This window comes from Alligator mississippiensis, chromosome 1, assembly GCF_030867095.1.
Source record: "Alligator mississippiensis isolate rAllMis1 chromosome 1, rAllMis1, whole genome shotgun sequence".
Classification (NCBI taxonomy): domain Eukaryota; kingdom Metazoa; phylum Chordata; order Crocodylia; family Alligatoridae; genus Alligator; species Alligator mississippiensis.
The window spans coordinates 215,684,294-215,824,910 of record NC_081824.1 but is presented as its reverse complement, the minus strand read 5'-3'; the positions used below and the strand labels follow the sequence as shown (position 1 = coordinate 215,824,910).

The 140,617-nt window shown below is 42.1% G+C and overlaps 1 protein-coding gene and 2 long non-coding RNA genes across 5 annotated transcripts in view; 2 read left to right on the top strand and 1 right to left on the bottom strand.

Annotated features, from left to right (window-relative positions):
- MEIS1 (Meis homeobox 1) overlaps window positions 1-24,177 on the bottom strand; it is a 124,770-nt gene extending 100,593 nt beyond the window's left edge. Inside the window, exons 1-6 of the mRNA XM_006264785.4 lie at window positions 23,372-24,177; window positions 21,379-21,605; window positions 19,312-19,453; window positions 18,812-18,862; window positions 18,016-18,066; window positions 16,525-16,671 (exon numbers count right to left, since the gene is read on the bottom strand). Of these exons, the coding sequence (XP_006264847.1) occupies window positions 16,525-16,671; window positions 18,016-18,066; window positions 18,812-18,862; window positions 19,312-19,453; window positions 21,379-21,605; window positions 23,372-23,383 (630 nt within the window). The 5' untranslated portion in view covers window positions 23,384-24,177. The remainder of the gene's footprint in view (window positions 1-16,524; window positions 16,672-18,015; window positions 18,067-18,811; window positions 18,863-19,311; window positions 19,454-21,378; window positions 21,606-23,371) is intronic.
- Window positions 24,178-30,218: 6,041 nt separating this feature from the next.
- LOC132246624 (uncharacterized) lies at window positions 30,219-101,256 on the top strand. Of its 2 annotated transcripts, none has more exons than XR_009457994.1 (4): window positions 30,219-30,689; window positions 79,936-80,068; window positions 81,442-81,582; window positions 100,759-101,256. It is a non-coding gene; the product is annotated as an uncharacterized LOC132246624 (long non-coding RNA). The 2 variants fall into 2 exon arrangements; XR_009457995.1 differs by lacking the exon at window positions 100,759-101,256 and adding an exon at window positions 96,524-98,224.
- Window positions 101,257-120,068: 18,812 nt separating this feature from the next.
- LOC106738616 (uncharacterized) lies at window positions 120,069-127,017 on the top strand. Of its 2 annotated transcripts, none has more exons than XR_009457993.1 (3): window positions 120,069-120,385; window positions 125,105-125,326; window positions 125,609-127,017. It is a non-coding gene; the product is annotated as an uncharacterized LOC106738616 (long non-coding RNA). The 2 variants fall into 2 exon arrangements; XR_002094575.2 differs by lacking the exon at window positions 120,069-120,385 and adding an exon at window positions 124,171-124,450.
- The last annotated feature ends 13,600 nt before the right edge of the window (window positions 127,018-140,617 follow it).

Here is a 140,617-nt window from a genome sequence, read left to right as displayed (position 1 = left end):
ATTTGAGGCACATTTCCTGATCTTCGGGTTGGTTTTTAGGCTTGTCAACCACACCAAGGAAAACAGAAAAAAAAGAAGTGGGAGGAGCAAATAAAAAATACTACAGAAGGAAGACTGAACTATAAAAATATTCATGTTTGAACACACCCCAAAGCACCAGCTGTGCCCTTTTACTATTTGTATTTATTATTCTTATTAATCATTAGAGTGATGTAAGCAATGATAATTGCTGGTCTGTGCTTGGTGCTGTCTAGCACAAACATTTTAAAGTGGACAGCAATGAAACATTTAAGGACACATTCACCTACTTTTGCCCACTCTGGCTGCTGCCAATAACACAGGATTCCTGCCACTGGCTTACAAGTCACAAGACCATTATAGGTAAAAAGAGCAGCCTCAGCAAAAGGCAACCAGTGCAACAATTAAGGCAAAGAGAGGTAGTCAAAGACAATGAGTTAAGAGGCCTCAAAAACAGATACTGACTTCAAACTATCAAGGCTTATTGACCAGAGAACTAGGGGTGATACATTTAGATAGTAACCAAGTTATTAAGCCAATATAAGTATTGTTATATACAATTATTGTTGTAGTTGAACAGCTGGGCTATAATTCCTGTTAACTCTAACATCTGGCAGCAAGCAGTTTACTTCTTATTATATTCAACATCAAAAAGTGTTTTTTACAACACTAGGCACAATAGGGCCTTAGTCCATAATTGGGGTGCCTGCCTATAACACAATACAAACAAAATATTATAAATAATGAAGGGAAAATGAAGTAAAAGATGAAGAAGAAAAACATCTTATGATTGAAGAGACTTACAAAAAATGGTTAGTTGATGAAGGTATCTTTCTAATACAGGTGATAAAGTATGGTTTAGTTCCACAGGTAATGAGGAATGCTTATATTCAGCTTTCTTTATGTGTATTCTAGGGTAATATCTTAAGACAGGTAGGGTTATTTCTAAAAAGAGTGTTGGGTTGATCACTGTGTCTTTGTGAGATCTAGAATCATCTGCAACCCAGGATGTGTTCTCTGCTTTACTGTAATGGTCTGGTTGATATGTATATCCGTGTCCCTGGCCTCCACTGGCTAAGATATCACAAGTGTTCAAGCATGAGGCAGACTCAACTTCTATGGGCTTTAGAAGGTATAAAATGTAATACTGCCACTGGGATTCTCCTTGAGCACGAGTGGTGTGACAGGGCTCACCTGATATTTGGGGCACTAGAAATTACACAATAATCCTCAGTTTTCTTTTGTATCCAAAAATAAGTTTCTAAACATTCCTCTAGGGAAGAAATACTTGAGAATACAAACCAGTTGCCATGCATTGGTTGGTAGCACCTTTTCATGATGTCTTCCTTTAAATAAAAATGAACCGTTTATTCTATACTCTGCTGAATGCTGGCCTGTGAGGACCATGAAAATCCATAGCTAAGAGTCCACTGATTTTATTTATTTATTTATTTATTTATTTTTAAGATGGGGAACCAGAGCAATTGGCAACTCTGTCATCTGAGCATCTTTTTTATGAGGCAAAAGCTGCCAGTTGGCAGATGACAATCATAACATAAAACCTGCCAAGGCCGAGTGGGAGACATAATGGGCGATAACAACCAAAAACATAGGGGACAAAATAATTATTCATGCTAGAACCATAAAATGCCATGAGAGTCATCCACCCCTTTGGCATAAATAACTCTTCTGTTCCCTCAGTTCTATGATTCCGTTTTTCAGGTGTGAATGATTTTACTGAACCAATACAAGGACATCAGGGCCAGGTAGGTACAAACATCATACTTTTACCAGTATAAGTGACTGGAAAGCAGTCTGTACCTGTAACAGAACAGAAGTTTGACACACAGACTGGTTTAAAAATGGCAGAACCTGGTCTAAGATTTGCATCCCCCAACCAAAGGGTGAATGTGTGTTCTGTCGCTACTGATCTAAACTCTGCAGCTTTCAGAATAACTTAAATCGATTCCGCCTTGGGCTTTCTGAATGTCTGTACCTAGCTCCAGTGTGTATAAACAGAGTTACTTTGAGGCTAATTGAGCAATCCACCCAAATTGAGGTACACTTGAGAAGCATACCTGCAACTAAGCAGCACAGCCAGCATAACTACTGCACAAAGGGAAACTCGATAGTATTAGGGACAGCAGGGCCTATTCGATTAAGAAACAGAAGAAATTCCTGCACATGGATTCTGGCTCTGACTTGGATTCATTTTCTAGTCTTGGAGAAGTCACAAGCTTCCTAATCTTGGCTTTGCTTTATGAAAATAAGAATAAAGCCATTTACTGACTTAGATAATTCACCGTATGTTGTTAAAAAAAAAGTAACTTGTTTTTAAGTGTTATGTACATAAAAAAAAGGTTTATGAGAGACAAACAGATGAAAGACAGAGGAGAAAGAATGTAAAAATAAACAAGACAGAGGATAAAATCCAGGCCATAGAATCCTGGAAGTTGTCAGAAGTCTTGCTACTGCTTTCAATGGGCCAGAATTTCACTGGAGAAACTTAAAGTAAAAAGGAGGAGAGAATGTGACAAGGGAAAGGCAGCAAAAGGACAGAGAACCAAGAATAAAGTAAGGACAAAACAAAGGATGAGGAGAGGGTGCTTTGCAAAGAAAATAAAATAAAGCATAAAGAACAGCAAGTATAAACCACAAAAAAGAAAATAAAGTGGAAATAAATAATATATATGCAATATGAATGACAAGAAAGCAATGGACTAATATTTAAGCAAGGAGAGAGCTTTAAGTCAGTGAAATTCATTTATTTCTGCTCCTTTATTGTTCTGTACCTTTGTTAGTACTTAGAGAAAAGAAGGGATATAATGGGTTTTTTGAGCATGTATGTGGGTACTTCAGCCACTAAAGTTAAAAAGCTGGAAGAGGAAACCTCAGAGAAAGCCTACCAGAACACAAAGCCTCCAGCCAGATGAACTTTCCAGCTTATGGGACACCCTTAAAAACATTTATGTGTCTTTACAAGCATGTATAGAGCCCACCACAGGCCTCATCACGGGACTACTCCTCCTGAAGCAGAAGCAACTGGTATTGAATCAAAGAACCTCCCAGTCTCTTCTCTAGGCATGAAGTCAATCAGAATTCTCTCACTGACTCATTGCGCAATCTTAAAGTCATTTCCACCTATGGTGTTGTAAATGTGATGGGTGATTAGGTTTTCTTTTGAGGGAGCACTGAAAAACTGATTCAGAAGCCACTCCAAAGCACCTCTCATGGTAGGATAAAACTTCTGTTGAACAGCAGGTCCTAAGTATTATTGCTTCTGTCATCTATAAGTCTAGGTGGCTGCAAAGTGTGATAACCATAACTGTTGCAATGGAATCAATCACAATGTGCAGCTTGCCAATTAGTTTATATTACTTCTTGCCCCATTATCTACTTCTGAGACAAACAACAAAGCCCACTTTGACCAGTGAGTCTAACAGATTTCAGATTATAGTGACAGGCTTTGTGTCTCGTGCATACCCTATTTTCTTGCATACAATACTCCCCTGAATATAATATATATCTTACTTTTGAAAGACAGTATGAAGGAAAAATGATTTTTACAGTTATGGTTACATAGAACAGAGACAGCACCTAATCTTAAACTGACTCATTTTCCCTTTCCTGCTTAATTAAAGCTCAAACCCTAAGCTGCTGCTGCAGATTAGTCCCCAGGGGTGGATCTATGATTTTGAAAAGAGCTAAAGAGTCTCCAAGGCTGTGATATAGGAGGAGAGAGACCAGGAACAGACAGTAGTAGGCTACCCTAAGAAAGATTAGCTTTACTGGTGAAATATTAAGACCACTAAAAAGAAGAGACTATCATTAATACCTCTGGAGTGTAGAGCAATGCACCACGCTCGCTCAGCTGCCTGAATAGTAATGCAACAGCTGGCACACTGTGGAGCAGAGACCAAAGCAGGATGTTTCTATCCCAGGCAGAAAATCAGCTTCCCTGTTTAATAAATGCACCCCAATTTTGGGGGGTGATTCTGGGGGGAAGGTACATGTGTACGCAAGAAAATATGGTAATTTACACCAACTGGGATTTTTTGGTTAGTGGGAACCCATAAACCATAGTCTGATGAAAGCAATCTTCTGAAAGTAATATTGTTAATCTCTGTCCCTTTTTCAACACCGGGAGAAACAGTTATGTAGATTCATTAATGCAGTGTCCAACATCACTCACACAAACATGACTACAAACAACCTCATCCTTGTAACCAGGTAATGATGTGCTGGGTCTTGAGATGTGCTGATCCCCTTCAAACTCCTACAGAGTACATCAGGATTGAAGGGCATTCAGCACCTCTCTGGAACAGACCAATATCTGTAGAAACAAGCACAGTCTACCTATTCGTGTAACGATCGAGAAATTCAGAGCTAAGAACAAAAAATAAATCTTTAAGCTTATCCAGAAAACAAACATCTACCTCTCCTTTGTTTTTCAGAAAACCCTATTAGAATTTCCTACAACAAAATGCCACATTTTAAACAAAGAATTTGGACCTGAAAGCTTGCAAAGAAATACATTTCTTGCTGCTATTTGGTTGATCTAATAAAAGATATCACCTCTAACCCAAGAGTTTTGTTTGTCATATTTTAAACACAGAATTAAAAGAAAAAATCTGTTATAGGGGGCGAGTTTGCACCAGAAATTTTATATAGTGTAAACTTTCATAAAGACTTTCTTGCACTTATTCACTTTGAATATCACCTGCTCCATACAGAGTCCCACTGACTTCAGTGAAACTATTCCTGAGGCAAGATGAGATTTAATGCGAGTATAGATACTCCTGAATAAGAGCCATGTTTCATTAACATTCCATCCTCTTCTCCAAATGACACCAATACTTTTAAAACTCATGTTAAAACACAAAATATTTGGTTTTAATATTAAATACATGAAAGATGGCAAAAGGGGCTGGTACAGAAACACAAAGCCTCCAAGACAGAAGAAGCAATTTCATTGCACCACCCTCTCATGGGGTACAGTGCATACCTCCCTGTGATATCAGAATAGCAACCACAGGAAAAAATTGTCATGTTTTGTGTATGTTATTAAAATTTTAATAACTACACACACATTAAAGAACGGTCCTAGTTAATCTGTTGACTGCTATCAACCAGTGCAATGCATTTTTATACCATTTCATATTATCTAGTATTGTAGTCATTATTTAGCACATTTACCTAAAGACCTCAGCAGTTAAGATATACAACCCTGCCCACCCTGAAGCTCAATAAATAGTGTTAACCCCTTCACTGGCAGAGGAATAAAGCACAGAGTAGCTAAGTGACTTGTAATATCACCCCTCAAAAAAAATCAAACCAACCCATATTCAAGCGATCAGCATCAGAGATGGAGAATTCTACTCCCTGCCTTAGTCTGCCAACAGTAGATAAAGTTTATCAGGCATAGCCTGAATTGTTACCCTATCATCCTATATCCATATAAAGCTGCTTCTTCCAAGGGCCCCTTAAGAATCACTTGAAACTGTAGAGCAAATCCTGCTAGGCCTATATTTATGTACATAAAAACAGCACACAACACCAATCCACAGCTATTGCTCAGAGAAGTGAGCACCCCATTATTCTGGCTCCCACAGGAAAACATACCAAGGGGTTCACCCTATAGATTTCCATGTGCAAACATAATGGGACATGACCTACAAACACACATGACGTCTCAGACCAAGCTGTAGTTCCTACGTACAGCACCAAAGCTGGAATGAGACATAGGGGAAAAGTGCAGCAACACTCACTCAGTGACAGGAAACCAGGCTTGTTTGATTCATTAGTAGGAAGAAGACAGACAGGAGCCGCTGAGTGGAAGGACAGCAATTTAGGAACCCAACCTAGCAGGTGAGTCAGACTTCCTCTTAGCACATGCGAAGACCTGCACTACACAGTGCTCTGGGCACTTTGTTCTTACTACAGACTCAAATGCTGGGAAATATTTGGATTTGTCTCAGCCAGCCTACAGATGCACATTAACACTAATCTTCAAGTCATTTTCTTTATACTGTTGTAGCACCTGAAGGTCCCAGTCAAGACTGGAGTTCCATTATGCCTGGTGTTGTATAAGCATAGTCTTTGCCAGAAAGAGCCTATTCACATTTAAATGATATGAAGACATTTGGCTTCATAGTTGTCTGAATTCAGAATGCCACTTACAAAAAACTTAATTTCAACCTCCAATGAAATGCAGCCACATCCACAGCAGAACACAGCAACCACTTAGTAGCACATGGCAACTCTACATAACAGAAATAAAAGAGAAAGCCATGAAGATTTTTCCATTTGAAGCAAACTAGTTTGACCATCTCACTGCTGTCACAAAGTGCCTCCTTTTGGCACAGTACCATGATGAGGCTTGGGTTGAATTCTGAACTGGAGGGAAGTGTGAGGCTAAAACACTAGTATTACTTCCTGAACCATTTAGGTGCCTCCTTGGAGAGATACTAACCAAGGATTGATTGTATTTGATGCTTAGTTTGCCAGATTTCATTGAATCATAGCCAGTAGTAGGTGCACATCTAAAGAACACATCTCTCAGGTTCTGAATGTATAAACTGAATGCTGAATGCATTACCAGATATTCCTCAGTGACATTTTAATCAATTGTAATATAATGGGTTTGTACAATGATACTAAGGCAGAAGGCAGGGAACGGCCGAAATTCAGATGAACGCAGCTAACTACGTCTAATGATGCCAAGAAAAGGGTTAAAGACTTCTCTAACAATTCCCTAGCATAGCCAGGAAGAGTCATAACTTACAACAGTGCATCTTATCACAACTTCAAGTAAACTGGACTGGTGAAATTTTTCAATTCACTGTTCTTGCATTAAAATCCCACTTGCAGATAAGGCGTAAATTACTCATGTGAGGTAATGTTACTCATACCAGGTCCTCTCAGATTACCAGCACAGAGGCAGCCATAATTTATTTAGCTGCAAATTTCTCCCTTTTCCATTTGTTCAGATAGTTCTCCTGTTACCCTTGCTTTGCAAAACTTAAAAAACAATAGTAGAAACAAAGGTTTGAATTCACTCTTCCCCTGCCCTTTCCTCAACACTTAATTGCAATTGGAATTATTTAAAAGTCAGCACAAGAGAGCATGAACATTTAATTGTTTTCCTTTTAAAAACAACACAGGAAATGAAATGCAAAAATTGTAATACAACTGAAATTAAAAGTTATAAAGTTTCACAATTAAAATTAGGAAAAGGCAAAAGCTAAGATTGCATTAATGCAACTTTTCACACCTTAATACAACAAATTCCTATATTAAGGGCCCAGTCACTTTAATGTAGACACAGTTGGGTATTTATACCATGCCCATATGAGAGGAGATTGAAGAACAACTTTAATAAACTGTGAATGGCAAGACTAATACCCCCACTTTTCATTTCGTACAGCTGTTTGAATACAGTACATTAACTGTGATATCATCAGCTATTGCTTTACTATTAGCCAGTATTCTGAATATATAAAACAGACAGTTCTTTTTAACCCACAGAATAATTAACCCTCAACTGTTGAAACACCATTGACCTATTTATTTTAGCAAAGAGGGTCTGGATACATATTTGCTTTACATTCTCCAAAGAAAAAAAAAGAAAGAAAAACAAGATAAAGATATCTTGATTGAAAATAAAACATTAAGATCTGACCCAATGCTCAATAAACAAGTTTCATCTCTATACTAGACAATGGAGATACCTTTGGAGACAACACTACCAGAAACATACTTCTCAGCTTTTCTATCTAATTGACTGTGTATAAAACCTGTTATATTCACTGACAAACTCTCTCAATTCTCTTTGAAAAACACAATTATTTCTGTAAAAAATATTTTTGTAATTATTTCTAGAAGCTCCACCGGAGATCCTATACATTTTCCTACCAGAGAAGCCAACCTCACGGACCATCTGTCTGCTAATGTGAACAAGACTGTTCATTTTGTCCCCAGTGAAACAGTCAAGGTAGTAAGCATGGCATTTGGCAGCATTTGAAGACTTGGGTCTAAGCAAATACAGGTTAAATGAACAAATAATTTAAGAAGCCCAAAATAGTTCAGTTTTTTGGTGGCCATCAGTCGTCACTGAGCTTATTCTACCGAGGCTTCCATTTTTATAACAATAGGCAGGGAGTAAGGGACATTAGGGCAGGAAGAAGATAATCCTTTAAAAAAAAAAGCTTTAAAATATGATATGAAAAATAGCTTCCAATATACATATTAAAATTTTCCCTAATATATTATTTCTAAGTTATTTTGAGATGCTTCTTTTTATTCCCAGTCAGTATTGAGGAGTTTTAGCCAAAGATATATGGAAAATCTCACTGAGGAACTGAGTATCCTTAATCTCAGTCCCCTAACCTTGCTTCAACAGCTGATGAAATGAGTTAACGCAGAAAATACAGTCTACAAGGTTAAGGCTTCCGGATGCAGAAAAAACACCTGTCAAAATATGGGTTAACTCTAAACTGAGCTATTGACTCTAAACTGAGCTACATTCCTGTGAAAAGCACTGTAACCCCCACACTCCCCTGAGATTTTCAGTCCAGGCATGCAACAGTAAACAGGTTTACTTTCCTGCTCACTCCTTCCCTAAAGCAATTGGGCAGAGAATGGGTGAGGCCTTGGCTACACCACTCCTACTAAATGGCAGAATAGCTGAGCAAGAGCAAGAAAGAGGGAAGAAAAAAATTATGACTCAAGAGAGTCCTCGCTGAGTCATAATGCCTCCCAGAGCTAGTCCTAGGTTGGTGCGGTTACCCCTTGCTCACGGCTCTGCCTACAGTCAAGCAGGGAAGAGGAATGGAAATTAGAACATATCATTTCTCAGAGATCAGGTGCCAGTCATCTAATTCCAGCTGAAATTCCTTGGCTCCAGCTAGACTAAAAGATATGCAAGTTAAAAACAAAATTGAATTTACCTGGAAAAAATGGTATCTTGCTCCTCTATGCAAATAATGTGGGTAATTTAGGTACTCTGAACTCAAAGGAACTAGTCAGAGAAACAACAAATGCCAGGATCTAACAAGCTGCATAAATAATATAATTATGTATCTGTTTAGGTAGTTTTACATACACATGCACACACATCTACATATAATCTACATATATTTTATTTACACACACACGTGCACACATAGGCATAACAAGCACTTTCTATGCCATGGGAGGGCAGCAGCCACTGCCATTCTTGCCTTCCCCTCAGACTCGACAACAGGAGCTGATGCTCCAGGTGCCCAGTCCTAGTGAAACTAATATATATGTGTACACACAGAGTCACACTTGCATAAAATGTACCTTACCAAATTCTCTCAAAGGGCTTGATCCTAGCAGAGCACAGTACTACTCAACATGGAGCATAAATTCATGGGAATAGTCAGGAACATTAAGAAAAGCACTGGCCTCCTTCAAAGGAGATTAGGCTAAAGTGAATTAAGATCACTTCACTTCTGAGAGCATTCACACAATAGTTTTACCATGATTTTAACTTTACACTACTAAGTAATTTACATTCACTCTTCTCTAGTGTTCTTACATATTCAAGCCAATAGATTCATAGGGTTAAGGCAAGAAGAAAACATTAAAATATCCACCCAAACTTGTTTATCATGGACACTTACATTTCACCATGACCATTGTACTGAGCCCAATAACCTATGGTTTGGGAAAAATCTATCTTTCAGAAAGGCATCCAGTCTTGATTTGAGGACGCCCAGAGATGGAGAATCCACCACTTTGGTAGTGTGTGATGGTGGATAACCAATAGTTAGGATGTCAGACTTTGGCTGTGAATGTATTTCTTCATCTCTTAATTTCTGTTACTGGTATTTCTGCTTGGTTAGCAAGCACATGGCACTCACAATGAATAGGTTTCACTTTTTTGTGTTATTTTTTTTCAAAATATTTGAGAGTTATTTGGATCTTCCATTTTTAAGAAGACATTAATTTTGAAAATACAGCATTTTTAAGGCAGTGTGTATTTGTTATTATAAACCTAAATTTCCAGGATGCAGTAACTACCCTAAAAACTCCTTGGGCCGCATTATTTTGATATATATTCAGAATAATATGCAAATTACATAGGTCTTAAACTGAGAATTTCTCCTGCTACTAACTTTTTAACATATTCTCTCTCAAAAATAAAAGGCAAACAAACAAGGACAACTTGATGTGTGGAGTATGAGGAGGCTGATATGGATCTAACATGTCAAGAACCCATATAGTAACAGATGCCAGACCCTAACTATGTAACCAAATATGATAGCCTGTACTGAGGGCTTCCACTGACCTCACTTAAATTTTTAAAATGTAGCCTCAAGAATGAGAGGCTGCAAGAAATACATTTTTGCCTACCTTCTTGTGTTTGCATGAATTAAAAAGAAACAGGAGGACATACAAATATTAACAAGTATATTTAAAGTTCCAGCTAGCACATTATCTGTAAATCATGCTACAAAGTATCAGTGCAAGTGAGACAGCACCCTGGTTAATCAGGGGAAAATACCTGCAAACAAAAGAGAACAGGCACACTACTAGGACTTGGAGTTACCTTCTTAAAACACTGTTTCATCTGGAGAAGAAACAACATAAAAACTAATTTCTAAATTGCAATGTGAGTCAGTGTCTGCTAAGTTACTTGCATAGAGAGAGAACCTGCTTGGGGTTATGGCAGCGTTGAATCTCATCATATTCTATCACTCTTACAAATAACTCCTACCAGGCAGTAAGTTTGAGAATATAGAAAGATTTAAGCATCCACTCAGGGTATACCTGTCCTCACAAGTGTTATGTACACTTTATTTAAAAAGAAAAATGCAAGACAACAAGATGTACATGTTGGCTATTTTGTTCAAATAACCAAAACAGGAACCAGAAGAGATTGCTTAAGTTAACAAAGTTTTATAGGCTTCTCATTAAGTTTTAAGTTGTTTTTAAAGCACTATTTATTAGTGAGAGCTAGTTACTCATTTTGATTGAGTGTGATGTAATTTGATTTTTTTTAAAAGTCAAGAGCCCTAATATTGAACACTCAGGGCTCTATTCACCCTTCAGTGAGTGTGTGCGTAAATCCCATTAACTTTATTGGTAGTTGCATACGAGTATCCAGGGAAGAATCAACTCCTTAGCAATAAAGATTAGAAATAACGGAAAGCTTATTTTTCTGTAATGTGTTTGTACACCAACGAGTCACACCACATTTAGTAACTCTGCTATGAGACAAAATGGATGGGTATGCGCAGAGAAAGCTGTACTACATAACATGAATGCAGGAAGATCATCCGTGCAACTGTCCCTCTTGGTACAGCCATACATACTACTTCAGCGGCTGTCTGAATATTTTTAAATGTTTGACCAAGTCCTACTGTTTTTATTTCAAAATGTTTACAACTAGGTTTTAAATGACATTTTTATGGCAAAGATGACTGAATTTTGAATAACTGCAGTAAGTTGGGCCTGATCACACAAATACTTCCTAATGAATGCAATAAGGACTATAACCAGTGGTAAGCATTGGCAGGTTTGCCCATTTAAAAAAAATGAATTAGCAAACTATTTCCTAAAGAAATTAACTTACTAAGTAGAAAAAAATAAATCCAATAAGCAACTGTAGACTAATGAAATATTAGTTCTCGTAAATATTTTTAAATGTATTTTATGTGCTTTAGAATGTAATACATTTAGGATATAGGTATTACAGAAAATGGTATTTTTAAAAATTAAAATAGGGGTTCAGTCACTACATTTCTGACAAAATAGTGTCAGGTCTTGGATGTTAATTAGTCCTTACATAAACCGCAACAAAAGTAAAATATTCTAACACCTCCTAAGTATTGCAGCAAATCTGTTCTACAAAAATGAAAAAGAATTCATGAGCCCCGTGTGATAAGATAGAGTGTAAGATAGAGGTAGACAAATTTAATTCTGTTTTAATTTTAATTATTGGTTCACTTCAGATTCTTAAGGTAGCCTTAATTATTTTTGTTATATAGTTCTTGTACCTTTTATATTGATGCCCTATACTAGTGCATCTGAGTTCAAATATATTTTGAAAAGGGCAATATTTTCAATTTTAAGTAGATTTTAGCAGCCAGAATTTGAGACTAACTGCAAAAATGAACCTAAAGGAAAAATGTAATATTTTTCAGTGGTTAACTTCAAGGCAGATCAGTATCACCTGCAGAGTTAGAGTAATATATTCGACATATTTTGGAGAGTTACTTTAGTCATAATATGAGATTACCTTAGACAGCCTGACAATCATCAGATATGCTGTATATTGGATCCTTTTTTTTTTATAACTCTTCATTTGTAAAATAAAACTGCTTTTACAATAATATTTCCATTTGCAAAAATATATACTACATAATTGCATTTTGTTTAGAGAAGGCCTGCATAGCTGTGCAGTATCAAAAAACTATTACTACATAAATACAAGTGTTGCTTTATTATACTGATAAGACACACCATTACCCAAAAAAGGCCATCTAAAATGCTACAGTTTCAAACATTTAAGACTGTAACAAAAATGACTGAGACTCTTGTATCAGTTTACTATCCTTCAACAATTTCCCTGACAGTGGAGTCAAATAATGTTGAATTATGGACCTTCTTACAGGAAGTCTTATTTCATGTTCATTTTTTGATCATTTCCCTGCTAGTCCCTATAGGAATTTGGCCATTTGCCGACTTTCCTTTAAGAGTTTTTTGTATACATAATTGGCCTGTGTATGATCATTTTGCCAAACATTTGTATTTTACATTTGTTCAACAAGTTTATTTTACATAGGAAAATACTGTTGTCCCTATAAAAATGAAAACATATTACCAACATACTTAATTTGAATTTGCGTTAGCTAGTTTTATACAGCCCACTCTTTAAAAAGCGGGTTTATAAAAGCAACCGATATACATGCTATTGTGAGGTAAGCATCATCAGCTTTTACAGTTCAGGCTACAATACCTGGGAGCCAAGGTGAAGTAACTTTACAGGAAAAGGCCCCACGGTAACAGTTTAACATATTTGGATGACCTACAAAACTGAATTTCGACTTATGTGACTACAGACACTCTTTGTTTTTTATAGCACGAACTTGCACTACATAATTTTCCAACCAACGCCAAGCAACAGCTGTGCTTTAAATCTTTGAGGGCGACGACAAACATTTTTCGAAAAAAAATTTAAACATGCAAATGTTTGAAAAGTTAATGATTAAAACCCATTTATTTTGGAAGTCCTGCAATTGGGACAATAAGTCAAACCCTGGCTTTTTTTGTAAAGACTTGCTGTGCCTTTAATTCTTCCGGGGGGGGGGGGGTGGAAGAAAAAAAAAGAAAAAACAAGAAAAAGAAAAGAAAACCCTGGCCTTTTACTTTGGGAATCATAACAATAGTAAACAACAACTCTACAGGTTCCATAAAAGCAGGCACTGGGGTCACTCTTGTGGGAGAGGGATGCTGTTTTAGTGACCTATTGCCACTGAGCTAGTTAAATCACTGAACAATGGTTAGTGTTATGGGGCTTTACTTTGCAAAACCTAGTATTAGTGTCATGGCTTTCCATTAACTGTGGGACTTAAAGGCGCTGGCAGTGTGGGGCCAATAAGGAAAGAAGAAACAAGGAGGAAACCATCTAGATACATATACATATACATATACATATATAAACTGGGACGTGTAGGACGCACAGCATAAGGAAGCCAAGCCCTAAGACCAGCTTTTACCTCCTGACTCCTTCAGGCCTCTCAGGCGGACAAGTGCGCGGAGCCCCGGTGGGGCTGCGGGCTGGAAGGAGGGCGGCCGCGGGCTGCGGAGGGCGGCGCACGGGCGAGGGGGGCAGCCCCACGGGGCCGGAGCGGGCCCGGCGGCTGGCCCGGCGAGGGGCTCCGCTCTGAGGGGCGCGGGGAGCAGTGCCGGCCGGGCGGGCGGGCCGGGCCGTGTGGGGGCGGGCGAGGGGACAGCACGCGCCCGGACCGTGCGCTCCTTGCAAAATTGGCACCGTTTGCTGCCTGGCACTTCTGAGGACCACCCCTCCCCCGCCCGGACCCCTGCCACCACCGTGCACCGCCTGCATGCCGGGGCGGTGGGAAGCTGGGAGTGGTGGGGGGGATTCTGGCTTGAAAGCCCGGCATTTAGGCGTGCTCGTGCCCCTCCCTGCGCCTCTCCCGGCCGCTGCCCCGGGACGCAGCGGGGGCTTCCCTCTCCTGACACCTGCAGGGGCCCCACCGCGGGCCGCGCTGCCTCCGCCGCTCCCCCCCGGCCCCCTGCACGGCGAGTTGGGCTTCTTCCCCACAATTTACCCCTCCCCCCCAGAGTTTCCTCCCCCAGCTCAACTTTGCTGCCTGAAGCCAGATCTGGGTGGACCCCCAAAAAAACACAACTACATAGAGTGAGTGCATCCCTCTCCCCCTGAGCCAGACGAAGAGCTCCCCCCAGCTCCTTCCCTACGAAATGCCACCTCCAACAAGTTAAAGGGACGCTGGACTTCGCTTGGGCCAAGCCAAAGCAGCGGGGCCTGGCTATCTCCAGCGCAGCCTTGGCTAGCTGAAGGGAAAGGCCTGCATCTGGCCAGCGGTTTAAGAAGGGGGGGGAAGATGGCGATGCACTCCCAATACCCACCCTGAAGCCTGAGCGCCCCCCCCATCCCTTCCCCAAAACTATCACTTCCCTTCTTTTAGCTTTCACTTTAATAAAATAATGATTCGTTCGGAAAATGGGGTATAAATCTTCATTTTGGAGGCAATTAAAGTGTTGATTTCATTCGTGCCCCTAAGCGATTCTTGTAATTTGCTCAAATGGCTTTATGTACCCGGCGCTCCGGAGCTTTTTAGAAGCCCATTTTCTAGTTAGACTTGTTGGATTGCAATTTGGATTCAACAGCAGCGGCTCTCCGAGTTTTTCCTAGTCTGGATGGGAGCTTCACAGCTCCCTGGGTTTAAAACGTTATCTCGGCTGCGCCACCCAACAAGAGCATCCCCCGACCCTTCCTCCCCACGTTTCCATCTTGTTTGCAGCCCCTCATGGAAAGAGAAGTTGAGATGGACAAGGGGGACTAGACTGACCGACAGACAGGAGGAGCGCCGCGCTATCCTTTAGGAACTGTTGAAAGCTATTGCAGTCCCAGCTTCATTTTTTTAAAAAAATCCCAGATCCCTGGGTTTCTTGAAGGTTCATGCCTTAAGTTAAACCCTGCTCCTTCACTAGGATATAAATAACAGGCTGCCTTTGCGTCTTCCGTACATAGGGGGAAAAAATTTAGGGTAATACTGAAGCTGAAGTGCAGTGCAGTGCACCTTTAGTAATCTATGAAATAACTCCTGGTTGACACTGTTCTTGATAATGGCAAAGCAGCTAAGGAAACTCCTGTCTGCTTGACTGCGCTTTGCTTTAACAAAAGGAAGCCTCCAGAGTCAGCCTGATTACTCCTAAGACTGTATATACGAACCAGATCATATAGAAGAAATAACTTCAGCTCTTAGTTGGGGGGAGGAGGGGGGGGGTTCACGGCCAAACACTTCCAAAGGAAAAAGAAAAGAAAAGAAAAGAAAAGAAAAGAAAAGAAAAGAAAAGAAAAGAACCCCCGCCCCCAACACACACACACACACTTAAAGCATTACACAGTTCAACCTAAGGATTCCCAAGCGCCTAAATAGTCCAGAAGCCTGCTCTAGCTTTGGTAACCTCTTGAATTAACCCAAAACCTTCCCATTAAAAAAAAAAAAAAATCACAATATCAGCCGGGAAGGGGGTGGGGGAAGCTTGCAAAAGTCATCACTCCAGCTCGCCCTGGGTGTAGCAGGCAAGCATGGGGCTCTCTCCCCGCTCTAACACAGATATGCTACAAGGCACTAAAGCAGCATTTTTGAAGAGACGGTTTGAAAACTTCCGAGATCAATGAAAATAAATTAAAACCTTGGTCTCGTTTTATTTTTCTATTAAGGAAAATAAAATGGGCGCGCTTGCAGCAGGCGGCCTGTGCACAAAGCAATGTTCACTGAGGTCTAAAAGCGTTCGGCCAAGGAAAACTGACAAGACAGACTAATGAACCGTAGAGACAGGAAGAAAATAGCCAGTATTTGCTAGATTTCAAACCCTCTCTGTCTTCCCCGGACCACCTATCTCGGATTTTATTATTATTTTTGTAAATGGCTCCAGCCAGCCCTTTCTAAGCAACCAGAAGCCACCGATTCGCGGCTAACGCTTCTATTATGATAAAGGGTAAATAAAATAAAGACAAAAATTAAAAGCGACAAGAAACAGGTCAAGTTTGCAGGCAATGCTTTTACAAGCTCATCTCGCCAGGTCGAATCCGGGAGCAAGCCTTAATGAAGCAATAATAGCCACATTATTCAAAAATTTTCATTTCGATGGAAATTTATCTAAAAGGGACTTAATCATATGCAAATAATAAAAGGAGGCGTAGTGACCCAGCAAGCGATCTGCATACAAATTTGAGCGTGAGCAATCCTGGAGAGATCATACCTGATCTGTTAGATTTGCTGATCTTGTTATGTCTTCACTGTCTGATTTTGATCCGCCTTCTCTATCGTCTATCACCAAATCGATAGGCATTTTTCCTTTCAAACAGCTAATATACCGATGGCAGAAATTGTCACATAATTCGTGTACCTACATTATGACAGAAGTAAGAAAAAATGAAAATATAATCAGGAGCACATAAGTGAAATTGACAAGTGCAATCAACCAGCCCCCCAACCCCTTGTGACATCAAAAGTTCTAAATAGGGGAAACACACTGCAATTATCCCCCGGAGACCTCTAGACGCATCCAGAATTAGGAATAACTTTCTTTTCTTGCAAAATAGAGATATCCCAGAAAATTGACAGTGACAAGATGATTCACAGGCTACAACATATTCAACACCCGTGTTAAATTCATCTGCTCCCGGAGCTGTGGCCATTAGAGAAGTGACCTGTATGGGTGACATTTAAGGTAAACTATTTAATTTCATCCAGTTATTTCATCATAAACCCTTTCCAAAGGGGTATGAAGAGAAAAAAGGTGTTTTGTTGTTGTTGTTTTTTAAAGCGGATGCACTGCACTGAAATGCATTATAGGCATCCATGACCTTAAGTCCCGAGTCACTGTAATATACTTGTACTTGAGCTTCCACTATTAATGGGTATATTTTAACACATTTCACGTCGAGCGAGAACAACCTGCCTCTTACGGCTCGATAAAGTGGCTGAGGTTCTAAAGAAACTTTTCAACTCTTTTAAAACCTCTCAAAATGTTTATTTTTAGGAGAAAGGGAATTCTCTGGCTGGCCAGCTATCAATTACGTTTTTAAAATCCACAGGCAACCTGAGTGTGGCTTCCAATGAAACGTTCGTTTGAATTACATTGAATTATTATTATTATTGCTGCTGAGATTTTTAGACGAGCAACCAAAAAAAAAAAAAAGACTGCACGAGGGCTGCATCCTCTTTCTTCCGCTTGGAGGTGTACAATATGCACAGAAACAAGAAACTGACACAACTATCAACTCTGCTTTGTCTCAGCAAAATGTTACAGGATAATCTGTGCCCTGCCTCTGACCTGCAGATGGCTCTTAAAAAAAATCCCGACCAAACTAACTGAAACCAAACAAAGTACCTTCACCCCCGCCCCCCACCAAAGGAAAAAAAAAGATTAAAAAAGAAATCTCAGGGCCTGGGCTGAAATAACAAACAAACATCATTCAGAATATCATTTGCGGCACACAAGACTGCAATTCTTTATCCACAGCCAGCAAAATATTACAGTGAACTTTGTAACAAAGTATTACAATGTCGGGGCGTTTGTGAGCCTGGTTTTAGAGGCTGAAATTGTAATTAAACTGCGAAGAGAAATGGACGCCAAGATTGGTCTTGACACTAATTACCAGAAAGAAAGACATTTATGCAAATTTACCAGAAGCCTGAACTTCAGCAATACCGAAACGTATGAGGAGGAGAGGGGGGAAAAAATTACCTTCTCTAATTCCAACAGATGAAACCTTAATACTTGTATGGCTTGAATCATCTGCAAAGATACAAACAAGAGGAGTATCTATCTCATTCCTGCATTTCTGCACATATCCCCCCAGCCGCCCCTGCTGTAGTCTATAACTTGACTTTTTAAAGTAGTAAATAAAAAGTTGTTTTGATTTATGGCAATAACACTAAAACTTAATAGCAGTGGCTTTGTACGCTGTTTAACAAGAAGCGATCTAGAGTTTTAAAAAAACCCTATTGCAATGAAGCAACTAAATTATACGGATCATAAAAAATTCCTTAAAAATGCAATCTAAAACTACATCGTTGGCCCCTCGTTCAGCAAAGCAGGGGGAAAAAATATTACGAAGAAAAGGCAAAGTATGTGTTTATCCTTAAGAGGGGGGAAAGACTGTATTTTTAGTCAGGTAGTTAAACGGTGCATCTCCATCCACAGCCTTCGTTTACATTTCCCATAAAGCTGTTTAAAAGACCTCAAATACACTGGTGTAATCGTAGATAAATCCACGCTCTGCTTAGGCAGGAAAGACTGCCATAAATACCCCAAACTCTCGTTTGGGATGGTGCTTTCTTTATGGACCTCGTTATGCGATTTTACTTAAACAGAACTGCTACACTGTATTACTTGTAATTAAGAAAGCAAGCAAGAAAGATCCACGTGAGAAATGCTCAATTTAGACCCCAAACGCTTGTCAAGGCTTCGAGCCACCTCTCAAAAGACCCAGGAATGATTTAAAAGAAAAAGAAAAAAAGGGAGCGTTGTGAACTCTTACCAAGTTATCCAGTTCAGGATTAGAGGAAAAGAGGGGTTTCTCTGCTCGGATCTAAATATGAGAAAGGGGAGGGAGGAAAAAAAGGATTTGAAATATGGAAGCAGAAAAAAGCAGACGTTATTATTTCTTGCTTCATTACACTGTCGGGTCCATTATGTAACCTTTCGTGCAAAGCTCTGACTAGCTAGATTTAGTACATCATAGAAACACTTAAAACAAGTGAATCAAATACATCGGGGAAAAAAAAAACACCCGGCCAGATCTTAGCAGTTAGTGTAAGCTAGCTCGGATCCACAGTCAAAGTTAAAAGAAAAAGAAAAAAAAAAGAAAAAGAAAAAGAAATACATAGCAGAGATGTTACTGAATTGACTGGGATGACACCACGGAGCTATTTGGCCATTTTAGCAGCCTGCCTCTCGTCAAAGGAGACTTGTCCCCTTGCTAGGCATTTTCTTTTGCCTTCCACTTATTTTTCCTCCCCGAGATGGATCGGTGCTGACCTGTTTGGCGAACACTGCTATGTCTTCGTTGAAAGACTCTGAGGAGCAGACATCGCCTCCCGCTACCCCGGGCTCCCGGGGAGTGCATGTAGCTAATTCACATTTCTCAAAAATCAGTGCTAAAAGAGGGAACAGGGGGTGTCTGAAAGAAAATACAATAGTCACAGACAAAACAGTGGTTAGTCCCGGAGCAGTGCGGGCAGGGCAGCAACCAAGGTGATCTCTCAGCGGAGCCCAGCACCTCCACCCCGGCTGCACCCCCACCCCCCAGCAGCGCTCACCTACCCTGCAACCGAGAGCCCTGAAGTCGAAGGCCCTGAGCCATGGGACTGTGGCTGATGATCGCTTCAGCATATCTGGCCAGAGAAATTGTTAACATTTGCTAAGAATAAAACCAAAGCGGTTCCAGCAGCCATTTTGAATGAACTTTCCTCTCCTCTTAGTTTTTATTTTAATTTCGTGGGATGATGACTTTTTTATTATGATTGTGATTAGTTGGTTTAAACTCCCCTTCGAAAGAAGGACTTCCTCGGGGAGAGAATGAGGAGTTGGGGGGGGGGGGAACACCAGGCTCTCTGGAGTCGGATGTGGAACGTGTAAATCCCACTTTGCTTCGGTAGTGTTCAAGCTGGGAGCTGCTAACTTGGAAGGCCAGCTAAGCTGCTAGTGAGTTGCCCCCATCCGGGCAGCACAAAGTGCTCCAGCGCCCCACATGAACCAACTTCAGTCGCCTGAGCACGCTTGGAGATGGGGCAGCCTTCTCCGCCCCCCCGCCCCCCGCGCACACACACACTTACACTCCTAATAGGCGCTGCCCACCCCACTTTTCTTTTTCTTTCCCACAGATTATTGCACAAATTGGGCTGATCAGGAGATGCCTTTAATATTTAACATTAAATGCATCGAACCTGGAAATATATTTACCAGGTGCTCTGATTTTTCTCTCTAGCTTCAGTAACTCCCAAGTAGAAATTCTAAGTAATTCCTTGAAGAGCTCGACGGATCCTTTCCTAATTTTCAGGGTCTTTCTAACAATATGGGCTCACTTTCCCTCTCCCCCCTTCCACCCCCCGAGTTTCATACCTATTCGAGAGGCTTGTGAACAAAGGGGTTTAAGCAAATCCTGCAGATTGGTGATAAGCAGATAAAGAAACAGGATGAGAGGCTGGTTCTGCTACAAAACCAACTCCTTGCAGCCAGATTTTAAAGGGGATCTGAAAGTTGACTTCAACTTAATTCGCGGCAAATTAAATTTAAAGGCATCTCCTGATCAACCCGACAGATCAAGCCCCATTGCAATGGCCTAGAAACTATTTTCTAAGTCGTGGCACCGAGATGTACCAAATGCTGTTAGGAAAACAATAAACAGGACACCGCTCAAAGAAACAACCCGTATATGTGCTCCGCCACAGCGCATTATATATTAATAAAGCTAAAAGTTTGGTTCAGCGGGGAGCAGTTCAAAGTATCTTTACCTCTAAACTCTTTGCAAAGATTTACTTCCCAAAACAGATTGCACCATGGAAATGTCCTTCCCCCCCCCCCTTGGATCGCAGCGTTAATGACTGATTTTCTTTCAGCTCGAAGCTTGGCGAGCTTTTCTGCTTTAAAGTTGTGATCGAGCCCACAAAGGAGCCTACATTTAGGAAACTAAGTTGCTTTCCATACAAGGGAGAGCATACACGCACAGTCAGTCTCTCTCTCTCTCTCTCTCTCTCTCTCTCTCTCTCTCTCTCTCTCTCACACACACACACACACACGCACGCACACAAATAAGGCAAGTTATCATATTTTAACTTGAGCCATACTTCTGGGAAACTTCGTACACAGTTTGAGCCCTTTGGAAAGTAAATCTTCTTTATGGAACATTTTCTCGTCCAGAGTAATGCGAGGCAAAGAGGGAGGGGAAGGGAAAAAAATCCACCCTAAAATTTGCATGCAATTATCATGGGTCCCAAGCATTTACCTACTGTCTGAGGTTCAATGGCTTTACTCTGCCTTCATCAGCTAGGGAAAGAAGGGAATAATCACATCTCGACTAATAAACCTGATGCCAGCTGTACCTACCCATAAATGGCATCTTTATCTCTCTTTAAAGCGTCATTGACAGAGGAGCCCATGCTGGGGGGCATGGCGTTGGTGTGAGCTGTGTGTGGGTATTGATGAGAGTGCAGCGGAGGACCGTGATTCAGATGGTGAACAGGCTGCATTGACCTGGCGGCATGAGGATCCCCATACATGGTGGTGGGGATCCCTACTCCATCCATCCCACCGTAATGGGGTATATCGTCGTACTGCATGACAGACAGGAAAAAAAGGGTCAGAAGGCCAGTCGTGGCTGGAGGTTCAAGCGGGGAGATGCAAGGCTATAAGAGGGGGGCTGTCGCCTGAAATGGGACCGGGCAGTGCTAGACCTAGGATCCCAAAACAAAGCAGCCCCAAATTATAAGGGAAGAGAGTTCTTAAAAAAAAAAAAAAAAAAAGGCAATGCTCCAATAGGCCTTTAAAATGCATGCATTCAGGATCCTTCAAAAGCATCCCGGAGCAGGGCAGAAGGGGAAGTAACCGAGGTTTCTTTGGGCGGACGCTCCAAATAAATACATTAGGGCACCGCTGAGAAGTTGCCTGGTTCAGCCTGCCTCTACAGCAAAAGTTAAAACGAGGACACCTATTATTAACACGTGAATAAATGCGGGCTTCTTATTCAAGGTATTTTTCTGCGCCTGTGTGCCACCTTCCAGAGTGGAGGGCATTTGCTCGGATTTAAATGGCCAATTCAGCTCTATTTAACAACAACAAAAAAAACCCCTCTTCAACACTGGCTTGCATGCGCCAGCAAAGGCTGAGCCACGTCTCTAATTATTGCCGCAGAATTTCAAATTCTGCCACTCCCATGTGGAGGGGGAAAAAAAGGTTGTCAACTGAAGCAGTTATTAATTTTAAGGTACCCCGTCGTAAACTTTCCTCCTGATCAGAAGTCTGACTCCCATGTATCAATGATCATTTCCTATGCCAAAGTTTAAATAGCAAAAGAGGGGAGATTTTGGACTCCCAGCTCGTCTACACACACTAAGGTCAAAATGCTGCAAATGTTTGCATTGGGCTGCTGGAAATTCTGAATTTCATGTGAAGGGTTTTCTTTGTGAAAGATTTAAGAACCGAAAGTTAAAGTGGTTCGGATGCAGAAGAAGGGACTGCCACTTCTAATCTATGGAAAGCAAAGACGTGAACAAATAGCTTTAAAGAAGACTGACACTTAGCTGAACTGAAAAAGTCAAGGCAAGTTTGTCAGTACAGTAACTTTCTTTCACAAAGAGTACTCGGGGGACAAAACACAAATTATGCAAGCAATTGTACTTCTGGACCTTACTTTCTTTTAAAAACTCTCTTCGCTAGGCTGGGTTGATCCCTCCCAACCATTTTCCCCAGTCCTCAATTCAAGTGGTAAGTCTCGAGAAATAAAAAAAAAATAGCATTGCATCCAAAACAGCACTGTCTAATCATAATAAATTCATAAAGTGCATGCTCGTTATGTCTAACTCCAATTTGGCAACTTGGCCAAAAGAGAGTTCAGACTACAGCCCTGCACAGTTGTGATGGCAAAAAAAGTTATGTTTACTCCAAGTTGCAAGTTATCTTTTTAAAAAGCGACCCTTGCATATCATCACTACCATAGCAAGATGTTCAGAGACATGCAGATCTTAAAATATTTTAAGCCCTGGCGAGTTTTAAAAAGGCATTGTTAGGACTTTATCTGTAAAACTAATAAATACATAAGCTGCAGTTGCATGCGATAATGTCATTAATACAGAGAAAGCTTGCCTTTTCAATGAGATGTCTGTCACAGGCATTGATAGAAGCAAGAAAATGTCAACATAAACAGGTTTTAAGTCTACAAGTAAAACTAATAAATCCTCTCCCATCAGGACACCGCTGTGTGTCTCTGATCCAAAGAGGAGGCAAAAAAAGAAAAAAGAAAAAAAAAACTTTTTCGCAGCGTGTCGGCCACGTTTCAATATTATTTCACATTTGAATTCCAAATTTGTTGTTTCATACGTACCCTTTGCGCCATCGGCCTGGCTTGCTCCCTTCCTACTTCAACTTCTAATATATCCTCTTTAAGGCCAGTGTGAAAAGAAACAACGCAAACTCCCCCCCCACCCAAAAAAAATTGTCAAAATCCCTTAGCGTCGCCAGCAATGGGAGCAATGGAGTAAAATCTTCAGCTTGCTGGATCTCAGAGAAGCGATACAATAATTCAGCATTAAAAAAATAAAATTAAAAAAAAAACTCTCCCTCCTTCTCTTTCTTTCTTTCTCTCTCTCTCTCTGTCTCACTCTCGCCCTCTCGTTTCCAAGACAGCAGCGGGGAGAAAGCAAATATCCTTTCCCCAAATCAGTTTTTTTTTTTAAAAGTGCCCCTCAAACCCAACTACCAAGTCTCATGGCTTTTTGCCACTCCAGCTGTCAATCAAAGACGAGGTTGTCAAGGTGGTGAATGAATGATGACGATCCGCTGTGTGTGCTTCCACTGGTCAGGACACCTCAAATGTTAATATTCAAATGCATAAAGGTCTAAAGCGCTGGCTTTTTTTTCCTTGAATCAGTCCTAATTCCTAATCAGCTCTCGCTCCTGCTCTCTCTCCCCCCTTTGCAAGTGCTGCAACTGGAGAGGCTAGAGGAAGAGGGTTAAAAAAATGTCTGTCTGAGTTTGTCTTAAAGGAGCCACGATCGATGCTGCCTGCTGCCAGTCCCCCGTGCGTGTGTAAAGTGTGTGTTGCACAGGCGGAGAGGTTGATTTGGACCAGAATGCTGGAACCCGGAAGTAGTGGTGGCCATAACAGGTCGCGTCTTACACAATGCACTGGGCTGCAGCAACTGCGCTCCCAGCGCAGGGGTGGGTTGGGCGAGACGCGAGCGGCGGAGCGGGCGGAGAGAGCAGCTGCAATTAACGCCGCGCCGAGCCGAGCCCCGCGCGCACCCGGTCCGGCCGTGTGTGTGTGTGTGTGTGGTGGGAGAAATCCCGTGCAAGGAGTGTCTGTGTGTGTGTGTGAGTGTGTGTTGGGAGAAAACCTATGCAAGGGGGGGAGTGAAATCCTGTGCAAGGGGTTTTGTGTGTGTGTGTTTGGTGGGAGAAATCCCATGCAAGTGGGGGGTGGGGGGGTGAGTGAAATCCTATGCAAGGGGGGTGTATGTGTGTCTGTGTGAGTGTAGTGGGAGAAAACCTATACAAGGCGGGGGTGCGAAATCCTTTGCAAGGGCGGGGGGGTGTGAAATCCTGTGCAGCGGTGGTGTATGTGTGTGGTGGGAGAAATCCTGCACAAGGTGTGTGTGTGTGTGTACGTGTGGTGGGAGAAATCCTATGTAAGGGGGGGTGTTGGCTGAGAGAAATCTTATGCAAGGTGTGTGTGTGTGTGTGGGTACTGGGAGGAATCCTGTGCAAGGGGAGGGGGTGCGTGTGGTGGAGGAATCCTAAGCAAGGGGGGTGTGTGTGTGTGTGTTTGTGTGTATATGTGTATGGTGGGATAAATCCTATGGAAGGTGTGTGTGTTGGGAGGAATCCTATGTGTGTGTGTGTGTGTGTGTGTGTGTGTGTCCCTGCCCCCCTCCCCCCTTGACACCCCAAGCGTCTGGAGCACTGGTTTTGGGGATGGGGCAGGAGAGAAGCGCCTATGGCAGAGGCTGCCAGCTCGCTGCCCCAGTGCTGGGGAGCCGAGAGGAGCAGGGTTACGGCTCGCACATCCTTTCTTCTCCGAGCCGCACACAGATGCACACGCACACACGCACACGCAGCTCTCCTTCTCCAAGCATGGCTCGGGGCTGCGGCCAGATGATCCGCCGCTGGGTCCTGTCACACACACACACCCTGGGTGGACATTATGATCATGATGATCCTCATGATGATCACGGGTGCTGGTCTGAGGCGCCGGGCGGACACCCGGGAGCCACTAGCCCCTTTATTCCCCTCTGCTCTGTCACTGGCCGGGCCCCGGCCCCGCTGCACCCGCAGCCTCCCGGCTCCGCGGCCCTGTCCTTTGTCTGCCGGGAACGGAGGCTGCCCACCCTATCCCGCCCGGGATCCAGGCCTCCACACCCACTCGCCCCACGACCTGCCAGCCCCCCCCTCCTTTTTTTTTTTTTTTTTTGCGTTGCTGACCCCGCAGTGTCTCCCCCAGGTCCAAGCTGCACTGAGGACCCCCTCCAGCCCCTGCTCTGCACCCCGGTGCTGCAACCCCTGCCCTGCTGAGCAGCCTGTGGTAACCCTTGCCCGCCCCTGCCCCTGCACCAGCGCTCAGCCCCCGCCGCCGGGAGCCCGGGCTGGGCTGGGCTCTGCTTGCTTTTTTTTTTCCTCCCAGTTCTCTCTCTCCCACAGGCTCCAAGTCCCTCGGAAAAAAAACTCCCCCCCCCGCACTCTGGTGGCAAATGAGCTCGCCCAAATCTCAGTAGGCAGCAGTGGAGGAGCGGCGGGCCAATCAGGGGCCGGGCTTCCCAATCCTCCCTCCCATTGGTGGAGGGGAAAATCAATTATCAAATAATCGATCAGCAGGGAGCTTCGATCTGCGGGGAGTGCCACCCCCCCCTCACATACACCCCACCACACCAGTGCCAGCCAGGGCACTTGTTCTTCTGCAGCGCCAGTACCTGCGGGCACACGCACAGGGCAATGGCCCCTTCCCCTCTCTTGTCGGGAGCAAAGTGTGTACACACACACATACACACACGATTACACATACCACTACACATACACACACACACGAGATATATGTATACGCACATATACACACACACACAGACAGACAAGGTTGTTTGACCCAAAGACCTTAGACTTTTATCCTTAGACCAACACGGCTACAACCTATACACATATATATATATATACACACACATATAGACACACATGTATATACGCACATATATATCATCATTCATATGTATATGCGTGTGGGTGTCTCTATGTCTATCTGTGTGATGCCTAATACAGAGAGTATATACCTCTAGTCTAAATAAAGACCAGCTTTTAACCCTTGCCACCCAGCAAGGCACCGCCCGATCCGGCTAGCCCGGCGGGAGAGGGTGCTGAATGAACCGCATCACACTCCCCAGGGGCTGGCAGGTTACTTTCCAAAGCGAGGCAGTGCCAGCTTTTCCCTGTTTCTCATGCCCCCGTTTGCGGAGCTGCGAGCCCTGCCTGCGGGGGTGCGTTCAGGACCCGGCAGGATCCAACCTCTGCCGGCTGTGGCTCATGGAGATAGTGGTCTCCCGTGTTCCTCCAGCTGCAACTTTCATTTATTTATTTATTTATTTATTTATTTCAAGGCAACAACTTGCCCCCGCGAAGCCGGATCACTAAAGGGAGACTTCCTCCAAACAAAAGCCACTCTTTGCCATCAAACACTCCAGGTTCCTTTGCAAGTCATTTCTCGGTTTAGTTCTTTATTAAAACCCCTCCCTGGTTCTGGACTAGGGGGGTGGCAATGGGACGGCGTTTTTCAAACTATTTCTCTTCGGGTGCCCAGTCAATAAGTCTTAACAACAACCAAAAGAAAAAAAAAATAAAATTAAACGAATCACTCAAGATTTCGGCCAGGCCAAAGTCTTGATCGTAACATGGAGAGAAAGAATTCCCAGCAGCAACATAACGCCCGCCTGCCACCTAAATCTTTTCTTAAAGTGTGTGCGGGGACGGAGAAGGGGGAGGCGAGGGGAAAAGGGGGGCAAAACTGATTTAGGCTCGATAGCAAAATGAAGCGACTCTTCTGAACCTGTAGTTGCAGCGAAGATGCAAAATCAAACTGTTTTTATCAAGCTTGCCATTAAGAGAGCTCCGTGGTATCCTAAAATGCCCTTTCTCTCTGTCTGCAATGGGGTGCAATTGTTTCATATTGTACCTGGCTGATAGAGGTTGCAGATCTATTTAGGAAAAGGAAAGATCAAGTCCAGCAGGTAGGAACGGGCTGTGGTGGGGATACCTAATGAAACAATAACTTCTTGCCCCATAAAGATCCAAGGACTCCTAAATGAGCTGCATAGGGGGCTTAATTCTAGTCAAATCTCCCAGACAGAACTGACTGTGAAATGCACTTGGGCAAAACTGCTTTTGCGGGGTTTCTTAGAGAAGAGCAACCAGCAGCCTTCAGATAGTGTTTAGTCCATCTCTGGCCGCGACATTTCAAACTTTAAGAAAGCCAGCTTCGATTTCCAACCCCCTTCCCCACCCTGCCCTGCCCCCCCCCCCACTTTTTGCTCTAACACAACCTTTTATACCTGCGATGAAAATAAAGGCTTTCCAGGTAAGAACATTTGAATGCCCTAACACATCCTCCCCCTTCTTGGAAGTATTAGAAACAGTTGTTGTACTGTTAACAGCCGTAGGTTTGATCTCTATATTTATTTAATTCGGGCAGCTATGCCCTGCTTCACAGGCTGCTTTCAGAGGAAGCTATAGCTTACCTTCCAGAAATACAACCCTTCTTTTTTTTGGGGGGGGGGGGGGGGGGGCTGGTTAATCTTGAACCTAACGTCACTACCAGGCATAAGATTAATTCAGAACAATCGCGGCTAAAACACTTTTACAATGTAATTACAGTAGTACAAATTGTTTGCCCAAACCTCATTCTGGATAAGGATTTTACAATTAGCAAACAGTTATTACTGTTGGGGCTTGCTGAGAGAAATTGCACTGAGGACGGCTCGAGTTGCAATATAGTGGCCATAAAAAGACTAACCGGGCAGCAATTAATCATCTATTAAAAGGGAAAAGTAAACGGACAGTTCCCCACTATCTCAGTAAACTCCCAACGACATTTATGTGTGCTGTGACTGCAGCGACCCACACATTTCCAACTGCTGCCTTTTTAGGAAATGGAACTATTTTGGCCAAAACTTTAGGGTCCGATTGCTGTTTCACACTTATCAGTATGCTATAAAAATAACCAGCGGGGCTTTTCAGGGATTATTCCAGAGAAACAGGCAATTAGGCAGAAAATCTGCATAACTGCATCTTGGAGATAGATCTTTTTTGTTTCGTCCTCCTTTCCCTCCAACGGCATTGAACAGATGCAGCATTGAAGATGTTTTGCTCTGAAGCCTCGTAGGCACTGCTTCGAGATAAGTCCTTCACTTTATCCCCCCCCCGCCCAGAAGTTTGCAATTTGGATTTGTATGAGCGAGGCCCTTCACATGAGTTAGGAGAGTTTTCAAAGTTCATGATGATGATGATTCAGACAAAAAAATGCTTCAGAAGCAGAAGAAAACTCCTCCATTAGGTGGAATTTGTATACATTAGCTTATCACATAATAAATAAGACTTGTAATCAGCTCGAATTTCCTACTTTAAGGAACGCATTAGTCATCCCTAGTAACACTAAAATATTTTCTAGTTTTCTGCTTGCTTTTATAGTTTGATGTTGCACTCACGGATGGGGGGCTTGCAACTGGAGGGGGGGGGGTGGAAATCAGCCAAAGAGTATATTCTTTCCACATTAATATTTACATTTGAAACTGAAATTAGGACCCCCCCCCCCAAGAAAACAGATTTGAAATGGAGCGGAGAGATAATAAAGGAATGCTGCAGATAAGAGGTTGAAGTGATAGGAGTGAAGATACCAAAAAAGTCAAAGCCTAATGAATGGTTGGGAGCAAGGTGAAAAACTATTTAAAGATCTATTAAAGGGTAAAAGCTGAAAAGGTGATAATAAAAGGAGGTTAACTGAAAGGGATTAAGTGAAGATGGGAATCAAGTGCCCCTATGCGAGGGGGACTGTGGGGCAGGGAGGAGGTTTGTTTACTGGATCCTGCTTCAGAAAACAAAGAGCGCCTGGTCCAGTTCAGGAGTCAACTGGAGGTCAGCTTGTGCTATCCAACAGTCACAGACAAAATAGTTAAGGCACTGTATTCAGTAAACAGTCTGAATAGCTAATGTCCGAAATGCACTTTGCAAAGGAAAGACATGCTTTCATTCGACTTCTCTCTTCCAAATCTTTAGGAGACTTTGGACTCTTGGGGATGGAGGGGAATGGGGGGGAGGTTCTCCACTGTTTAACATAATTACCACTTCTGACATTTTTAGAAGTTATAGAGGTCTTTTATTAATTAAATGGAGGGCTGCATAAAATATTCCTAATAAAATTTACGGTTGCCTTAAAACTTTCTAAACACTGCTATAAATTTTTAATAAAATTAACTGAGAAATGAGTTAGTAGCCTGGGCTTTTTTTTTTTCACTGTTCAGCCCAGACAGTGAATGGAGAGGGGAGGCAAAATGGGAATCTTTCAGAAACAAACAAAAAAAAAGGTAATATCACCAAAGCTTTTTACATTGGGGAGGGAAGGAGGGAGTCGCACTTAGGGCTAGAATTATATTTTCCTTGGTCATATCAATCGTCTGGAGGGACGGTTTCCGCGAAATATTAGGACTAAGTCCGAGCTTTTTAGCCTGTTACCCGGTACATTACTATTTGAACATTTATATTTCAATGATTTGGGAGCAAATGAACGACCGAAGTCACAAAGATAACTACAAAGATCCTCGTTACAACTTGATATGGGCGCACGATGTAAACGGAGTTACTCTAGGAAGACGCTAGTCAATTTATTGTATTTTAAATTACAATCCGTAACAGGACCACAATTACACTTGGGATGTTTATCATTTGAGTGATTAATATTAGTATTTCGTGGAGTCGTCGAACAAATTTCTTTAACCATATTTCAAAGGCTCCTCGCTTTGCCATTTATGTTGCTGTACTTCCCTTAATAAAAAAATTGCTGGGTAGATTTCTGGTTGCTTAATTAAAAAAAAAATCTGGTCGATTGTTTTGCATGTGAAGGCTTGAGCTTTTGCGCCGTCTACTGGGCAATGAAAATACTACAGCCAGGATTTACTGCAACTTTCTTTGGGATACAAGTACATTTTTCGGAGAGGATGGGAGCTGGCACTGGAGAGGCCAGGGGCGTCCCGCGTCTCGGCAGAAAGGAAAGAAAATTCACCCTGGCCACAAGAGCTGTAGATTTATCGATTTATTTATTTATATTTATTTTTACGACATTCAAATATCCTGTGAGCTCCAGTTTAAAGTGCCCAAATACATTGCATGCAAATCAGCTACATTGAGACTGAGCTCGTGAAGACAGTTTGAATGACACGTGTGAGACAGAACTGGACATCTAGATAGATGCAAGAGAGAGAGAGAATTGGGGATGAATATTTGGACGTGGTTTAATACTCCTCTGGGAGAATTTTGGGGGGTCGGGGATGTAGGTACCTTAGGCTTCTCCCCAGGCAAAGGCATCTTTCACATGCGAGCAACCCCAAACTCCACCTAAGGAGCGAAAGACGTTTGAAAAAATATATCGTTCTGGAGAGGGGGAGGGCATTTAGGTGAGTACTGCCTTATTTCTACGGTGCTTTTAAGACGTGGGAACAGCTATTCTACTGGTTTCATTTCGCAATCAATTCTCCAGCAGACGTGCTGCGGGAGCTCCCTGCCCGGATGCTCCTAGGGACACGCAGCAGTTGGGGATTTTCCCCTTAAATTTTCAGCGCTCACAGAGTATAGGATGCTGTGGGTTTTTAAAAAAAAGCCAAGAGAAGGAGAGTTTACAAAAGCTACCTCGAGCTTTCTAGACGGGGTAGTAAATTAAAATTATATAGAGACTGACTGCAATCAGCCCCCTTTTTTTAAATTAAAACAAACAATCAAACAAGCAAGCAAGTAAAAAACCCAGCAACACTTAACTTCATGTCAGCCTACATGTAGAGCAAAATCTGACAATCAAAGGGGCTTCTAAAACATTATGAAACGTTAAGTATTCTGAAATGGTTTATTTTAATATATGCCTATATCTGTATGGAGTGCCAAACTTTTTATCTCTCTATATATGTACAGTAACATTTCTTATGCATATTATTCGTATATTGATATATAATATAATGTATAATATATAATATACAATATATGTAATACATTATATTAGATACTATAACAGCATCATGTCTGTGTAACACATGCTATTATATACCAGAATGCAGCATGTCTAATATAGAATATGTAATACATGATATGATAGACAATCATGCAGCACAATGTATAATATATGTAATAAATTATGATATACTATAATGCAGCACAATGTATAATACAATGTAATACATTATATGATATACTATAATGCAGCATGTGTAATATAGAATATGTAATACATTATATGATACACAATAATGCAGCACAATGTATAATATAATATATGTAATACAGTATATGATATACTATAATGCAACATAATGTATAATACAATATATGCAATACATGACAATATATACTATCATGCAACATAATGTATAATATATATGTAATGCATGACAGTATATACTATCATGCAGCATAATGTAGAATATATATGTAATACATTATATGATATAATACAATGCGGCATAATGTGTAATGTAGAATATGTAATACAGTATATGCTATACTATAATGCAGCACAATGTATAATATATGCAAGACATGATATTATACTGTAATTCAGCATAATGTATAATATACGTCATACATGATATGATACACTATAATGCAGCAGAACCTTGAATATAGACTATGCAATACATGCCATTATATACTCTAATGCATCATAATGTGCAATATATCCTGTGTAATGCATTCCATGATATACTCTGCTATCTATACATATCTAAATAATATCCATGAGATGTTAATGTGCATACATCTGTAGAGAAAGAGTTTGACGCTACCTGCAGTATACATTATAGGTTATATTACGTATCCTACATTATACGTACTATATATTCTATCACTTCAAAGTCTGCCTCCCTGCACGAGAAGCACATCTGGAGCCAGCAGCATCAGTCGCTCAGCCGCCAGGTACGTGCCCCGCTCGGCAGTGCCTCCCAGGAGTGGCCAGCCTGCGGAGCGTGGCCGCACACGCCGCCTGTGCGACTCCCCCGGCCCGGCCCGGCCCGGCCCGGCCCGCCGCGCCGGCTGGCAGGGGACCGGCGATGCACCTGGGCGCCCAGGAGAGGAGACGCGTGGAGCCCGGCTCGCCATTCCCCGTCCCAATGACAGCCTTGCGAGGCGGAGGCGCCGGGCGCGGTGCCGCCACACCAGCAGCGCTTGCAGGGGCAGCACGGCTGTCCCTTGGGGGAGCCGACCACCGGGACCCGCCCCGGCTCGCGGGGGCTTAGGAGCCGCGCAGCTCACCCGCCCGAGCCTCGCTGGTGGCTGCCCAGAAGGGAGACGTCAGGCGGCCTGGAGCGGTGCCTGGCGGGTCCCGGGCACGGAGGAGAGCAGGGCTGCCGGCTGTGGCGACCCGCCGTCCGGCTTTGGGGGGTAGGGCTGCCGCACGAGGCAGGTGAAGCGCCTTCGCCCGGACGGACCCGGCCTGTGGGGGGCTGTTGGGACCCCACTTCGCCCTGTTCAGCAGCCCACCCCGGCCCTACCTGCCGGGCGCCCCCCCCGGCACAGCGCCTCCCCCCGCCGGGCACCACGAGCCCCCGCCCCCCAGTCCCAGCTGCAGAGATCCACCCCCCGCGCGTCTGCTCCAGTCCGATCTGCCTGCTCGCACGGGCATTGAGGCGCCCCCGGGAGCGCGGGGCAGCTGCCCCCTCTCCTCCCCCGCGGCCGGACAGAAGTGGCCCCAAGAGCCGCGCATCGCCCCGCGCCGCCCTGCCTGGAGGGCCAGCCCGCTGCCCCGGCCTGCAGGGCTTGGCTGGAGCTGCCCTCTGCAGGGGGCTGGGCAGAGCCCCCTGCCAAATGGGGGTGTGAAGTGGGGCTGGAGGCAGGGACGGGGCCCCGCCGGCCTCCCTCAGCCTCAGCCCCGGGGGGGGCAAAGCGGCTTATTGGTGGCCGAGGCTATTATTTCAGGTGTGCTCATGGGATGAAGGCCGGGCGACAAGCGCGAGGATGAATGCTATCCCCCGCACCTCCCTCCTCCCTCTCTCAAGTACCAGCTGCCTCTGTTGTCTGCTGGAGCCCGGAGGTGGAAAGTGAAGGCAGGGGGAGGCAGGGGTCAGGCGGAGCCAAGGCTGGAGTGAGGGGACAAGTCTCACACCTCGTCTGGGAGCCTGTTAATTGATCGCCACCTGGGAAGCCCAACTGGGGGGGGCAGGGGGAGAAGAAAGGGCATGTGTCTGGGTGTGAAAGAGGATAATGCCTCCAAAAGGAAAGAGGAGCCAGGCGATCAACCCCCACTTCCCTCACCTCAAAGAAAGAGTTAACACATGTCCACAATATCCTCCCCTTCCCCCTTCACCACCACTTTTATGCCAGTGTGTTGCTATCTACATCTGTGGCACATTATCATAGACTTTTGCATAATTGCATATTGACTTTACTAAATGGATCCACAAAGCTAGTTAAACATCCATCTTCCCTATCTGCAAACAATTCTCCTAGTAGGAAAAAGGGGGCTTCAAAAATTATTCTTTTCTTGCCCCCCCATGCCCTCCTTAGGCTTGGCAATATTATCAGCACATGCGTGGCAGAACTCTGTTTAAGTTGCTCAGTTTAAACCTGAGCCACGGTGTGAGAGAGATAGGGAGAAACAGGGAGTGGGTATGCTTGCCAGGATGGGAGACAGCAAGAGCCCGGGGGGTGGTAAGCATACACGTGCCTATGTTTGTGTGGTAATGTATGTGTGGTAATGTATGTGCGTGTGTGCATCCACTAGCTGCTTTTCTAGAAATGATGCAGTTCAAAAGCTTCTTGCTCGTTATTTTTTTTCATTTCATTTGCGGAAATGGTATCTGAGCTGAGGTTTCATCTTCACCTTTCCTTACTCCTTTGGGCAGCAGGAGAGCATGGGGTACACATGCCAGCCCTCTCCCCACCAGAGCACAGGGCGAGTGCTGGCCTGGGGCCACAAGGGCTTGAGCAGTGCTTTTCCTATGGGGCAGACTCATTCTATGACATCCCCCTCTCCTTTCCTCCTTCCCCTTTTCATTCCTCCCAACTCGCTTGAGCACATGCAGCTGCAGTCACCCTTGTGGCTTGGAAGGAAAAGCGGCCTCCTGCAGCAAGGCTGCAAGGCCAGTTCCCCAAGGCAGCAGCTGTGAGAGGGCAGTCAGTGAAAACTGCACTTTCCTTAGAGCAGAGCACGCGTCCCCTCTGAGGGGCCTCCAGCCCCAGGAGCCAGCTCTCAAGTCCTGGGCCTCCAGCATGGAAGTAATGTGGTGTCCTCTATAGCCACAGAACCATGGGGGCAGACCAGGTTTGCAGCTTTGAGTCTTGACTGTTTCTTTGCAATGCTTGTTATATCTCAGTAGGCCATATATATGCATAAAGATCAGCTGTTTGAGCCAAGCTCAGATGATTAGAGCCAGAAATACCAAAGGCCAGATTCGCCTTGCGATTTAGAAAATATTGTGCTTACACAATGGCAATTATTATTTCATTACAAAAACCCATGCGCAGCATGATTTGAATATGAGTTGAAAGAATCTACAAAGATGTATTAAGCAAGTACTTGTTTTCAGCCTATTCTACTGAAGAATATTGTATCCTGATTGTGTTAGCTTTGTTCAAAAGAATATCATTGCATATCAAAGAAAGCAGTCACTACATCCCTTATCCTAGACTTGGAGATGGTGCCCAGCCATGAAGCATAGACTTCAAGTAGATAATGGTTTGAAATTTGGAAGCGAGAATCTATGCATGGAAACCTAACTATTAAAGCAACCCGCTCAACCCACTGCAACTGCAAGATGGTTTCCCTGCCTTCAGTAGTAGTCTGTCAAATCAGACACTGGTGATGTAGATTCTGACTATGGAGCCTTCATCAGTTTCTGACAGAGTCTATTTCACAACATAATGGCTTAGCCTAGAGTTTTAAAGAAATTTGCTTTGCTCAGAATTTCAGGGGCACAGCTCAGATTTTCAAAGGTGCTAGAACATAAAAACGTAAGAAGTACGATACTGGGTCAATGGTCCATCTAGCCCAGTATCTTGTCTCTAGCAGTGGCAGGAGTGGATACTTTAGAGGGAGAGCATTGAACCAGATATATCTAATTCATTACTTTCCCTGGCAACCACAATTGTTGGTTTAGAGATGCTACAGGAAACATCACCAACCATTCTGTTCAATAGCTATTAATAGAGCTATCATCCCCGAATTTGTTTAGTCTGCCTCTAACACCTCCTGTAGCAATGAATTCCACGAGTTCACTACACATTGCATAAAAAAGTACTTTCTCTTGTTAGTTTAAAACCCATCTCCTATGAATTTCACTTGGTGCCTCCTAGTTCTGGTATTCTGGTTCTTGGTAAACAACAGTTCCCTGTTAACTTGGTCCATACCCTTCATGATTTTACAGACTTCTATCATATCCCCTCTCAGCCTTCTCCATTCCAAACTGAAAGGTCCTAGCCCTTTTTTAGTCTCTCCTGATTTGGCAACTGCTCTAAACCCCTGATCATTTTGGTTGCCCTTCTCTGTACCTTATCCAATCATACTACATTCTTTTGGAGAGGTAGAGACTGTAACTGCACACAATATTCATAGATTCATTCATTCATAGATTCATAGATGCTAGGGTCAGAAGGGACCTCAATAGATCATCGAGTCCGACCCCTGCATAGGCAGGAAAGAGTGCTGGGTTTAGATGACCCCAGCTAGATGCTTATCTAACCTCCTCTTGAAGACCCCCAGGGTAGGGGAGAGCACCACCTCCCTTGGGAGCCCATTCCAGACCTTGGCCACTCTAACTGTGAAGAAGTTCTTCCTAATGTCTAGTCTAAATCTGCTCTCTGCTAGCTTGTAGCCATTATTTCTTGTGACCCCCGGGGGCACCTTGTTGAATAAAACCTCATCAATTCCCTTCTGTGCCCCCGTGATGAACTTATAGGCAGCCACAAGGTCGCCTCTCAACCTTCTCTTGCAGAGGCTGAAGAGGTCCAGGTGCCCCAGTCTCTCCTCACAGGGCTTGGCCTGCAAGCCCTTAACCATACGAGTGGCCGTTCTCTGGACCCTCTCCAGGTTATCCACATCCCTCTTGAAGTGTGGCGCCCAAAACTGCACGCAGTACTCCAACTGCGGTCTGACCAGCGCCCAATAGAGGGGAAGTATCACCTCCTTGGATCTGTTCGTCTTGCATCTGCTGATGCACGATAAAGTGCCATTAGCTTTTCTGATGGCTTCATCACACTGCCGACTCATGTTCATCTTGGAGTCCACTAGGACTCCAAGATCCCTTTCCGCTTCTGTTCCACCAAGCAGGTCATTCCCTAGGCAGTAGGTATGCTGGACATTTTTCCTCCCTTGGTGCAGCACTTTGCATTTCTCCTTGTTGAATTGCATTCTGTTGTTTTCCGCCCACATACTCCAACCTGTCCAGGTCTGCTTGTAGCTGTTCCCTGCCCTCCGGCGTGTCCACTTCTCCCCACAGTTTTGTGTCATCCGCAAACTTGGACAGAGTACACTTCACTCCCTCGTCCAAGTTGCTGATGAAGATATTGAAGAGTATTGGTCCAAGGACCGAGCCCTGCGGGACCCCACTGCCCCCACCCTTCCAGGTCGATACCAACCCATCCACTACGACTCTCTGGGTGCGACCCTCTAGCCAATTCGCCACCCACCGGACCGTGTAGTCATCCAAGTCACAGCCTCTTAACTTGTTTACCAGTATGGTGTGGGATACCGTATCGAAGGCCTTCCTGAAGTCTAAATGTGGGCTTCAAGACGTGGGCACACAATGGATTTGTATAATGGTATGATGATGATCTCTGTTTTGTTTTCACTCCCTTAATGATGCCCAACTTTCTTTTGGCTTAGTTGCCGCTGCACACTGAACTGATGTTTTTAGAGAACTATCTACAGTGACTCCAAGGTCTCTTTCCAGAGTCATAACTGCTAGTTCAGAGCCCAGTGTTGTGTATATATCTAGTTGAGGTTATTTTTCCTCATATGCATTACCTTGCACTTGTCAACACTGAAGTTCATCTGCCACTTTTTTTCCCAATTGCTTAGCTTGGTGAAATCCTTCTGCGGTTTGGGATCTGACTACCCAGAATAATTTGGCATTTAGCCCTACCCTTTGCTTCCTATCTTTTAACCAGCTCTTAATCCATGAAAGAACCTTCCCTCCAATCCTGTGACAACACATTTTTTTAAAAACCTTTGGTGAGGAACTTTGTTGAAAATGTTTTTGAAAATCCAAATGTATTATCTCACTGGATCCCCCTTGTCCACATGCTTGTTAAAACCCTCAAAGAACTCCAAGTAGACTGGTGAGGCAGGGTTTCCTGATACAACAGCCATGCAGGCTCTTCCCCAGCAGATCATATTTGGTCCATGTGACTGCTGATTTTATTCTTATACATTCTACCAACATGCCAGGGATGGAAGTGAGATTCATGAGCCTACAGTTCCCAGGATCACCTCTGGAGCCATTTCTGAAGATGGGTGTTATGTTGGCAATCCACCAGTCCTCTGGCACAGAGGCCATTTGTAACATTAGCTTACATACTATTGCCAACATTCTGCAATTTCACCTTTGAGTTCCTTCAAAACTCTTGGGCGAGTGCTGTCCGAGGCTCCCATTAAAAACCCTGGGAAACCTGGCCATAAGCAACTTTGAGGAGCAAGCCCGATTTTCAATGTTTCTTAGGAGCCTAAGGGTAAGTCTACACTATAATCTTACCCTGCACAGTCACAATGCCCTGAAGCACTCTACACTGCTCCAGGCAGACTGTCTCCTAAATCGGAAGCAGTGAATTCTTTTCTGCACTGATCTTTGGATGATGTGTCAGGGTCAATTAGCCCACCCCCACCTAATTAGCCCACCAGGATATTGGGTTTAGGATGTAAGTTAACTATATAAATGTGGCCTAAAATACTGAAAGCCAATGAGATTTAGGATCCTAAGTGTGCAAGTCACTTTTGAAAAAGAGTCTTGGCCATCTACAGGTCATTTTGCATGTTATATTTAGCATGTGTTAAGTGCGCTTAAAATGTGACCAATTGTGTATTCAAGCAGTAAAACACATACTAAGTGTGTGCATATTGTAGGAAAGTTGTGACTTTTGCGCAAGGAGTATTTCCACATCAGATTAAGTAACACATATTCAGCTATCGTTGGCCTTCTCCCTGGAGATACTACGAGGAATTTTTGGTCCTCATCCAGCTGTCACATATGTTAGTGACCCCTCTGCTGTACCAAGCCTCCAGGTGGGACAAGGAGGAGGATCCTGGATCTTTCATTTATCAGGTTCCTCCAGGTTCAAGTTGAAAGCTGTGTGCACACAGCACTAGAGAGTCCCAGGGCTGGGACCAAATAAGTTGACTGTTGGTCCCAGCCCTGGCACCACATCAGAGCCAGCTGAAGACTCTAGTGCAGTGTCGGGGCTGGGACGGACAATGGGAAAGTTGTGTATGTTAGCGATTGTAGTAAACATTACCATGTGATTGCTCAAAATACTTTTTACCTTTAATACTGCCGCATATGTGGCACATCTACAGGAGACGTTTAATGCACAGAAGTTTAATTCTACTGAGCATTAGCATGCTGAGCAAAACCTATGCTAATGCATTAATGCACAGTAGATTTAGTCTAATGTGCCTTAACATCACTAAAAATAATGTTCATCTGTGCTAATGCACAGTTGCTCTGATTATGGCGCATTTAGCACCTGTTGTTACAGGTACTAAACTTAATGTGACATAATTATGGCACATTGATGAACGTGTAGACGTGCCCATTGAGTGTCCCATGAGACAAGGCCCTATGGCTATGCTACAATCATATGTGTGACATCAGCTTATGTAGCTGTGCTCAAGCTACTTTTAAACTAGCAGATAACATTACAGAGGTTCCTGGTGAGGTCTGCAGACCACAGTGGGCTCCGTTTTGCCAAGTACCTGGTTATTAATACCCAAGCCAGGGAGTTTATAGTTAGCTTAAGTATGTCTACTTGAACTGTTTTGACACCTCTGACTGTAAATAGCTTATGTCACTTAGGCCTTACATTTGAAAGCAGAGCAACGCCTAAATACCAGAGTCAGATTAAAATTCATTGGGGCCTGTAACGGGGGGGGGGGGGGGGGGGGGGGGGGGGGGGGCTCTTGAGGCCGACTTCCCAGGGGCCCGCCCACCTGCTTCTGAGCTAACCACTCGCCTTCTTGCTCACCACACCTTGTTGATAATTGATTAGTTGTTGTTAATAAAGCGGGAGGCTTTCCATTTCTTGCCTTGATGCCAGGGGGTGCTATCTGCGGCTCCGTTCCTCCCCTACACCGCAGCCCAAGCCTCACAGATGGCATCTAGATGTTATCCTCATCACCGGCCCCCACACTGGGTCCCAAAATCTTCCTAATTGAACCCCGCCTGGATTCCTCTCCTCAGGCAGTCTCATCTGCCTTCATACTAGGCACCATAGCTCCCTGAACCCCTTCCCCTTTGGGTGTGGTCCCCCTGGGACCTTCGGCTCTCTAGCCCTGGCCCACCTCCAGGCTAGTCAGAACCCCAGGTCCTCAGCTCTGGGCGTCCCTCGCAGCGGGCCCCCGGCCCTTCAACCCTTCCATTCCTGGTCCCAGCATGGGCCAGTCAGGGGAAGTCCAGACAGGTTCCCGAGTCTATGGCCTCACTCTTTCTCTATGGGGCCCACCTTCCAGACCCTACAAAAGGGGGTAGCCCACCTGGTTGTGGGGGCTAGGGGTTAAGGCACCCCGACCCACCTTTCACTGGGGTGGTAACTGGCCTGGCATTTCCTGGGGGCTGTTGCACCACTGGGAGCCCCACCAGGCCACCCACTCCCAGCAGGGTGCAGTTTTAGGTCATACCCAGGAGCCTCCTGACCATCCCCTACAGCTCCTGCCCTTACCTCCAGATGATACCAGAAGCCAGGCAATGTTGTTCCTGCCTCCAGCAGCAAAATGCTTTGATTATATGGGCAGCCCCAGATTCAAAATGGCTGCCCTCACCTGGCAGCTGCCAGCTCCAGGCCCTTAAAGTGGCAGGCATAAACAGTGCCCTGCCACAGGGCCCCAGGCCCAGGCCCACCCTTCCCCTCCCAACCTATGTTCCCCACTGCAGCCAGGGGCGGGAGCAGTAGCATGCTGCCCCCCAGGCCCAGGGCAGGAGCCATGGCCGCCTCTGTCCGTAGGTCCCCACTGGAGCCACAGCAGTCATACAGGACCCTGCACAACATCACCCGGTAGCTGGGTGGCACCAGGGGTGTGGAGCTGCTACCCACTGGGCATGTGCAGCATGGACGAAGCTCCGGGGGGCAGCCTCTCACCCTGCCATGGCTCAATCCAGCTGCAGCAGTGCCTGGCAAATGTACAGGATTACGGACAGGCTGGGCTGGGACCTGGCTGCGCTGGGGCTGACCCACTCCTGGCGGGTCTCAGCCCTGCACCATGCCTACCTCTGCTCCCTGCTGCCGGTGGCTCTGGCCCAGGGGTGGGCAAAATGTGGCTCGCAGGTCGGATGCAGCCACCAGGCCATTCTATCCGGCCTGCAGGGCCCCTAAAAAATTTAGGAAGTTAATATTTATCTGCCCCTGGCTGCCTGTCATGCAGCCCTCGATGCCTTGCCAAAACTCAGTAAGAGGCCCTCCGCCTGAAATAATTGCCTGCCCCTGCTCTGGCCACTCCCAGGGCTCCAGCATAGTCATGCCCCACCCAGTACCCGACAGCCACAGCCCACCGCATCATGTATGCCTGTCCTGGCCTGTCCTCTGGTTTTGTTTGCTCCAAGCTGACCCTCCTTTCCCCCATGCCTGCCCTCCAGGCATCCAGGGGCCCCTGTTTGGCAGGGGCCCCTGGGCTTAGGTTCAGCTGGCCTGTGCATTAATCCGCCTATGCTAAATATCTTTAAAAATCTAGACCTTACTGCCAGTTGAGATTTCCCAGCCTAAACTACCCTTAACCATGCTCAACTTTACCGATCTAAAAAAGACAACAACCCCCCTTCCAACTCTTTACATCTTTCTGATATTTGTAAATGGTTAGTAGGGTATTATTAGTTTTGGAACAGATTATATTTCTTAATTATTTTGGCTCTGTTTAGATTAGGAAAACAACCAAATGTGGCCATAGCCTGCAAATTCACTGGTTATTCAACTGAATTACTATTGCCCAGCTAACAAAGGTAGAGCTAATGTAATCTGTGCTCCATATTTTTTTTTCAAAATTGCTTTAGTGGCTCTCTCGATTATATATCGAAACAAATGAAATATTCCCAGGGCAAGTATGCCACAGTGAGACAGAAATGCATTGCTCCATGATATGCTGCTTTTGGTGTATTAGCTCTTTTAGTTGCCTTCTCACTTTTTTGAGCCTTTCTATGGTGCTCAGCACTGCCCCAGTTCTGCAAGCACATGCTCATGTGCTCAGCTTTGTCAGTTTGAATAGTTTTGTTATAGTCAGTGGGACTGTACATGTATAGTAAGCCAAGGTAATGCTTGGAGGTTCACTGTAGTATTTGAACATGGGAGCCAAAGGGATTTGCCCAAGGTCATACAATAAATTTGTAACAGAGCCAGGAATAAACTCCAGGTTTCTCAAGATCTATGCCTTCCTAAATTCCTTTAATTCCTATATATTTCTAATTCTGCAGATTTCTGTTTTTTCAGACTTTTTCCCATTGCATATCCATTACTCAAATTGTTTTTCTCCTAGATCTATTAGTCCATGTTTTCCCATGGTGAATTTGATCATATTTGCCCATTGTTCTGCTTCTCTGTATCCCTCTCTGTTAATTCTCTGTCCTCAATAGAATCTGCAGTGTCTCCTAGCACATTTCATTCACTTGCTGGCAATGGCTACCCCCATTTTCCAAGGATACTATTTCCCCTTTTTTAACATATATTCTTGACAAACTGCAAGCTGCTGCTATTACTATTGCTTGTGAATTAACACCAACTGCTATTTATGTAACACCTTTCCTTTATAAATGGTACCCCTATATACCAACCCTAGTTAAGAGAATAAACCCACCAGATTGTAGTTAGGCCAGATAGATCATAGCCTTCACCATTGTTACGCTTCTAGTTATTTTAGGCCCCCCTCCATATTCTTTGAACTTGGCTATAGACAGTTTGATTCATTAGTACTTCTAATCTTAAAGTAATTCTAGCTTCTGCTTTATTTAGATATTAAAAGCACATGTTGGATGAAGAGATGCCCCCCCCCCCCCCCCCCAACCCCAAGTCCAACCTTCCTAGGTAATTTAAACTGTGTGTAAAAATTCTTGCCAGTTTGTACTTGTGTAGTTTGTAACCTACTTGCTTCAGTGGTAATCTAATCTGTTCTTGTCATATCTCATAGTCCAGCGCTTGTGAATTTTTTCTCCTATTTGCACGTCTTGGGAGTGAAAGTTTCTTTGAGGACTGCATTTGTGCTAACCTTATTTTTCTGAAGTTCTCTTCATGTTCCCTGTGATCCTGACTGGGCCTTCCTTTATGGATGTACCACCAATGCAATTCCCTTTCTACAGAATGTCTCGTGTCATCCTTTGCCCAGCGATCTATTGACAGATACTGTCCTGCTTTACTGTTGACAGGTATCTTTGGCTAGAATTTTCCCCTAGGTGATGCTGGGAAAGAGAGTCACCAATAAGGATTACTTGCCTCTTTCTTTCTGTTGGATCCTTTTCACTAGTACTTGCCACTTGATCATCAGTGGTGTAGATCTCTCCCTGGCTCTCTTTCATCTCCTACTCATCACTGTTATTGACAATGGCACAACAAATGTAGGTATTGCACTGAAATGGCTTTGGATGAATTCCTCTTCTGTGGTTTTTATAGCTTCTAGCCACCTTACTTTATTTTCCATCTCTGTGTTGTTTTAGACCTGCCCTCCCTCTTTTGAGGGGAGTTCTACTGGGTCTCTTTACAGTTTGGTTTCCATTCTCTTTGCTCAATGGATTCAAGAGAAATTGAATTCCTCTAAATTCTTCTGCCTTTTACTCCACCGTGGACTTATTGTGCTGTATGGACATAATGAATAAATAAAATCCTCCAATTTTCAGTGCAGCCCTTCAGTGCAGCTGTATTTAGTGTATTTTTATTTATACTTTAAAGACTCTCTTTTTAAAATGGTGTTTGCTGCTGCTCTGTAAATGTAGTTTATTTCACTCCCTTGTTCCTCCCTGTGTTTGTTTCCTAAGGCTCTTCTTCCCTACCTGTCTCTTAATATAGATTTTGTTTAGAATGCAAGCCTGCATGCTGCCTCATGTTCCCTGTTGCTAGGAAAGACTATCTATTAATTGAGCTTCAAAGTTCTTCTGTGATATGTTGGCTCCCTTTGGTATATCCCTTTGGTGATATGTTGGCTCTTCTCCTCTGTGGAGGATACTTAGATTTAGGACTTCTCTACAGTGGGTTAGGAACCCTGTGACTTCACGTTGCTATAAACATTGTTTTAAGACAATCTGTCTAAATTTCTTTGCAGATGGTTTGGTTGGCCTGCATGAATGGAGAGAAAATGTGTTTAACTCATGGCCATATCTACGCAAGAAAGTCTTTTACACTAGTTTGTACACTAGCAAAGTCATAGCAAACCCCAGAAAAAATGCTCATTTCCACTTGAGAGTGGTTTATCTTTGTTTCACTAATACAGGATTTCCCATTCATTTAAGGAAAACAAAAATAAGGATGATATAAGCCAAAATTAGTGGGCACGTGGCCATTTTGCCTAGGTTTAAAAAAGCCAGTTTTAAATGACAACTTAAGTTAAAATGTTGCAACTTACTTGCACAAGGTCCACTTTTAGATGCCATATACCAGTCACATGGGCCGGTCAGCTTGGCAATGGTTTTCACAGGGGTTCAGATCCCAGCGTCCTAAATGACATGGTGGGGGCTGGTGGCGCTCCACTGCTGGTCATCTGAAAAATCAAATTTGAAAACTGTGTTTAAACGTAACCTGAACTTTTTAAAACCCAGATGAAAACTGGTTCAGCTGGTTGTGTTTCAGATCTAAAGGAGATAGTCTTTGGATCAGAGGAAATTTTTCTATTTGACCATGTTGCAATACTCTACTATACCAATGCCTAAGTTGCTTTCATGTGTTCAACAAATATTGCTTTTTGTCTAAGGATAAATATAAGGCGTTTGAGCCACAAAGGTCCTCCCTTCCCTGCCTATTCCCTTCTCGGTTTTCACTTTTCAGGTGTGTATGATTTTCAAGGCCTAGGTTTGATCAATTCTCTTTTGAATAAAGGACAGGATGAGGGAAATATTTTTACAATGTAATTTTTTGCCTTTGTTTAGCTAACTCAACTAATGTTTATTTCTTCTAAATTTCAAGCATGCCTCAAAATGGTCTTCAATGAAGAAAGGTCGTATCTTTGATATATTTGAAGGGTTGTTAGATAAGGGGGAAAAACCTAAAATTATAAGTATTAGAAAGTATGTCTGCTATATACTTGGTACAGAATGTTCTACATATTTTTAAGAGTTTGGATCCCAAATACATACCCCCATCATGTATGGAAGCACACAAGCACTCTCTCATTAAAGATATACATGCCTTAACTGCAATGAAGCATCCTTGTGTGCCGGTCGGCCTCTCGTCATGAATGCCCTAACATTCTTTATCTGAATGTGTGACCACAAGGTTGTTATTGTTTCTCTTCTTCATGGTCAGCTATTTTGACTTTTGACACCTTTTGGCTTTTTATCTGTTAGCCAGCAGTTCCTCTTCCTTCTTTCTTTCCTCCTGTCCATTCCTTTTGGGTGAGTGTTACACATTTTTGTGTTATTTTTCTGTTGCATTCATGGGCTTTTGTGTCTCTGGCCTTTTGCCAATGATCCTTCCTCAATTGCTTTAGCTTCTTCCTCCCAGGAGAGTATTGCTTCAGCTTGTTTCAACATTTTATCCTTTTTATTTGTTTTTCTTTTTAATTTTCTATTGAGTTATAGTTGAGTTCTGCTGGCACAAATGGTTAACCCTATAATGGGAATTCACTCAAGAACACTTGCTAAAAATCTTAAACCATGAAATTACAGTATCTGTTCTCTTTGCCTGTCACAATTTAAAAAAATTCAGAGACTGCCAGAAATTAAAGATTTAAAAGGCCTGTTGGATTAATTAATCTTTACCTTTGCCAATGCAGGGTTGTTCTTGATATGAATTGTCATATGCAGTCTCATAATTAGAGTAAAGAGTTGAGATGCAGGCAATTTGAGTTCCAGACCCTAAATCAGGCACTTAATAAGAGCCTGATTTTGCTACTGTTATATTTAGTTGCATCTGACTCCATGGGGCTAGGGCTACTCAAGGCTTGTCTACACAAGAAAGTTAGTGGGTGCATCTACATGTATGCTTTACTGCACAGTAGCCTATTCTACTGTGCATTAGCATATTAGCATTTTTTTATGCACCGCATTAATGCACAGTAGAATAAGCTACATGCATTAAGTGTAATCTAAGAAGTGTGTGCTTGCACTACAGTGCATTAGTGCAGCCCAGTGTGCATTTATTTAGTACCTCTTATTGGAGGTACTAAATTTATTGCACATTAGGAAAAGCACATTAATGCACATATAGATATGCCCAGTGTGTAGTTAATTTAGGGTGTGAATTTACCGTGCACTGTTTCCCATGTGGGTACTCTTCTTATGTTCAAAGAGTGCATTTGTATAAGGTGGCTTGCTCTAGGAGTGCTCATACTGGGCATCCACATACAGTGGCCAATGTACTGTAAATTCACAATCTAGCATATTGCACACTAACATCCTTATGCAGGCAATCCCTCAGAGAGTACAAAACCCCTCAATATCAGCAAGATTGGCAGAATCACCCCTGCATGATCTTAGGCAAGTCACACATTCTGCCAGATTCCTTATCTGTAAATCTGCATAGTAATGCAACCCTGGCCACATATTGACAACATAATACTTATTTTCTCTTCCCTGCCAATGACTGTTTCCTTTTAAAAGATAATCTTCCAACCCTAATTGCTTTTATGTGCTTGTAATATTTATATTTCATATTATAGCCCTTTAGAGACATGGACTTTACCACCATGCTGCTGTAGCCTATTAAGCCTCAAAATTCTTCAAGTAGGTAGGGTCTTTTTGAATCAGTCTGCAAAGTCTTGTTTGTTAGAGGACTTTCCTCTGCCCCTATGGTATGTTCATTCTCTAAGACCATGTTCTGCTGGTTTTCTGTATTGCTCAGACAACATTCGTCTTGCAGTCAAGTCAAACAATGGCCGAGGCTCAGAGTTCAGCTAGATTTGTTGCTACTACACTTCAGTTGTATTAGATTTCATCTCCATTGCTGTCCTGAGGCTGCAGCTATTTCATGCAACAGGTATCCTACAGCAATTCTGAACTGTTGCCTTATACTACCACTTTGTGTGGCTACTTTGACTGTCAAATTCCAACCCACTCATCCACAAGTAGCGACCCTTTGTATTATTATGGACCACCAGGTCCAGAGAAAGTATTTTACTATCTGTAATAACCCATCCTATGTTAAGAGCTCTGCTAACTTGACTAGACTCTCCAATTTGGGAAGATAAAGTATTGCAGCATGTTGATAGACTACATCTCCTCTTCCACAAAGCCATCCATATTATACCCTGGAAGGTGTATCCTGCTGGAAGGTATTGCCAACAACAGCCATACCCCTGCGCAGTACCATATCACTGGACTGCCAATGGCATGCACCGTGGTCACTTGGGTGGAATCAGCAATGGCTCTTTCATGAATATGAGACTATACATGCACCTGGGGCCCAAACAATGACCCGATGGAATAGTTTCATTCTAAAGAGCATAGCCAGCAGCTCATTTCCTGTCTGAATATGTCCCTTTTCTATTCCTGTCAGGTCTTCACTAGCAAAGGTGATGATTCGCTATCTGCTCATTGTTGCTGCTCCTTAGATTTCTTCTGAGGCATTAGGCTAATGCCTTGTCTGGTTTGTAGTCCTTTTGGCTAGGGACAGACATTACACATAAATCGATTTAAGTGATCAGAAACTGGTTTAAACCTGTAACAGAACAGATGTTCAGTGCACATAAACCAGTTTCAATATGGCTGAAAACGGTTTGAGATAAACCCAGCTGAATGTAGTATCAGACTTAACTGATTGAGCTCAAACTGGTTTATGCAATGTCTGTCCCAGACTCCTTCCTGGTTTAAGTTAAACCAGAGTCCTCCAGCATCCTGGAATGCTCTCTGGGCTGGGCTCTGTGCTCCAGCAGAGTAGGGCTGGCCTCACCCCTCCACTCCCTAGCCAGAGCAGGGACAGGCAGGGAAAGGCAGGGGCAGGAGTCTGGCCAGATGCTGACCCTGGAAAGCAGTTTATTCCCTCCCTTCCTCCCCTGTCCCACCAGCACGGACCTGCACTTCTCCATGCTAGCTGCTCCAGAGGTGAGGGCATGGCCATCCCCAACAGTAGCCTTGGCTCAACTGGCCATAGAGGGGTTTAATCCTCCCCTCCCTGTCCCACTGGCAGGGACCTGAGCTGAGTCTGCTGGGTGTTCCTTCCTCGCTGCTGCAGCACTGGGGCTGGGCACAGGTAGACACTGGCCAGCATGGCCCCTCAGGCAGAGGGAGCAGGAAGGGGCGGTTATTTCCCCCTCTCCACCCACTGCCCCCAAGGGCACCTCAACTGAGTCTGCCCACCCTGACCACCACTGCCACTTGCCCTCTGCTTGGGGCAAGTGGCAGAATAAGCCACCTCCTGCCCCCTCTGCTGGATGCTGGAGGGAGAGGGAATAACTCCCCTCCCTGCCTCACACCTAAGGGGCTCTATTGGCCTGCGTCTGGCTGTGCCTCTGCACCACCACTGCAGTGGTGATGGGGCAGGGCTCTTGATGGGGGCAGCAGCCTCTGTCATGGAGCCAGGGAGTGTGAGCCCTTTCCTGGTGGGGGGGCCACGCTGTGGAGCAGACAGAGCTACGGTGGACTGTGCACAGTGGCACCAAGGCTCAGAGGGGGCCAGAGCCCCCCTCCCAGTGCCGACACCACCACTGACACTGCCACGGTCTGCAGCAGCTTTCCCCAACCTGCAACTTGGTCCCCACACCAGGAAGGGGCTTGTACTCTGGTAAACCATGCTGCTGCCCCCATCACGGTTACTCCCCTGCCGTCGATCCAGCTGCCGGGTGGGGGTGGGGCCAGGGCCAGATGCTGGCCAGCAGGGTCCCTTAGGCAGTGGGTAGGGAGCAGGTTTATTCCCCAGTCTGCCCCCAGGGGACCGCAGTGGGGTCTGTCTGCTTCAAATACCACTGCTGCTTACTCTGTGCCCAGGGCAAGCAGGGGATTAAGCCCCATCCTGCCCCATCTCCTTCTGGTGTCCCTTCCCTCTGGCATCCAGCAGAGGGGGGCAGGAGAGGGCGTATTTCGCAGCTTGCCTCAAGTAGGGAGTGAGCAATGGCAGTGGTGGTCAGGGCAGGGCAGGCAGACCTTTTTAATGTCTGTCCCTAGCACTTGTCTCCATTTCACTTTTCTTTCCTCATTCAAGTGTGTGGGTCTCTTTCCACTCCTGCACTCCATCCTTGCATATTTGACTGCTTCAAAGGCTTGAAAACTTCTGATACTCATATATATAATCTGGAAAGATAATTTGTCCTTTATAAATCATTCAACAGTATAATCTTGGTGCCTCTAGTGCTTTGAGCATGCTAGGTCCAAGCTAATAGCCCTTAGACCAGTGCTTCCCAAACTATTTTCCAATGAGACCCCATTTTAACACTTGAAAATTCACAGGACCCCAGATGCCAATGAAAACAAAACAGCAATAAAGCAGCATAATAACATTCAGTATATAATTATTAAAGTCCATATATTATAGAACAACATATAATACTGCAGATAAATTTTTAAAATCTATGTTTTTAAAGTACTTTTGTAAAAATGTTACTGTTTTATGTACTCACCATCAGGCCTAATGAAACACATGGGCTTGCATGTTGCAATGCAGCTTCTCAAAATCTGGCAGTGTGGTTGATATTGCATATCTAATCTCTGATGTGACATCCCAGAACTCTGCCACAAGTAGAGAGGAGCCCTGCTTCCTGCTTCTTGGCAGAGTCCAGGAACCTGCACAGCAAGGGGGGCAGGGAAGGTAGCCAGCTCCATCATGTGGGCTTCCCTTGGTGGCATGTGAGTGCTGGAAGCTGCAGGTGTGCTGCGGGGAGCCCCACATGATAGAGATGGGCTGTTCTGGCTGCTCTCCTTGGCCCTGCATGCAGCACTGGCTAGAGCCATGGGCCACCGGGCGGCAGCTTGTGCATGAGCCATGAGTGCCCCAAGTGCCTGCCAACTGCTGCTGCCACTGATAGCAGGGGCTGTGCGCCACAGGGGGAAGTATGTGGTGGGTCTCCACACCTCCCATCCTCCTTTACACCCAAACCCTGCTCACCAAGCTCCACACTCCCGCTGCCCCACTGGGCGCAGGCTCTGCGCTCGTTCCCAGCTGCAGCTCCTCCGCCTTGCCACTTCCCTACTTGGTACCCAGAGTGAGTGGGATGCTGGGGAAGCCAAGCAGGTCCCCCAGTGGCTGCAGCAATGGCAGCAGCAGCCCCACCTTGAAACTGCATGCTGGCCTGGCTGGGCTGTTCCATGTGCAAGGCCACCACGGAAGCACGGTGCATGATCAGGGTGGGGTACAATTAGTTGGTGGGCATTTGCAGGCTGGATGAAATTGCTTGGTGGGCTGTATTTTGCCCGCGCCTGGATTAAAGTGGTTTTATTTCTCATAACCCCATCTGCTGTTTCTGCAGCCCTATTTGAGGTTGTGACCCAAAGTTTGGGAACTGCTGCCCAAGACATTCGTAACTGCCAGCAGGAACCGTAACAAAGTGTGGCAGAAAGTGTCAGGTGGCTAGGAGTTCATCTAGTTCAATAGGCTGATTATCAATGTTGTTGAGATTACTTTGTAGTTGGCTCTGCAATCTAACCAGATCTAAATGAGTTGTTCAATTAAGAGCACAGATACAGATATGGCTGCAGAATGGCTGACAACTTTCTTCTGCGGTATGAACGTTGGACATTCTTTGGATCTGTTAACATCATACTTAGGCATCCTTCTCTTCATTGGAAGTCTTTCTATATACTCGGTCACTGCATGAACTACTTTTTTCTTCCTTTAGTAGCTATAGCATTCTTGTTGCTCTGCATAGTACACACGCTGGCCAAGTATGTTTGCTTTGTCAGGCAGTCTCTCTCTATGCCACTTCCTGAGTTCTTTTAGCTTGCTTCTTTCCTCGAGAGTTCAGCTCCCCCTTGCTATTTGGAGACATTTCTTCAGGGTTAGAGCTATTCCTCTCAAATATTTCTCCTCTAATTCCATAGTTAAGGTGTCTTTATACCTCTTTGTGGCTGCTGTCGGGGCCGAGGGGCTGTGGCTAGCAGCCCGGGCACGTGGGCCAGGGAAGTCGGCACAGCAGACTAGAATTAGGCACTGACGCGTAGAGGTTGATTAAAGATTATTTTACTTACACCGTAGATGGTCACGGCACGGGCAGGAAAACTTGCTTGGTTACAGTTGTAGATAGAAGAAAAGAAGAAAACTCGAACGATGAGAGCTCTCTAAACCGATACGAGAGTCCGTGCTGTGACTCTCAACGAGCGCGCAGGGCAGGGGTACGTCAGGGATCATCCGGTGACGGGGAGAGATTCTTGATGGCTGATCAAACCATCATTCGGTCCGAGATATATGTAGAAATCCACAAGATAATCGTGGACTCCTTGCCAGAATTCTCTCGGATTTCTCCCGGAATTCTCGGAATCGGGGTTCTCAGGATCCTCCTGAGATTCTTGGAGAGCTCCGACTTGGACGGAAACTGCTCAAGCCTCTTATACGGCTAGCAAGCCAATCGCTAGCCGCCACGTGGGAATAATTTAGAAACAGCTAATAATGGGGAACAAATTTACATACGGGTGGCGGGAACTCCTTTGCACCAGGGTTTTTCTCTCTGCAGCTGAGAATTGCACCATGCAAAGAAAGCTCCATGTGGCGGGAAATAATTCTGCAGTGCCGAAGCGCACACACAATTATTGGGGCATGACAGCTGCCAGACTTTATTGCTCTGTAATTTAAATATCTAATTCTCCTGCTTTTTGCTTACCAGTATAAGAACAATTTAATCTCTCTGCAGTTGTATTTTTGCCTAGGGTCAGGGTACTGATCAAACACTTATCAGCTGTTTCAGTATTTCTGGCACTGCTCCTAACTAGGAGTTCTCACTCACTTCAGAGTCTTTGCTGACAATAAGTTTTTACCTTTGTTTTCTCATTGATAACCCCTGTGGTCAGCTCTGTATGCAAAATCAGTTCTTGTTCCTACTGCTTCCACATATTTACAAGACTTTTTTGTTGGAAATCCAGCATTCCCAGTGGATGGGGACCCTCTGTGCTGCCTCATGATGCTATTTTTATGTTTTGTTTCCTTGTTAATCACACCCTGTCCTTTAGTGTGGGTCTCACTAGACTGACCAGTGTGCTATTATGCTTCATGCATTGTGTGCTAAGTCATAAGAGAATCTCCATGTTTCTATAACCAAATCAGTTTATTATAAAGTGATGCTGTAAGCACTGCTGGTATTTCAGCCATGTGCATGCAAATGGATTCCTTCTCTCTCCACCAGATTCTTCCCTTTTGCCACCTGTGTCCCTCCCTCCAAATTTCATGCAGGTTGTTAGGCAGACAAGGTTCCTCTGGTGAATTTAATATCTTTTTTTAGACCAACCCAAATGGTTGGGGAATAGTTATTAAGCAAGCTTTCGGGTTCAAAAACCCTTCATCAGGCTAAGGAAGCTTCAGTTGGTGTGTGCTCTTCCTGGATGGAATGAAAAGTAAAACCTATGTCCTTAGACCAACACGGCTACAACCCAAACCCATGCAGGTTGTTACAAATTCAAGGAGATAACCTTCCCTCTGCATTTTAATTATCTCTGGCATCTGAAGAAAACATTTGGTTTTCATCATTTGGTTATTTCTTCCCTGCCCTTTCCTCTTACCCTTTGAAATGTAAAGAAACCCTAGGTGTTATATTTGAGCTAAGCCATTTTAGGTTCTTTCCCTCTTTCTCAACTTCTAAAATTTCAAGGCTAAAAAACTGTTCTGTTTCCATAAGCTGCCTTTTCTCCCTCTCTTTACTTTGTTGCTTCTTTCTAGGATATTGTTACAAGCCCAATTTCCAAAATCCACAGGTAGTTTTCTTACTGATATCCTCTTACAATAGTTATGTTGGGGCCCGCAAAACACCAATATTTTGCTCTAACTCCAATGCTGAGATTTCATAGCTCTTCGCTGTATCACTGGCAATCAGGTAGCATTAATGGGCCTAATTGTCCTCCCACTTTTATACTGATGAAACTTGATTGATTTCAGCAAAGTCACTCCTGACTTACAGGGGTGTAGTTTGTAGCTGTTGCCCTACCCCTGACTTACCATACTATAAATGAGATCAACATCAGGGCCAGTGTCAGCTTCTTTCTAGCCTCCACTAGAGAAACAGAGAATGCCAAGCTAAGAAATGGCAATAAGGCCATTGTAGTGGAGATGCTTGTTGGTCTTTATTAACAGCAGCTGTCAGAACAGTTCCTTAGCTCTACAGCCTTTCAACCATATTCCTTCATGTTTTTATTTCATGTAGGGACCTCCATCAATTTTATTTATAAAAATCTTGAATTAATCAAATCTCATCTAAATGCTATTATTTAGCCAGTGACAATCTCTCTTAAGGATTTAATAATATGTCATAATTAAATAAAATATAATTTAATAATAATAAATGAAATAGAAGATGGGACAGCACTGACTTGATAAACTTAGTGGTAATAGCTTCCCTGTAAATTTAAAATTAAATCTTGACAACTCCTAAACAAAGTTGCTTTGCAGAAGAAAGTGCTCAAATGCTATTAAAAATGAGGACCATTTTGATTTTAAAGAGGTCTCTTGCTTCAAATTTCCTATTTTAAAAGATAGGGGAAAGATCTTTAGAAAGGAAGTATTTATTAACCAGAGGAGATTCCTTTCATAATAGAAGTTACCATGGGATTTAAAAGTGTTCTCATTATAACAATTCACTAATTATCTGCCTTACATCTTATGTATCTGTCTGACCCCACTTTTAATTATATAGTACCCTTTTTGACACATTGCATACCTATATTATTACATTTTACTGAAAATAAATCCTTTTAACTGGTTATGTCAGAGAAGAAATATTGTAGTAACTCCTTTCTCCCCTTGAATACATAACGACATGGTAAGCAACTTGTGCTTTGAATGGGGTGACTGGATCTTCACTTTAGAAAAAGTCACATTTAAAGATGTGATGCTTTTAAAGCTTGGAAATCAGATTGAGGAAAAATGCCTGTAAACTTCAACGCATGTTGTATATATTTCTGTCTGCAAAAATGTACTATCGCACTTAGCTTCTGGTATGTCAACTGCTGGGCCTGGGCCTACTTCTGGGAACGTTGTCATTGGCACCCACTGGAATATGATTTGGTCTTTGAACTCTGGTACTGAAGCAGAGCAGAAGCAGTGTTCCACCATCAGACCCATTTTACCCATGAGCATCTCCTCAGGATGTCAGTTAAAGATAACCAAACTAAGGAAATTTTGCCATGCAATTGGGGGATATTACTTGGAATCAAGAATTACGGGTTCTTGTCTTCCTCTGCCACTGCATTCCCATGTGATCTTTGGCAAGTCACAACTCTGTGCCTTAGTGTCATCTTCTGCAATATAATGTGAGGCTGAACAGCTGCTTGTAATTTGTTCTGAAAAATGGTGCTATGCAAGTGAGAAGTAATATCATTATCCAAATGTATTTTGTTCCATCCTCTCTTCTTGGGCTTGTATAGGAGCCAGCTCAAAAATATAGCCTTGATATGCAAGCAGGAGATTCCCCTTTCCTTTGAGCATGGGGTTGGTGTGTCAAGGACCCTTGGCAGGAAAAGAGCCAAAGCCTTTAGATTGGCTCTAAACTGCAAGTTCAGTGAGACCTGTGCCCCGCAAATTCTCTTCAGAGAGGCATTCTCCATAGGTGAATGATGCCAACCCCTGCTCAAATTAGCATGCATCATTTACTTAGCTTTCCTACTGATGGAATTTTGTATCATTCTTTACTGAATATTACTCTTAATGTATATTTAAGCATTAAAAATGAATGTGTGTGTGATAAAACTTAGGAAATAATTTATAAACATTGAAAGTAACATAAGGTAGAGAGTACTTGGCTATCCTACAAAGCCAAGCAAATGTCTGTATAACTCTAGGAGGCTTCTTCTTTCATGGGTATTTTATTGCATCACATTGAACTCTTAATGACTGCTTGGTAGCACCTCAGCTTGCCAGCATCCATTGACATTTCCAAATATATAATCCCTTCTTCAGTTTTCAATTTCTCTCCATGTTAAACTATATTGATCTATACAGGTTACCAGTCTGTAGTATTCCTCACCATATTAAATTGTTTAAATCTGTTATGCAATTTTTAATTTAGATGACTAAAAAAACCTACCATCAGTTATGACATTTAATTTTTTTTCTTTTTTGCCAATGTCAGAATCAAAAACACCAGCTGTGGAAGTGAAAAATAAGAATCTCTTGATAAGAAGTCTTTTCCTAAATGCATCATAGTTACCAGTGCAAAGGGTTTAGGCCAAAAAGCTACTGCAAGTAATAATCATCATTATCCAAAACTAAAGTGAACTCATTTGTTCTTGTCATTATTTTTAGAGAATGAAAGAGAGTGAAATGCTTCTGTAGATCCCTGATTATTTAATAGAATCATTTTAGCACCTATAATCTAAATCAAATCATTCCAGGTGTGTTAAATTGAAGATTATCACAGTCCACATCCACCAACATTTTACTGCAGGCCTGTTTCTCTCAGGAAGTACCTTTGTTTGCTTCTCCTTCCCTGACTGCCAGACACATTCATACTTTCAGCAAAGATATTCTCTGGTCCATACTCTTCATTATACTTGCTGTAGTTACCGAAACCTGTGCAGAGTGGTGCAAAATGCTACTATGCTCACTGTTAGCATTTTGCATGCACTTTGTAGATGTCTACCTGTGTCCAGTTCAACCTACTATGGATAGTCCTTACTCTACAATCCTTCCCATGTGCCCGTCAAATTGCTTTCGTTTAATTCTCTCTGGGTGTGTCTACACGAGACGTTTAATGCACAGTTGCCTAATAACACTGCACAGTAGCGCATCACAGCACAGATAGTGCTAATATGTTATTGCACAGTATTAGGCTACTGTGCAGTAGCATTACTATAAAGGCATTTGCTGGTGCTACTGCGCAGTAACACTAGTTATTGCGCATTTAGTTAGTACTTCATTAAGCAAGTACTAAATTAAATGCACAGTAACTACTGTGGATTAATGAACGTGTAGATGCGCCCTCTGTCAACTTATTAAGGCTTCTTTTTGCAGCAACTCTCTTTCTGCCACCCACTGAACCTGCAACATGGGGCAGGGCTCTGCTATTGGCTGATCCATACTCAGTGCTCTTGAAAGCAGTGTGATGCATAGAGTAAGTCACTTGGGTTGGCACCAAGCACGAGGACTTCCCTGCTGCTGCATCATCTCATTCATTTTTTCCTCCTGCTATAACACAATGGTTTACCTTGAGGAGTGAGAGAAGTAGGATCAATCGTGGGCTCATACTGCCTTTCTGGCTCTGTTAACCTGGCTTTTCCTCCTCTTTTGCTTCCTCCTCATCTGATGCAAATATTCCACCCCTCAGTTTTGTATCTTCTTCCAACCAGCGATGAGAGAAGTTGAAGGGAGGAGTCATGAAAAACTGCTGGGCTTTCGTTACTGCAGTCTGCATGGTATGGAAGCTGAAGGAATCCGCTGAGGTCAATGGAACATCTTATGTCTATTGGGATCCCTAGCCCCTGGAGCATAAATCCAATATCCATTCTATATTGACGGTGGCTCCTTTTCTTAGAGAATGCTATGTGGCTATCTTTTGTGGAAAGGTAATATAAAAATTAATAAGGAGGAAGTTAACAGGGCTCAACAGAAAATATATAGACATTATATTGTTCTGTACAATACTCCCCAAGTCTTCTCCAGGATGGAGTTGACATCCAAAGCTATAGAATTTTTCATTCATGATTTCCCCTTCTGTGCTAAAAACCATGGATGATGCTAAGCCCTAGATGTAATTTTGGGACCTAGGGGGTTTAAGAAGCCTGGTCCAGTGAAACCAAGTACTCTGAAGGAATACTCTAAGATTTAGATACAAATCTTAATCCTAGATTATAGCAAGTACAGATAGTATATAATAAAATTGTGGTTACAAATGAGAAAATATTCATGAATCTAAAAGAAAGAAAAGACTGTAAGACCCAAAGCAGAAAGAAAGTAATCTTAATCCCCATATTTATTATATTTTAGAATTCTTAAGAATAGCTAATAGGTAACCAACCTGTCAGGGACAACCTCAGTTTCAGAGATTACACCCTTAAGAGGCAAGGATCTCATTACATCTGCAAATGGGAACCTCAAGGTAAATCTGAGTTCAGTGACAGAGGAACCCTATCTGAGGATAGAGTTCTTCTTGCATTATCGTATCAATAATATGAAATGGTATTAATACTAATATATTATGCAGATCTACTAAAGATACCTAATACTTTTTTCACTCTGTGGTCACACTACTTTTAACTAGCCTGGAAATAAACTCTTATCACATCTGACCTAGTTCAGAGTTCTCTTGACAATCACATTTTATCACCTTGATTCTATTTCCCTTGGATTTACCTTTTTGGCATTACTCATACTAACTTGGCTGGCCTAGCTTATACTTCCCTACTCCTATAAAGCAACCCTACTAGAGTCTACAGCAGGGAAGGTATTGGCTCAAGATGGAACCCAACTGTGTAGTTCTCTTGCAGCCATAATTTGCATTCAAAACAACTGGAGTTTACTTCATATATGGAATGGAACAGTGAAATATGGACCATATTCCAGGGATTCTGTACCAGGGAAATGGAACAAAGCAAACTGAGACAATAGCATCCACTGGCAATCTGAAGAGACAGCTAACTGCTACTGTGTGTCTGTCTAATGGTGGAGGGCCAACATTAGGAACCAAGGAAAGGTAATACTGCCACTCTGGGGAGTTGTAACTTACAAGAAAAATGATCTAGTATTGAGGACAGCAGGCTGTGATGAGCAACCACTCTCAGACACTGCTTCCCACAGTGTATCTCCCATTCCCTTTCTTCACCCCACGTTCAACTGAGCTCCTGCATTTTAGCTATGGCAGGGGAAGGAAAGAGATTCTGCTGGGAGGACAAACCTGACTGGCACCTACTCTATTTTTCTGAAAGCATATTCCCATGCACCTGTCTACAGTGAAATATTGCATTTCACAATCCTCTTTAATAAATGGAATGATTATTTTCATTTTTCATCACTTAATTTCTTAGCTAATTCAAATTGCATCTGCTTGGTATACAAGTGGTGAGCCTGGCTGTTCTTTTAACAAATTGCATTCATTTAGTCAATTACAATGTCTTTGAACAAAATGCAGCCAAACTTTGTTTCTATGCCAGACCACACCACGTACAGGACTTGTAGACTACCCTTTGTTAGCTCACTAGTACCATAGCATGTACGAATCAGACTTAGTTTGGTAAGGATAAACACAAGTATATAGTATGATGTGATTAATACTTCAGTTGAATTTTGCAGTGATACTATGTAATCTCTGTAAAGCAGTAACTCTCAACCAGGGTCCACTGAGATTCTTTTAAGGCAGGGGTGAGCAAAAGGCGGCCCGCAGGCTGTATGCAGCCCACCAGACCATTTCATCTGGCCTGCAGGGCCCCTAAAAAAATTAGAAAATTAATATTTATCTGCCCCTGGCTGCCTATCATGCGACCCTCGATGACTTGCCAAAACTCAGTAAGCAGCCCTCCACCCAAAATAATTGCCCATCCCTGTTTTAAGGGTACAATACTGTTCAATGTACAAACACCTACATGATTCACAAGGTAAATCCAGAGATTTCAAATAGAAATCCAGGGTGTCAAACACATTTCTGACCTGCTGAAGTTCTTTCTGAACTCTTTGCAACAGAAGAATTGTTTTTCCATGGTCAAAAATGAGTAAAAGCTAAGAGCTGACATTTTATGAGGGGTGCCTTGAGGCTAAAAGGATTGAAAACCATTTCTGTGAAGTAAATGATTATAACACACTGGCTGTAGGAATGGCAAGGAAGCATAAGGTTATAGCATAGTTAGGGTAGGAAGCAGGAATTTGGCCTTGGCTTGTCAGGTTCATTTCTAGCCTTGCCACTGACTTCCTATATACCTGTAGGCCAGTTGCTTTAGCCATAATTCCCAAAGGGATCTCAGGGTGCAGACAGAAGTGTGTTTCTCTGCTGTAACTCATGGCACTTTGCATGAAGCTCTATGAGTTACAGTGATCCCCCAGCTCCAACAGATAATCACTGTTGAGTATTGAGGGTTGGGGGATACAACTTCAATTTGGAACTACTGCAAGCCTGCAGCTGCTCTCCCATAGGCCTGCTCCTCCCCCCTCCCATCCCTAGTGCTATCTTTAGAATGGGAGGAGGGGAAGGAGCTCAGTCTGAGGTCTTTTCAACTGGTGCTGGAGAGTGGGAGAGGGGTTCCAATATACCTGCACCACCACCCAGTGCCAGCTGGGCAAGCCCCATACTGAGCTCCCTCCACTTCCTCCTCTACCACCACCCCCACCCCACCCACCATTCTGAAGACAGCACCGGGAGCAAAGCAGGGCTGCATCAGCTTAGCCATGCTTCTGGTATGCATTGACAGAAGTTATTGAAGGCACTGCACTTTGGAGCATCTTCATCTGAACCCTCATTTAAAGAAGGTTCAGATTGTCATGGGATTGGGCTCTTTTAAAGCGCTCTGCAGCTGTGCACTTCTGTCAGGGCGCACCTGTAGAGCACTTTCAAAGGCCTGATCATGTGACAAATGTAACTTCTGCCTGCACCCTCAGTGCCTAGCTATGGAGTAAGGTGCCTAACTTTAGACACAGAGCTCCTTAGCTAGTATAAATTTGCCCTGTTCCCTTGAATTCCATAGAGCTACAATGTTTTACATAGACTAAGAATGTACCCTAGAGTTCTGAAAATGTGGTCCTATTTTCCACTTATTCCTTTGTGAAACATATTTTGTGAGGCTCCTTTTTCAGGCTACTAGAAGAGATATGGTAGAAGCGAGTATGACAATAAGGCTCATTTGTTTAAGTAAAAAAGTATGGAAAGCATTGCATTTCTGGGAGTAGGTCACTGTAAGTCAAATGGATGTAGGAGTGCATAGGACTTTACCAACAACCAATCAGAGAGCAGAATCCATAGCTTTCATTATAATCTTTAAAAGCAAGGAAAGCAAATGAAAGACAATGCACCAAAAAAGATGAAATGGTCTGAATAAATAGGTTGAAAGCCCCAATCTACACTAACATACTGACCCATTGCCCGATTCCACACAGCATAACTTAATACTGAGTCTCAAGGACATTGCACTGAGGCTGAATACAGTTTTCCCCACACTAGCAGGTAAACTGTTCTGAGCATTAATTCAGCAGGACTGGTTGCAAACATCAGGGGGCTACTAGTGGGTCAGCGTCTCAGTACAGATCAGCCTTCAAGTAATTCATTTATTTTAAAAACACTGGTGACATCTTTGTGCTGTGCGTACAATATGCAAGAGCATCCACTGCTTTGCCAACTGAAGAGCTGATACAGAGCTCAGAAAAGACCACAGGAGTCCAGCCTAATATGAGGTACTATACCCAGCAAATCAGGGAGTATTAAGAACTGAGGCAAACCTAGGCCTTAACTGAATGTCCTCACATTATGAATTTTAGTCAGGTCCTTAACAGCAGTTGAATGGCTTTTTGGGCAAAACTCTCATTTGGCTCTGTTTCTTCATACAGACTGCACAAAGTGTGGAATAGGCCAGTGGAGTGTGCAAAATAGCAGAGGTCTGAAAATAGATTCCACTCCCCCTCTCCCCCAGAAAGCTCAAGAATAGCTTTTTGTGGGCTTCAAGCTTGAGATGTGTGTGGTAGGAGTACATGTATGTTCATTCTCTGTAGGATAGTTGATAGGGGTGTGCAAAGCAGGCCCTATTTGATTCAGATTTGGATTCAGCCCAAATCAGGAACAGTGATTTGATTGGTTGATTCAGATCACTGTCCTTGATTCGATTCAGCCAAACCTGAATCTGAAGGTTTGATGCTGATTCGGAGAATTGGCGATTCGGACATAGACACAGCTTTAAATGTTTTTTCTACATGCCTCAAGATACCAGCGTGGCTTGTGAATGCTGTGATGCTGGAGCAGATGGAGCGTCCCACAGGAGCGTGCGGGCCCCCCCCACACGCTTGGCGGTGAACCCAGAAGTGGACCAGAACTATGGCATCTTTTTAATAGAAACCAAAAACCCATAGAGCTTTTTGGATGCCTTAAAAAGTCAGATAAAATCTTAATACAATCCTTTTACATCCCGTGTACATCCCTTGTACAAAACGTGCATCAAAACACTCCTCAGCACCCTCTGATGGCTGATCGCACTTTTGCTGAAATACCATGACCCTACTCAATGCATGTCTAAGAGAGACAGCCTATAATTACATGGTGTTTATACATAGTGAAATAATAACTAAAATAAATCTAAAAATCCTTCTCCTTATCAACTTGATTAATTTTTCTTTGGAACCTACAGCATCATCGTATTGCAGAAATCACATCAGAAGTCTTTCCTTTAGCAAACTGCTCCAACTAATCAGCTATAGAATAATTTGGCACTTTTACTGCTGCAGCTAGACTCTCAGTTACTTTGCAATCACATTTTAAAGTTTGCCAAATGTCTTGAAACCTGGAACCAACTTCTGATTATAGTTATATAACTCGTGGGGCAATAATTTACCATACTGATTAATAGTTTTAGTTAACATAGACTGTACATATATTAAATTAAAAAAGACGCTTTCACTCTCTACACATGGAGTAATATTTCTACCTAACAGTCATTTCCATTCTGTTAAAGGGTTTTAACCAAGCACAATCCTTCATGTGACCTCTCAGTAGAATAACAATGCCCTGTGGTTTTGTACCAGATTGTCCAGAATATCCTGACTAACTTAGCCAAAGGGCAACTAGAAAACAGTTCCCTTCTAATGCAAGGGTTAGCAGCAGCTGAGATAGCAGGAGTCCAAGGTAGCCTTAGACCATCATGCTGAAAATTAGGTGTGTAGGTGCCAGCATCTAAAGTGAGATGAGCCACCCCAGGCAGAGTAAGGAAGGAAACAATGGTATACCATGATGTCTTAACTGAGGTGTTTTAGACTAGAGTGAATGGCTCAGTATTTGCTGGAGGACTGCGGAAGACCACCTCAGCTTTCACAGCTCAACACAAACCTATGTGAACAATGACTAGTGTCACTGGGAGCCAAAATCAGGCTTATAACTCTTTTCCACTTCTGAAAGTAAGCGACAAGCACCTTCTCCACACCCACCTAAGAGCCTCTTCCTTTGCACTTACACACCCTTTGCTGGGCATACTCACCTCCCTCATTCAGAAACACCATGCGTCACTGGATGTCAGAAAAGGAGCTTGTCTGGATATTTCAGGGAGCAAAATCATTGGAAAAATTTAGCCCTTATTCTTTCTCACAGGAGCATGGGGTGGAGTACTTATAGAGGGCCCAGAGTTCTTCAGGTGAAAGGCTCTATATAGAAATCAATTAACAATAATTAACCTAAATGCATTGGGGGGGGGTTAAGTATACTTTGCTCGTTTTTGCTCAGATTCTACTGTAATGGGTACCTTAGAAATATCTTAAATAGGGTCAAGATTAATACATTAATAATTATTGTTAATCATTAAATTTATACATCCAAGGATATCAAGGAGCTTTCCAGGCATTAACTTAGTATTATAGCCCCCTGGACAATAGGTAGACAGTAGAAGTATAACAGTTCCAGAGACTGGTGACTTGACACACTGCAGGTAGCTAAGTGACTTGCCCAAGCTAGTAGAGTAAGTCAAAGTCAGAGCCAGGAAGAGATTTCAAACACACCTTACACTTCAGCCATTTTGATTCTTCCTCACTGTGTCTATTTCAGCCTCTCTGCACCCTTTAAAAATAACCATATACTTGAGAAGCTATGCTCATTATGATGCTTTATTTGCACAGGCCCCACTCAGTCTTTGGGTAATTATATGGGGCTCCCACAGGAGTCAATGTTATATGTTCCTACATGAGCAGAAGTCAGTCCAAGGTGTATTAAACCACAAACACTGGAGCACAAACTTTTACCATGATCGTGTTTATTTTTGAAAAATGCTATTGATTGAGATTTAAAATGCCCTGCAATCTTTTGAAAGGCCAGTGGTCATTTTTCTACCATACTGCCCTCCCACCCCGCCATTCCAGAATCCTGAAACAACTTAGCTACTGAACCTATTCTTCACAATCCCTCCAGCCAGCTCATGAAAACCAAAGAATTATTCTTGTTTTTAGTGCAATCACTGCAAATATTTCAAAGTGAAAAGGAACTGACCCAACCTACTGTGCACATTATTTATTCAGAAGTAGTACAAAAACAAGTCCCTGATGTTACTAAAACAAATCCTAATAAGTACAGAGAGCATCAATTATAGGATTTCTTTTATAGTCCTATATATCTCCTTTCCTTTCCAGTAATGGTATTACATGCAAGGGTGTACTGTGTTGGCTTTCAAATCTATTGAGCTTTCATAATTATAACCTCCATTTTAACCTCTTTTATAACACATGCTATACTGCTTTGCATTATGTCGCTGAATCCCAATCAATTCTATGAGAAAGTATACCTTATTTTTGAAGCTTGTTCCTTATAAGACATGTATAAAATGGGCAAGATTAAGCATTCATAGCATCATGCATACATTACATCAGGGTACCTAACATAAAGGAGAAGTAAAGTCAAATATATCTTATGAACCTCACTAGGAATTCTGCTTTAAGTTTTGTAAATATTCAGCATGCACGCATTGTGACATAACTAAATGAGGGAAATATTAATTGCAGTGGAACAGTTAGATTTTTTTTGTTCTAGTCTGCATGGAATGTCCTTCTATTTAATCAAAAAGCTTGGAATGATTCCTAAGCTATCATAAAAAATTTTAAGGACATGATTAATTCCATTGTTTAAATTCTGTTTTATTGCCATAAGAAACTCTCATAAATGATCCCGCACCTTTCTCTGTGATCATTTCCTTCTAAAGTAATATACTAATTAATTTCAATTAAATATATGTAAAAGAAGATATATTTTGAAAAATGCTTCTCCCTTGCCATTTGTTAATATATTGAAAAAGTGTAAACCTTGGAACATTTAGCATAGAAAATATTCATTTTTGGTAATTTCTCAAGGGGACAATTTATTAAATGAAAGGCTTTTAACATTAGCTAAAAGCAGCCCTGTAAATCATGGGTGTCATCAAACTGCTTCATCACTTCATTAATTTAAAAGATTATTATATGCGTAACTGACATAATTTTGAACAATGTTACATGGTTAATTTATTAATGTAGAAAAGCAGAAATGACATGCTGAATTGATTTATTAATATAATTGTATAATTTTAGGACTTTTCTCTGTGACTTTCACCAACAGAGATAATGATTCAGGGCCATTGATTTTTTTTGGCAGGACTCCTTGTTGATTTCTATGAGGACTTTGGCTTAAAGAAAGATGTCTCCAAACATCCGACTAATGATTTGTTTAAGGTTTGCCCCCTTTAATACTATGTGATGGTCACTATTTAATTCAATTAATTTTAAATTGATCTTCTCAAAGTGTAATCAAAAGGAGTTTTTTATTTGTCATTTTAAAACCTGATTTTTAAGTAGCAGGCTCAAAATAAATGGCACACCATGCTCTATAGATGTGGAACTGCATCCTCAGCTGGTATAAATTGTCATAGCATCACTAAAGTGAGAAGACCACTCTGATGAGGATTGGGCCCTGAGTATTTTGGATCTAATTCTATTTGTTATCAGTAAATTTTGGCTTCACACACTTACTGAAAGCTTGTCATTATTTCCTTTCTATGCATTGTGTGTAAATAGCAACTGCACTTGCAATATAACATTGCTCCTTTTTTGACTGAAAGGACACAAGGGCCCTAATGCTATGAACTGTTTTAGGTACATGCAATTTTAAGTAAAAGCATGTGCATAAGTTGCAGAATTGGGGCTATAGTAAATAACGTTGCCTGATACAGTTTGTGAGGAAAGGTGGCGGGTTCAAATAGTTCAAGTCTAGCCCTGTAGTCTTCTCAGAAAGAACTGTTCCTGAAATTATGAAAAGTTTTTCCTGAGTGTTGGCTGGAGGCATAACACCATAACCACAGAGGCAATAATGTTGTAGGCCTCTTTGGAATGTGTTTTTGTAAACAGCCGTGAAGATTACGCAAGGCTTTACACCATGTGGAGAAAGGAACATTTTCATCATAACTGAGCTGTCTGCACAAATAAATGATCCCTTCAAAATAATTAGCAGCCCAGGCTCTGGTTGTCCAAACTCTTAACTTTACTTGCATGACCCCTGACTTGGAAAAACAGTTAAGCACAGGCTTAAGTAGAAAAGCACTTAAGTACATGTTAAAGTATTGTCCTGTATGTGGTCTTTCCAAAATCAGGGCCAGGAATAATCCCACTTAATTAAAGGGCATCGCTCAGGTGTTTAAATTTAAGCACATGTATCGCCGCTTGCAATAGCTGGGTTTGAATTCTCTCATATGTCTATAGCAAATTCCAGGTGGGGGGTATGTGCAAGCAGTCTTCACACAGCACATTTCTATTGGATTTTCCAAAAGGCCCTAGCTATGGTTGAAAAGAATTTGCACACACTATCATCAAGCCATTATGAAAGTTTTATAACCACTACCAAATGCACTATCTGAAATACATTGGTACAAACACTCCACTTTTATGTTGTCCTACAGTCAAATCAAAGTTACAAATAAATAGGACTGATTATAATGCTGAGAGGTCCAGCTATTTGCTTCCTCTTGTCCCCACTGTATATTCATATTATTCAGCTGTATTTATCTTACTGCTAAATTCCTCAGTTGTTTTTGTAGGAGTATACGTCGAAGCGCTGGATTGAAAAACCAGAGGCTTGAGCGATACTCTCAGCTTAGTCCCTGGATGGCCGTGTAACCTTGGGCATGTCATTTTATCCCTCTCTTCCCCTTGCCACATTTTTTGTCTGTTTTGTTAAATTGGATGGGTTTGCCTGATTTTCTAATATAATGGTATCTGATTTGAGTTGGGCTAGCTGGAAGACACTGTTATACAAGAACTAAAGGGCATCCACTGAAATTAACAGGAGACAAGTTTAAAATAATCAAGAGGGAATACTTTATTTTTTTTACACAGCATACAGTTATCCTGTGAAACTCATTGCCACTGGAAGTGGTAGAAGCAGATAGTACAGTCAAGTTCAAAGAGGGATTGGATAAATTCATGGGGGATAGGTCCACTGATAGCTATTCAAAAGAGCAGTCACGGATGTATCCTCTGACATCCCCAAGCCAATGATGGTTGATGCCAGAGAGGGTATGACAGGAGATGGATTACACTAGACATGCCCTATATGCTCTCCCGCTAAAGCAGTGGTGCCAAATTTATCCAGTAGGGCTGTGTGAAAAAGCACCATTTCGATTCGACTTCGTTTCAACAATTTGACAGAACAGCATTTCATTTTGAGTGTCATTTAGTTTCAAAAGCACTGTTCCATTTCGTTTCATCAAAACGGTTTTGCTGTCTCAATGCTGTTTTGATGTTTCACCCATAAGTTATTATAGGGAAACATAAAATGCAGCAGGCAGTCAGATCAGGGGATCACCTGCACCTCCAGGAGGGTTGTGGGGGCTGTGCCAGAGTCCTTCCAGGGGTGCAAGCCCCTGATCTGCCTGCCAGATGAGAGAAGCTGGGTGCTGCTGCCTGGGACCAGCACCAGGAAGATTGCTGCTGCTGCCATTCCCAGGTAGCAGCACCAGTTCCTCTCATCCAGCAGGCAGATCGGGGGCTCGCCTGCACCCCCAGGAGGGCTGCAGGGGCTGTGCTGGAGTCCTCCTGGGGGTGTGGGCCCCTTATCTGCCTGCCAGATGACAGACTTACACTGGGCACAGCCCGCACCCAGTGCAGGGAATATTGGTGCTGTTGCTGGCCCCAGGCAGCGGCATCTGGCTGCTGTCATCTGGCAGGCAGATTGGGGGCATGCACCCCCAGAAGGGCTCCAGCACAGCCCCTGCAGCCCTCCCAGGGGTGCCAGCGGGCCTCCAAATCTGCCTGCATGCTGGCAGAAGGCAGGTGGCACCATCTGGGGCCAGCAGCACCAGGGTCATCCCTAAGGGGCGCAGATCAGGGTGACTGACCCAGGCCCCGCACTTTGGGGGGCCCTGCGAAGCCAGCCAGACAGATCTGGGGTCCACCAGCACCCTTGGGAGGGCTGCAGGGGCTGTGCCGGAGTCCTTCCAGGGGTGCATGCCTCCGATCTGCTTGCCAGATGAGAGGAGCTGGGTGCTGCCAGCTGGGACCGGCACTGAAGCCAGTAAGCCTCACTTCAAAACTTGAAATGTTTCAAAACGTTTTGAAACATTTTGAGTTCCCTTGTTTCATTTTGAAGCTGTTTCAAAGGCTTTTGTTTCATTTCAATTTCACTGTTTTGAGCTTGAAACGCATCAAAACAGCTTTGAAACAATATGCCAGGTGAAATTTCACACAGCCCCTATTATCCAGCCCCTAGGGGCAAATAAGTGATGCATGACTGGTCTGTGTCCCCATCCAGTACAAAGGGCCATACCATGTCCAGAAAGTTAGTGGCAAGCTGAGCAATAGCAGTGTTATATGCTGTGGCTTTGGAAGCCATGGCTATTAATACTGCCATTGCTTCCTGCCACCAAATTTCTGGACCCGTGGGGAACTCCACAGCTGGATGACACAGCTCTGCAGGTCAGACCTGGCCCACAGGCCACATCTTGGTTACCCCTGCTCTAAAGTATCTACTATTTGCCACTGTCAGATACAGAGTACTAGAGTAAATGGACACTTGGTCTGACTCAGTATAGCACTTATGTTTCTTATGCCATTAAATAATATATAATTCTATAATGCCTAACTTTTAAAACAGTAAATACTAGACTATTCTACAGCAGTGGTTATAAAGCCTATGTCTTCCAGTTCCAATAGCGTCACTAGAGTGTTCTGGACATTAACTGTGCATCTTTAAAAAAGTATGTTACTTCTTGTAATCTTATATAATGCCTTTCATATGTGCTGCTTTGAATTTATGCAGCATGCAAAAGATTGCAAAGCACTTTGCAAACTATATGCACACAGGAATCATTTCATCACTGAAATGCAGCCATCTCTCGGGTACAGAGTGGTAAGCAGATGGTCAGAACACAGCACACTCCAGAAGAGCAGAAAGGGGGGAAAAACTGGGCCAAGAATGATGGGGCAAACCCACATTTACAAAACGTGCCTTGTGGTTTCTAATGTGTGCACAGGGAAGAAAGAACCTTATATTTCAAGATCCCATCCCCCTGAGATGTAACTTATCCAGAGAGGCATCCTACATGCCATGATGTATCAGAGCCTGGTGTATTTCAACATTCACAAAGCTAGATAGCATATATCATAAATCTACAATTATCTCTGGCATGTGTGCACAGTTGGCTTTTATTTTTGTGAAGATGATCATTTTAAGGGTGTCAGTGAGTGCATGGGGAAACAATTTAGGGGATAAAAAAAAGAAAAAGAAAAAGAAAGATTCCCAGCCAAATGCTCTTACAGGAAACATTTATTTGCACTAGAGTGTCTCATCTAACAAAGTTCCACTATATTTTCCCACAACAGACAGGAACTTGTCTGCATTAGCATTTTAAGAAATGAATCCTAAAGACTAGCAAGTGTCAATAAACTGTCACGAGGAGGATTGATGGTTCTTAACAGATCTCTTCTCACTCAAGTGCAAATGACTGTCTTTTAGTTCATCACAGGCATTTTGGTCAAAACAATCTTTTCTTGTTTTCACATAGCCCTTAAAAATTCTCAGTAAAGCAAAAACGAAGGGTCTGGTGATCTTCTTCTCACTTTAATCAATCGCAAAACTCCTATTGAGCTCTCCAGGAACAAAATCAGGCCTTAGATGTGTGCAAACTAAATATAATTCTCTTCCACCTGATAGTTTGGTTCACTTTACAAACAGAGAGATTTAGAGGGCATGGTGGAAAGACTATCACAGAGAGAGAGAGAGAGAGAAAGAGAGTGTGGAAATCTGGATGTGTAAAGACTAAGTTGTTTTTAAAACAAAAGACACATTCTGCATAGTGGGTAATGTAATACACACCAAGCATAAAACTGCTTTTGGTTAGACTTTTGTTTTCTATTTAGCACTACACACATCTGCAAGCCTTATTTACCGATTGTACTTTAGTAGTCTAATTAGTAACCACATGATTCTTTTATACATGTGACATTCACAAAATCAGAAAAAGATGTGAAAATGGAAGTACTCTATTAATGTAGTTGGGCAGAGAGTATATATGACCACTGTACAGCTGTCTTTAAATGGGGCGGGGTGGGGAGCTGTTTCTTTTCGGAGAAGTGAAAGATTTTCACTTATGTGCTGGTTCAGTGACTTTTGGGCATTGGTGACTGGTGCCACCTTAGTCAGGGGGGTACGTGCCCTCCCAGCAACCAGTTAGCGACTGGAGGGGAGTCCCCCCGCTGCCAATTATGCCGACTGGGGAGTGCGGCCTGTCAGGGGGTACACCAGTGCTTTCAGGGGGTGCACGTGCACTCCCTAGACATCACCACTTTTGGGAAAGACTGATGGCAAAATCAGATTACATCTACTGGTTTGAAGCCGTGGAGTTCTATGTATTAATAGCTGAAAAAAGCTGCTTTCCCCCTAAAGAGGATGAGAAATGGTTCAGCTCAAGTAGCTATTATGTGACACTGGGCCATGACTAGGACCATGCAGGTAGGCATAGTTCCCTACAACTTATAATTATAATGGGAGCTACCGTGCTTACCTTAAACTAACTTTGGATCACTAACCTCCCAACAACCACCATAAGGTATTTCTGCAGTCTGAACCCAAGCAAGGTTTTAGGCCTATTAAGTAAAGGGTAAATTTACATGGTACAAAATACCCCTCTTTGCCTTTGAAATATGTCCTTACATCCCACGTGCCCCCCTGCCCCTTGTTAGCCAACAAAGTACAGGCCCCAAGATATGATCTGTGTTAGATCACCTCCCCAGTCCCTTGGAAAGAAAACCTCACTCCACCAAGGTCCCTGAAGGAAGGGGTTAAAATTAGGAAATATGGCTGTGTCCAAGATCCAAACCAGGCAGGGAACTTGAACCTGAACCTAGTTCTTCCAGGAGAATTCCCATATGGCTTTATTAGTCAGGGGTAGCAGTTTTCTCTTTTGAACCTGTCTAGCAACTCCACCCTCAACCTATGAATCCTTCACAATGGAAATTTCCTTGCAACCAGTGCCCTCTTCCCCCTCATCTAAAAATAAGTTTCATTTTTTAATATATCAGACAAAAAACCTTGCATCATTGAAAAAAATCTGAACAACTTTAGGGATTATGACATCTCTCCTCTCAGGTAGGCAAATGTTCTCTCTCAGTTAAGCCAATGTGTAAACAGAGAAGTTAATAAGACACCACTAATTTGTTTGCTTCAAAACAAGTTGGTTGATGAGAGACCATGTGAACTGACAAAGAGCTAATCAATCTCACCTCACCCCCAGGCCTTGTTGCACATTAATTATAGGCAGCTCCTGGAGCTCTGAACTCCTGGATTGTCTACACATTAACACCTGAAACTAGTTTTAAGCACACTTTAGGTGGCTTAAAAATTATGCTACCCCAGGACAGATTTATTTGTGATCCGTGTTCCCCAGCTCATGTTCCATTAACATGTGCCTGCTCCCCACAGAGAAGCTGCCCAAGTTGCAGTCCTCCAGCTTTATAGATTTTTTAAACCAGAAGGGACCATCTGATTACTTAGTCTGACCTTCTGAGTAAAATTTCACCACCTGAATAGAATTTCACCTGGCTTTCCCAGGTATTTTCGTAGAAAGAATGTGTGCTCATTGGAGTTTCATCAGTGAAAACTGCATGGCAGAAGGTTTGAGCAGAAAAGATTTTTGCATGCCAGTGGCCAGAATAATTTACACAGAAGTGGGTTTGAACAGGGATTCTTTTTTCCCTGGCAAACTAACACCTTGAAATGGTGGGCTTCAGCATAACAGCAAATGTGCCCTGAACAGTTCCCCATTTCTACCTTAATTCACTCTATCCATCTTAGACAAAGCCAGGCCTATGACCTCCAAGTTCTCAGTTCCTCTAAGATGACCCACTTCATATTCAATAGATCAATTACAGAGTTTAGAAACCCAGTCAATCCAGTCCATGCAACATTGCTAAGATCTATGTTGTTTCATGCTGGATCTTGAAGCATCTTATTTGCTATGGCAACTTGGAAGGAGGGTGGCTCCATAATCTCAGACTTAATGGGACAGAGGCATGTGACTACTAGTCAAGAGGACTAGCACTCCCTATATTCTCAACCCAGTCCATTGCTATGCAACACCTAGGCACTACAGTGATGGTTGCTATAGACAATCCTAAACTAGAAATTGCAAACAATTAATTTTGCATTGACATTTTCGCATGGCATATAGCATTATGCACATAAGCTTCTATGCACTGAAATCAAAATCAGATTACTTTCCATACAGACTTGTATTAAGAGCATCTTAAACAATGGATTTAATGAGTTGCATCCTACTGCCACTGTCTTCCCTAGCTGAACTCTGTAAAGTTTTGTCTCAGGGCATATGCAGTTGAGCAGCACTTTATAGTCCTGGTCAGCTCTGAAGAATTTCAGATAAAGGATTCTCAGTTGGGGTCTCAATGTGGCCGGTTTTATATAATGAACATACAGTGGGATAGTGTTTGTAATGACAGCTACTTCTTCACACTGGGTGAGAGAAGCTCAAAGCTAGGGAAACACTGACATGTCATTCGATAAACTTATCAAGGACTTCTGCTTACCCATCACTACTGAATGAAGATCACTAAGATCACTTTGTTTTACTTAATGAAGATCATACCAGCATGGAAAGCATGAGAAGACAGCTTGGGAAACGATGCTTTAGATTGGCAGGGAACTGCAGGCTCTGGCCTCCCATCTTTAGCTCTTGAGTGTTTTCCACCAACTTTTTGCTTTACAGCTTCATAGTAACCTTGCCTGTATCAGTGCTGTGCTGCTCCTCCTTCTGAGTTGTCCCCTTTGAAAGCCTGCAAATGCTGCTGTGACCCTCATAAACTCTGCAATTAAAATGACCACAATAGGCTCCTGATATAGTGGACACCAGTTGAAAGTGCATTACATATTGTTCATATATGTCATCCAGCATTTGCAGGGATACTAGTTAACTGAAAGAAACTGGAATTAAAGAAAGAGCTCAGAGAAGCAGAAGGTCAATATAGGAGTTGTAGCTGAGGCACAGAGAGCAGTGTACTTTGCCAAGCTGCTAAGTGCCAGAAGTTCCTTTATTTCCCAGGGCCCCAAACACATCCGTTTCCAGACTTTCAGCCTTCCTTAATTCCATGTCTTTCATTCTCCACCTCAAAAATCAGCATCCCTACTGATTTTTGAACATCTGCAGGAGCTTCTGCTGAGAAGGAGCCCTCTAACAAATAGTAAAGTACACACTTCGCAATGGTCATTATTTAGGCTGTTCAGTTCTTACAAATTTTCTCAGCAGGACCATTAGTCATATGGAGCCTTCAAAATCCACAGTAGTTTTCAACAACCTTACAACATAATGCTTCAGAAACAAACACAAGAGGCCTTGATCTACAGTGTTTTGCCATTGACTCTAATGGGTGCGGGACTTGGTATTTCTATATGGTTATTAAAAAAATTAAAACCATGGAAATATGCAAGCAAAAACTTTTACTGAAAATTGCTACTACATATTGAAGTGAGAATCGGTGCATACAAATGACAGCTAGAGATTAAAAACAAAATATTTAGGCATTTTAAAGTACTAAAAAAAACCCAACCCGTGGAAAGGCAAATAAATATTTAGACAATTCCACAGTTTCTGAACAGAAGTTCAAATACAGAATATCACAATAAAATCAAAAGCCAACCTGAACTCTACCCCAGGAGACATATCAATGACTCCTCAAATCAAGAAAGGTGCCAAAAGCAGACAATTATACAATATTTTATAGTTGACATTTTATGTGTTTCAGAAAGTATTTACTTCATTTCTTTCATGCTTATCAAAATGTGCCTTGGGTTTCTTCTGTCTTTTAATAAGCTATCGGACAGGGAAACTATGAAGCTTCCTGTGCTTTTTTTCTACTGTAGAGCATAAGATGCTCTTGAAGTGAGAGCATTCAGTGTATGCTGAGCCCTGATTAGTTGTGTATGTAGAGGATAGACAGACAGACAGCTGTTCCTCTCGTACCCATGCACTGAATTAGTAAACTACACCAAGATGTGACCACTCTCTTCCTGGAGGAGTTGCTTGACTACATTTTATAAGGTCCAGTACTACTGAAATCCATGGGAATGTTGCCACTCATGTAAACAGGAGAGGAATCTAGTCTCAAAATGGCAGACTACCAAGCAAAGTATGCTCCCTATTGACCTATGCAGAAAGAAGGCTGGCAGCAAGCCCTGAGCTACATGTATGTCACTAATAAAAGATCTGTTTATTGCCCTTAGTATAATGCCTGGTATAGAGAAAGCTGTCTCTCTCTTAACTAGAATTCCTTGGGTTTTTTTGGTTGGTCCCAGATAGGCCTCTTTAATGATCATTAAAACATTAGGACACATGGTTAAAGATACACAGCCTCTTGAAGTTACTTGGATCCATTTAAAACCTCTGCTGTGTTTGAACGACAGGGTTTCAGAGTCTGAGGAGGGAAAAAAGAGTGGAAAAAAAAGTAGTAGGTAGGAAATGGAAAGGAAGAGAAGGATTAAATTAAAAGTTCTGCCAGGATGTAGCCATAGTGATCTAATTCACCATGGGCAGAGAAACTTCAGGGAGTACTGAGTTTAAAGGGCTGGAGCTCCTGAAGACAGCTGGCACTCAGCTGGTGATGCTGCTGGTTTAGTACCATTCCAACGTATCCTATAAACTAAACCAGCACAAGTTTCCTTTTCTTTTCTTTTCTTTTTTTTTTTTTTAAGTGACTTGCACAGGAAATTTTTCCTCATTGCATGTAAAAGCTGTTCAATTCCCTGGAGAGAGAGACTTGGCAAGTCAGTTACATGAAAAGTAGAAGCACTGAAGCATATGAACAAATTTTAACAACATGCAAGTGTAACTTTTATTGCCAACAGTAGATATGCATTGGAATTTGAAAATAACGCCTATGTGCCAAAATGCAGTTGCTTTTTTTTTTTTTTATCTACAAAGAACATTGTGGTTTTGTTTGGAGATGAGTTGCATTGTCCTGATTTATTCAGTTTGTAAAAGTATCTGATTTGTTTCCACTGGGGAGTTGATTTTTTTTTTTATTATTATTATTTAAAGTGAGTTATCTGAGCTGGTGAAAATGAAAGGAAGAAAATAGAATTGTAACGGCTGATACAAATGTTAAGCTGGGATGTCACCTGCAAGAACATTTTGTCCAAAAAAAATAATAAAATAGAGGAAACCATAAAAATACAGATTTGTTGATTTGTTAGTTGCCAACAGACAATGCCTTTAAAAAAGCATCCTTATTCTGAGTACCCTGTTCGGGGGCATTGTGATGCTAATCTTGCCAGAGCAATTAAAAAATATCTAATAATAAAACATGGATCTCATTTATGTGGTGTAGAAAGTTAATAAAATAAAATCTATGGGAAGTGTTCTGAACAATCAGTTGTGGTTTATCATCATGAATTTGCTGGCAGTTAGATAATTCAACACAGGAAAAGAGTTAACGCCTAGCATAGATAATACACACAGAAAGCACTTTTGCTGACTAAAATAGTTTTTCTAGTTCTGCTTTATTTATTTCATATTTTGTGGTCTACTGAGAACCTGAGAGTTGGGATCCAACCCAAAGTCCAGTGAAGTCAATGGAAAGATCTTCTTGTGGATTTCAATGGGTTTTGGATCAGCCTGGAAGAAGAGATTTCCAGACATATTAGCTACACTGAACTTACTGAGACCAGCTTTCATTTAAACTGATATATTTTAGCGAGTGTGCTTTCTAAATAAACTTTTTTTTCCAGCCATAGGAATATGTGCAAAATAGATTTTACTTGTGATTGTTTGCTTTTCAAACATGTACCAAATAAACTCAATACTGAGAATATTTAGTATCAGTGTGATCAGTAAGAAACAATATTTCAGCAATGACTTCTCATTTACTCTCTTGGACTGAAATTTACTCTGTTCAAAATATCAACTACAGCACATGAAAACAATTTTATATATATATAAAATAACCACCACCAAGTCATACTTGTGAAGAATCCTTTGTTTCAAAACACAGGGAAAATAGATTGATGCTTAACTTTTTACCCATGAAGAATTTATTGAACTAGCTTGTCTACATCTTCTGTCAAGACTAGAAGTCTGTTTCAACAAGTGGAATCCCTAATATTTAGAAAGGTAATGCTTAGATAGCAAGTCAGAGTTTACAACATGCTCTGATGGCTTTGCTCAGCCATGTTTCCTCTGCTAGGATTTGGGAGGGGAAACCTTTACTATCTTTTAGTTTGTTGTCTTTTGTCAGCCACAAAGAGCAGATTTTCTTTTGTAAATCCTTAGTAATTAAATGAGTACTTCAGTGGTTATGGTCTTCAATGGCTTTGTTTCCTAGGTTTTGCCTTTGACAGTCATATTTCGCAAAGGCTTCTAAGATGACTAGGCACCTTACCCTACTTAACACTAAACCAATTGATGCCCGAGCACACTGCATGAAGGAGGAAAAGATTCATTAATGGCACTTCATTAAAGAACTGCAATGGGAAGCTGTAAATGTGACTGAACCAACTGAAATCCAGAGCAAGCTGTCTATTAGGAAAGCAACAAAGACAGTTTCGGAAACTGAACTCTGGCTCCACTGCAGCGGATTAGGAAGAGTGATGGGATTAGTGTTTAATGACTTGGTGCAAGAGACAAAAGGAATTTCGACAAAGAGGCTTAGATATGGAAGAATTAACACTCTCTATCCCAACCATGCCTCTGATGACTTCCAACATTCTTTTCTGGCTCTGCTGCAGTTTGAAGAGAAAAAAAAAAGACTGGTAAAGCTTTAATACCTCCTTAGCTTTTTCTTAAACATAGTAACTTAAAAAAAAGTCTTTGAATTTTTATTGATACATGCTTCAAAAAATATGCAAAGCTTATCATTAATAAGGTGACCTTGTATTTTAGCACATAGCAGGTGACCAAACTCCTAGCCACAAGTGATAATTGTTTTATAGAATATAAGTCTTAAAATTATGTCCTCAAAAGAGCATGGAATTCTGTGTTTAATTGCATGGACTTGAGAAATCCTTTTTTACTTTCAGTTACATCATGCAAAGGGGGGGAGAAATTCATAAGCCTCTACACTTAGATGGAAACTGCTAACTCTGGAGGGATTGCTCAGCTGAGTTGGGGCAGGCGAGCCTGCTCTTATAGAGGTATAATTCCACTGGAGTAACTCCTGACTTTTTCCCATGCAAGAGACAGGAAAAGGAGGCCCTAAGTGAGGAATTATTTTCTGAAGAAAATATCTTCAAGCTGTAAGGAGTTCCAAAAGGAAAGAGGAAAAGAGAAACAAAGTAATTGAGCCCGGTGAATGTCACAGGAAATGTTATCGTATCTTACACTAAGCAGTGCTTAAGTAGCTGACCTTTTGGACACGGGGGTAGACTTGACATCAAGCAACTATACTCAAGCACCTGCAAGGAGTAAGCTTAAATGGAAGTCCTGGGAGGTGCTCAGTATGTACTATGAGGTGCAAAGAACTCAAATCCCTCTAAGGTCGGTGAAGCTGTTCAGCATCACGCAGGATCTGGGTCAGTGTGTCCTTTTGTGAATTGACAAGGGGCAGCAGAAATTTTACTGGAGGCAAAACCCCAGCTCCGAGGTGCAAGAGGCTGCTGCACTGTAAACCAATTCAACATGTATTTATTTTTAACCAAGTCAAAGTACTTGCAAAATAGCTAGGTATTCATTTCACATGTTAGCCAATATGAAATGCTCCTGAGCAGCTTTAGACTCCAAAGTATTATTTAACCAGCGTGGTTTAGCAGGACAATAGCAGCCCCCTGCCGCAATCCATTCAGAGGCAATACCATCAGTCAGTGTGAAATTAAATACATTACAGAGTAAGAGCTTAATGTGTTTTATAGGCAGTTGTTCATCCACATCAAACTTTAGCTTTTAAAATCCTAACATTTGATCCCACAACAGGAACCATGCCTTGAGAATGAGATTGGCACATTTTCACTGCCAGCAGGGCAGGAAAAGCAGAGTGCAGCCTTCAGTAGGAAATGCAATTGGTTGAAAGGAAAAAATGTTCATGTCGTCTTAGCTTTTCAGGGGCACAGACACTTTAAATCCTAATGCAGTGTTGGAAACCTGGTAAATACAATCCCAGAGCTGCCCTTTGTTGGCTCCCAATTTCCTGACTGGATTTGTGTTTATGGAGTCACTGTTTCCCAGTGCAGTGCATATGGCTTCTATTTATCACAGATTTAAAAGTCCAATAACACTAAAGGTGTTTCACTCATTCACACTAAGAATAATCCTGCTACTCAAGTGAACAGTTCTGACATGGACAGTCCCCCTGACTTGCATGAAACTGCTTAGGGGATAAAGTTTATTTCCAAGTAAGGATTTGCAAGATGAGGCCCATCTGCTAGTTCAGTGGGGGTCAACCTTTATGGCAGACATGCCACAAATTAGCCCCACACTCCCCCAATTGCCACTCTGATCCCTTCTCCTGCCTGATCAGCTACTCTGTTTTCAGTTCCCTGCCCTGAGCTCCCTAGTCAATCTGCTGCTGTGCTGCCTGCCTCCTCCCCAGTTTGCCAAGTGCCACACACAGAGGCTGCCCATACTACAGGTTGGCTACCCCTGTGCTATTAGATTGTTCCTGGGGCAAACCAAAAGTGGCAGATCCTTAGTTAAGCTTTATATGCAGAACTCCCCTGACTTCAGAAAGTAACACTGATCTACTGATGATCTGGCCCCAAATGTGCAAAACGTCTCTTGTTATAGCAACAGCTGAGCAGTGAAAATAGTTCAACTTGTTAAAAAAACTTTTCAAGTTGTTAAATTCAGTTCTCAATTACCTCAACTTAATTCAGGAGTAAATTCCATTTGTCTTAATGGAGTAATTCTGGATATAAATAGGTATAAGTGAGATCAGAACTGGGTCCTTAGAGAGTCTCCCGCCTTCTGTGTTGCTTTTCAAAACACTGCACTGATAAACCCCAGTGGTAAAAATGATTATTTAAAATATCTTCAGAGCTATCTGTTATCCAAAATGGCTTTTTCAGTGTTGAAAGAACATCAAACATTTTTCGAATGCATAATCTGCTCTCAACACTGGAACACAGTGCCAGGAATATTCGTCAACCTTATGTTTTTGGATCATGTGTCACAGTGGATTATCTGACACTCCGTGAACATTGACTGCTTCCTCCAGTTGCGGCTACAAAACTTGTTCTCAGGCATGCCACGGGACGCTGTAACCACCCTGAAGTGAATCCTGCATTCACAGTGCTTGTATTGTGTCTTTGCAGCCTGTAAGCAAAACCATGTCTTGCATCTTGATGTATAGCTTCTTGTCAAAACCATGCATCCAAAAGCAGCTTCTATGGCCAGTTTTCCCCAGTCACGTGCATGTGATAAAGGACTGAAATATTCCTAGAGTTGAGAAGGCCTTTATCTAGAGGTGCAATCTGGGGGGCTGGGCCTCACCTAAATAAATACTTTAATGCCTTGGGAGGAGTGGGTGGGAAGCTGTTTAGGCTCAAATGGGGTCAGTGAAGCTCTAGGCAAAGACATGGCTGTTTCAGCATGCTGTGGGGGAGGGGCAGAGAGAAAGGATGAAGAGATGGTAAAGGAAGAACTGAGTTTACTGCCAGTTTGAATCTCCAGCTGAAGCAGGCATGAGGATCAGGAGCTCCCTGGAAAAACATTTGAAGACCCGGCCAATCCAGAAATATTTTTTAATCTCAGAAGAAATGCAAACCTCCGCTCTTGGCTTTTGTCCCTCATGTTATCCCCCTCCCCCCAATCCCTCCGTTTTTCCTCCTTTTGCTTATGGCTCTTGTCATTTCCTGATGCCTAAATCAGTCCTTCTGAAGGGGCTCCCCTCCTGGCTGTCAGTGACAAGGGCTGCTGCTGCTGCCTGCAGGCTGGATTGTCTTAGCTTGCTTTCTTTATACCCATTCCTCCTGTTTCTTTATTCCCATTCTTCTGCCTGTTCATCATATGTTTGGCAAAAACTCTTCCCGATCAAGTTGTGCCCATGGGAATTTGGTGCGGGTAGGGAGGGGCGGGGGAATAACTCTCCCCCATCCCCATAAAATCTCCCTCTCCCTCTCTCTTTTTCCTTCCTGGGTTCTTTTCTCACCCTTTTCACCATAGCCACCCCTCTCGGTCTAGGGCTCACGCTCCTTCCCAGCCCCTCCCCACCCCCTCTCTGCTACTCACTCCTCCCAATCGTACATGCGGTTCCCTGGCACTAAGATCCACGCTCTGTGTGGCCCCTTCGAGCCAAGCAACGCCTCCTGCCATAGGAGGAAGTTCTGCGTCTGGACACAATGAACCCCTCTCTCTCCCTCCCTCCTAAGGGCTCAGCCTGCCCTGAAATGTTCACAGGTGGGCAAAGTTTTCCCTGCCCCCACACCTTCCCAATTATGCATGGTGTAAAAAGCTCAACAGCTCAAAGATAACTCTTAATAATGCAAGTGGAACAAGAGGCCCCACTCTAATGCCTGTATAGTGCTACTCAGGCTGAACTCATACAGCACAGCATGCCATGGAGTGGCCAAAGGCGATCAGTTTTTCACCCCCCCTTCAAAGTCTTCAAAGCCATCCTATAGGGAGTGCCTAGATGTACCGCTGCGTAAAAAAAGCATGGAGGGTACTATAGTATAACAGACAGAGGAAGAGGAATGTGCTTGCCTTTTGTGCTTTTGTTGCACTGGGGGATGGGGGAGCGAGACTTGAAGCTGATACATTCTTTAATTCTTTACCTCATCTGGGTAATACAAGTGCAGATAAGTTTTGGGTAGCTTTGCTTTGGGTTTCACGGGTCCAATTTTCATAGGTGCCAAACATTTATAGTTCCTTATTAATTTCAAAATGAACTACAGGAACTCGGCACCTCTGAAAAGGTGGAGACCGTTGAAATTTTTTTTCCTTGAAATGTTTTTGACAGAAAAAAAAGCTTTTTGACCAAAATAGAGATCTCTGCAGGATACTTTCACACTGGATATTTCCCCGCTTTTTAACCAAAAGCAGCCTAGATAAATTCTCAGTGAATTATTTTGAGTTTTGGTCAAACACTTTTATTTTTCAATGTATTTATTTATTTATTTATTTATTTATTTTTGGTTTTCAGATTCTGTTTCAGAAAAGAAACTGATGAAAACACAGGAGAAAACCTGCTGCATTTGTATTCCCACAGGAAAAAATATTTTAAAGAAAGAATTCCTACAAAGAAAATAGTTGGTTATTTCCTGCCAGCTCTGCCAGTAAGTGCTGCCATATTATAACCTTGCTGAAATGAAATTAAAGACATTTTTACTTCATATTCTAGCTATCTAGGAGTGCCTCTTTTTCACTGGCAATCCTTCAGGACTATTCAGCAGTAGGTCTCCTACCTCTACTCCTAGCATTCAGTTCAGGGGGAATTCATGGCACAGCTCCAGGGAAGGCCAGGTTGTCTTGGGCCCCAAAAATTAGACTACCAAAAATGGTTTAATGACCTGTGCCTTCCCTCTCAACCTTAGCTCAGCATTTATGGGAGGGACTTGAGAACTATTTTATTGCTACTTCTTCCTTGCCTCAGTTGAAACCAATTCATATCACAGCTCCCTGGACAAGACTACCCTAAAGGTGTTTTGGGAAACACCCTGACATGTTTCACTCAAAAAATGTATGTATATGAGTATGAGTGTAAAGAGGGCGGGGGATTGAGAGAGAGTTTTTAAGGTTTACCATCCTCAACTCCAGTTTTTCCTACAGAAAGGGAGTCCAATCCCCCTGTTTTGCTTTTGACACCACTGATCTATTTTTTCCCCACTTGATATTTTGAAGACTCTCTTTGCAACAAGAGCTAGCAACCTATTTAAAAAGTAATAATGAAGCTTTCTCTTCAAGTAGCACAGCAATGGGCTCTGTTAACAAGTAGCTGGCATGAGCTCCACTCAGGCTCATCAGTGACTGAAGTGAACTCTACAGGCCATATTCTACTCCCAGTTACATCCTGAAGACAATAGGCCTAATTCAGTTGTCACTTACAGTGCTAAAAAAACTAGTTTAAAAGTGGAATAAAATACAATGGACCTCTCATTGACAGTGCTGTCAATGCTCACAATTTTATCATAAGTCTTACAATAATTTGTATGTCAATTAAAGTTCTGGTCATGTGATGAAAAAAGTGAATATCTGTTGCTTTTTTTTTGGTAGGTAAGCTTCAAGCCATCATCCTTGTAGACAAAATCTGAAAATGTGACCTAACTAAGACCAGGAGGCTCAGAAACAACAAAACAAACATAAAGAACCCCAAACTTTTTAAACATGCTTTTAAAGCTGCTATTATGATTTTTGAGATCATGACCCAGACATTTCAGAAGACCTGGGGCTGCTGATACTGCTTACATGCATTTTACTTTGGTAGAATTTCACTGGATTTATTCTTGACTTAGCTTGGTGCAAGGGGCACCACTGTTAGGCTGAATAAATAAAGAAAACATGATGAAATCATTGGACTTACTCTAAATTTACATTGAGACAACTGAAGGCAGAATGTGCCCTTGTTTGGAAGAGCTTTGGATAAATTTGGAAGAGCTCAAAAGAACCCTTCCCCAAGACTTTTCATTTTTGTGTTTCTCTTCATTTCTAGATTCTGGGTGGGAAGGAAAATAGACAAGGCAATATACTTCAATCAATCAATCAATCAATCAATCAAAATTGCTCTGTAGTGCTTTGTGCTTCAACCATGAACAAGAATACTGGAATTCTCACAACAGAGCCTGCTCACTGGGTATGTTTTTCAGCTTAATTCTGCAGTCTGGAGGAATTTGGACATTTCTGGTAAATTGGCAAACTCTTTGGGGTTTATCCAAATACAATCCAGACCTTTGACATTTTTTAACCTTGCCTATTTGCTAATCACTTGGGCCAAGGGAAAAAGAAAAATTCTGTTCCTGACTGCTCTGTTACAAATGAATTTCTTAGTTTTACCACTTGGGAATGAAATTCAAGTCCTACCCTCAAGAACATCTCACCTGAGACACTGGTTTAGGACTTTTCAGTATTTACCTAGCATTGCTATAAATAGTTGAAAATAATATAACCAACAGATTAGATCCATGGTCTGATTTTTATGAGTGACCTATTTTGTGCCTATAAATATGGAAGATATAGATGATTAGAAACCCAATTTCACTGCAAATCCAATGATCAGATGTTTTAGACGCCAACATCTTTCAGAAGGGCTATAAGACCTTCCTATTTGGGTAAGCACTTGGCAAAAAAAAATAGGCTGAAATATTATTTAGGGGGTCTTCATTTCATGTTAATATTTCAGTTTCTTTTTAAGTTAGTTTGTTCTCTTGTCACTCTCCTATTTTAAAAGTTATTCTTTCTTTTTAATGTAAGCTGCCCCATTTGTTGGGAAGGGTAACACATACATTGCATGAATAAAAATAAATACTCTTGCACTTCTCTATGAGTAAAATTTATCTGGATACAGAGGACAAGGCCAAGGACCTATACATCAAATAAGTTCCACTTACACTTTTCAGTAATGCATAGGCTTCGTATGGCCCTGCTGCTTCTACATGAATTACACTGTGTGCAAAACTTGAGATCCGATTAACTCGTCTTTCAATATCAGGGTCATAATCCTATTCTGCCAAATGAAACCTGTCTTAGATAACCAGTTTCAGGACCAACAAAAATCAGTGGCTTAATGAAGATGGTTGGTATACTTGGCAACACTTTGAGGTGGTCTCTTAAGACAGGAAATTGCCTAATAAGGGAATTCTCCTGTACCGGCATTACTGTATATTACTATATTTATTTAAGTGTCTTACCCTGCCATAAAATATTTGAGTGTATGTAGGTGAGAATAAGTGTGCATGGGTATGTGGGAGGCAGGCTGATTTACTACATGGGATTTTTATGAACTGGTATCTTTGATCCATTTTTCATTTGTGTTTCCCTGTGAAAGTGCAGGAAGACAAATATTCATTGTAATATTTATGAACAGAGTCTGATAGTTACTATGGTTTCAAAGAAAATAGTAAAAATGGATACAAACTGGATGCGCTTCAGGTTAGGAGGCTGTAGGTATAACACATGCTGTAAATTCTATTAAAACTGACTCACTCCTTTACGATGAGGTAAGTGTTGACATTAGACAATTTGGTGGGGAGCATTTATTTCTGTATTTATTAAAATGCCAGTAACAGCAGGAGTAACACCTCCTAAAAGGCCTGCAGGTGCTTGTCTTCAAAAAATAACACTTGACAGGGATAAAACTCATAAATTATTCTCAACATGATTCACCATTGGCTGAAAGAGAATAGATATGTTCATGTGCTTAACTTTATACATGTGATTAACACCCATGAAATCAATAAGGTTACTCAACTGTGGAAAGTTAAGCATGTGCAAAATTGTTTGCAGAGATGAAGCCTAAAAGAAATATACTGTACAGCCACAGAAACGTTCCCCAGACAACTTAATCTATTCCAGGGCTACATTTTATAATACTTATTTGGAGGTGAATTCTACCTGAGACACATAAGAATACTCAGATGAAAAGGAATTTGATGAAGAATATATTATAAAATGCACTTAATTCATAAAACAGCTCATCTGAGATCAGTGCTCTAAGAAGCTGAGGCACTGTGTAATAACTGGAAATTAAGTATCATACCAGTATAATGATGTTAGTCTCCTGTTTCTCTGACTATCCCCAAGTGTTCTAGTAGCCTAGTTATGTTTAACCTTGCCTGGCTCTCAAAAAAATTGGCAAGGCCAGAATAAGATGTTGGCTTGTTCACATCACAGGGAAATATAAACTGAGGTCAAGAAAACCACAACATCTGGAACGTGAGAACAGGATTTACTGTTAAGGGCTTAATGAACTCTGAAAATAAAGTTCTCGACTTTGCTAATTTGTTTGGGCTTCAAAGAGGAATAAAATGTGAAGCTGGAAGAAGGTTTTACGGCTCTCCTGAAGAAATAAAAAGTACATCTGAGCTAAAATTAGTGAGGCATAATGACAGCAGAGATAGCGTCACTATTATTTAACCAATGCTAGGGAAAAATGCTAAATAGTCACTGTTTGGGAGTTATGTCCACATTATCGAAGCAAAGGGGGTATTATAAATTCCCATGGTTCCACAGTTTAGGGAGGAAAACATTTTTTTGAACGAAGGGGGAACTGTATAGGTGCCTGTATACCTTTGCATGCAACAGAGCCCAGGCTGCTGCCAGGTAGCCAGGATTTAGGGATATGGATTACCTACTGGAAATATCTATCACTCATTTCACTCTAGCCATATTAGAGGCTATTCCAATTTTAGGACAGAATAGGATCTATGAAATTACTGTATGGCCTGAGGTGAGGATTCCTTCCTTCCTATGCCCGAAAGAATAGCATGCAGCTCAGCAGTTAAGTCTGGGGCTAGCTACTAAGGTTGAGTTCTATCATGGGTTAAGGCATGCACGATGAACAAAAGATGCAAAGGAACTGGCCAATCTAGTTAAGGCCTTAGGACCTGATCCTGCAACATGCTGATATTGATTCAGCACCTGCTTAGTTTTAAGATGAAGTATCCATTGACCTCAGAACTGAGACCTTTGGCCTGATTCTCCCCTCAAGCATACCTATGCAAATCTGGTGTAGTTCCATTTAAATCAACGTGGTTTCATCTGAAAACCTCTGAAAGTGGATCAGGTCCTTAGTCTGGTAAAATGGTGCAGGTGACTGAAAAGACTGGCAGCAACTTTGTGTTCTAGTGGGAAGTCTATTCACCACCTGAAGAACATAATTGTATATTGGAATGATTTAGATAGTCCAGCCTCACAAGCTAAGAGAATCAGAGCACTTCCAGAAGGGAAATACGGTTTACCTGACAAACCACTCTGCTGAGGTTTTGGTAGCATGTTATAAACATATTTTTATCTTCAGCCATAAATACAAAATTCTGTAGGCTGGGCTCATTTAGCCATAACGCTTATTCATACACTTCCATTTTCTTAGTCTGAACTAAATATTAGAAAATCAAGGGGCTATCCAATGACTATGGGCTTCAAATCCTGCTTTCTTTGAACTATACCATAGACTTACCAGGTACCACAAAGGATAAGGAACAACTCACTTCCCTTTAAATTCTGTTGCTCCAGGAGAAGTGTGCTCTCTTTCCTTGGAATAACTTACATAGACTTCGGAGGGTGCAAGGACAGACCCACCAGCACTTCTAGCCCCATCTCTGCACCTGTTGCCACCATCACCACCCAGGATGCATGAACCTTCTTGTTACATCTCTGGGTTTCAAATCTCAAACACATCACAAAGGAGCTTTCATTATCACCCCTAGCTGACAAATAGGGAAGCTGAGACACAGAAAGTGTAGGAGTTACTTGCCTGGCAAGCACATGCTAGAGCCAAGGACAAACCTCCAGTGCCCTAATTGGTAGGTAAAAATTAAAGGTGTGTGAAATGGGCCCTATTCGATTCAGGTTCAGATTTGGCCCAAATCAGGGACAGTGATTCGATTCCTTGATTTGGATCACTGTCCCCAATTCGATTTGGCCAAATCCGAATCTAAAGGTTCGATGCCGATTCAGCCATAGACACAGCTTTAAATGTTTTTTCTACATACCTTGAGGTACCAGGCACAGCTCAGGAATGCTGCAATGCTGGCGTGGATGGAGCGTCCCACAGGAGGGCCCCCACATGCTCGGCGATGAACCCGGAAGTGGACCAGAAGTAGTTCTGGTCCACTTCTGGGTCCGCCGGGGAGCACATTGGCTCCCCCCACCGCACCTCCCTGGCTTGGCAATTGGCCACAGGGGGCTCTGGGTTCCCCCCCAAACCCAGGAGGCACCAGTTGCTGAGCTGGTAGGGCAGGGGGTATCCCCCATGCGCTTCCCATCAGACTCAGAAGTGGACCGGAAATGCTTCTGGTCCACTTCCAGGTCTGCTGCTGAGCACGCTGGGGAGCCCCCCGCCATGCTCCTGTGGGGTGCTCCATGTGTCCCAGCATCTCAGCATTCACAAGCTGCCTGCTACCTTGAGGTATGTAGGAAAAACATTTAAAGCTGTGTCTATGTCTGAATCGCCAAATCTTTCCAAATCTCTCTGAACTGATTTGGAGGGTTCCAAATCAATTCAGAGAAATTAAACGATCTCCTGATTCGATTTGGATTCGGAGATTTGGCCACCAAATTGGGCTGAATCTCTGCCAAACTGAATCAGTGACCAAAGCTTCGCCTAGCCCTTGTAACGATGCCTCCCAGGCTTCCTAAGCAAATAGGTGGGTCGCAGTCAATAAGCATGCACTGGTCACAGTACCATAGTCCCAGTCACAGCTGTGGGAGAGACCTCATAGGAGCCCAATCTAAATCACTTAAAACTCAGCAAAACTTTAGGAACAGACCAAGCAATTTATAGGATAGCTGTCCACTCAACAGGCTGCTGCTAAGTAACACGATTTTATATCACCTATAAACAACAACTGCATTTTTCAATAACACATTTCTGTATCTTACAACACTAGGCAAAGAGAATATTTTAAGCAGCCAGAAAGAAGAAAATAAGGGGAACAGGCATCTGCATTTCATTCAGGGCTGTCAGTGGATGGGTGTCACTTTGGGTTGGATCAAGGCTAGTTTCCTAGTAACCAACCAGGACATAGTACCAACAAGGGAAGGAAAAGGCATGTATGAACACAACAAGAAGTGTCAAAGCCAAATTTCATTTCAAACAGCCCTTGGACTATTCAAAATGTGCGCAAACATATATATGCCCTGTTTCTGCCTGCCTGCCTCCGTATACATCCTCTAACTCACAATTATTATCATTATAATAAAGATATCCTCAAGAAAGAGCTTTAATTCTTCAATTTAACAGTACTGTTACATCTGTTTGTAGTAAATATTTCAAAGTGATTTGAGGGAGGGAAAAAAAGCTTTATATGAGTTCAATATAACTATTTCCAAACATATGCTCATAAAATATTATTTGGGGAAGATTAATTGAAGTGCTGATTAAAACATAATATTTGTTCACAATGCCAAGAATGTTGCTCAAAGCACTGAAACTTTCACTTTAAATGATTCCCCTTTTCTTCAGCTCAGATTATTTCAGTGCAGGGGATTTTAACTGAATGTGACCAGGTTTTTCCCCCCTCCTCTCTCACTAGAAAAATGGCAAAAATTGACCGCTAACTAAGAATTAGCTCATACATTAAACAATGCAGTAAAGTATTTTTATGGCACTATTTCCAACAGTTTAAAATATTACAATTCAGGACATCTAAAGCTCAGAATAAAGAAAAAAGAAATGTTGACATTTCTTTAAACAATAAAATTACAACTGATTGCAAAAGTGCCAAAAGCTGACATTTACAGTGAAATAGTTCATCTATTCCAAATATGAAATATCACAAGGAATTAGCTCGTAATTATTACCTAATCCTTATTATTTTGTTTTTAGAATATTTGTTTAAGCTTAGGTTACTAAAATTTCAAATAATACTGGGGCCTGCTGTCATGGCCAAATGAATCGTAGTCTCTTGTAAACAGTTCTGTGATCTGATTTCCATTGGGACAGAAGTTGTAAAAGGCCAGGGATTTGCAATGGATTTACACGTATACTGTTTCAGTTAAGTTACTAAGGTCGACTTAACAGCCCCTTTCCTCAGAGTCTTAAATACATTTGCCACCCAGCCTTTTTATACCACATTCAAGGAAATGGGCAACGTGATTGTTAAGGGTGCTTGAACTTCAGTGGAAACTACAATTTACATTCTTTTAACAGTTTATGGGACTCTTTTTTTTAAAGAGCTTTGTTGAGGTGTTAGAAAACTGATTCTTGTTAATATGAAGGCACACGAGTGAGACACGGGTTTCTTTGAGTTTTGAAAAGGTCATTTGGCTTTCACAACTTCAGAAAGTGAGAAAGACTTGCAACCAAATTGTATCTGAAATAGTAGCACAGTACTCTCTCGTCCTAGTTTTGTACTTAAAAACCATGTGTCAGAATACAGACACGCTATGAGACAAATCCTTTTAAAGGAAAATTACTCTAGACTAAATACAGAACAAACAAATATTAACAATGTTCTATTGCTGGATATTTTTTCAGTGAAGTTTAAATAGCTTGAGTTACGATGATTAGACAGAAATGTACCGATAATAAAGGTAAATGAGATTCATAGTTAATCCACAAGTCTAAATGACTAGTTTGATTGTCTCATTCACTTGGCAAACAATTCCTTTTCTAAATGTTATTTCAGCCACAGATATTATTTTTTTAATACAGCAGAAAGAATCAGATTAAAATATGATACAGAAGCAGCACTTACCTTGGACTGATTAATATGCTTAAGATGTTACCACACCACCATGCTTAAAAGCATAAAGATACGCTTTTCTACACTAGCCTATATATATTGATACCTCCTGTGTGCCAGGAAAACCTCTTTGATTAGTCACACTAAACCACTGTTTAAGTGGTATGAATTTCTCGGGCCTGCACTTTCTATAATCAAGTAGTAAATTCTGGGACTAATCATAAGCTGCACTGTCTCTCTCATGTGATGTGCAAAGAAATTCATCAGGAGTTTCTCTATCCATATTAAAAATAAATCCCCTAAGTTAATTAAAGATGCATGTTTCAACTCACAGTTAAATTCATGGTGTCATAATGCAAACAGAAATCCACATAGTGCTTTACTTGGGGACACAAGATATAATGGAACTGTCTTTTTGTTACCTATTTCTGTTAAAAAATGAACTTACTTTTGAGCCAGGTTTTATAAAACTGTGATGTTCTTTCAAATGAGGAACTGTTCAGCAGGTAAAACACAGCGTCCTTGAAATAAAGATATATATATATATATATATATATATATATATATATATATATGTATATATTTGGCAGTCAGAATATGATCGTCTAAGAAGGGAAGTACACTATGATGTTATATAACCAAGAAGATTTCCTTTATCTATGTGGCATCTCTCAGAGCTAGAACAATCAACTTTGACAAAGTGTGACGTCTGAGCTGGGCTTTGAACTTACTGTGGCACAATAAGATCTACAGAATCTGCTGCCTAAATGACAACATTCTTTAAAACTGGGCATGAAATTTAATCTGATTCCTTTGTACTCATGTTAACATACACTTGGCTTAAATATTGCATTTTTAAGCCAAAATGCAAAGTTAATCTATCATAATGCCTTGCCAGGTGAGATTTATTAATAGATCACTTTCTAAAAGTGGTGTGTTTTATGTGCATGCGTATACCATATTCATCTTATTATTATCCAGTTGAAAAATTCCCAGTGTGTGCAACGCCTCAGATATAATAGCAGGCATGCCAACAGAATATGACACTTATGCTAATCTGCACCCCGCTGTGGAAAAACATACACAAGGATTCCATTACCACATTCATTAGGCTGCAGTGCACTTCATCTTGAATAGGGATTATGAACTATAATAGACTGAAAACAGTTGATTGAACCCACTTAGCCAAATCTCTATGACATTAGCCAAATATTTCAATATAAGGAAGAGCAGTAGTTCAAACTTTACATTGTTGTCTATGTCCCTCTCTCTCTCTCTTTTACATTTGCAAGTGCAGAGTTTAAGCAAGCAAAGGTCATGATCATATTCTGCACTGATATAGTGCTTTATATTTTCAAAGTACTATCCAAACATTAATTAAAAGTAATAAGACATAGACATTTTATGGGGGTAATGGGAACTTGTACATGTGAGCTATGTATTATTTGGTTTTTTAAAGACTGATTAGAGCATATTATCAAATTCTCTGTGCACCTGTTCGAAAACTCTTTTGTCACTCAGGGAGACAATCTCCATGCTGATCACACACATGGAGGGGGCTTTCAGTGACGTCATTATGCAGCTTAAATGGTAATTAGAATCAGATGAAAACAGATGTTGTCCAGTTCTGTATTCAAGTTTTCTATATATGCTTTGAGTGTACGTTAAATGTTTGGTTCTACAGGACAGAGTTGATGCCTGACAGCCTGCCTTTGTTGGCAGAAAATTGAACTTAAACTATATAAAATATTGTCAAAAATAATAAAGAATGGTATACAAATCACTGTTCAAGAAATGTTACAGAATTTGATTGTGCCCAACAGAAGAAAAAAAAGAATGAAAACTCTTCTATGTAAAAGATTCAAAAGATTATAATAAAAACCTTCTGTGCTTAACATTTGCTCACTGCTAGGACTCTCTGTTTATGCATTTCCTTTTAATGTAAGAACTAAACAGGAAGTTCCTGTTAGCAGCAGCACAATGTAACTGAAAGGGGAAAATTGAAAAGAACTGCAGACCAGGAATTGCCTACTATTTTCTTTTTAAAGAAAGATAAATAGATGGATAGGTAGATACAAAAAGTGACATTAAACAACCAAATGTATTCAATACTTCAAATCCAAATTTTTCTTAAATTGCTTGACCCACATTCTCTAGCCTTCCCTCAGAAATATTTGCTGGTCTCAGGGTCTGCAAACAGCCATTGCACTTGTTAGGCCAGAAATATCTTTATGGCCACAGAGATTGCAAATGAACATACATCTTCACCCCTTGTTGCACCCCAAAGGCCTCAAAATGTTTGTGCAATGATTTCTGGTAACAGTTTGTTGTGTCTTAATGCAGAGGATGTCCGTTCACTTATAGTGCGACCCCTGCAGCCCAGGGCTGCCCGTGCTCTCCAGGCACTACAGACATATGATTCTGGTGTGCCCATTTCACACTGGGAAACTGATAGGGTCCCCTGAGCTGGGGCCAGGCATCTGAGGCAGTTCCCACAAGATCAGACCCTTGATCTTGCCTTGGGAACAGCAGGGGCAACAGCACTGGGCAACTTCTGGATCTGCCAACACATCCCAGCTCAGTTGATCCTGCAACCAAAATTATGTCTGTTTGTAACCAGCTGGAGCAATGTAAGTCTGAAATTAGTCCAGCCCATTGAAGAATTGCTAACTATCCTGATTTTTTTTTATATGAGCAGCTGAATTACAGCTGGAGCTAGAATCAGTTTCTGATGAAGCTAAATTTTCCAGCCCTCTAGTAAACTTCAGCCCGACCTGGGGATACCCTCCCATTCTGTTGGCTGCCTACTTCACTTTCTTACCTCCTGGGGTTGAGAAGATAATCAGGACTGCTGCAGGACAGAGGCTGACCTTTTTTCCCTTATTTTTAGAGCCTAGCACTATTCCTGAGGGAGGGAGCAGAAAGAGCCTAACATCTTGGGTGGCTCTGCTCCAGTAATTGCATACCCTGCTATGAGCACCAGGAGTGACTCCTTTGTCCCACCCCTTTTTCTCACCTGCACCTCACCTCACTTCCTTGCACCTTAACCTGCACAGGCCAGGGGAAAGCGGGCAGGTAAAAGAAAAAAAAAAAAGACATTCGGAGAGGCAGAGATGAGATTGGAGTAAACAGAGGGGGCAGGGCAGATCTGATGTGATGCATAGAAATGGAGAGGGATCAGCCGGTAGACAGGAGTGTTAGATGTGGAGTTGTGGAGGTGGAACTGATGTGGGGGTTTGTGGCAGAATTAACTGCTGGGCAGAGGAAAGCAGATTTTGGAATGGGAGTTCCAGCCACGTGGTCCAAAATTACCCAAGGTCAATAAATGCAGGAGAGTGAGGATATTAATTATCTCGCATCCTAATTGGTGGTGGGCAAAAAGAGTTAAAAAAATTAGAAAACAAGTAGAAAAACCATGCTATAATCTCTTTCCCTGGCACAGCAAAGATACCACAATATTTTAGGGTATAGCGTTAGTAATATTGACAACACAACTGATGTTTCAATCTGCTCTATTGTCATTTGACAAAAGGATGCTTGGCTTCTGGGTTTGGCACTGTTCTGTGTAAGGAAAACCTTTTTAGTAGGTAGAACCTCCTGGCGTTCCCACTCATTTCCCAAAAATAAATAACTGGTTTTCTGAGTATAAGTATATAACTAATCTGAGCCAGTTTTCAAGTACCATCTAAGAGAGAGACTCCAACAACAGCTGAAGCTATTCAGCATGTTAGGAGATCAGGTGTTCTAACTGTGGACCCCATTTTCCTTGAGAGAGTTTCAGAGGGCACAGCTTTGGGCCCTGCATAAAATATGCAAGGAGGAAGAAAAAATATACCATCAACCCTTGTAGGAAACACAACTTCTGGAAATTATACCAAGATAACAATTTTACTAAATAATAAAGCACTTAATTGATAAGTGAAGTAGGACACACCTCTAGGATGATTTTCTTTTTTTTATTTCAATTGTGGTTCAGCTTCTATTTTTCAACTTTGAAAGATAACTGGAAGCATCAAACAGGTTGAACGAGGCACTGTTTTCTTGCTACAGGAACATGGCCCTTTGCACTGAGATTGTAATACAATCCATCCTCTCTGGGACTGCAAATGCTACAGTGCAAAACTGTGTTTGAAAACCTCTTTTATCATTCATCGTCTCCAGACTGAAATCATTTTTGACAACCTCTGCAGAAAACAAGCAGCTTTCTGGCTACTGGCGAGCCGATTAAAGGGAGGAAACACATGTTCACTGTCAGACGGAGCCCCTGGAGAAAGCATTGACAACCTTTTAACCTCCTTTCCCAGTGAAAGTGCCCAAATGTTTCTCTGGAACAAAACCCCAGCATTGTTTTAAGCATCTTTTCATTTAATGCACTATATTTTTCAAGATACGTTAAAAGTCAAAAGGACTTCCATTTTTATGTGGACATTTCAAAATCAGTTCATCCCAGTGCACATGGCCATGTAAACAGTGGTATTAATGAAGAGTATATTTTTATGAACTAACAATTTTTTTTTACTGCCTGACCACAGTTTAAATACCAACACATTGAAAAGTTCACTAACCTCAACAGTGATTTCTCAAAACAGGCCAGGGAGCCACAGGAGTGAAATTTTCTGAACAGTAGGAAGGCTGACTAGCCGACATTATTAGCACTCTGAGCATTAAAATCTGGCCATGGAAACTTTTGTGAGCTACAAAGATGCTGAGGCAGGAAGCACCACACATTACTTATGCATTTGTTATCAAGGGAAACAGTTTCCACTGCATTTAATCATCAGCAATAGGGAAAAATAAATATTCTACTTAGAAGTAAAATGCGGACCTTTTTTCTAAGAACTGTTTTCCAGTGTGATTGGTCTAGCTTGGTCTTTGTAGTTAAAAATGTCCACTTGGAGGTTCTTTAACATTTAACCCTGCTATTTTTACCTTAATATCAGCAGCTGGAATAGTTCTGTCTGTTTTGATAAAATGATACCATTTTTCCATGTTGCATATTTGCTTTTACAGCTGAAGGGAACAGTTCCAGCTAAAGTAGGCACTATAAAACTGTAGCAGTTTAAGCCATCTGGAAGAAGAGTAGATTATTTGGTTAAATGTTTCTTTGTGAACTGAATAGTCTAACAATGGCTAATATTTGTTAATGAAAGGTTAAAGGCTGCATGTTCCACCAGTATAAAGTTCCATGTGAATTTGGTATTTCTTTTTCAAAGATATTTTTCTAGCAGCACTCAAAATCATTACAGCTAAGATTATCTCGTCTCTAGTTTGGCCAAGGGGAGGACAAATCTTTAGTGCTCTAAACTTGGCATTTGCAGTCTCAGCACATCAATATTTCCTCTTTTGTTTATTTTATATGTTATTAATTTTTTTCTGTCTTCAACAACAGTTACTGAATGTTAAGTTCAAAATAGATCCACAAACCAGCAGTGGTCCATGTGTACAAATGGTGTAGGTTTTAGGGTTTTGTTGGGTTTTTTCACTCTCTGGATGTGGCTACAACTAATGCTTTTTATTATGCATTCAGAATTTTAACCTGGTTCATCAATATAAGTTGCACAAAGGAAATCACATATTACATTATTTCTTCAGAGACCATGACTGGCTGGGTCCGTCTCATGCAGTCAAGAAGGGGGGTGAGGTGGGGGGGACCTTGACCCAGGTTAGCAATAGTGGTTTGTTCTTGCTTGAAAGTGTTGGACATGTACTTCTTAGTCACTTACATGCCTTTGATAATCCCACCCGGAGAGGGAAGGTACATTTCAGCTGAACACCCTGAAACAGCTGGAAAATTCAGACAAACATCATTTTCTTCTAACCCGTTTTTGTCTCAGTCTGGCAGACATTCCTATCTAATGTAACTCCCACAGTTACAGGAAACAGTCTCAATGTTATTTTATAAGATGATAAGTCATAATTGTAGGATAGTTTTAAAGGAGAAAAATTCCCTGAGATGAGAGTTCTTTAATAAACACAAAAGAAGTGAGGCCTCATTTTTGTATCTTTCTAGCAGATTTGTTCCTTCTGATAGTTCCCTAGTCAGGAGGAACTCGTTCCTCTTTTTATATTTTTGCTCATGCAATAAAAGTAGCCTAATATGAGAATGGGAAATTGGTTTCCCTGAGATCTGAGTTTTGTCCCTGAATCACAATCAAAGCCTAGTCCAACAAACAGGTGTGAACTGATAGAAACAGTTATCAACCCATCAAACCCAAATCATATTTTAGGGTTCATGGTAAGGTCTGACCTAAGAGAAAATATATCACTTAAGGCACAGACAGAACAGCAGCTCCCTGTTGTATCTCATGGCACTTTGCAGGAAGCACCATGGGTTACAACAATCCCCTGGACCCAACAGACATTTGCTGTTGGATCCTAGGGGTTGGGGAATCAAGCTGATGTTTGGAATATCTGTCCTACCAATATCCTTACCCACTCCCAACCCCAGTGCTGTTTTCAAAATAGGAGGGGGAAAGGGAGGGGTTGCCTAGATGGTGCTAGACAGGGAGGCGGGTAGATTGGAGCCCTTGGGTAGGGTGTTCCAATCTACCTGCCCCACCCTCCAGTGCCATCTGAAAAAACCTCACACCAAACTCCTTCTGCTCCCTTTCCCCCTCCCATTCTGAAGACTGAGCTAGGAGCGGGGTTGAGCTGCATCAGCCTAGCCCTGCTCCCAGTGTGCTCAGACACAAGTTACTGAAGGCATTTTGGAGCATCTTCATCTGCAATGAGGGTTCAGACTGTCACGGGATCAGAATACTTTAAAGCACTCTGCAGCTGTGTGCTTGCGTTTGGTCATGGCTGTACAGCGTTTTCAGGGGCCAGATTGGGCAAAAATAGTCACTTCTGTCTTCACCTTTAAACCATTCCAGAACTGACAAGGGACCTTTCTGAACATCAGAACAAGCAAATCAGCTTTCACACAGAAACAATCAAACTCCTTTAGGAAGCTCTGCACATCTCTAATAAAATAATACTGAGCATTCACACATGGGGCTACATGACCACAATGCAGCAGAAATGTGCTTTTTAGCTCTAGATTTCAAAATACTTTACAAAGGAGGTAAGTACCATTATCCCTGTTTTGTAGATTAGGGAAGTAGGGGCACAGAGACTTAAGAACAGGAGTCGAGAATGGAACCCAGATCTCCTGTTTTCTGGTCCAGTACACTCCTCAGCCTGGTCTATCCACATGGCTAAACTGTTTTCCTTTGAAGTCATCAATTCATGGCATTGAAGGCCTGAAAGAACTGCTGAACTGTCTTATTTGACTGGCCAGGAGATTCACCCACTTACCTAGTTGCTTGTCTTTGGTTAATGCCTATCTTCCAGAAAGGCATTCAGTTTTAGTTTGAAGACATCAAGACATGGAAAATCCACCACTTTATTTGGTGGCTTGATGAAGTGATTAATTACCCTGACTGGTCAAGTTTGGGGTTAATTTGTAATTTGAATTTTTCTGCCTTTCGTGTCCAACCACTGAATTTTGTGTTGCTTTTATCCAAGGCATAAATTAAGGAATTATGTAGAACATAGTACTTTCTACCTGAAAAGGATCTTGACACCGTGGGCATTTATACACATGCTCTGGGAAGCGCTTGGGGAGGGGGGAGGGAATGCTTGTTTCTGAGAGCCACTCTATTTAAAGGGCTTGGAGCATCAAATGTTTCAGTGTTTCTCTGCTGAAAAATGGTGGGAGGGGAGCTTTAACTAAAGCTTGCTGAACAAACTTTAGATAAAGTGCCCACAACTGCCATTTTTCAGCACAGGGATGTTAATACATGTGATGCTGGAGTCTGCTGGAGCACAGTAATTACCATGCTCTAACAGACTCAATCCAGCACACTTGATTAATCAAGGCTGCTCTGACACACTATAATTACAGCTCATAGGAGCAGCCTCAATGCATGTGTATAGGTGCCTATATTTAGGTCACTTCTCAATCTTCTTTTTAAAACATTAAGCAGAGAGAACGTTTTAAGTCTATTCTTGTAATTCATTTTCTCCAGTCCCAGATAATGTTGGTAGTACTTTACTGCAGTGTGTCTCCAAGTTTCAACATCTTTATAAAAATTTGGGCACCAGAACTGTACACAGTATTCTATCATCAATTTCAGCAATGCTTCATACAGATGCATTTATACATCAAGGGATTATGTTAACCTGGGAAACTCATGTTCAGCTGCTTGTCTGCTATGACCTCTAAATCCTTCTCAGAATCACTGAATTTCAGGACTGGTTCCTCATTCTGTTGGTATGGCCTTCATTATTTGTTCCTAGGTGTATGAACCTGCATCTAACTTTATTAATTAATGATTAATTAAGCATAATTTGTTTGAATATGGCTAAGTTACCAAGTGCTGTCAACTGCTCTTTGTCATTATTTACTAGGCCTGTGCAAGTTGGCAGCGATCCGATCCGGCTTCAGATCTGGCCGCTTCAGATGGCAATGATCGGATTGGACAAAAACCAACAAAGTTATATATATTTAACTGATTTCCCCATTATACCCTATGGCCGGATCTCCAAGGCAGCTCTGAAGACTTTGGAAGCTCCAAACCGCTTCGGGAAGCCTAATGAAGCCAGCGCTTCGACCCAGACATGCTGCTTCGGACCCCGAAGTGTCCAAAGCTTCTCCAGATCCAAAGCTCTGTCTGAAGCCTCACACAGCCCTGTTATTTACCAATATAGGGATGAGAAATAATTCAAAGTTATAATTAATATTTTATATATCACTTTAAATTATAGGAATAAAAATGTACATAGGGATCACAAAAATATCAGCATTAAATAACTGTTATGACAAAGTACTGAGATAACATAGTTTGTCTTATACTCAGAAAAGGAGACACAATTACTATGTAATATATTGATGGTAAAATGCTACTTTCAAAATGTTATAGTATAACAAGAAATAAAAACAGAAAGAACATGAAGCTGTACTGCTCAATAACAAAGACTTTACTTTTTGGAAACATGTACCTAAATTCTTAACCATAATAATGTCAAAGAAATCTTGCTGGTAAAATTGTTCAACAGGCTACAGAATAATCTCACAGACTTACTAGAAGGGCGATTTGAAAACTCTCTTTCTCAATATATATTATTCATTTTATATCATATAACTATTAATAGTATATACTATATATAGAATTATATATAATACTATACTTATATATACATATGCTGGTGCTTTTAAAATTGGAAAATGTGTGCATGTGTGGTAGGGAGAGCTTAAGGGAAAAAAAACAAAAATGTCACCATTCAATTTTGTCCTAAATAAATAAATTTTGTCCTAAATAAATAAATAAATAAATAAATAAGAAAGAAAAAAGAAAAACTTGAAAATCAAAAAACTGTTTTGGCTTTTAGCAATCAAATCTCAGAATTTTTTAGTTTGTAGCCCCAAATTATTGTTGTTCAGTTGCCTAAAAATGAATATTTTTGGTGTTCTATTTTTGAAAGAAAATACCCCAAATTTCTTTATGTGGAAATAGGTAATTTTCCAATCAGCTTTATCATCTTGTGCTATAACAAACTGCACTTTTATTAACTTTGTTGTAAAACTGAAGCCTGGCAGATAGCACCACAGATTCTTAAAAACAGAAGACAGCATTTGCCATTGGTAACATTGGGAATATAACAGAATGACATGACTTTGGGCACAGGTCTGGCAGGAATTCAGTTTCAGGGAGACAGTCTCTCCTCAGGCAGCTCAAAGCCCAATCTGAAAAGACATTGAAACTGCTTCATCGTAGAATGAGCTAGGTGGCCATGGACATTCTTCAGTTAACATGCAGTGCACAGGAGAGTCCCTGCGTGGTCCTACCAAGGGCCATCAGAAGGTTAACAAGCTATGAAGCCTCCCATATGCTGGTACAGAAATAAGTAGGGCTGTGTGAAGCTTTGGGTACTGATTCGATTCGGAGGAGATTTGGCCCGATTCGGTGGTTGAACCTCCAAATCTGAATCAAATCAGGGGACCAATAAAAGGGTCTGAATTGATTCGAAGCTCTCCAAATCTTTGGAAAAGATTCAGAGAGCTTTGATGATTCAGACAGTCGCCAGTGCCTGCAGCAGTGAGCTAGTAAGTAGGGGCTGGGGGTGGAGGGGGCTGGAGAAGGGGGAGGGGACCATGGGGGGACCCCTGCCAGACCCCATCCCCTGCCTGCTCCCCCAGACCCCCACATGCTCCCCCAGCTCCCCCATGGCTGCCCCACCCGCCCCAGTTCTCGGTGCTTTAGAAAAAAAAGCCCCAACTCACCGGGTGCTGCTGGGCAGAGGAGCAATCCCCACTGCCCCCCACTGCCCCATGCTACATGGGGGGGCTCTGCCACGAGCCCCCCCATGGCTGCCCCACCCACCTGAGCTCCATCTCTTTAAGAAAAAAAAAAAAAAAAAAGAAAAACCCTGGGGCTCACCAGTGCCTGCAGCTGCCTCAGGGCTTAGAGGGGCCTGTGGAAGAGCCTCCCATGTGGCCTGGGGCAGCAAGGGACAGTGCAGATTGCCCCCTGCTGGGCAGGAACCGGTGTGTGGGGGTTTTTTTTTCTTAAAGGGCCAAAGATGCATCAGGCAGAGCAGTGATGGGGTGGTTGGGGGAGTGAGGAGGGGGTCAGGGGGCTATTGCAGAGCCTCCCCATGCAGTGCGGGGCAGTGGGGGGCAGCAGGGATCACCCCTTTGCCTGGCAGCACCCGGGGAGTTGGGGCTTTTTTTTTTCAAAGTGCCGGGAGCTGGGGCAGGCAGGGCAGCCATTGCCTATTTGGGAGAGCGGGCAGGGGATGGGCCTGGCTGATTTGGCCAAATTGATTCAGGACAGTGATTCAAATCACCAAATCGAATCACTGCTGAATCTGAATCTGAAGCGAATACTGGCTGCTTTGCACAGGCCTAGAAAAAAGCAATGTCACAATCTGCCTAAATCCTCTTCCTGCATGAGGAATTGGAATACTGTCTTATAGGGATACTTTACATGCAAACCTAATTACAAGGAATTCATTCCAGTGATGGTTCATCTCTCTCCTCATGCCCCTGCCAGTGGAACCAGCACCCTTTGCAGGGACTTGTGGGCAGTGGATTGTGGCCCTGCCTTGGGCGCCAGCCCTGCACTACTGCTGTCCTATGATCCTGGCCCCAGCCCCAGCCCCGCCTGTCCATCCTGCTCCCAGATGTTGCCACCTGCCTTTTGGTGGCCCATTTCTCATTAGACAAATGGAATATTAGAAACAACTGTTCCCACCATCCTTAAGGGCTATGCCCTGCAAAGCCTTTAATGTACCTCATACAATTAGGCCCTATTGACTTTATATGGGAGCTAATAGTTTTTATGAGACAGAGCTGGTGGGTCTCAATATATATGTTGCATATTCACAGATCATTAGAGTTACAGCAGTCACTTGAAAACAACAGAGATTAGCACGGTGATGAAACAGCACACAAAAGACTTGATCCAAAACCCATTCAAGCCAATGGAATGATTCCTACTTATTTCAGAAGCCTTTAGTATAAAGTGTAAGAAACGTATGGGATGCTGGCCCCAGCTCCCTGACCCTCTGTCCAGTCCTAAGTGCAGCTTAGGAATCGTGGCAGCGCTCCCCTACACTTGAAGCACTCCGATTGGCTGTTTCCATCAGCCAATCAGAGTGTAAATAAAGCATTACAGACAGACAGATTTAGGCTTTTCTAATATTAGAATGGGCGAAACATGAGAACAGCGTCAGAATGAAACAGAATAGTGCTTTTGAAATGAAACTAAACTTGAAACAAAACACTGTTCTGTTGAAACAGAAGTCTAAGTGGAACGGTGCCATTTCGCACAGCCCTAATAATCAGTATTCAGGGTTATGCATTGATGAACTTTTACATGCAAAGAAGGGAATAAATAAAGCAAGCTAGACATCCTCCCAAAGGTGGAATTAAGGTAACCTGGCTACCCTAACTTTTCATACGTGGACATGAAACAGCATTACATAATTTTTATATCCCATATATGTCTCATAGGTGGAATAGATACAGCTCGCAGATATTATATATCATCTAAAGCAGTTGGCCCAATAACACAGCCTAGTGAGAATTGAATTCTGCAGTGTCCAATTCATGTTGCTTACCCAAATTGAATTCTGAAGATTTTTCCCTTTCCTAGTATTAAATCTTGAGAAATCTGTCTTCAAAAACTTAGAAATGGAATAATCAGGTTTTCTTTGGGGTGTTTCTCATGTACCTAATTTTCTGTTTTTATCAATCACTTTTTATACACCCTGAAAGGGATTTTTCTTTTTAATGCAGCATCAAAATAAAGAACATAAAATATTAAAAAATACAGTTAAAATCCTGGTTCCATTGAACTTAATGGCAAAACTCTCATTGGCTTTGGCAAGGGAAGGTCCAAGCTGAGAGCTGGCCTTTCATAGCCTGTTTGGATCAAATGACAAGTAACTAAGATTGTTCCTAGAAGTCAAACTTATCACCACTTGGAACAAGTCAGTTATGTAGTTGCCATTAGTTTTCATTTTAACATAGCTCCACACTTCCTGGCTTTCATTGTCACTCTTTCTTGGCTTTTTATATTTTACCTACCACAATGGTATCTAAGGCACAAGAATGACTGATCTTTTGTTCTGTTCCCTAGTCTGGCCGGAAGCAGGAAGCACTGAAAACCACATGGGAAAGCCTGGCTTTGCAAGATTTCCAGGACAGTTTTTCAGGCACTTGAAGTTCAGATAGTTGGGACAAGCATCTCAGCTAAACCACTGACATTTTTGAGGTTTGCTCATCTTTAAATGAGACACAAACAAATGAGGAAATTCATAATTTAGGCCAACATTCCATCTTTCATTCATCCTGTTGTTCCAGGGTGTATAAGTGCCTCAAACTAAATATAAGCAACATTATATGAGTTATTAAAAAAAAGAAGACTTGCATTGGGTTCAGCAGGAATTAGATGGAACTATATTGTGGTGCAATGCCCAAGGACCATGGAATAAAAAAAATATGGAGTGTCAGCCTGGGTTTTGAATTTATTTTGTTGTATCCCAAGCGGTACCTGAACCCTAGTACTTTACGTGTTAACAATACATTTGTTACAGCTGTCTTGTGGAATGCTTAATTAAAGTGATATTTTGTTTCAGATGAATAATCTCTGACTGTTTTATTGTCATTTGACATTAAATTGCAATTTGCCATGCCACACATTTCTACACACTTTGTCAATATGATCATAAAGGCACCATTACTGACCAAAAACATAATACTTACCAAGTGCCTTAAGAAAACACTAGGATTTTTCAAGTTTTACTTTCTTTTCTTTTTTTTGTAGTTAAATATAGATAGCTTTGTTTTTTTAAAGCTCTTTGCTGCCCAATAACTCCAGGTGCTAACAGAATTTAATATTCAGTTGTCATGCACCGCTCAGCTCTCACCACAGATTTTTGTGGAATATCAGGTCTTATTTTCTCACATATATTTCACTGCTAAGGTCACTTAATTTAAATGGAATGTCAAGCACTTTTTAGTTGCCACAATAAATGCTATTAATACCCTTTCTGGAATAACCAGTAGAGGGGGTGCTTACAATAAATGGCCAGCTCCAGTCTCCTCCCCCTTCCTCCTCAAAAATCCAGGTTTCAAGTATTCAATCCATGCTTCCTCCTTCAGGCTACATGAATCATTTCTGCTATGAACTTGTGACCCTTGGCTCTGTAATGCAGCACACTACTATACCAGTACCATAAGGCAGATAATGTGCAGCTACTTTGGTCTGTACTACTACAGACATTTTAAAAGCTGCACTGAATTAAGGGAACAGAGTACATGTCACACTTGAGTTCAGTGTGCAGAGGGAATAAAATGGCAGGGTATTATTTCCAAAATTCTAAGACCCCTGCTCCCCTCTAAATCCATACCCTCTCTTATTTCACTTAAACTGAAGAGGTAAAATAAAATAGAATAGGCTTAGGTGAAAATACTGTTTGTGTTAGTGCTACATTGCTTCTGCTTTACAAGTGAGCTGAAAAAGTTTTTGAACATAATCTGTTTATTCCATCCTTTGGTCTTAAGATGCTAGAATTGAACCAGTGTGTGTTTTCTTTAAAAAGAAAGTCACAGAAGTCTAGGTTTAGTTTGGGCGAGGTTCAACTTCTGCTAGATTTTTCCAAGTTTACCAGTCTTAAACAAGGCTTAACTTGAGAGGAGGTACTGAACCACACTGACCAAACTCTTATTAACTCTGAAACAGGTAGCTCACCTTACCCAATTACAAATCTTATTGAAATGACAAATAGGAATATGCCATTGATGCATACAAAAAAATTAAAAAGAGACACTGCTCTGTCATTTACCCTGAAGTCATCATTAATTAGCATTTTAATAATTCGTTTGATTAAATACTAGGCTATTGTCTTGCAATTATGTGTATTCAATGGAAAAAATACTCGCTTTCCATTAGGAATTTATCTTTTACTACATTGGGTTTAATGAAGTTGCAGCATCGCCACAAGTAACGAATAATGGATATACATATTTTTTTGGCAGGGGGGAGAATGGCAAAATAAGTATTCTCAGAAAACTAGCTGGCATGTGTAATTTGATGAGCTCACTTAATAGTTCAACTGTTGATCAAAAAAGTAAATTATACTCACTTGAATAGTTCAACTGTTGATCAAAAAAGTAAATTATATAAGTGGATACTGCAACCCAGAAACATGTGGACACAGCTGTAGTGTCATGTGTCGCAGCTCTAGTCTTTGCCAGCTGGCACCAGCACAAAGACAAGCCAAGCCAAACAATTACTGTTATTCATAACAGCAAATGTGCATTCAAAACACACAGTGCAGGCTTTATAAAATAACTTAGTATTCAAATGTATCCAGACTGTTGAATTGTTTTTTAATCGCACATCACTGTATGCCAGGCAAATATGCCAGATTGTCCTAGCAGTCCAGAAGTTCTTCTCTTTACCCAATTAACCAAAGCACTGTAAGGGCCAGTCTATGGGTGGTTTCTGCTTCAGGTCTTCAGGGCTCTTCATAAACTTAACAAATAGTCAAACACAATCTACACATTAAATAGCAAGACTTTCAAATTGACAGTCATGTACATATGCATATATTTACATGTGTGTGTTATGATAATTGCTTCTCTGGCTCATAAAATCAGATGGAAGTAAGAAGTATACAAGAGTGTGAGCAATTTGAACAGTTTCACAGACAAAATCATCCTTTTTCCATCTAACCTATCTACATAGAGGACTGAAATCTGAAATGCCAGAGGTGTTCACTGTACTTCTTTGTATGGGGTCTGTTCCAAGTATGCAAATAAACTTAGACTACATATTCTCAGCAAGGAGTTCATGGAACATGCTCTAGGTGATAAAAAGTTGGGTTTTATTCAGCTGTTTTTGTTTGTTAAGATGTAGACCACCTTTATGAACAACAAAACTAAAACTATGTAGTAAAATACTACAGAAAAGGCCCATATCAGTACAGTTTTATTACTGTAGTCTATCACTTTGAACAGTTACTGTAGAACTGGGGTGACCAACCTGCAACATGGGTGCCACAAGTGCCATGAGCCTGTGTGTGGCATGCAGCAGATTGAGGAGGGAGCCAGAAGTACAGTGGCAGATAAAGTAGGGAGCAAAAAGCAGAAAGTAGAAAGCAGAGAAACAGGTTGGGCAGGGAGCACAGGGCAGGGAGCAGAAAGCTGACCAGCAGATTGGGTAAGAGAAAGGGACTGAAATGGCACTTGAGGTGGGTGCAGGTCTAATTTGTGGCACACCTGCAAAAATGTTTGGCTCCCATGGAAGTAGAATTTGCAAAGTGTTTCTAAGAAGGGTGATAAACAGCAATAAAAAATATCAGAAGTTTATAATAAAACTCATTTGAATTTGAAATTTTATTAAAAAGTGGCCAGATTCTCAGTTGGAGCTTCTCAGCATTTATGACAAAAGGATCTCTTAATTTACTCTCGATGAAAAGCTGGCTCTGTAAGTTTAAAAACTGTTAAAATGAAAATAATATTCTGTTACTTCAGAATTTTCAACTTTTTTAAACAAAACATTTTGTCAGACCTTTCAACAAAACAGCAGGCACAATAGTTACTTCTATTTGAGCAATCAAGGAGAAAGGAGACAATTTTTCCTTCTGCTGAAGCCAACCAAGTTGCATTCCAGAAGAGAGGGATTATGATCCATTACCACAAGGCTGCACAGCCTACTGCTGATTATAGATTACTTCTGGCAGCAGGAACTTTGTGTGTGTTTGTGTTCAGAGCCATCTCTCAAAACTTTACTATTGCCTCTTGAACGAAGCACTAATGAAGCTTATGACTGGGTAAACAACATACATGTGAAAGGTATAAACACTGGGAAGTGCTGGGTACCATCTTTTTATGCCTTCTATACCTCTGCTTATTTTTGTAGGATATGATTCAGATTTTCTGCTAGTATAAATTGATTTCAATCTTGGTCAACAAAATTAAAACAGATTTCCAGCAGCTGAGGACCTAATTCTGCATTTTTTAAAGAAATGTGCTTTCCTCTTTAAATACAAAAGGCCTCTCTCCATAAGAAATATTAATAATAGGTCAGGCTATGCTAACAGTGAAAGAGAACGACATGACGTGCATTAGTTTGTTTACAGTAGCCTCTTAGGCTAGGGACCGAAGTTACACATAAACTGGTTTAAACCTGTAACAGAACACAAGTTCAGTGCACATAAACCAGTTTCAAAAGGGCTGAAACAGATTTAAGATAGACCTGGTTGAATGGAGTGTCAGACTTAAATGATTTTGGTCAAACTGGTTTATGAAACTTCTGCCCTAGACCCCTTTCTGGTTCAAGTTAAATTACAGTCCCCCAGCATCCCAGCACACTTTCCAGCCCTGGGCTGGGTTGTGCTGTTTGCTTCAACAGATAAGAGTTGGGGTGGGGGATGCAGGGACTGCCCCCTCCACCCCGCCAGGCAACCCCAGTTGGGGTCTGAAGTATAGTGGCAGAGAGGAGGGTTACACTTCCTTTCTCTCAAGTACTGAGCTGCCCTGCCCTGCTAAAAACTTACTGCTAGCTGCAACTGTGGACTACAAATGCCAGAAGCACCTGGAAGCAGGAAGAGGAAATGATGAACAACCCTGCAGAGTCCTCCTGCTGTGACTGTGGACTGCAAATCCCAGAGACCTGGGGGGGGCAGCAGGAAGAGGAAGCAAACACACAGCCCATGCTGGCTACATGCCAGAGAGCCTTGCTATAGTGCCCCCTGGCTTCTGGCCTTAGCCACTGCAGGCATGTGGTTGCATTTCCTGAATCAAAAGTGAATGTCTGCCGAGTTGTTTCTCAGTTTAATCTCTGCATTTTAGACTAACCTGCAAAAACTGAATCAATTCAGTTTTGGGCTTTTTGATTGTCTATATTTAGCCTTAAATGACTGATGTGTGTGGCTGTATCACTAGAGTTTCATATTTTCTTTTGAAAGGTAGATTACACAAAAGCACCGACACATTTGTTAAGTAACTTGTATAAATTATACTTCTGAATAGCAGCCTCCTCTTTCTTAGAGTTTGAGGTATGTATTACTAAACACCAGCTATGTTCTATTATACAGCATGATTTAAGTATAAGCAATCCATTTCAATGCTGATTATGTTGAGTGACCTGTTGAATTAAAGGTCTATGTGGCAACAATTTTGCCTAACTTGAGGTCTTAGTTATTTAATTTTTATTGTTTTAATCTTTTTATAAAGAAATTGTGGAACACCTAGAGTGGAATCCCTCCAATGAAGTTTAAAGAAACACTGCCACTGATATCATTGGGACCTAATAGATATGTATTCAGGTGAGACTTGTCAAAAGCATTCAGAATTAACTTAACCCTTCTCCTCAAGTTATTGGGAGTCTTACCACTGACTTCAGTGGGAGAAAATATAGGCCAATGCTGAGAACTTTTGAAACCTTGTTCCTATGGATTAAAATTAAAGAATCAGATATCTAAATCTCTTAGAGGGCTTTGAAATTTCCTTCCTAAAAGTTTAATGAGAGAGATGTTGTTTGCATTTAAATACTTCCCAGCAGTATTTGCAATGCAAGCATTTTAGCTAAGCACTAATGCATGAGTTCCTGCTTTGAGTAGGGGGTTGACTGGATGACCTCCTGAGGTCCTTTCCAGTCCTACTTCTTTGTGATTCTGTTATTCTGTCATTCTACATTATTAATTAGAAACAACATGAAGCTGACTATTCAGTTTCATTTTTTCAATCAGAATGAAATGAATACAAAAATAAGAAGTAAGATTTTTTTAAGTAGTGTTAATAGTGTCATGTGCTGTTAATAAAATAGGGAAGAATTTTCTTTTCTTTTTTTTGATATATATAGTTTTTCATGTGACAGCATCCTGTTTAAAAGTATGCCTAATAGACATAAAACTGGGCCTAATAGGCCAGGTATAGGTAGCTATAGCTATATAGCTATTGAAGGGTTAATGTGTGTTCTGTCTACCTATCTAAACTACACTCCTTCCAGAAAACCACGTAACTTAGATCGATTCCACCTTGGGCTTTTTGAACGTCTGTACCTAGCCTCAATGTTGTATAAGAACATTGACTGAATTTCATGTAAATCAGCAAATGTTTCAAGGAGGAATCCAGATACAATAGTTCACAGACAATACCTGCTTTATCTGACTGATTTTCAGAGATATAGTATCATACATGAAACAAAGAGCACATTTAAAAATAGAATGTAAAACATGGTGTGTGTAGCTAGCAGCCTGTCTGTTACATCCACACAAGCTGGCATTGTTTTCCCATGTAAGGAAACCAGAAGTAGGCCATTTCAGATGTCCCCTGCACATCAAACCATTGCTGAAATTCCTGCTGAGCCTGTTTATTACAGGGTAATCCTCTACAAAAATTGCTGATACAAAGAGCTATTTTTTTTACTATGGATTTTGGCCACATTGATTTACCTGATAGCAAAATTATCTAATGTCTTCCTAGTGATACATATTTGAGCCATGGTGCATATAAAAATGGTAATAAAACCCTGACAAGTCTCTTGTGACTTTTTTCATAATCTTCTGTAATGGTTTCACAAAGTTGTGAGAAATATCTCCAAGATAAAATATACTATTCTAGACTCTGAACCTCTGTGAGCACACTTAACCATATCCTTGCGTGTCTTTACGTGTGCTCTGGGGTGGGAGGTTGGCACTTTAATTAGACTAGCTCTTGGGAGCCACTCTAATTGAAGCACTTGATGCATTTGCGTATTCAGCGTCCCACACTTCAAAATGGTGGTGAGGTGCTTTAACAAACACTTGTTCGACACTGAATACATGAGATGCCAAGGCTGCTGGAGCATGCTAATTAATTGAGTCTGTTCCGACACATGCTAGATGTCCCTAGTGCTCGAACTTATATGAAGTGTCAAATGAATTGGGGCCACAGTTCTGCCCAGGATATATATTGGTAAAAAACCTGATCTGTGCCACAATCTATGGCCCAGCTCCCAAAGTAGGGATCAAATTGTAGGGGCACATCCCCACGGGATGCCCATGGAATGCCCATGTACACATGTTCTGGTACGCAGCTTGTTCCCCTAGGTGGGATAGGGAAGGCTGGGGCCAGCATCTGGGCTGTCCCCAGCAGCTTTACCTGTGGTCCTTGGGACCACCGGGGGCTGCAGCCATGGCGATCCTGCATCAGGGAGCCTGGCTGGCAGCCAGAGCTTGCTTCCAGGTAGCCAAGCTCTCGTTTTGGGCGGTGTACACTGCAGCCACATGTGCTGCCCTTTTTATTAGGCACACTTTTTTTTTACACCGGGATCTCCCAGTACCAACCCTCCCCTCCCTCCCCAGCTGCACTGCAAATTAGCAGCTCAGGGAATACCTGCATGTGTGGTGTGTGTAGGGTATGGTGCCGCAGATGGCTTTGTAGCATCACATACCACACATTCCTGCTCATCTGGATGCACCCTAAGCAGTGATTTAAGACCCTTTTAAGGCTGGTGTCATGTGTGATCCACTACTTGGTGTGCAAACACCATGATACACAAGATAAACCCAGAGATTTCAAATAGGAATCCATAATGTCAGAAGTATTCTGAACTATTGTGGTCTTCCTGAGTTCTTTGCAGCAGAAGAATTGCTCTATTATATTTTCCATAGTCAAAAACTGAGTGAAAGTCAAGAGCTGCCATTTTCTGAGGGGAGCCTTGAGTCTAACAAGGGGTTCCCTGAACCTAAAAAGCTTGGGAGCCACTGTCCCAGGGAGACAATGTTCCCCAACTCATGCAAGTGGACTTGGAGCAGAGGGGACAGAGGCAGGAGTAGAAGGAGGCTTGGCTCTGCCCTGATATATTATGACTAGTACTGCTGTGCTAGAAGGCCAAACTAAGCCAGGCAGTTACAAGTAACTTTGTTTTTTTCCTCCTGAAACCACTGGAGCAGAAGGAAACAGAGGCATATCAAAAAGTCAGTCTTGTTCCCAGTAAGATTAGAGACTTGTAACAAAGACAGTTTAACCTTACAGTAACATCAAGCAGCACATGAGATCTTTGATGTTCTCATTCTATGTCCACTCTAGTATGGGTGGCTGAGTAATACAGGACTTTTTATTAGTAATTATTATTTATTCTTGTGAGCCAACTATGCACTCAGCCCTGTCCAGGAAGAAGAAGAAAGTGATCTCTGCCTAAATATCAAAGAAAGACAGCTAACGCAATACAAGGAGAGGCACAGAATCATCACTATATTCTGACTGCTTTGCACAGCTCTTGTACTGCAAAATGCCTGGTGTGTACTAATGGACTTGGCCAGTGAAATGTATTGAATGAAGAAGACAGTACGTGTACAGATATACTTTCTTGGTTCACTGAGCAAAGGCAGTAATGTTCCTATGAAAGACTATTCTTTTAAGGAGGGTGAGATTTTTCAGAAGTGCTCAGTCTTGATCATACTCTCCTCCCTTTAAAATCATTGGGAGTTTTACCATTGGCTTTGGTGGAAACAGCTATTGGCTGCTGAGGGGCATTTTTTAAGAACGTTGAATTAATACAGGCACTGAGATTAAGCCTATGAAGACACCTGGGGCAACCACAGAAACTATCACCACCCTTTGGTCATTTTCTTCTGTTTTGTCCCTCTTTTCTTTTGGTCACTCTCCAGCTTCCTTTTGTCTGCTTGTTATTTTTTTAATTATATTTTACTGAGTGATTATATTATTATTCCATTGCAAACACCTGAACAGTGGTACAGGAGAGCTGAATGCAGGAATGGTTTGTATGCCGTTTCTAATTCTCCTCCTCTAAAGCATCCACTACTTTCCACTGTTGAAGACAATGGTCTGATTCAGTATGGAAGATATTCTGTTCCTAATGCTCCCCTGTAGGTTTGAGGTTTGATCCTGTACTCTATACCGAGCAGCCACAAAAAGTCTTTCTAGCAGGTACCATTTCACTTGTAAAATTGATTTAGCTTGAATCACTCCTGCCACCACCAGTCAAATCCATATAGGCGACTGGTGATCCACCCTTCCATGAGGCTACTAGGACCCAATCCTGGGCAAGAAGCTGCATGAAAATCCAGCCAGGGACCAAAGCCATTTTGGATGGGTGTAGAAGTAATTCAAGCAGTAGTTAATGAACATGGGCAACATGGATGCAGTTCTCATTCTAACCACTCCATTCCCTATGCTGATTGGATGTTAGCTTCAACCTTTCCCACCCTTCCTTTGCTGTCTAATCTCTTCCTTCTCTTTCTTCCATTTGCCTTTTCCATCTAGTTAACCCCCCCTATTATCAACTAATTGATGCAATTTATTTATTTATTTTTTTTTAAAGGAAAGGCAAAAAGGATAGCACTTTATTGAGCTTTACTGCCACTGCATTGGTCACTCTGCTTGTGTGCTCCTCCCTGCACCCTATCCTCTGGCTGTCTTATTTAGTTTATGAGCTTTCGGGGCCAAGGACTGACTACTACTTTGTGTTTGTATAGTGCACAGTACCATTTAGCCCTATTTGTGGTTGTCCCATAGATACTTGTCAGAACTGATTTGAATCAGTGCCTTGACACAGTGGAACTTTCTAGCACAAGGCACGGTAAGGCAGGGGAAGTCTCGGCATGGTGAAGAGTTCCGGCATGGATAGAGTTCCCGCTGAGGAAATGCAGATTTGCATAATGTGATTGGCTGATGTTAAATTATTCCCACGTGACAGCTGGCAATTGGCTCGCTAGCCGTACAAAAGGTTAGGGGCGTTTCCGCCCTAGTTGGAGAACTCCGCGATTCCCCCTGGAGTGGAACTCCGGCAGCTTGATCACCTGCCAACGACTCCCCGTCGGCGCAGCCTTGCGACGTATCCTCCGTGTTGCATGCCCGAGTTAGACCCGAGCTACCCGGTCTCCAAGAGCTCCTCGATTAATGATTAAAGAATAGAATTGTTGCAACTACGATTGCCTGCACTGTATACGACTCTACAGTGTAAGTAAAGCTACCTCTGTTTTTCCAATTGATATGTGCCTCGTTTGTGCCTAATTCCGCTCCGGTGATAGAGAGTACCCATCTTCCCGTCACGGGATCGCAGCCACAACCCCAGCTAGCGTTCCCAAGGACTCCCGATCCTCGATTCCCCTTTGGCCCCCACAATACTGATGTAACAAACAGAATTAATCTAATCTAGCCATACAAAACTCCCATTAACTTCAGCTGACTTTATCTTATTACATCACATCTTCTGTAACTTTCCTAAGTTGTGGCTAAGCTCCTTTTTGAATCTCAGAAATAACACCACGGATTAAATTTTCAATAGCGATGAGATTTTTTGGGTTCCTGTAGCAGGACTGCACCCCAGGGTGGCTGTGACACCCCCTGGTGGCCATACAGCTGCTATCCCTACACCAGCTCCCTGGGTCTCCTTCCTTTTCGCTTTCCTGTCACACCTTGATGTAATGAGTTGATTTGTAAAAGGGGAGGCTGCCCTAGGGTCCTAGAGTGAGCCCCTTGTCTGTCTGTCTGCCAGTCAGCAGGTCCCTCCTGGACCCCACTGGTCTCAATCTTGCCCCTCAAGTAGTAGGTGATGCTGCCTACCCTGTCCAGGCCCAGGGTACCTGTTGCCTTAAGGGCTATTCATGGCCTCCCTTCTCCCCTACAGCCATGCCCATGCCTCACAGATGTTTTCAGTTAATGACTCTCAGGTAAGGCCTTCCTAGGCTTCCACTCCATTGTTGGGGCCTCAGCTTTCCTGACTTCCACCCCTCGACTCTTGCTGGTCACTGTGCCTAGACCCATTGCACTGGACCTGGCTTCTGAGTTCCATCCCCTTATCTTGTACTCCTGGGCTCTGATCTCTCCCATTCTCAGATATGGGCTCCCTGGTTCTGGTCTCCACCCCTCTTGGGTTTCCCACCCCTTGTGGGCTTCGGTGCCCCTGCCCCTGGTTCTGGTTTTTGTCTTTCTTGGGCAATAGGTTCCATGGCCCTCGTCTCCACCCCTCTTGGGCTTCCTGCCTTTTCTGGGCTTTGGGCCCTCTGGCCCTGATTCTGGTTCTTGCCCCTCTCAAGCTATGGCCTTCTATGGCCTAGGCCCTAATGCCTTCTTGGTTTCCACCTGTCAGTGCCTTGAGCCCAGCCCCTAACAGGTCCCAAAGCAACCATGTGCCCCTCGGGTACCACTGGGATCTTATCTACCCCTAATAATCCCAACCTGGTCCACCAGTCTGAACTTAAATGAAAACATGATCACACTGGCTATATCTACAGACTCTATGTCAGAGGTGAGCAGCAAAAGGGCGGATCCAGTTCACAGCCAGACTCCATTTCCCAGCAGCCCCAGCCCACGTGACTCTTAGCTGGTCCCCATGGAGACCCCCAGATCACGTGTCTGTGACAGCACGGGGATGTGACAGCATGGGGCCACAGAACCAGGGTTCTGCCCTGGCCCCAGCCCTGGCCCTGTGATCCCAGAGTCTCCATGGAGATGACTGGGAGCCACATGGACAAGGTGCGTGGTTGGGCAGGGAGCTGCTCCAGGGCTAAGGCTGGGATCCTGGGGTGTTGACAGCATTAGCCTGGGGCTAGAGCTGGGGCAGAGTAGTGGTCTGCTCCCTGCATGCCCCAGCCCGTGGAACCCACGCTCGATGCAGTGGCATGTGGGAAGCAGATTACAGCTCTTCCCCAGCCCCATGCTGTCACTGTCTCAAGATCCTGGGATCTCCCTAGTCCCACCTGCCCATCTTGCTGTCAGCCATGGCCCCATCCCAGCTGCCCAGTCATGCTCCCAGTGGTCAGTGTGGGGCAGATGGGCCGGGGTGCCCAGGCAGTGGGGCTGGGTCCAGCAGTAGCCAGAAGGAGCTTCTGCCACAGGGCATGCTGGGAAATGGAGTCTACCATGGGCTATATTTTCCCCACCCCTGCTCTAAGACCACTGGCTATATAACAAACTTCTCCATTGTCCTGGGTCATATTCCCCTACAAGCTTTCAGTGCCTTACTTGCATTCCCTGGCCAGCCCAGGGGTCAGCCATGGACTCTCCAGCAGACTTCCTGACTAGAAGGTCTTCTCCCTGTGGCTTACAGGACCAGGCCACCTGCCCTGGTTCAGGCCCTGGGCTTATATGCCTCCTAAGTGCTGTCTCTTCTGGCCAGGTGGCTCCCCACAGGTCTTTCTCATTAGGGCCTGACAGCTGGTCTCCATGGCAGTTTACAATTGCTGCTCTAGCAACACCCTTGCTTCTTAAGCCAGGCTCTATCCTACCATTTGATTGTAGAGCAGCTAGCTCTGCAATTGGCGCTCATAGCCTCCGACCCCCAGCTGCCTATTCTCTTACAGCCAGCGCCCCCCACTCTCCACCTGGGAACTCTCTGCTGCTGCTTTCTCCTTAAAGAGCCCTGGGTTCCCCATTACTGTGCCCACCCTGAGATAGCTTAAAGAGGCTTCATTTTCACAAAGATTGATTTGTAGTGTTTTCTGCAACTAAGCAGCCTCTAAAATTCCTCAAATTAGGCACCCAATATCGCCAGTCTCTGTTGAAAATAAATAGAAATATAAATTGGTATTAAAGAATAACCAATAAATATGAACTTACAATGGGTAGATATTGAACATGAAATTGTTTCTACTTACAAGCAGTAGCACAAAATCATGTGAAAATCCTAGCAAGTGAATACGAAAGTTGTCACCTTCTGGCAGTTTAGATTGCAAGAGGGAGATCTTTGAAATGGAATCTCCCATTTCTAAGTGAATCAGGTGCAAAAGTTTCCTACTTCTTCTCATGACATGATTGACAAATAACCTGTGGATTCCTTTACTATTCTTTCTCTCTGTTTACTTGTTACTTACAGAACTAGTGCAGACTCGGCATCTTGAATGCTCATTCACTGGGAGTAACTCAAGAGCTGACAGCTAGTGAGGTCATTTAGCAGTCTAGCCAAGGCCTGTATGCCATTACAATGAAGTAATAATGTATTTATAACACACCTAACCACTGATGGCTTCTATTCCTGTTGGGGCTTTTTTTCCCCCTGCATTTGCACAGATGTTTTTTGAGAACTGGTCTCCAGAAAGAGCCTTGCAGAAAACAAGCAATGTCTGTTGATTCTGGCTGGCTTCTATAACGATAGTTGTTAGCACGCAGGATTTATGTTTCAAATATCATTTTAATTTCTCAGACTGCATTTTAACCACAAAATGTTAATTCAATGGTGTACTATAAATGTTGCAGCTCCTTTATAAAGTGTAGAACAAGCTGTTTCTAAGGAAATATTCTGAGAGACTGATTCATAGAAATACAACTCACATGCATTTTCCATGAAATTCACTCTGAATTATGTGCAGAATACATTCTACAATAAATTATGTACTTTTGTGATTCATTACATCCTTTGGCTGCTCACAAGTGGAAACCCCTTCATTATGCACAAAATAGTAAAATCAACCAAAAACAGTGATGTTCCACTTCTTATCAAATTCACTGGCTGCTCTTACTCTTGATCTTACACAAAAATCTATAAAAGCATTTAGAGAACGACAGTACATAAGTTAAACTGGCATCTAGCTTTAATTTACATGCAGGCAAATTAAGAGTATCTCCACACTTAATTACTTCCTTGTTTAATTTAAAGAGTTGGGGCTTAGAATGCCTCTTGTAAAAATCATAGTGATTACCAGAAATGGGTGACTACTGAAACAACATTTCTAGGAATAGTCTCTCTATTTTTTTAATGAGTTTGTTTCAGTTATGCTTACACTCATTTTCTTTTTCCTGATAGGGATCTGATCAAGTTTTACTAGGACAAAATTTCTTGGAAAATACATTTCAAATTTTCATTTGCCACAACAAAAATGTTAAAGTCCAGTTTATACATATTCACAGTAAAATTGCTTGTGCTACACCAGACAATTAGGGAACAGAAAAAATATCAAGTGACTTAACTGACCAATAGCATCTAATCAGTAAAGCTTGACTAACAGACAGCAGATATTCACAGAGCAATTTTCATTCAATCCCATTTTATAAATTATTTATCAGACTGTAGCTCATATTAAAGATGAGCTGAAAATTTAAGGTACTTTTGTACCTGGGAATAATATATTACACATGAACCCCAATTTCCACATAGTCCATTTGGTCTTACTGACAAAATAGCTAATTTTGAATACTAATGCCAACTAGTCCCAGACTTTAGTTTAACTAGTCATCCTCTGGCTCAAAAGTAATTTCCCTGACATAGTCTGTATCCATCTTTCCAGGTTTCATTTCCATTCACCTCTGGATATATTGTAAGCATTGATTTTTCAATGTTCAAAACTGAATGGAACTTTTCTGCATCAGCACTAGGGTAAAATGATACTTGGATCTGTTCCTGTGACCCAACACTGCAATTTGCATCACAAATGTCCTTAACACAAACAAAAGAAGAATGAGAAATGGATTGTGTGGTAGTAGCTTTAAAGTGGGTATTGCTTGCTACTATTCTACAGCCTTGCAGCAAACTAGCATTCCCTTTGCACAAAGAGAATAGAAGAAATATAATTTAAACTTTTTTTTTTAAATGTCACATTCAGACATGTTGGACTAATTTCATTTCAGTGCATTGCAACATGCTACATTAACTATCATAAGATATGAGTAAAAGCTACCACAAAAAGCTTCCAATACAACCAGAGCGTTTCAATTTTTCACACATTTTCTTCTTGTACATATAATGCATTCTATCGCTATAGCTCCAACTGTGCCATAGACTACCAGTCTGAAACCCAGCTCAGTTTAAAATCTGAAACAAAATGACAAAGAGGGGACAGAATCAGAAAAAGAAACAGTTGGCTATAGCCATTGTCATGGCTCTGAGGGTTCCTGGTTCAAAAATTTGCTCATGAGTTTCCCTGGTATAGTACCAGTGCTGTTACTGGCATTTCCAGTGTCCCTAGGATATCATCTGTTGAAGGAGTTTCTTGAAGAACAGTGCAATAATGGTACAAATTGCCAGCCTGAAAAAATTAGGACTAATGAATAATGTAGAGCTACAGTGGTCACTTTTTCTTTACCCTGCCTTAATTTCTGTTAAGCAAAGTGGGAAATGATGAGACTGTGCTAAGCATAATGGTATGCTGGCCCATGTTTTCCTGTGGCAATACAAATAGAAAACATAGTAATAATAATAATAATAATAATAGGAAGTAGCATAAAATCTGTAATTTATTAAAAAGAAACCGATAAGTTACCTGGCCAAGATGCAAGAACTCATCAGGCAAGAACTTTAAAATTAGAGGTAAGGTAGGTAGGTAAATAAATCAGTCCATCTAAATGGGAGAAAGAAGAGTAGTAAAGTTGTGCCTCAAAAATCTGATCCTAAAATATCACTTCAAAGAGCCCTCTATCAGGCAGAAAGTACAGAAAAGCTAAACAATAGAGTAGAGGGCACAGAAAAGAGACCCTCTTTACAACTCCAGAGAATTCCCATTATTTTTTTAACCAGCATCACTTTCCCTGATTTAGGCAATGGACCTGTGTCTTCACTGTCTTGCACTGTTTCCTCATTGACATCAGTGCAAAGTAAACATAAAATGAGTGAAAAATGCTGCCTAATGTGGCAGCATTTAATACATAGTTAATGTAATGCAAAGTTAGCCATATGGCAGACTTTTTTCACAGAGAATACATGCATCGTGCCATTTGCACTGTCTGCTGCATGTCTCAGTCAGAAGGAAAATAGCAGGCTATTGAATGATGTTGATATTTTAAAATACCACTTAAGTGCAAAATGGTTCCAGGGGGAAAAGGCATGAGAACATGTATATCAGGGAAGAGGAGGAAAAGACATAAGTACCATATCTATGACCAGTGGGTCACTGCTATGTCCTCTGATTACAGTCTGTTCTCACAGGGTAGCTATTATCAGAGTTCAAATATCAGAGAGCATCACCAACACTCGTCCAAGACCAATGACTTTTCCCTGGAAATGCACGTGTGGAAAACAAATGCATATGATCCATTCATCTGCACGTTTATGAGAACCAACCCTGGCATCTTGATTCTATTCATTTATCTGCTGTCAGACAATTCACACGTAATCAAGAAATCCTTCATTCTCACCATTTCTGTGTTCATCCTTGCACCTGTTTTATGAAATCCTTTGTAAATTAAAAGAACTGTAAATGAATGCTAAGTGTTATTGTCATCCATCCTGTCTTGTTCAATTGCGACAATACAAGATTCCCTGTTGCATATGCTACTATTGAGGAATGATGCATTTTTCCTTCACAATGATTCTGCAAAAATGGTTACCATGCAATGCTTTTCACTGATTTCTTTCACACACATATGAGTCAAATTCCACTCTAAAACCCAGTATCCTGGTTAACAATTTATTGGCACCCTTGACAGTCTCAGCAAAAAGGCAAATGACTAAATGGACACAGAAACCAAATTACTTTCTTAGTTTTTTAAATGACCCCTCCAGTTTAGGGTAGGCATACTTCAAATGGAGACACTTTGGAAAGCCTGCACAGTGCTACTTATGCCATGGCAGTTCCCAGGGGTGCATAGCAGGGCTGTGTGAATTTTCACTGGCTGTTTCATTTCGATGCTGTTTCGACTTGTTTTGAGCTTGAAACAGTGAAATTGAAAAGAAACAAAGGGCTTCAAAACAGCCTTAAAACAAAATGAGGGCAGTCAAAACATTTTGAAAGTTTTGAAATATTTTGAGTTTCAAAGCTGAAGCTGGATTTGCCTGCAGGGAAACAGAAAGTAAGGAGAGGGAGGGAGAAGAGGGGGGAAGTACACAGTGAGGGTACATGTTAACACACACGCTGGAGAAGAAGCTCCTGCAGGAGAGGAAAGAAAGGCTCTGTCACAGTTTGGCTGCCCGAGATTCTGCTGGTGCTACTGTGCTGCTCCTCACTAAGTTATTATTTTACCTGTTGTTATTTAAAGTGGTGAACTGAGATGATGCTGTAGGGGAGGAGAGGACCTCATTGGGGCACACTACCGAGTCTTGTAGAGGCCCCAGTGCCAGTGAGGGTGCACTTTAACACACACATAGCGTCACCCATGTCATGAGTTTTGCTTGTCAGCAGCTTGAGGTGCAATTTCCCAGAAATACCTGAACCTATCTCCTTGAAATCTGGCAGGCTTCATGGCCTCAACAGGGGATACCATGTCTGCATTTTTCACACCCCTGTGCCTTCACACTTACAAGTGACACACATTTTGCTTTCAAAACTTTGAGGTGCAGTTTCCCAGAAAACCCTGCACCAGCTCCTTGAAACTTGGCAGGCTTCATGCCCTCAGATGGGGCTACTGTCCCTACTGTTTTCATCCAAATCTGCCAAAAAATGACAAAGTTATAGGCAGTTTTGTGCTTCCCCATTATAGCCTATGGGCGAAACATTGAAACAGCATCGAAACAACGAAACAGTTTTGATGAAACGTAACAGAACAGTGCTTTCAAAATGAAACAGAACTCAAAGTGAAACCCTGTCCTGTCAAGATGGTGAAATGGAAGTCGAAACAAAACAGTGCTGTTTCGCACAGCCCTAGTGGACTCTTGTTTCCTCATCTAGCAATCCCCATCAATATCAAACTACTAATTCTTTTAAAAAATTAAATGGAATCTGAAAAACATTTAAGAGCACCTGAAAATATTTCAGGCTATGCATCTTCACAGCTGTGTTAACTTTCAGATAATCAGGCCAAACAAGCAGAGAGCAGTCTTTTTCCTCCCTTCATCTTCCATGTTTTACAATTCCTTCAGCCCCTCCCAAAATTCTGGATATTAGCTTGTAATTGTCTGGCATGTAAATGACACTGCAGATTCAGCTGTTGTGAACGAGAAGGGAGATTGTTTGGCAACCAAAGGAAAACCCATAGCACAGTTGGAAAGAACTGCTTTCTAGTTTCTTCATCTTCAGCTCTTATTCTCTTGTCTCTCCTTCGGCAACAACAATGAATGCTCAGACAACTTTGGAAATATTCAAGTGTCTACAAACCACATTGCACTGTTTTAAATATGTGGGGGGGGAGGAAGGGAGAGTTAATGAATTTAGTTAAACCAATGCAACCTTTAGTGACTACTCTTAATATCATTTAAGCCTATCTTACATCAATTTACTTTAAGTCAATTTCATGCTGATCTAAGCGAAATTGATAAAACCAGGGTTAAATCAAGTTAATAGTTCCCACACGAGTTTTCTCTAGTTTAATTAAATTGATTTAAGAAAAAAAAAAAACTATTTTACTTAAATCAGCGCAGCTTTTGCATGAAGGAAGACAAGCCCTTATTTAAATTTACTATATTCCAGAATGTTGCTTACAGCAGTCCAAAACAAGATCCACAAACTAAACATGCCAAAGCATTTTGCAATGCTAAATTGAAAAGACTGGTTTGGATGTTGACAGTTTCTGGATACTTAGAGGCATCTGAAGAGGAAACTAGGAATTGATTAAAAAATGGATGTTTGAGGAAGCTGTCCAGAAGCAAAAACACTTCAACATCATTTATTTTTATTTGGTAACCTTCAAATATAGTACCACAAAATGCTTTTCAGGAAGAGACATATAGAAGTTAAAAATCAAAGGAAGACTGAAATGGGACAAAATTTATAGAGAATAATGGCCTTATTATATGTTACAGTGAGCAGCACAAAAGTTGATCAGTGTTAGTACTAGCTTGAGTTTGGAGCAGTTGCATGATCAGGCCAACAGGGGCCTGCAGGACTGAGAGGTAAGAATCCCCACCCCCCTCTTCCTATTCCAGGCTTCCCCCCTACCCCCTAGAGTTTCCCTGGTTTGCCCCAACTCCAGGGCTCCCCCCTACCCACCCCCACTTATTTGTGGCTGCCTGCGCTGTCTGTCCCAGGGGAGCAGGCAGGGAAGGGTTAACCTCGCTGCTTGGGCACCACTGCCAAGCTGCTGATCCTCCCAGAGAGCAGCAGCACTAGAAGCCAAACAGACAAACGAACCCTTCCTTACCTGCTCCCCTCAGACAGACAGTACAGGCAGCCACAAGTAAACCAGGGGGTGGTAGTGGGGCAGTAAGCAGGGATCTGGGGTGCTGGGGAGGATGGGGGAGGGGGCAGCAGGCCTGATCCAAGCCAGCAGGACTGGGGGGGTAGGGGCAGGTGGGGTTTACATGAAGGTGGGGCCCAGAGAGCCCACACCTTTGTATAACATGAGCTTGCTAACATGGATCACAGTTAATCCTGCACTGGGGTGGCATAACTTTGAGCTGGCTAATGAGTGCTTAAAACTAGTTTCAGGTGTTAATGTGTGGACAATCCAGGTGTTAAGAGCTCCAAGACCTGTCCAAAATTACTTTGTAACAAGGCCCTAAGAGACTCGATGCTGAACAGAAAAATCAAAGTTAAAAAAGTTGCTTAATTCAGTCATATTGAAATATGTTCATATTTTTCTTGCCAAGCAAAAAAAAAAAAAAAATCCCCCTTAAAAAGTTCATTTCATTTTGAATGAAATGTTTAATTGGAACTGAAATTAAGCATTTCATTTTAGGCATTTATAAGGCAAGCAAAGGAAATGCAGGATTGCTCGATTTTCACATCCCTGCCACCCTTTTATGTAATCGATCAGCGTTTTGAGCACTGATGTGGGTGACCTCCCAGATTTGGGTGACTTGGGTTTAATTCCCTATACTGCCTAAATGAGATTGGAATATACATCTCTCACAAGAGGACCTTACCTATAGATCCAGGCCCTACCAGGCTGGATCTGGATCACATGGCATCTCACAGGCTGGATCTGGACCTACCTTCAGCGATGGGGTGAGTACCATTAGGGAGCCATAGAAGTTAACAAAGCCACCACTACCCCTGCTGCTGCTAAAATGCTCCATAGCCCAGAACTCAGCAGCAGGCCCTGTACCTACTTGCCCTGTCTCTGAATTCCTGGCCCCTCCAAGAGCTCGACAGGCTGAATGACACAGCTCTGTTGGCTGGATCTGGCTTGCAGACTGCGGTTGACACCTCACCCTTCAGGACAAGGGATTCGCAATATCTCCCTGATCTACTGGTTAAAAAAGGGACAGCACCCCTTCAGATGGGTTTGTTAAATTCTAGGCTGCCCTCTCCCCTCATTTTTCTTCCAGACAATAGTATTCAGGAGATTTGACCTAAATGTATCTATAGTTTCAGGAATAGTTTCACTACATTCTTAAGTGAGTTCACTATTCATTGAAAAAAAAAAAAAAAAAAGCACCCAGTTCCACTGCATAATGGAGGGATATTCTAGACTGGAGAGATAGATCAAACAATACATGCTAACAAGGACTTTTCACTCCCCATGCCTGCTCCCCTCCCACCCCAGGCAAAGCTGTGGAACAATGAGGGAGCTGTGAAGAGATGAAGCCTGGAGGAAAAGTCTAAAGGAGAGGGGAGCAAGTTGATTCCAGGTTAGAGGGGTGGGGAAGTTTTTGGAGAGTGCTGAAAACAAGGAAGACCATTGTGAATTGGTAAAAGGAACAGATAAAAAGCTAAGACAGACAGAATGGGTTGCATAGGTCCCCGAGTGTAGAGAAGTCTCTAAGCCCCGTGGTATTTGAGGGAAATATCAATATTTAATGACCCTAACATAAGAAGTTAACAGGTCAAAGAGTTGTCTGCACTTAACTCATTATTGCTCTGTAGCCAGAGAAAAATCACAGCTACTTCAGGGAACAGGCAAGTCCATGGACCTTCCCCTTCCTCCCCTCCCCATAACTAACAATTCCTTTCTCGCACGTGCGCGCGCGCACACACTCTCACAGACCTGCATCACACAGGGCACATCTACATGAGACATTTACCAGGCAGTTGACTAATTAGCTGTATAGTAAATGTCATGCCTCTACCTGTGCACCTCTATTAGGTCACAGTAAACTAATTTACTCCACAGCAGAATAGTACTTGTAAATACAAGTACCATCTTGTTGTGGAGTAAAAAACTGCAGCAGCACATGTGTAGACCCTGCTCCGGCTAGCTGGGGCATGAGGGTGCTTCAGTGCAGGGGCTGCCTGCCGGTTAGCCCTGCACTGATGCACCCTCATGCTCCAGCCAGCCGCTCCACAGTACACTGAGCTGGGAGCAGCTGCCCTGGGCTGGCAGGCTGACCCCTGAGGTCCCCTACCAGCTGAGGCTGCTCCGACCTGGCTCAACATGCTGCATGTGAATAAACTCCAGAGCTTATTGCTTCAGAGTTCATTGTTCCCAGGCACACATTCAAACAGTGCAATAAACTCTGGAGTTTATTCATGTACATTAATTGCACATGTAGACACTTCCACAGAGAGGAACCATCCCTAAAGATACTCAAGTTTGTTCTGACTGTGTTCTAGGGGGAACTTTCACTCCCAGAGCTCTCTATTATGGCCTTACATTGTCTCTAGCACAGGCCTCTGGTTAAAAGCCACAGTCTGGCCTATGTGATAATATGAGAGGCCAGGGTTCCATACCATTTGAGGGGTTGGGGCCATGGCCTCATCAGCTCTATCATTAATCCATCCCTGAGTAAAAGTGACAGAGGCTGAGAGTGACATAAAAATTCCATTTGCTGGATGTAAAAGTAAGTATATTTCATCATGTCCACATGGTACTTGGGCAGAGCTATATGATCTTCCTTCTCCTTTCCTGATGCAAGGTTCTGCCTAATGTCTGGAAATGCCTCTAAAAATCAATTGGAAAATAATGGTTTGTAAAAGAGAACTATTATCCTGTAACTTCTATGTGAGCAGAGTGGAGAAGCCTTGGGTGCACAGCTGCATTTCTCTGCACAGAGGGCCAAAGTGACATTTTTGTGGACAAAAGGACTTCATGCAAAACTGGAAGCCTCATATGGCAGGGCTGAAAAATTCTTTCAAGGAACACAGATGAAAAAAACATGGATATTTTCTGCCTCATAATAGTCTACAATACTCAGGGATACTTGAGGTACCAGGAAGTTGAGCTGACGGGTGGGGACTGAGCATAATACCACATAAAAGAGGCCAAATCACATATTACCATGAATCACTGGAACAGCTTAAAACTAGCAATTAACAAAGCAAGTTAAAAAGTATACACCCATTGAGAAATGAGTGAGAAGAAAAGAAAGGACATGGAGGTACTGTGAAAAAAGTCACTTTGGCTCAACTGAATATTAAAATTTTCTAAGACAGAGAGAAGAGGTTTTGTATCTGCCTGTGGATATCTGATATGCTGAAGTACACTTGGAGGGGAATTCTCACATTTGATGTTGTCTTGGACTTTGTGGTGAACATTAATTTAGTGGGAAAAGAATGTCATGCTGTCAAAGGATTTCACAATCTAGCTCTTTCTGGCTAATTAACAGAGCTACTCGGGCTAGTGCCTTGAACATTATCTTTCCCAGTTCTTTATTTCCTTCTTGCTTCATCTTAAGACAAATTTATTTTACAGTCCTGAGGGCTGAGAGCAGTCAAACTTAAGCTTGTGAAATGCTGCTTACATGGAATGAGTGCCCTAGTTTGCTTATGGTCACAATAAAAAGTGTGTTAGGCAGAAAGGAAAAAAATTAATGAAATTTGTGCAATAGTAAATGAATTTCTGATGTTCGTGCAACACTAGACACTGGACAGTGACATGACAAATGTGTAACAGAGGCAGGATATACCCTGTCTTTATAATATTTCATGCAACTATATGCTTTTTTCCCCAGCTTGCACACAAGTATTGTAATCACAGTAAGCACCAGAGCATCCTTCTAAAAGAACTCCCACAAAACTGCAAGTGCACAAGCTGGTGAAAGATACAGGATCAAATTGAAAGTCACTGATTTGTTGAAAGCCATTGATTTGTGCTGCCTGCCCTGATGCATATATTTTTGCACAGGTGATTGACAGCAATCAAGAAATGCATATTCTGACCTTGAAAATGAAAGAAATACCTGCTACTTAAAGGAGATTTTAACTGAAAGCTGAATTTAATATATGATAAGTGAGAAAAGCATCATGTGCTTTCATGAGAATGAAAGTTCTATCTTTAAAAATAGTAATAAAATCTAAATGTTTAGGTAAGCTTCACTGTTACTGTTATAATTAAAAATGAAATAAACCTGTGATTACTACCCATCATCTGAAATTCTTTACATACTAGCTCTTAACTGTGTCAGAGATTATGTAATGAAATACACAGGAGATGTAAAACTGGGATCTGAAGACAGATTTCAGCTTGACTCTGAAGCATGCAATCATACTAAGATAGCCTGAACAGCTAGCTCAGGTGTGAAAGTATAATGGATTGTAATGATACACAGGCACTTGGCCCTCAAATTACAGGCAACTAACTAGAATATATCTAATTTACCTTCTTTAACAATGCTAATCTAAAGGGTAAGCAGCAGCATACCAGCACCATTAAAAAAACTGACTTGCAACTTTGTCCATATTGAAACAAATTGTTTCAGAGGGAAAGCTTGGCGAACTTCTTTGGGTGAAAGTTTGGTGAATTTCTTTTCAGAGGAAAAGCTTGGTGAACTTCTATATTTTATTTAAGTGCAGGTTAGAAAAACATGAGCCTAGGATGGTTTAGACAGGGATGTTCTTACCTTGAGCAGGTGTGTGGATCAGATGACCTCTGGAAGTCCCTTCTAGCTCTACCTTTCCTTGATTTGTCTGTTTTAATTTTGTGTGTGTCAGGATTTGATTAGAAATGGCTGTTTTCATAACATTTTATACCAGTCCAGCTGGCAAATACCAGAAATAACACAAATGAATACTATTTCACCATACTTCCAACCCAACCCGGGCTCCCAGCCTCCTCCCCCTGCTCCTCCCACACTAGGGTGGGCAGACTGTGCCACAAGAGCAGCAGTGGAGGACTTTAAGTCTCTCAAGCAGGTAAGAATCTTCTCTTCCCCCTGCCTTCTCCTCTGTGCTCAGCAGCACCCCTCCCATTCCACTCCTCCCCTGCCTGCCAATGCCTTTGTCTTCAGCTGACCCAATGTCAGGAAGGTGCTTCTGCCCCACTTCAGCCATCCTGTGCATGAAGCCAGGCTTGGCTAGACACAGTGGCAGTAGTGGATGGGTTCACTTCCCCTTTGCCAGCTCCCAAGGATTGCAGGAACACTGGAGGGGGGACCAGGCAGAGAGTAAGGACCTGCCTGCTGCTGCTGCCCTTGTTGCTGTCCTTGCTGCTGTCCCTAGATGAGCCCAGAACCATGTAGAGCCCAGCTGTAGGAGGCAGGAGTGGCTCTGGAGCTCTCCTATCAGCCCCTGCTCCTGGGGCAGCCAGAGACAGCTGAGACCAAACTGCTATATTGATCTTTGTAACCTGTGGTGGAAACTTGACTCCTCCTTCTCCTCACTGTTTATGTAACTAGGAGCTACAATTATATTTGCTCTTCCTCCAGCTTATAAGCAATAATAATCATACTTTCATTCTAAAAGAACTTCAGCAAAATCACAAGTTGCCCAAACTGGTGAACTCTATAGAATTAAGTTGTAGGTATTTGTAAGATTTATTAATTTATACAGAATGATTTTTCATTATAGGATGACTTCATGAACGTATCCAAAGTCAAAATGGCCAAGACAATATTAATTGCAGCGTCAGTCATAATCATGTGTGGGCACATGATAATCACATGAACAAGAATGCAGAAGATTGATGTAAGCCGTAAATATTAAGGGCCAGATCTTCATCTGGACTTTACAGACTTCAGCGGAGCTATAAAATTCACATCAGCTGAGCAGCTGCTCCTTAATGTTGTATAGGTAAGAATATAATTTTGAGATAAGATTGTTATTCCTAACATTCTTTTTCTGTCTTTTTTTTAATGTTGTCAGATAAAGGAATATACTTTTTTATTACATTTTAGGGCTTGGGTTTTACTGTTTGTGAATCCTATTAGAATTTTCAAACTTAGTCACCAAGCAGTATTTGTTTCTGAGGAATAAACTATGTAATGCAACACACCAATTGGCCACATTAAAGGAAGTAAGAGAAGTGCAGTGTGCAGTTCAATACTTGCTGAATGCATTTTTTTGTGTCTATAGGTTTTGCTCAACTACTGTAACTTCTACCTCTAATAGTCATCAGCAACATTAATGAATTAATGGGATATTTGCTGAAGCTGGTTCCTCTTTTCTTTTCTTTTCCTGAAAAAAGACACGGGGGACAGGCTAAGAAGAGCTGAAGACATGCGTATTCCATTTGAAATCCATGATTAAAAAGCTTAAAAATTCAAATCAACGTAAAAAACTGTTTTATTTTAATCCTCTGGAAGGTTTCAGTGAACTCCATTATTTTCACTCACTATTTGCTTGAATAATTTAGGCAAGAAAGCTAAATTATACATAAAGTGTACAGTTAGAAGAAAAAGTTCATGCACAGCCTCAGGCTATAGCCATCCCCTAATGATGTCTGTAGTCAGTGGAAAAGAACTCGTTAGACTGAGAGTAATTTCTCAGGGTTTAAATTTTTTTCTTAAAGCAATAATGTTCTTATAAAAATCTGACAAATAATATACTAACCCAAAAGCCACAAAAGAAAGACTATTCTGAAGACTACAGCCCTATAAATTTTCATTTAATTTTGCGTAAAGGCTGGCTCCCCATATACAATATATTGTTGTTGGCAGTCTTCAGTGATCTGATTAAAAAGGGGAAATGCATGTCTTGATATAACTTAGTTCCTATTTTGCCTAATCAGGATCCTGAATTTTGCAGAGTTAAAATAAATGCACTGTGGCTTTCTGAGTCAAACTGGTACCTATTGTGAAAGGGTTACTTTTCTACACTGTACCTGGCCATTTTTTGCTAGTAGTTGCAACTTGCTACCTTGTTGTGTTTAAGGAGCAATTCACATCATTAAAGATGTATGGCCTGGTTCACTAAAGTTTTACATGCATGCCCTTTAAACTTGACAACAGAGAACAGGCATGTGAAAAAGGACCTGTTTACCAAAATTCTGCAATTCACTTCATATTTGGTTGCACATCCCTTCCCGTACTTCAACTTCTTTCCCCAAAACTGGACATTGTACGAAGTACTATCCCTGGCACCAGTGAATTCAGCTGAAGCCATTTCATGAGCTAACAAGAGGCTATGGAATGGAAATTAACCAATCTAAATTTGTTCATCAGATTCAACCTATGATCAAAGTATCTTAGCTAGAGCAGAGAAAGGAACAAGTAAGTTTAATCAAATTGTTCTTTAGAGTCCTCTGCATGGCATGAATAACTTTCTATAATATTAATAATTTTATATCATCTTACCCTTGTATTACTCTGTCACATTAGTTTAATATTACTACCATGTACAGTAGTTTAGTATTAATGTGATACAGAAGTGGAATTACATGTGCACTTTCATATTGTTATATTGAAATCAAGTTCTCATATGACACTAATACGATGCAAACCCAATAAAATATACACTTTCTAATATAAAGATATTTTATACCACATTGGCTCAAGAAGGCATATTATTCCTTCTCTGAATCACTTGCAGCTATGCATATGAGCAAGACAGAGAAGGGTCTAGTGGGCTACATATTACACTAAAGATTCTTTGCATTGGTAGTATGTTGCACTTTCCACTGAGGAATTTTAAATTGGTCTTTCAGACATTAAAATACTTCCTCCTGCACCCCACTGCACTCTGGCATACCATGCTATGCCTGATCCTGCACCATTGAAGTTAAAGTCATTGACTTCAGCAGAGATTTGGTCAAAGTCTGTAAATTCCTCTCCATTAGTCTAAGTGGGTGCAAGAAAGTTTCAGAGGAGAATGGGAAGATAACTGGTCCTCAAGCCTCAGAAGAGGTGAGGCCACTTCAGGGCTGGAATAGCCTCTATGTTTCCAACAGTCTTGTCCCATTTGGCAGGGAGACTCAACTGGAAAGACTGTGTGGGAGGTGATCATCTGAGCCTGGCCACCCTTCATGTGAGGTGGCTACAAGCTCAGATGGGCTACAGACTCACGGCCTGGACAGATGGCATGTTTAAATGGGTGTAATCAACAGTACACTACAAGGGGCGGGGGCATGTCTTGTTTAAAGAAGTGTTCAGTCCACAAATGCACATCAACATTTCCCAGCACATCTCACGTCACCAATGGAAAACTCTGTTCTGAACAAACCTGCTAGCTTACATATTTACATTTCTGGATAAAAGCAACATTCCATATTAGCACACTACAGACCACAAGAAGTGGTATAAAAACCTGTTATTCTCTGTGGCCTGTCTGAGCAGAAGCACTATCAGCTGCAACCTAGAGCTGTACAAAGAACAGAAATTTACTTACTTTTCAGTGGCCTTGGAAAAATACAGTTCCATGTGGACCAGAAGCATCCTTTAGTTGCCAAAGCAACATCCCTTGTCCAAAGTGCTAAGGTCCACTATAACTGAACTGGCCAATAGGGTGTAATAAAAAACAGTGGAAGACATTTCTAGGCCTGATGCACTGAGTAGAAATAGATGGGTGGGGTGTGCCACAAGTCAAAACAATTCCCTCACATGGAGCATACATTGACTTTATGATTAACTCTGACCCAAATTCCAAAACCCTGTTGGATTGTTTCAAAAGTAAACATATACAACACACAATTAGTGTTGAATGGCTGTGTGTGTGAAAGTCTTTTTCCCAGCTGATTGGGGCTTCATTAATGACCAATGAGACTTTTCCTGTGTCTACACCCGTGCGTCATATTTTTGTTCCTGCCCATCACAACTTGGTTTAATTTAGCCAAACAGAAGGCTCCCAATGGGTCTATATTGGCTCAGGCAAGATGAGTGGTCATCTTCTCAGGGCTCCTACCTCCCCTTATCCCCTGTCCTTTCACCAACCAGGGGTTTTGGACATCAGCAAAATGAAAGCTCTCAAAATGAAACAGAAGTCCCCTCCCAGAGACCAAGGTCAATAGCTCCAAATGGTCAGTCCAATCCTCAATAGTACAACAAACTTATAATTGAAAAACATAGTGTGTTTGGAACTTCAATGTTCCTCCACTCAGTTAGTTGCTTTCACTTCCAGAGCCCTCACTCAGGATCCTGAGACTCTTTCTTCATTCTCCTCTGTCTGGGGATCTCTCTCTAGTACCCCTTATTGCTGGACACTTCTCCAATTGGCTGGAGTTCTGACAGTTTTGTTCAGCACTGTCTCTATGGCAGGCTCCTTACATTCAGCCAGCCTTCACCTCCAAACAAGCCATCTTCATCTTGCTTGCTTTCCCTGGTGACCTGGCTCTTCCTGGTATGCCAGCTCTTAGCTGACTGGCAGTTCTCCCTGGCATGCAGGCTTTTCCCAGTGGGCCGGCTCCTCCTGGCGTGCAGGCTCTCATCTGGTTGCTGGTTCTCCATGGCATGCCAGCTTTCAGCTGGAGTTGGCATGGGGCTTCCACTTATACCAAAAGTGGCCAGCTGCCCCCTTACCTGCACCCAGCATGGGATAGCATGGATTTTGGCTGCTGCTCCTCCAATGCAGCTGACACTGTCTCCACCAGGTAGGTGGCTCTATCAGCCCTTCCTGGGCCAACCGCTTTATTCCTGGGCTGAACCAGTGCTGCTTCCCTGACTGTCCCTTGTCCCGTATTCTTCAGGAAAGTGGGATACAGACTCACACAATACAGAATCTTCCCAATTGGCTCGGAGGTATGGTACAGTTCTCACAATGACAGGAACCTAATTCCATACAACGGACATCCTGAAAGAATAACTCATGTACATAGTCCACTAAAGTCCATCTTTATGGTATTAAGGCACTGGAGCCAAAAGTGGAAAACACAGACAGATATATAATACAAAACTAAAAAACTCCTAACATTTGAGCTCTCAAATGATCTTGATCCCATAAGCTTCAAACTAGGGCTAGAATAACTTGTGTTATCTTCTCTCAGGCTTCAGACTACACTAGTTATTCTTAGGGTGACCATACAGCCTGATCTGCCGGGGACAGTTCCAGATTTCAAAGGCCAGTTCTGGCTGGCCAGTGGAAATTATAACAAGCATTCCCAGGTGCAGCATGGGGTGCAGTCCATCAGGGAGGCAGAGCAGCATGAGCTGTAAAATAGGAAGTCCTAGTAGACAGCAAAATTACCCTAAAATAGGTTTGCTTGGTTAGTGGAATGATCATTAAGAAGGGGGCATGATTGTTAACCCCCGGGAAGTGAAGAAGAATGGGTCATTGACTCCCTTAGCTGCCTAAATAGTAATACCAGAGCTGCACCGTGCCACCCCACCACACCTCTGCCTGCAGCAATGCAGTTGACTTGGGAGGGGTGGACGGCAGTGTCCTTGATTTGACATCAACCCATATTGGCACCCTTGTTATGCTAATACTGAGCTTCATAGGAAAAAAATACTGTACCCCTACTCGCTCTTTCATGATGTAGAAAGACACTTTTAGAAGAGTAACCTTTGTACAAAACAGTCTGCTTCTGCTTGTGTTGTTGCTAAAACATCAGGTCTTAATTCACCTCTTTTCCCAAGAGGTCAGTGGTCATCTTTGGAGAGCCATTGACACTGGCACTCTGACTGGAATTGGAGATACAGCCAGCATTCCTAAACTGAGGTGAAAAGATTTTAATATATCTTTTTTTCAACCCAACAGACGAAGTTGAAGAAGTAATTTTGGGGATATTGGTACAGAAAAGAGCGGTAAAGGGCACATATGCTTTATTTATTAATTTTTTTTTTTTTGTGGTTCACTAGAAAAAATAAGTAGCCCCAGGTCCAGCTTCTCCAAGATGCTCTCAAACTAAATCTCCATTTGCCATAAAAACTTCCTTTGGAATGGGCAGAGTCATCAGGTCTAAATGTTAATAATTTCGCTCTCAGTTGATGAATGATGTACGTTTTTAATCACAAGCAACTATTCTTTGTCACACAAGAGCACTGCCTGTGCTAGCCAGAATATCTTAGTATATGAGTTGCAGTACTTGGGACGAAGTTGCAGGTTGTTCATATATTTCAATTTCTAGTCTTCAAGTCACTGGTCTCTATGTCTGCACTGCATCACTGGTGATGCCAGAAGCACATGGTATCAGGCACACCTCACCCACTCCCACTCATTCTATCAGACCTAGAAATACAGCAGCGAATAAATTCACCCCTCGTGAGAATTCTCCTTCTGTCATGCTTGCGGCCTGCATGGGACATCTCCAGAGAAGCTCTGCCACTGAATTTCCAGGTTCCATGCATGGGTAGAAGCAGCTGGGCAGGGTGTGTTCCAGAGTGAGAACCCCTGGCAGTCCAAAGGTCATGGTGTTGACAAACCCCATGTGACTGGAAAAAAAAGGAATCCATAATAATGGTTCCAAGCAACAGTAGAACAAGGAGGGGTTTCTTTGCTTAACTAGAGGTCCTGTATTTCAACTAATTACCTTGTTCATTTGCAAATTCATGCACATGGAAACTAGGACTGTGCAAAGCTTCAGTCCCTGATTTGATTCGGAGGAGATTTGGCCCAATTCGGTGGCTGAATCGCCAAATCCAAATTGAATCAAAGGACCCTTTAATCTCTACAAATTGAATCAGAACCCTCTGAATCGATTTGGAAAGATTTGGTGATTTGGACATAGGTACACACAGCTTTAAATGTTTTTTCTACATACCTCTAGGTAGCAGGCAGCTTGTGAATGCTGTGATGCTGGGGCACATGGAGTATCCCACAGAAGTGTGGGAAGCTCCTCAGTGCGCTTGGCAGCAGACCTAGAAGTAGACAAGAAGCACTTCCAGTCCACTTTCCAGTCCACCAGAGAGCTTGCTGACGGCCCCCCCCACACCCCTGGTTTGGTGACTGGTGCCTCCTCGGTCTGGGGGGGGCATCTGCCCCCCCCCCCCGTGACCAATCACTGAGGTGGAGGGGAGCAGGGGGCCCCCAGGCGCACTCCCCAGCAGACCCAGAAGTGGACTGGAAATACTTTCGGTCCACTTCTGGGTTCCCTGTCGAGCACACGGGGGGGGGCGCCCCCTGCGCTCCTTTTGGACTCTCCATCCGCCTAGCATTGCAGCATTCAGGAGCTGCACCTGATACCTCAAAGTATGTGGAAAAAACATTTAAAGCTGTGTCTATGGCCAAATCGCTGATTCTCTGAATCAGCATCAAATCTTTGAATTTGGATTCAGTCAAATTGAATCAGGGACAGTGATCCGAATCAACAAATCAAATCACTGTTCCTGATTCAGGCTGAATCCGAATCTAACTCAAATAGGGCCCATTTCGCACACCCCTAGTGGAAACTACACTTATTGCCTTCAGTGCCCTGCCACATACACCCCATCTAATCCATTGGAACCCTCTTCCTGCTAACTTTCCAGGGAACAGTAAGTGGCAAACATGTCTCCTCCAACTGGCAGGAGGTTACATACTAGCTGCCCCTGGTTAACATATTCCACATTCCTGTGTACCTCAAGCTGCCTATCTCCATTCCCGGGGCAACAGAAGGAAAGGGATAGATCTGGACAAGGGAGAAGAGCACTTGAATACCCAAGACAGAGAACTGAAAACTATAGCGACAGCAGTGAATGTACTAGAAAACTGTAATGCGAGCCTCAGAGACCCTTTAAATCTTTAAATATTTAGAGCCTGATCCAAATCATAAGAACATAAGAGCATAAAAGAACATAAGAACTGCCATTTATTGAGTCAAATCGTAGGTCCATCATGCCCAGTATCCCATGTCACAGAGTGGCAGAGACTAAATGCTGAAAGGGAGAGTGAACTGGGTATACCAGAATTTTTTCCCCACTGTTCCTCTCTTATTTATAGCCTCCATCAGTGCCAGATTTAGGCACAAGCTAAACAAGCTACAGCTTAGGGCCTCATGCTATGAGGGGCCTCTAAGCATCAGCTGCCAGACCAGAAGTGAGTGCGGACTGGCAAACCATGGCCCCACAGAGCTGGGCAGAGAGGCTGCAACTCCTCCTGCAGGGCCCGTAGCAGCCACAGTTGAGGTTTGGCCTGCACTCCCACCCGGGGTGTGGAAGTAACTTGACCTGTGTTCTGCCAGAAATTCCGGCAGCGGGCCTCTGCAATTTGCTGGCCACGGTTGCTTCTGGTCTTCAGTTTGCCAGGCTGTGGCATGGAAATGTTGGGAATCCCTAGCTTAGGGCCCCACCCTGTCATAATCCGACCCTGCCTCCACCATTTAAGGTCTAGGAAGTTCCGATTCAGAGGCTGTACCCTTAACTCCTGTGCTCAATAGCTACTGAAGGAGGTAAATGGGAATCTTTCCATTGGCTTCCATGAGTTTAAAAGTCCAGTAACAAAGCTCTTTTTCAGTGTTGATGTGGTCATTTGTGCTCTCACAAATGAACTGAAGCTGACACATCTCAGTTTTGCTATGGCTAAGAAACCTTGTACATTTTCTCCTCTTAAATGACTTAAAGTGCAGCCTGCACCCCACTTCCCATCAAATAATTTTTAAAAAATCCTTTAGCCTGCAGTTAAATATGCCTGGGATGGATTTGCTCAAGAAAATGCAGCATCACAATGCCATGATGCCCAAGAAGTATTCATGACAAGGTTTTCTTATATGCATAGAAGGGTAAGAACACCACCACCCGGTGAACAGAACAGGAACAGCAGCCCAGTGAATGGCAGAAGAGTGTTTTTACTACTTCTGTCTCCAATACCACGAACTGTCACAGAGATAAGACCAGGCCAGAGTCTGTTAGTTTTAGAAATGGAATAGCTGTTTTAAGTGTGCAGAAAATGTTAAGCTTATATGAGATAACAGCTTCAATACAGACAGATTATATTTGACTTTTTACAAACAAATGTTTATCTTTAACTATGTCTGTAAAGACTGCTTTCTATTCTTCATAAGGAAAAAAAAGTGTTAATTTTCCCTCTCAACTGCTGCCAGTCACTATCTCAAAATAAAACTCTTAAATGGTACAAATAAAAACAATAACTTACTGCCAAGTCTGTTTAATTAATCCACTTCTCCTTTTGTTAACAGCAAAGCCCATACACAATAAAGTACATTGATATTTTTGACACTGCAGCAGCTTGAGCTTAATTCATTACACTGTAGCAGCTTGAGCTTAATTCATTACACTGTTGTCACCTTGCTCCATGAGGATGGTATGGTGAACGACCTCAGGATCATGAAACCTCCTCAAGGAACCATCTCTGGATGCTGGAGTATTTGAGAAATACTTCTCACTTTCAAGCTGCCTGCTTTGGAGGAAGGCAACTGATGAGGAGGTAGCTAATTCAATGCCAGATGCTCTTGGCCAACAACTACATTCTGGGTCCTATAAGTATTCTGTCTCTCCTTTGGAGTGTGCCAGTCACTGCATTGCACTAGGTTGGGCAGTAAATGATCTGCCACTACTTTTGTTCACACCCCATTGGCCAGTTCAGTCATGGTGGACCTGACAGCAACTTTGGACAAGGCCTGTTGCTCTGGCAACAAAAGATGCTTCTGGTCCACGTGGAACTGCACTTTACTGGGGCCATTGGAAAGGAAGCAAATTACTCTTCTTTGCACACCTCTAGGCTGCAGCTGACGGTGCTTCTGCTCTGACAGACCATAGAGAATAGAATTTCCTCCCTCATTAAATCCATTTCAGTCTATCTCCCTTCTGATTTAAAAAGCACCCCACTGTTTCTTGTTTCCAAAATTGTTTTAATGGAACAAGAACTGTTAGTCTTTTATATATTACATTCCCTGCTAGTCTTCCCTTATACTGTCCAACTTCTTGTGCATTTTCCTTCTCAAATTTGTTGCAGTTGTTCGTGTTAATGAGGTTTTTCATTCAACTATAAAAGGGCCCCACTGCAGTTTCGCAGGCCACAATTTGCTTTGCAGCCTTCTGCACACCATTGTACCAGCCGTCTGCTTCATAGGTAGCAGTGGAAACAGCTTCTGCATAATGGCTACAGTCATTCACTTGAGCTAGTGAGGCAAGGAGTGGCAAGTGGACAGACCTTCAGTTCAACCCAGAAGCAGAAAACCAGCTTTCCGGCAGAATACCATGGAGGCACTGCTTAGGGTATCCTTACTGCCCCAATACTAGGGTCCTAGTGGAAGAATGTGGATGGAGCCGATTCCCACGGCTGCAGGACTGAGCATTCAGCCATCCTCACACAATCCAACCCAGTGACTCACTCAGAGGCCACGTGAGGAGTCAGTGTTAATGAAGAACTGCAACAACATCTCCCCCTCTAGTTGAACTGTGGCAAATGTACTCTACTTCAGAAGAGGGGAAAAAACTACCACAGGGAGCTGTGTGTGTTGTATTACAATATTCATAGTTATGAGAAAGACATAGCCAATGCATAAAGTAAAAAAAAAAGAAGAAATGGATAACATTTTCTGAGAGAACCCCATGTGATATGAAGAAACACTTGTGGCTGAGGGGTGCCATAGTCTGAGTAACACTGATTTAGCCTGTTAGAGTAGTCTTTTAGGAATCATTTTAATTCTGCTTTGAAGCACCTGGTGCAGCCTGATGGACAGAAATGATGCAGGTGATGCACCAGAAATGAATGGGCAGATTAAAAAAAAAAAAAACTCAGAACCCATCAGTTCCTAGTAAGGTATTTAAATAAGTGGCCAGACTTCCAGAACAATGGCAGGCCTGAGTGCTGAAGATTAAAAAAATTCTGGCCACTTTATTCATTATGTGCTTAGAAGGAAGATGAACTGAAATACTGGCTTCAACAGTGGTTGCCAAGCCTTTTTGAAAAACTGAACTTAATTATATTATTAGTCTTTAAACTTCTTTTTCCATGTTACTAAGTTAATAGCTCAGAAAGAAAGAACATCCCCACTCCCAGAATGCAGCTGTATTTAGACAGCTACTTGGAAGCCAGTGAGAATCGAAGTGATCAAGATTCTGAAGATTGGCCTGTTGGCAAATACCGAATGATACTCATAGATATAAATGATGAAGGGAATGCTGCAGTAGCCTGACTCAGGTCACAAGACTTTTGTGAATTAGGGCCTTGTCACACAAGACACTTAGCATGTATTTTATTTAGATCACCGTAAGCATTACCATGCTATATTAAATGTTAGAACATGTTCTGAGCAGTTGCCACAGTAGCGTTTACTACAGTATCTCGGTACATTCTGAACAGGGCTGAAGCCAGCTTTTCACCCCCAATCTCCATGACACTGACCCAGCTTGCACATCTGTCCATGAGGATGTGCAACCCCCCTATACCCAGAGCCTGTGCCCTCCCCACCATGTGCCCAGAACTGCCCACCCCAGGAGCCCCTGCCCCTGGCACACCAGGAACAGCCAAGTCTTTGCCCCAGACTGAGGAAGGCGCAGGGAGCCAGGGGCAGATTCAGAGTGGGTGCAGTGGTGCAGTTGCATCCCTACCCCCTTTGATTTTTGCTCCATCTAACCCTTTAAACGAAGTGCCTGGCACCAGCAGTGGCGTTTCTATTCAAGCAGAAGAAAGGGAATCACTTGACTTCACAGGTCATTATAATCAACTTGATTCCTGCTAATCTCTCTTCACCCCACAGATAGTAACAACCCTCTCTCCTTTGTAATGGCCTTGATGTTCCACTATTCATACTATCCTTTCTTCTTCAATTTTGCTGTTTGCTCACTATTCTGAGCAATGTCTCTTTTCCATTTCACAGCCCTACACACTGTTTTTAGCTTTAGCTAAAAACCTTAGATCAGGTGGGGTAATATTAACTCTGGTATAGAAATGACTGACAGTGAAGTATTGGAGGCACTGTCAAGACACTCAAGAAGGCTAGATTTTGTTTTACAAATCTGAGATAAGAGATGTACTTTTGACTATAATGACTACAGGACTAATGAACCAATATATTTTCACCATTCTTGCCTAGTGTGTTGTGTTTTTTAAACTTTATATATATCTAGCAAATTAGTGCACATTTCAGTAAATGTGTTTGTTTTTGCTCTGATATTCAACTGGAGAAAATACTGCTAGACCCCTAGCATACAAATAAAGTTTCTAGTTTCTGTTTAACTGGAGAAAAATATGTGTTATTATATGTGATGATGTGTCACACCATCTGTACCCCCTTTTAAATCCTAGGGCACTTTTACATGTGCTCCGATGTGTTCTGATTAGAATGCATCAGGACAGACATGATTAATTGAGTCTTCTAGAGCATTTTAATCAGAACACTCCAGCGTGCTGCAGTGTCTTGTGTATTCAGCATCCCTGCATTTCAAAATGGTGGTGGAGGCGATTTAACTAAAGCTCATCAAACTAGCTTCAGTTAAAGCATCCCTACCACCATTTTGAAATGCAGGATGCTGAATACACAAGATACTGTGGGCATTTTAATTAGAGTGGTTCCCAAGAGCTTTTCTAATTAAAATGCCCTCCCCTACCCCAGAATACATGTATAGGTGGCCCTAGATGCTCCCATGCATGGAGCCAACCCCAGAAAGGGATGCTGTTCCTGCCACTGGATCCATGGGCTGAGTTGGGTCTCTGCTGCTGGAAGTCTTGAACCAACTCCAGTGCAATCAACTAATTGTTGGTCCAAGCCCCTGCACCACACCAGAGTCTTCAACTCATATTATCTCCATGTAGCAATCTGACAATAGCTGATTTCCATTTCACAGCCCTACACAGTTTTTAGCTTTAGCTAAAAACCTTAGATCAGGTGGGGTAATATTAACTCTGGTGTAGAAATGACTGACAATGAAGTATTGGAGTTAGTTAATATGATCTGGAGATACTCCTACCACAAAAAGTTGTAACTTTGCTATGAAAGGATTGCATTTGGTATGTGTTTTACTGCTTGAATGTGCGGGTGCTTGGTTTTTAAGTACAGTTAGCACATCCTAAGCGTAATGTGCAACATGCCCCATAGCTCCTTTTTGAACTACTAGACCATGCTTTTCAGAAAACTTCCATACTTAATGTAAACAATTTCCAATGATGGAAAAGCTAGTATGAATCTGGTAAATAATTCTAATGGTTACAGTTGTTGTCATTCTTAAATGAAAGCCCAAAAATCATTCTGAGCATGAATCTGACTAGCTTCTAGCTGCTGGAGCTTTTATCTGCCAGATGAAGAAAACTCTGTTCTTTGCTCTTTTGTAGCTGCTTGTATACTGTGATCTAGTTATGCCTTGACCTCTAATACATTAAATAGGCTGAGCTCCTCTAGTCTTTTACCATAACTATAAATCAGAATTAGCAATTCTTTGCTGATTCTCACAGCTCTTCTCTGCACCTCTTCCAATTTTTCTACATCTTCTCTGATGTAGAAATTGGACACAGTATCACTGTCAGAACTGACCAGTGCCAAATACAAAGGCAATATTATCTCTTTACTCTTACTTGGTACCTCCCTATTTATACCTCACAGGATTGCATTAGTCCTTTTGGGCAAAAGTTGCACTCAGAGCTCATATTTGACCCAAACACTTCCCACTAGTGTAAGACTTAAAGCAGATAAAGATTATTTCCCAGCTAAAGGAAGCCTGAGAGTGAAAACACTATATCTTTCCTGGATTTATATCTGGATTTGGGTTTCATAGGGAATTTTTATCTTTGTACTAATATAAAGAATTGCTAAAGGCATCAAATTGTACTTCTACTCTCCCCACCACAAAGGTTGGAAAATTTAAAGTAGCACATTATTACTGTTATAAATAAAAATTGCCCATATAATACCAGGATTATTTTAATATAAAGCAAAAACTTGTGGAACATCTATATAAAGACTGTTGTATCTATTCAAATGCCCTTCAGATGCTATACACCAAATCCATTTTTATGGTCTCATTCTACTATACTTACTCTTGCTGATGACCACTTCCTCCCTGACTAGTCCCACTGGTTTCAGTGGGACTATGTGTTTACTAATTAATGACAGAATGGCATTGGCAAGATGACAGATTCTGGCCATTAACCCGTTTCATTTTTTTAAAATGAGTCCTGATATCAGGCATCTTTACAAATTCCTCTTGTTTTTATTAGGTTGGGAGGGAGCTATGTTTAAGCCCCAATTGATTTATTTGTGCATAAACAAGAGACTTAACACAGTGAAGAAGGAAAGGAAGAAGGGATACTCTGTAAAGGAAATCCAGTGGAACATGGGACTGGAAGGTTTCTCCAAGGTCAAGTCCAATCCCTTGCCATTTTAGAGACCACATTATATAATGACCTCCATAAATTAATCCAGGGCATCCCTTGAGGTAACTAGGAACAATGGCCACAAACTGACGGAGAGCAGATTTAGGTTAGACATCAGAAAGGACATCTTTATGGTAAGGGTTGCCAGAATCTGGAATGGGCTTCCAAGGGAGATGGTGCTCTCCCCTACCTTGGGGGTCTTTAAGAGGATGCTGGACATGCACTTGGCTGGCGTCATCTAACCCCAGCGCTCTTTCCTGCCCAGGGCTGAGGTCGGACTCGATGATCTACTGAGGTCCCTTCCGACCCAACATCTATAAATCAAGTTCCATCTTAAAATTAGTAAGGTTTTTTTGGCCCCATTATTCCTACTGGAAGACAGTTGCAGAACTTCACTTCTCTGATTACTAGAAACCTCCTTCTAATCTCCACCCTAGACTTAGTCATGGCTAGTAAATACTCACTTGTTCTTGTTTTTATGCAGCGTGATATGTAACTAGTTGCTCAAATAAAGCCTAATCCAAAGCCCCCTGAAATACATGGGATTCTTTTCCCTGATTTTACTGAAGTGTTGGATCAAGATTTTAGCTTTAACGGGATGGTGGAGATGGAATTCCTGATCTTCAACTAGAACACAGAAATGCAAGAATAATCATATTCAGAATGCTATGTTAGCCTGATTTGTTTATACATTATCTTAGCATTTTATTTTATTATGCATTTTAATAATGCAAGGGCTTAAAAGCTGGGAATGAACATATTCCATGAGCTCAATATATTTCAGTTTGCAGATCATCAATTGTTTTTCCCTGTGATTATGCAGTTTTACTTTATCATCCCTTGGATAACAATTTTTGCATAAAATCTGACTTTATATTTCATTTTTCCCGTCTGTTATCTTAACAAAATACATCCAAAACACCCTTTGTACTGCTGTAGTAATATAACAGATCAGGAGAAGCTGTGGCATAAGAAATCAAAACCATAATAATGTCTTTGGGTTTTGCATTTTAAATACTGCATTCATTGTTGCACTGAGGTTTCAGATCCCTTTTCAGACATTACTGAGATTACCTTTGGTAATGCCTATTTCATTGTACTTTGATATAAAATAATGTATGTCATAAATCATCTAAGTGACTGTCATTAGAGTGAAAAGCACCTACTTATGATATGTAACAATTTGCTTTTCTAATTTGAAGAGAATCGAGGTATTTTAATTATAAGGTCTAAAGCCCTTGTGGATGAAATTAAAATTTGATGTAAAAATCACATTCTTCACAGAGCTGTAAGTTAGGAAATGATAACATCTATATTCATTAATTTGTACTTTTTGGGTCAGGCTAAAAGCAGAAAAAAACTGGGGACATTCATGGGGAAGTTTTGTCATTTCAATGGCAAAAAGCTCAGAATTGAGAAAACATTACTTGTTTTTAATTTGTTCTGTTCATTATTTGTTTTTTGAAAAGAAACAACCTGCTACAGCAAATATTTTTTCATGGGTTATCAATGACAAATATTGTTAATGTAAAGAAACCCTCAAATCTTCACTTGGAGGGAAGTCATGAAAGTAAAGGAGGGGGCTAGACAGAGAGAGAGTGAGCTATTTAAAATTATTGGCGTGCTTCACATTTTCAAGATTGCTTCCATTTGGAAGTGAATGGGGGTTTGAGCCTCCACAGTGCAGAACAATTTAAAATTATTGGAGCACTTCACTTTGAAGGTGATCAGGGCCCTGAACATGTACATTGTAGAGAGATTTAAAATTATGAGAGCTCTTCAAATTGTTTAAAACATTGATTTTTTTATAAAATTGATTTTTCAACATTTTATTTCTTCAGTGACTAGGTAATTACAGCAGACCAGAAACCAAGGTAGTTCATTCTGCAACTAGGACTTTCTTTCAGCTGTCCCTCCCTTCTCTCTCTCTCTTTCTTAATAAGTTTTCTGGTTTCCCTTACTTCT